The sequence below is a fragment of the Pan paniscus genome, chromosome 5 (genome assembly GCF_029289425.2).
Source record: "Pan paniscus chromosome 5, NHGRI_mPanPan1-v2.0_pri, whole genome shotgun sequence".
NCBI lineage: Eukaryota > Metazoa > Chordata > Mammalia > Primates > Hominidae > Pan > Pan paniscus.
In genome coordinates this window covers 31,711,457-31,855,635 of record NC_073254.2, presented here as the reverse complement: position 1 = coordinate 31,855,635, position 144,179 = coordinate 31,711,457, and the positions used below count along the sequence as shown (strand labels likewise).

General features: G+C 40.8%; 1 protein-coding gene across 1 annotated transcript; it reads right to left on the bottom strand.

The window, feature by feature from the left end:
- Nucleotides 1-54,558: 54,558 nt before the first annotated feature.
- Nucleotides 54,559-83,984, bottom strand: STMND1 (stathmin domain containing 1). Its single transcript, XM_003823172.7, has 5 exons — nucleotides 83,703-83,984; nucleotides 70,820-70,997; nucleotides 65,198-65,349; nucleotides 56,687-56,818; nucleotides 54,559-55,340 (listed from the first exon to the last, which is right to left on the bottom strand). The coding sequence occupies exons 1-5, from the start codon at nucleotides 83,781-83,783 to the stop codon at nucleotides 55,053-55,055; spliced, it is 831 nt and encodes a 276-aa protein (XP_003823220.1). The 5' UTR covers nucleotides 83,784-83,984; the 3' UTR covers nucleotides 54,559-55,052.
- Between the last annotated feature and the right edge of the window lie 60,195 nt (nucleotides 83,985-144,179).

The following is a 144,179-nucleotide window of genomic DNA, read 5'->3' as shown; positions in this document are numbered from 1 at the left end:
TGTCCTGCCTTTCTAGACCAAACCAATGTATGTATTTTCTTTTTCTTTTTCTTTTTTTTTTTTTTTGAGATGGAGTTTCACTCTTGTCGCCCAGGTTGCAGTGCAGTGGCACGATCTTGGCTCACTGCAACCTCTACCTCCTGGGTTCAAGTCATTCTTCTGCCTCAGCCTCCCGAGTAGCTGGGATTACAGGCACCTGTCACCATGCCCGGCTAATTTTTTTGTATTTTTAATAGAGACAGGGTTTCATTATGTTGACCAGGCTGGTCTTAAACTGCTGACCTAAGGTGATCCACCTGCCTTGGCCTCACAAAGTGCAGGGATTACAGGCATGAGCCACCATGCCCAGCCAACCAAAGTATTTCTTCATGTGTTTGATTGATGTCTTGTGCCTCTCCAAAATATATTAAACCAAGCTGCCCCCCGACCACCTTGAGCACATGTTCTCAGGACGACCTGAGAGCTGTGTCATGGGCCATGGTCACTTATATTTGGCACAGAATAAATCTCTTCAAATATTTTACAGAGTTCGACTCTTTTCATTGACAATTCTATTTGATTTATTTTATTTTTATTTTTAATTTTATTTAATTTTATTTTATTTCGAGACAGGGTCTCACTCTGTCGCCCAGACTGGAGTGTAGCAGTGTGATCTCAGCTCACTGCAACCTTCCCCTCCCAGGCTCAAGCAGTCCTCCTGCCTCAGCCTCCCAAGTAGCTGAGACCACAAGTGTGTGCCATCACACCCAGCTAATTTTTTGTATTTTTGGTAGAGATGGGGTTTCACCATGTTCCCCAGGTTGGTTTGGAACTTCTGAACTCAAGTGATCCACTGGCCTATGTCTCCCAAAATGCTAGGATTACAGACATGAGCCATTGTGCCTGGCCAGAATCTACATTCTACATAAGTTCTTTAGGAAAAATTTTTTTCATTTTAAAGTTTAAGAACTTTCAGTCCATGAATTGTTAAAATATTTGTGGCATAAGTGTTTTTTCCTTCTTTGCGTAATTTACTTATAAATGATCAGAAATGAAATTACTGCATTAAAGGTATAGAAACATTTTTAATAAATCTGAGAGGCAGCATTGGCATAGCTGAACATGGGGTGAGATGATAGGGAAATGAGGAGTTAGAGGGTGTAAATGAAGGAAGCGGCAGGATTTTAAGTTGGATGTGAGTGCATCTGATTCTCCTGGAAGGAATATGGTCCTTCTTTAGACAGGTCCTTTACCTCCGTTCTGGCTTGGCCTTCCTCAGACCTCTCAGATCTACACTCTGTACATTCTGGAAGATGTGAAGAATAGTTCACATGACAGAAAACTATTCTAAGAGACTTTAAAAACAATAATTTGATTATACATTCTAGTGGGATATATCTTAAGGACAAATATCATGGGAGGAAATTTAAAATGGTTATAGTATTCATATCATTGGCGAGTGCTGGCATTCCTTCTCTAAGACAGCTGTGCTATTCTAATGTAATTGTCCAGTGGGTTCCTCCTGCCTGCTGCACAGACAAAATCAATCCACCGAGACTGTGGCATTGCAGCAAAGAGTTTAACTGACCTGAGGCCAGCCACGAGGGAGACAGAGTTATTACTCAAATCAATCTCCTTGAAGGCTGGGAGGTTAGAATTTGTCAAGGATAGTTTGGTGGGACAGGGGATGGGTGCTGCTGATTGGTTGGGGATGCCATCTTAGGGCTGTGGAAAATGGTCCTCGTGTGCTGTGTCTGCCTCTAGATGGGGGCCACAGGACCCCACAGTAGAGTCATGAGTCACAAGTCCAGGTGGGGTTAGTTGGTTGCCAGAATGCAAACGTCTAAAATACATCTCAAAAGACCAATCTTAGGTTCTTCAATAGTGATGTTATTCATAGGGAGCAAGTAGGGAAGTCAGAAATCTTGTGATCTCTGACCACATGACTCCTGAGCCCTGAGCACTAAGCGATTATAGAAATTATGCCTATATTTTAGCAGAATTCAGGCCCCTCCCATGATCCTAATCTTGTGACCTTTCATTAGTCTTACAAAGTAGTTTTTAATCCCTGAGCAAGGTAGGGGTTAGTTTTAGGAAGGGACTATTATCTTCCTTGCTTTCAAACTTAAACTATAAACTACATTTTTCCCCAAATTAACTTGGCCTACCCCCAGGAATGACCAAGGACAATTTGGAGATTAGAAGCAAGATGGAGTCAACCATGTCAGATTTCTCTTAGTGTCATAGTTTTGCAAAGGTGTTTTCACTAGTTGTATTTTTCTCTGTCACTGACAGTCAGTTTTACTGGTATGGGAGAAAGGACATATTTAAGATAGAAAAGTTTAAATAAACCCTTCACTTCTGAATTTGAATTGGAAGTATCAATATGTTCTCATGACATTTTACGTAAAAAAAAAAACAAAACAGTTTTCTAGTTCTGTCTGTGGAAATACTGAGAAAATAATGATCAAGCTCAGCAATAAATATCCCCAGCAACTAAACTGTGATAGTGCAATTTCATTTCCCACTAAAAGGAAACAAAGTTACTTGAAGAAATGACTGATTCCAGATCTGGGTCAGGAACTGTACTGGAAGAGCCTGAATGTCTTTCTGGATCAGAGAGCAAAGATGAAAGGAAGAGATCAAAGATTACCAAGTCATGTTAAAAGGACCCCAGGAAACAACCTGAAGAAGCTTCCCTTGGCTAAAGTTTAGACAATTTTAACATTATTAAGAGGCTGGGTGCAATGGCTCACGCCTGTAATCCCAGCACTTTGGGAGGCCCAGGTGGGCGGATCACCTGAGATCAGGAGTTCAAGACCAGCCTGGCCAACATGGCAAAACCCCATCTCTACTAAAAATACAAAAATTAGCTGGGCATGGTGGCGTGCACCTGTAATCCCAGCTACTCAGGAGGCTGAGGCAGGAGAATCGCATGAACCCGGGAGGCGGAGGTTGCAGTGAGCCGAGATCGCACCACTGCACTCCAGCCTGGGTGACAGAGTGAGACACCATCTCAAAAAAAAAAAGAAAAGAAATTATTAAGGATAGTAACTGCAATGGATTGAAACACATAAAATATGTTAAAATCCACAAGTTCATAATAATACAGAAAAAAGGCAACTTGAACTATTGTCCATTGGTCTCCCTTAGAGAATGCTAGTGAACCAGCTCATTAATGTAAAAACCAATAAACAAAGGAAAATAATCAAGAATTTATCTGATGGTCCTATATGAGCTGTACCACTGGGTAACTAAATGGTAGTTGAGGGGAATTCTATAGACCAAATATTTGTGTTCCCCCAAAATTCTTATGTTGAAATCCTAACCCCCAGTGAAATGGCCCTTGGTAGGGGATTTGGTCTGGAAGAGGGTCATGAGTGGGATTAGCGTCCTTATAAAAGAAGCTCTAGAGAGCTCATTCACCCACCTGTGTCATGTGAGGACTCACTGAGATGAAGGCCATCTATAAGCTAGAAAGTGGGCCCTCATCAGTCATTGAATCGCTGGCACCTTGATCTATGAATTTCCAGCTTCCAGAACTGTAAGAAATAAGTTTCTCTTGTTGATAAGCCACCCAATCGGTGGTATTTTTGTTTTAATAGCCCAAGCTAAGACAGACAAATTTCTCTTTATAGAATTACTCCAGCTAATACATGGAAATAATTGATATAATATTATCACTTTGCATCTCTTAATGCATTAAAGGGTCTGTGTATTTATCATCAGTGCCTGCCAACATCACACAAAGAGAAATGACTTGATGTTATATTCTTCTGATGGAAGCACATATCACCACTTACGAAGCACTCTTGAAAAAATTCATCCTCTTTGTGATCAAGCCCCTAGATCCAACCTATCCTTCACAAGAAATTACAAAAATAAATAAATAAAGAGTAACATGTTAAAACACCATGGAGAGCCGGGCGCGGTGGCTCATGCCTGTAATCCCAGCACTTTGGGAGGCCAAGGAGGGTGGATCGTCTGAGGTCAGGAGTTTGAGACCATCCTGGCCAATATGGTGAAACCCCGTCTCTACTAAAAATACAAAAATTAGCCAGGCGTGGTGGCACATGCCTGTAATTCCAGCTACTTGAGAGGCTGAGGCAGGAGAATCACTTGAACCTGGGAGGCGGAGGTTGCAGTGGGCAGAGATCGTGCCACTGCACTCCAGCCTGGGCGACAAGAGTGAAACTCTGTCTCAAAAACAAACAAACAGAAAACAAAAACAAGCAAACAAACAAAAAACACCATGGGGATATAATGAGAACATCCAAACTGGGAAACTCTATATGGTACATCACCCTGTTTTCTTCATCAACAACAACAAAAATTCAATGAAATAAAATGATGAAAGAGGATCCTATAGATTATAAGAGACTTAGAGACATCATAACCAATTGGCATTGGTGAGCCTTATTTGGAACCTGATTCAAATAAACAATGTGTAAAAATGAAAATGCACACATTAATGCATTATGAAATAATTAGAAGTAGGAACACATACTAGATAGTTGATGATATTGTGGAATTCAGTTTTGAACGATGTTATAATAATGGTTATTTTTAAGAGTATTGTTAAGAGATACATACTAAAAATTTTATGGATAAAATGTAAAGAGAAAATCATCCTAGAAATAAATAAATCACCACAAATATGAAAGAGGTATCATTTATTTCAGCAAAATTTTGTTCCCTCCTGAAACTGCCTTTGCAAAAATTATAACAGTGAGAAAAATGTAACCTAACTGACTCCATCTTGCATCTAGCCTCACAGTCTGGCTCTCTGCTCATTCCTGGGCATAGGCCAAGTTAACCATGGGAGGAATTTAGTTTATAGTTTAACTTTGAAGCAAGGAGGATAATAGTCCCTCCCTAATACTGACTCCCTCCTTGTTTAGGGACTGAAACTGCCTTTGTAAAACTAATGAAAGGCCATGAGATTAGGATTATGATAGAGGCCTAATTTCTGTTAAGATCTATGCATAGCTGAATGGTAACTAGTCATTGTTTACTGTTCAGGAGTTGTGTAGGGGTGGTCACAAGATTCATAACTTCCCTAATTGACCCTATAGATAACATTGCTCTTGTAGAACCTAAGATTGGTCTTTTCAGATGTTTTTCAGACTTTTGCATTCTGGTGACTGACTGACTACCTGGACTCGTGACTCATGAGTCAACTGCTATTCCCGTGGCTTCCACCCAGAGGCTGACTCTGCCCAAGGACTGTTTTTCACACCCTATGATTGCATCCCCAACCAATCAGCGCTCACCATGCCATAGCCCCCTGCCTACCAAACTATCCTTGTAAAACTCTAGCCTCCAAGATTTCAGGGAGGGTGGTTTGACTAATTACTCCCATCTTCTACTTGTTTAGCCTTGCGATAATTAAGCTCTTCTCTATAGCAATGCCCGTGTCTCAGTGAATTGGTTTTGTCTGTGCAGTGGAGAAGATGAACCCACCAGGTGACTATACTCCCCATCCCCACCACCACCCCACCCAGAAGCCAGAGTTTACTCTATTGATTCACAGATGAACAAGCTGAGCCCACTTAGGTGGATGGAGCTTCAACTACAAAAGCTGGGAGGAGGCTGGGTAGGGAATTGTTCCATGTTGTTTTAGTCATCACTTTGTGCTCACATCATGCCCTGTATGAGTCAGCTTGGTCAGCAATAACAAAATACCATAGGCTGCATGACTTAGCCAATAGAAACTAATTTCCACACTATTATGGGGGCTGAGAAGTCCAAGATCAAGGTGCCAGCAGACTCAGTCTCTTTTGAGGGCTCTTTTTGCTGGCTTGCAGATGGCTACCTTCTTGTGGTGCTCTCACATGGCAGAGGAGAGAGAGAGAGATCTTTTTCTTCCTCTTTTTATAAGGCCACAGTACTACCAAATTACAGCCCCACCCTGATGACATCATTTAATCTTAATTATCTCCTAAAAACCCTATCTCCAAATATAGTCACATTGAGGGTTAGGGCTTCAACATATGGATTTTGGAGAAATGCAATTCAGTCCACAGCAGCCCCCATGCAGGACACTCCAGCTCTGTGCTGGGTCCAAGCCAGATCTCTGTGTCGATAGCCAAGTACCTGAGAGGTTCCAGCTACATGAATATTTGCTGGGCTTCATGACAGCCCATATGGCTTTGCACTGTCTGCCAGAGCTTGGCTGAATTAATTAGATCAAATCAAAGAAGAGAGCCTGATAGGATATTGCATTTTGCTAGTCCTTTCCATCACAAGACCAAATACTGAGTGCAATTAATCAGTCACATGACAGAAATGGGGAAGATTGTTTTTGTGTGTGTGTCATTTAGTTTAGTTTAATTTTGTAAAAGCTTTTTCTATGAAGGCAGTGTACAAACATTTAACTCACCTGCTTTTAAAAGTGACAAAAATAAACATGGAAACAAATCTAATGAAAGAGCAGATTCTAGCAGGAATGCTTCAACATTGGGAGCAGTTGAAAGGCAGGGGGAGGAGGAAAGGGGCAAGAAAGACAAAAGAAATAAAGAGAAAAGGAACAATAACAAAAGAGGAGGCTCAGGGCCAGCCTGGAAGAAAAGGGAGGGAATTGCATGAGGAAGGAGATCCAGCGAGCTCCATGGAGAAAGAGCAGACACAAGATTCAAGAATAGAACCAACAATCCAGGGAGGCAGGCTGGGAGAGAATGGCTCCAGAGCCTCTGAGATGGGTGTTTCTTAAAATAAGCAACTCTTGTTTCTCTCCGAGAGCATAAAAGATAAAATCATCTTTCCTAATTGTTAGATTGGTTAAATATTGTTCCCACTTAGTTCTTCCTTAGCTCCAAATAATCAGGTAGTCTATTTTAAGTAGAAAAGCTACATGTCTTAAGTGAATGAATTAGTTTTGGACTTTTAGAACCATGTCAACCCAAATAGAGAACAAAATCAAATAAAGGACCCAAATGCCTTTATCCCTGCAGAGCGAGCATTTTGATTTGTGAGGCAGACATGCTGGTTGCCCACCCCCATGCCCACTTCCCAACTATTCTTTCTGCTTGTTTGCTAATGGAGCGGTGGTTTTGATTGAATGACAATGTGCCTCACCAAAGAGGGGATAAATTACTATGGGCTTCACCAGTTTGAGCAATCCTGCTGTCCATTGGCAGTGACTGGACTAGGGGTGGGCAGTGAGTTGTAAGGGGAAACCTGCTCAGAGACTGATGGGAAAGATTTTCTTACTAATAACAGAGTTTGTTCCTGCTCTGGATGCTGTTGTGTGAGAGTGTGCTGCTGCAGCCAGATTGTGACCAGGAGTGGCAGTTCTGGAGAACCCCAGAGGTGCTGTCCTTGTGTCCTGGTGCTGCTGAACCACGGAACACATTCTGAAACTCCCTACCTCAAGACATCTTATAATGGAGGACAATGAAACGTCTTATGGCTCAAATCTCCACTGGCCTGGTATTCTGTTACTTGCAACTAAACATGCTTAACTGAGCACATTAAGTACAAACAGAACTAAAGGATGTTAGTAGGATTAGGTTCAACCATGATGTACAGAAATCCCAAAACAGCAGTGTTTCAAAGGAGATAGAAGTTTGTTTCTCTCTCATATGAGAGTCTGGAAGCAAATCCAGTTGATGTAGTCATCAAATGCTCATTCTAGCTTGTTAATCAGCAGCCCGTGGCCTCTTTCTCCAAGGTCACCTGTAGTCTATGTTGGTTGCTCCAGTTCTAGCCACCATCTTTTTTTTCATTCATCAAGAAGGAACAAAGGGAAGAAGGGGCACAGGCATGTGGCTTATGTCAACATGTCCAAGAAATAAAGGTCTTCAGGGATCAGACCCAGATATCTGGTGTATCTACAGGTTTCTGCATAAGGTATTGAAGGAGGTTCTCCCCACTTCAGAGGCACCCATGGTGTGTCCTTTTGGGAGTACTGACCAGAGGCAGTGTCTGCCTGGCAGGGCTGGTGCCAGGTTGGTACGTGGTGGGAGCCACAGCAAGAAGCTCAGTCCCCTCATTTCTCATACAAGCAGGGTCAGTAGAGTGGGGATGTGAATAAGTGCTGGTGAAATACCCTAGGGTGGAGGCTTGATGTGGGAAAGGGGAGCAGGAGGCCCCAGAGGGAAGCGACTACAGAATCACGATCATCAGTGTGGCTTCTTTATGCCTCCAGGTCAGCATGAACTGGGAAATGGAGGCCACGCAACTGTGTGGTCTGAGTTATAATTGATAAAGACCAGGCCAGGCATGGTCGCTCATGCCTGTAATCCCAGCACTTTGGGAGGCTGAGGCGGGTGGATCAGTTGAGGTCAGGAGTTCAATACCAGCCTAGCCAAGATGTCAAAACCCTTCTCTACTAAAAATACAAAAATTAGCCTGGTAGTGTGCACCTGTAATCCCAGCTACTGGGGAGGTTGAGGCATGAGAATCACTTGAACCCAGGAGGCAGAGGTTTCAGTGAGCTAATATCACGCCACTGCACTCCAGCCTGGGCAACAGAGTGAGACCCTGTCTCAAAAAATGAATGATAAAGATGGAGGAATGAGGACAGGAACACAAAGAGGTAGTGAAAGACATGAGCACTGTCAACTTTCCAGCTGCTCTGAGCTCACCCTACTTCCAAAATTAACCCCAATTCTTAGAGGGGTCCTGACAAGGGCGTGGCTGAGGCTGAGATGATTTCCCTGGTCACTAGAAGATAGCTAAGGAAGCAGAGGCCTAGGGCCAAACTCTCTGGACTGTTACAGTTCAACTCCCTGAGCAGATGAGACATAGCAGACAAAAACAGAGCCCAGTTTGAAGCTGGCCCTTTGGTTCCTTAGTTCTTTGGTCAAGTTACTTAACCTCACTCCACTTCAGAGGAGCACCTCTCTGTGGCAGGACGGGGTTTTCTTTTGCCCTCCCAATTCTTCTCCCCTCTCCTTGACCATCTTCAGTCTAGGTGCTGAATGGGTGCACAAGAAGACAGAGAAAAGACCAAAGCTTTGTTTGGATAACTGATTGAAGTTTTGCTGTGAACGGTGGTTATGTTAGCAAGAGGAGGTTTTTTCCTGTAGATGCTCCATGCTGGGGATGCTTCTTCTTGGACCCAATAAAGGCTTGGCAAGGCCTTCCCAGGACATACTGAACTGACACTCAGAACACTGAGGATCTCACGGTGCCCCTCCTGTCTACAAGGGGCAACCAACTCCCATGGGGGAAGAACATAGGGCAGAAAGGGCCAGAAGGATCCTGAGTGAGGGGGCCAGAGGATGAGACCAGAAAGAGAAGGATCACTCAGATGCATCTTAGCCGACAAGCTGAAAGGTTCTCAATAGGAAAAGAAATGTTTCGCATCATCTTCTTGCCATCTTTTTTCTTTTTTGGTAGTGGACTATTCTTGTACATTCTTGCATATGTTTGTGAATTTAACGAAGAGTTTGCATATCTCAGAGGGAACTGAATGAGCTAATGTATCCAAAGCACTAAGCACAGTGCCTGGCACATGGTGAGCAACCAACAAGTGTCAGTTACTGTATTTCTTTGTTTCTTTCTTTCTTTTTTTGAGGCAGATTCTCCCCCTGTCACCCAGGCTGGAGTGCAGTAGCACAATCTCGATTCACTGCAGCTTCTGCCTCCTGGGTTCAAGCGATTCTCGTGCCTCAGCCTCCCGAGTAGCTGGAATTACAAGCACGTGACACCACGCCCAGCTAAGTTACTGTATCTGGAGTGGAAGAGATCATGGTTCTCATCTCAGTCCTGTGAACTACATGGCCTCAATGCTTATCTGGGCCTTTGTTTCCTTACCTGTATACTGAGGACTTTGAGTGAGGGGATCTCTAAGGTCTGTTTTAGCTCTCATGGCTTTGTGTGATTGGGATGCAGGGCTAGGAAGATGGTGGGGGAATATATACAGCCAAGATGAGGAAAGCATTTTTGACATGATCTTGCCTGATGGGAATCAATTGGGTGGGTTGGTGGCAGGAGCTCTCGGGGGAACTGAGTTCTTGCTCTGAAGTTCCTCTAAAGGCACCCAAATCCTAACCTGGAGAATCCCAGGGTGAATGTTTCTTCTTGTTCAGAAGGGAAGCTGTGTCTAGTCCTCAAATATTCCCCCCATATAGGACATTCTACCAACTGAGGATTTGTTTTTAAGGATCCTCTTTAAAAATGGAAATGTTTTGGGGAAATGGTGGTATCATCCTTTTTTTTTTTTTTGCCTTGGCCACCTGAGTAGCTGGGATTACAGGCATGCACTACTACGCCCAGGTAATTTTTGTATTTTTAGTAGAGATGAGGTTTCACCATGCTGGCCAGGATGGTCTTGGTCTCCTGACCTCATGATCTGCCCGCCTTGGCCTCCCAAAGTGCTGGAATTACAGGCGTAAGCCACCCCGCTGGCGTTTTTTTTTTTTTTTTTTTTCTTTTTTTGAGATGGAGTTTTGCTCTTGTTGCCTAGGCTGGAGTGCAGTGGCAGATCTCAGCTCACTGCAGCCTCCGCTTCCCGGGTTCAAGCGATTCTCGTGCCTCAGCCTCCCGAGTAGCTGGGATTACAAGCACGTGTCACCACGCCTGGCTAATTTTGTATTTTCAGTAGAGCTGGGATTTCTCCACGTTGGTCAGGCTGGTCTCGAACTCCCGACCTCAGGTGATCCGCCTGCCTCAGCCTCCCAGAGTGCTGGGATTACAGATGTGAGCTACCACACCCGGTCACTATCATCTTTTCTAATAAGAACTGGTTCAGGCTGGGCGCAGTGGCTCACGCCTGTAATCCCAGCACTTTGGAAGGCTGTGGTGGGTGGATCACCAGGTCAGGAGTTTGAGATCAGCCTGGCTAACATGGCGAAAACTAGTCTCTACTAAAAATACAAAAATTAGCCGGGCGTGGTGGCAGGCGCCTGTAGTCCCAGCTAGTCAGGAGGCTGAGGCAATAGAGTTGCTTGAACCCGGGAGGCGGAGCTTGCAGTAAGCCAAGGCCACTGCACTCCAGCCTGGGTGACAGAGCAAGACTCCTGTCTCAAAAAACAAAACAAAACAAAACAAACAACAACAACAAAAAACTGGTTCAATCAAACAGATTTTCCTTGGAGCTTCAATTGACGTGACTCCCATTTAGAAAATGAGTGCTTTGATATTGGGATGGGAAAGTGGAGGGCAAAGATGAGAGGCGCTGGGGCGAGAGAAGATGTGTGGGAGGAAGTAGGTCTGCCAGGGGTACATGGTTCTGGGTGGAGAAGGGAAGCCTAAGGGGCCTCCAGCCTATGTTGGTGCCTTGTGGTTATGTAGTAGATGCGTATCATTTTATGTGGCCTCAGCATCCATTTAAAATTCAGGTCTAGCTTTCTCATGCCAGAGGCAGGGCTCAGTCACCCTTGACACAGTTTCCGGTTCTATACCACACCCAAGTGGCTCAAGCCAGTGGCCAAAGATAAGAACTTAGAGACATTCCTCTCGCTTCGCAGACAGGGCTCCCTGCTTGCCCTCTGTTTCTTTAAAGGACCATTCAGGCATTTGCCCTCTAACTTAAAGTGACCCACATCCTATTCCCCAGTATGTAGTCAGTTGCCACTCCTCTTCTCTCTCCCTGCCTGTGTGTGTCCCCTGACTTCTGTGTGTGTGTTTGTGGCCTCCAGGTATGTGTGTACCCTACAGTGTCTGTAAGTACTAAACACTCTTAAACTTTCAGGTTGTTGTTGTATCACTGAAGTGGTACCTGAGAATAGTAGCTACCAGCTAAGTTGATAGAGAAACTGAAAAAGTTTCATTCAAAACAGGCTACTGTAAAAAAATAAATAAATAAATTACCACAAACTTGATGGCTTAAAACAACAGACATTGGTCAGGCGCCGTGGCTCATGCCTGTAATCTCAGTACTTTGGGAAGCCAAGATGGGCAGATCACCTGAGGTCAGGAGTTCGAGACCAGCCTGGCCAACATGGTGAAACCCCGTCTCTACTAAAACTACAAAAATTAGCCAGGTGTGGTGGCAGGCACCTGTGATCCCAGCTGCTCGGGAGGCTGAGGCAGGAGAATCGCTTGAACCCGGGAGGCAGAGATTGTAGTGAGCCGAGATCGCACCATTGCACTCCAGCCTGGGCGACAGAGCGAGACTCCATCTCAAAAAAACAAAAACAGAAACAAAGCAGACGTTTATTCTCTCACAGTTCTGGAGGCTAGAACTCCAAAATTAAGGTGTCAGCAGAGCCAAGCTCCCCATGAAGGCTTTAGAGAAGAATGCTTCTTTGCCTCTTCCTAGCTTCTGGTGGCCCCAGCACTCCACAACTTGTGGCAGCCTCCCTCTGATCTCTGCCTTTCTCTTCGCATGGCTTCCTTCGCTGTCCATGCCTGTCTGTGTCTTCTTCTCTTGTAATAAGCACATCAGTCATTAGATTTACAGCCTACCCTAAATCCAGGATAATTTAATCTCGAGGTTCTAGCAAATGCATCTGCAAAGACCCTATTTCCAAACAAGGGCACTTCTGAGGCTCTGGTTGGACATGAATGGGGGGTGGGACATGATTCAACCCACTATCAGGAGGACCTGGGAAGTGGTGCTGAATGGGGGATGGAACATGCCATCAAGTTAAAGGTTTTCTCTAGAACTGGTCTTTCTCCTCTTCTCTTGCCAGGTAGGGTGTGGCTCCTCCTTTCAGAATATCAGGCTTCAGGGGGCAGGACTGGCACCCGCAGATGTTGACCTAGGGAGCTAAGCTCCCTTTCATTGCGTGGAGCTGGAACCAGCGAGCAGGCTCTCCTCCTGGCCCCCTCCCCTGCCCCTTCCCCTTCTCCCCCTCCCCTGCCCCTTCCCCTTCTCCCCTGCCCCTTCCCCTTCTCCCTTGCCTGCTTGCTTCCCCTGCAGAGGCACCTGATTCTAAGGAGCTTGTGAAGGCTTCATAGGAATTGGGCCATAGAATGTTTTGAATGTGACAGCCTGGTGTTTGAAGCTTCTGTCTAGGAAAAAAATTACTAGTGGGATTCACTCATGTAAATGGCATTCTTGAATTGTCTAAAAGTTATTGTGAATCACTGACATGACTTGTATGTGATTGGCTCATATACGACCTCTCTACTGAATACTATCTTGAGGATTCTATCTCGATATTCAAAGGCTCAGGTCTCATGGGCACATTAGTGCATCCCCTTTATGGGTAGCTCAGCAAGCCCAGGGGCAGGGTATGAGATTCTTATTAGCATCTGTCCTCAGCCAGGCAGTGTGCTCCTATGCAGATGTTCTGGGTGCTTTCCTTTTATGTAAATGTCTGATCCACAACAGGTCTATCCTCTGACTGCTTTCATCTCCCTCAGATCTTGCAGAGTCCTTTTAAGGTAGGGATCATTTGGCAGTTCCATCAAAGGATTTGGCCTCCTTATATCAAGAATGAAAAATCCTGACATAGCCCTGAAATTCCTTGAGACAAATAGTTCATATATTTTCAGTTCAATGGTGCATTAATCATGAGTTGCTTTTTTTTTTCTTTGAATGTGATAAAAGATCAACTCAAATTAGCTTAAGCATATGAAGGGATTTAATAGGATACTGGATTTTCTTATATAATCAAAGGAGGGGTTGAACAAACAACCAGATACCAAGAAGGATGAGGATGCGGCTCTATCAAGGAAAGACTTTAATGAGAGATGAACGTCATAAGGAAAAGCTTTGTTTTGCTTTTCTCCACCTGAGGACCCCATTGTCACTACAGACTGGCCCAGTTTTTACATCTTGCTGTTCCCACAGTCGAAACAGGACTGACTCACTCTCCCTCTGGTCCCAAGGTAAAATAAAATGCCAGGAAGGGGTGTGATTGGTTCAACCCAGTCAAGGAATTACACTTCTTGATCCAAACACCCTCACATATCAGGAGAAGTTGTTTCTTTTGAACATTTATCAAATTATGTTGAGATCTTTGAGTCTAAGTTATAACCTCTTTTGTCTAATGCAAATCTTGATGATTTTGCTATGTACATGTCTTTTTTTTTCTTTTTTCTTTCTTTTTCTTTTCTTTTTTTTTTTTTTTGAGTTGGAGTCTCACTCTGTCACCCAGGCTGGAGTGGAGTGGCACGATCTGGGCTCACTACAACCTCTGCCTCCCGTGTTCAAGTTATTTTCCCATCTCAGCCTCCTGAGTAGCTGGGACTACAGGTGTGCACCACCATGCCCAGCTAATTTTTGTATTTTTTGGTATAGACAGGATTTCACCATATTGGTGAAACTCCTGACCTCAAGTGATCCGCCTACCTCAGCTTCTCAAAATGCTGAGATTACAGGAGTGAATCACTGTGCACAGCCTATGTCTTTTTTGAGAAGATCGATGCTTTGAATGTGATGTTGGCTTCCTTTGATAGAACCATCTCAGCAAAAAAAGTCTTCTATTCCAAGTTTGTTAAAATGGGTCACATATTCTGCTTAAAATCCTGTGATAAGTGCTATTTGTAGAACATAGTTGGTGTTAGAGATAATCTATAGATTTAGTAAAAACTATAATATTGTGTCTAGCATGAAGAACTATTCTATTGTAAATATACCTTTTATTTGTTGAGGAGCTACAGCTAAGGTTTTAGGGAGGAAAGTTGATAAAAGTAGCTCTGGGCTATACCCTCATATTGTAAAAAATAAGAGTAAGCTGATAGAGTTTGGATGTTGTCCCCTCTAAATCTCATGTTGAATTGTTGTCCCCATTATTGGAGGAGGGGCCTAGTGGGAGGTGTTTAGGTCATGGGGGAGGTTCCCTCATGGTTTGGTGCTGCTGTGCGTGTGATAAGGAGTGAGTTCATGCCTGCTCCCTCTTCACCTTCCACCATGAGTAAAAGCTCCCTGAGGCCTCTCCAGAAGCTGAGCAGAGGCCATTGCCATGTTTGTACGGCCCACAAAGCCATGAACCAATTAAATCTCTTTTCTTTTCTTTCTTTCTTTCTTTTTTTTTTTTTTTTTGAGACGGAGTCTCGCTCTGTTGTCTAGGCTGGAGTGTGGTGGTGTGATCTTGGCTCACCGCAACCTCTGCCTCCTGGGTTCAAGTGATTCTCCTGCCTCAGCCTCCCAAGTAGCTGGGATTACAGGTACCCACCATCATGCTAGGTAATTTTTGTATTTTTAGTAGAGATGGGGTTTCACCGTGTTCACCAGGCTGGTCTCAAACTCCTGATCTCAGGTGATCCACCCACCTTGGCCTCCCAAAGTGTTGAGATTACAGGCGTGAGCCACCGCGCCCGGCCTAAACCTCTTTTCTTTATAAATTACCCAGTCTCGAGTGTTTCTTTATAGCAGTTCAAGAACGGTGTAACACATGAGCATCGAAGCCTGTGTCCTCCTTCAAGAACACAAATGTTGGTTGCAACAGAAAATCGGATCAAATTCTACCATCAAGTTTAGCTTTGTTGCACTTAATCATCATTTAATAGATCAAAATTATTTCCTTATCCTTCTCATTCTCCATTCCTGGTTCCCTAAGGGAGCTAACACTTCATTCAAGAATATTTATTTGCCTCCTTTGAAGGACAAAGACAAAAGCAGGTAAATTAAGCAGGAAACCTAGATCTCTTGCTGGGCTACAGGGCAGTGTGTGAGGCTTAGAGGCAGACAGGCCTGGATTCAAATGAGACTTGGCTACTTAATGTGAGATGCTGAATACAACACTCAACAATGTAAAGTTTTAATTTTTTCATTTGCAAAATTGGGATGATAATATCACATGGAATTGTCTGAGTATTAAAGGAGATCAGCCATGTAAGGTGTTTGGCAGGGCATTACTTGCTGAGGGTCCTATTGAGGTCCAACTATAGTCTGACCTCATTCCCTTTTCTGGGTCATCCAAGTTTCTCTTCTTGGTTCCCTTCACTCCCTCAGCACAGGGAGAGACACCCCACACCCATGTTAGCTACTAAAAGTAAGGCTAATGCCACTTAACCTGCAGCTTCCCTTCTCTCTGTTGTTCTTAGGGAAATAGGAAGTCCTTTTAGCTTGGCTGACCTCATGCAGGGAGAGCTATGAGACAGGGAGAGTCTACCTGTCTTATGTGCCCAGATTATCCTTCAAGGAGAGGTGCTGGTCTTGAGCATTATATTCTCCTTTAAGAGCTAGGACTTGGTAGGAGTCCATTTCTCCTTTCTCTCACCTTCCATATTTAATTGTGTGTTCATTCCAAGTACCTTATTTTCTTTGGCGAATGTTTCTCAGGAAGAGGAAAGAGTGTTCATGTCAGAGCACCAGCACAGATTGGGGGCACTACTCTTTGGAATGAGGGGCTGGCTAATCCCATCCATGGCTGGCTCAGCCCCTAGAGGGTGGCAGGAAAGAGAATCAGCTGGAATCATGTAAACACTCAGGTGCCAATCGCCTCATCCAAGAAACTGCTATGAATGTCAAGTGCATCATATTTGCTGAGGCAGGATCAGAGACCAGCCAAACTCTAGGCCATGCCAGTGGAAGGATGAAATAAGACTGTTGTTTCCCCTGCTCATTAACATCCGGTTTTTCTGAGGTGACATTTGTCTTAGTGATCGAGGGAAATAAATATGTCTTTGGCCTTCTCTGGCGCTTCATATCAAGCTTGGTTTTACAACAGAAGAGCCCAGAGTTATTCTAATAGAGTATCTATATCAACATAGATGCCAGAAACAAAAATTCATGAGTCAGGGCCTGCGGTTAGGTGAGCATGAACACTGGGTCCTATTTGGCATCTGGGCCTCCAGCATGGTCAAGAATCCTGCCCTTTCCAGGATAGCTGAAGGAATGGCCGTGACCAGCTGCCTCTTGGAAATTCTGATCTAGCTTCCTGAGAATTTGCACAGCCGCTAGGGCAGCAATTTTACCCTGGGACACGCTTCTGAGCTCAACTGTCTTTTTTCTGAATACAGTATATGATTCTAGCTGAGGACTCAACCACCAGGCCCAGGGCCAGCGATGATCCTATTTCTGTTAGGAAGAGTCAGGAACATTTTGCCTTTAATCCTGTCTCAGATAACATTCAAATGCTTTAACCCATAAAAATAAATTCAATTCTTTGAGGTCTAATGTGTGTCTGTGTGTTTATATATAGACAATTGGAGCTATATTTCATTATTGGCCTTAGTAGAAAAAGCAAGGGCTAAATGTCTGTAAGATGAAGCCTATAAAGCCGTTTTACTCATTTATTTATTTTCACTTTTTTTTTTTTTTTAGAGACAGGGTCAGTCTTGCTCTGTGACCCAGGCTGGAGTGCAGTAGCGTGATCATAGCTCACTGCAGCCTCAAACTCCTGGACTCAAGCCATTTCCCACTTTAGCTTCTCTAGTAGCTAGGACTACAGGGGTGCACCACCATGCCTGGCTAATTTTTATTTTTAATTTTAGTAGAGGCAGGGCCCCCTTGTGTTGCCCAGGCTGGTCTCAAACTCCCAGACTCAAGCAATCCTCCCACCTCCACCTCCCAAAGCGCTGGGATTTACAGGCATGAGCCACGGCACCCAGCTTCATTTTAAAACCTATAATTATCTTGATAATTTGGGGGGAAATGCATTAAGATTCAATAAAATAATGAGATAGATTTTTAAAATTCTAAAGACAGTATTTGGATTTATAGTTATAAATACCATTCAAGCAGGCCTAAGTTTATTTCTCAATTAGCAAAACGTAAGAAAACAATTTCTAATGCTTTTGATCCAGATCTTGAATGAAGAGACTTGTCTTCCACAGAATGGGGCTTGGGTTTGTCAGAAGAGATGTTGTAGGGACATTGACTGTGGCAAAGCCCGTAATTTACGAATTTGTCCAAAGCACCACGTGGTGAATAGGTAAATACTGCTCCAGTACCCCAGGGAGAAATAATGCAATGAGTTAAATTTCTTAAGAGAAGTCAAGCGAAAACCCTTTTTATCTCTAGTTTTTAAATGGTTTTTCTAATCTGCATGCATATATATATATATATATTTTGTGCCTTAGTAAATATAGCATAGTGAACATAAGCAACCATTTCTTAGGCAAGCCAGAATCTGAAAGTGTTTTAAGGTCATCCTTTAAAAAAAATCAGCGCCCGTATGTGGAAAATCAACCTTGTAGGTTAGTAGTGGCTGAAAGTTCAGAGATATTCACAAACTCAGCCTTTGTTACCTGTGTGTTTTTAACAAGTCTCTGTTTTTATATAGCTTACCCCTTAATGATAAAAACTGCGTGCACAAAAGTTTCCTTAAGTTGATGGTACTGGTTGATCAAGTTATAGTTAATAAAAGTAAATGTATACATATATTTATTTAAATAACTATATTTTACTTTTTATAAATATATATACTATTTAATTATAAATATATATGTTTATATACTTATTTATTTATGATTACTCCCTTTTATAACATTCAGAGTGTGCTTTGTCATTCAAACCTTTTTCTGTCCCCACCACAGGGGCTGTGAGCTGCCCGAGGGCAGCAGTGACCTTGCACAGGGCTTTGTATCCTGAATGCCTAGTTGGGTGCTCCTTATGACTGTGGATTTAAAGCTGTGGTTCTCAACCTTGGCTGCACCTTGGAATCCTCAATCGAGCTTTCACAAACACTGATGCCCAGAAAGCTGGTTTAATTGGTGTATAGAAAGTTCTGGGTATTGGGAATTTTAAGAGTTCCCCAGATGATTCTAATATGCAATCAATGTCGGGAACCACGGATTTCAGGAATCAAGTATCCAGCCGCAGAAGTGGCAGCATCACCTCTCTGAGACGCCAGAGGGCAGGCAGGCAGCCAGAAGAAGGCAGTGGGTAATACAAAGGCACTTCTGGATTGGCCTGAAACCACATGGGACGTGCTCACTCACAGCAGAGCGGCCTGGTGTGATAATAGTGTCATGGGAATTTTTCTGGCCTGCTAGTCACAGGTAGTTGAGATGTGTGAAAGGAAGTGTTTGAAGGTATTAGAAAGCTTCAGAACTTAACTTCTTCTCTGCCATTGGTTTCCAAACTATCACATAAATAATTCACAAAAAGAGACATAAATGAATAAGGAATATATGGAAAATGTTTAGCTTTAGTAGTAATCATATCAGTGCAAATCAACATTAAAATTATTTTAATGATATTGAGGGTTCACAGGGATAGAGTGAAATTGGTCTTCAATTGACAGAATCCATTGGGCAGCATGGATCAAGAACTACAAAAATGTTCTTATCCTTTGACTCCATAATTCCTTTCTGAGAGTCTATTATAAGGAAACAATTCACAACATGGGAAAACCTACTTGGAAAAAGATGTTCATCATGGTTATTGCTAACAGTGCAATATCAGAAGCAGTCAAAGTATTAAACAACATGAGAAAATTAAAAAAATTATTTATATGTGTATATGTATATATATGTATATGTGTATATATATATTATATATATATATATATATATATATATATACATATACACACACACACGTATTTTGAGACAGAGTCTTGCTCTGTCACCCAGGCTGGAAGTGCAGTGGTGCATTCTTGGCTCACTGCAACCTCTGCCTCCCAGACTCAAGCAATCCTCCTGCCTCAGCCTCCCAAGTAACTGGAACTACAGGTGTGTGCCACCATGCCCGGCTAATTTTTGTATTTTTTTTGTACAGATGGGGTTTCTCCATGCTGCCCAGGCTGATCTTGAACTCCTGGGCTCCAGTGATCCGCCTGCCTCAGCCTCCCAAAGTGTTGGGATTACAGGCATGAGCCATCACACCCAGCCTAAAAATATACATTATATCAATTGGGTGGAGTATTATGCAGCAATTATGACAATAGATAGAAATGATAATTGTGTTATTCACAGAAATGTTTATGCTCATTATGATACAGTGCTGTTTGTAAACTATTACTTCAATTGGGTTTTTGAAAAGGCCACTTGAGATATCTTCAATCCCAAAGTACTCCTCTCCTGGAAGGAATGCTGTTACGGTGCACCACACATTTGCTTTCTATGTTGGCTGGCCTATCATAGCTTCAGGTCTTTCATCTAAAGCACCTATCCTTGGAAATAGCTGCTGGTCCTTTTCATCAGAGGTTGCCATGGGTACAGGCATTTTTTCTTTTTTAACTAACTATCTTGCACGCCTTTAAAGAGCCAGATATCAATGAGAGGGAAAGGCAATTAAATACAGTGAAAATTCTTTCTGTATATTGCACACAGGAGAAATGAGAAGCCCATTCCATTCATCTTTTAGGTGATCTATTCCTGGGGTTTCATCCCCTTAATTTGAGATTTCTGGATGTTCTTAAAGAGCCTTGCTGACTACCTTAATGAGCAAGTTGAGGGTAGAGCTTGTTACCGACAGACCAGAATCTCCAGCTTGAGTAATGCTAAAAATAATCAAACAGGAAATGGGTGTACAGAGGGGGAATTGCTACAAAATGAATAAGAATTATCTTGAAAATTCATCTGTGAGAATTCCAGGACTTGTATGGATACTGGAGCTTTGGGGTTTCTTCCAAACAGTTATGCATGAGAAAGCAAATCTGTTGCTCAATACAGAGGCTGTGGTTCATTTTCCTGCTAGTGAACATAGGCAATGCTTTTAGATTCTACAGCGAGCTGTGCCACAACCAGATAATTAACACTGAGTGATATAAATACGGATTAAGTTGTGGTATAGTACTTGTCATCTATTAGTAACTTATGATGAAAAGTTATTAAACCATTATTTTTAAATGATGTAGTCCAAGTTATCTCCTACAATGTGGCCTCAGCATATGGTCAAAGTCAGGCTGGATCCAATAGGATTCCTTTCCATCAGAGAGGATGGAAATCACCTTGAACAGATGAGTCGCCACCATCAGAGTGAGGTGACAAAAGTGGCTATTTGAACCTTAAGACTTTCTATTTTATTTATTTACATATTTATTTTTAATTATGGTAAAAAGCATATAACATAAAATTTACCATCTTAGCCATTTTAAGTGTACGGTCGTGTTCAGTATGTTCACATTGCCGTGCAAAGGATCTCCAGAACCCTTTTCATCTTGCAAAATGAAACTTTGTACCATTAAACAACTCCCCATTTCCCCTTCCCCAGCCCCTGGCAATCCTCCTTCTACTTTCTGTCTCTATTAATTTGACTACTCAGGGTACTTTAGATCAGTGGAGTCATACGATGTTTGTCTTTTTGTGACTGACTTGTTTCACTTAGCACAATGTCTTCAAGGTTCATCCAGGTAGTGACATGTGTCAGAATTTCCTTTTTTTTTTTTTTTTTAAGAATAATAGACATAAGACTGTTTCTGACACTTATTTTCTCTCTCCTACAAATATGCTCAATGATTCTGTCTTGTGATTAAAAAAATAACAAAAATAATAATAATCCCCTCTTTTTCTCAGACAAGCAGCTCTCCAACTTCTGTTTTCCTTTTTATTCATCCTGCATAAGCCCTACCTTTACTCTTTGGGATCTGTTTTTCTTTTTCTTTTCTTTCTTTCTTTCTTTTTTTTTTTTTTTTTTGAAATTGAGGCAGAGTCTTGTGCTGTCACCCAGGCTGGAGTGCAGTGGCATGATCTTGGCTCACTGTAGCCTCCATTTCCTGGGCTTAAGCGATTCTCCCACTTCAGCCTCCCAAGTAGCTGGGACCACAGGTGTGCATCACCATGCCCAGCTAATTTTTTGTATTTCTGGTGGAGATGGGGTTTCATCATGTTGGCCAGGCTGGTCTTGTACTCCTGGCCTCATGTGATCTGCCCACCTTGGCCTCCCAAAGTGCTGAGATTACAGGTGTGAGCTACCATGCCTAGCCTGGGATCTGGTTTCTGTCTCACCACCCCTCCAAATCTCTTTCCTCCAAGAGTGTTAGACTCTTCTGGAATAAAACAATTATTTTTTGAAATAAAGTGCCCCTGTTGCATGATGCATGCACAGGAAATTATTTCTTGATTATGTTTTCTTCCAGATGTGGTTCTTTGTCTACCTTTTGCATGCTCTCTTCTTTTCACCTTTAATTTTCTTTTCGCTTAGTTTTCTTTTTGGCCTTAGAATCCCTGTAGAGCAGACAGAAATTACTCATAAATAGACAGCTCTGCTCAGATGTCTAATTGCTGTCATGTAGCGTAATGCATTCTTCTTGACATATTCCCTACTGTATTTTGAGACTGGTTAGTTTATTGTGTGTTTCCAGTTTTAAGGCTAGGTGTTGCTTTTAGTTTATTTTTATGTGAAGCCAAGCTGGGGCTAATGTCTGAGCCTGGAGGATGTGAGTTCTGAAAGATCTTTGAGGCCAGGCACAGTAGCTCATGCCTATAATCCCAGTACTTTGGAAGGACAAGGCAGAGGAGGACCACTTGAGGCCAGGAATATGAGACCAGCCTGGGCAAATAGTGAGACCCCATCTCTACAAAAAAATACATACATAAATAAGGAAAAGAAAGTTCTTGGAAATTATGTCAAATTCAAAGGGCCCACTTGATTCAGCAACTTGCGTGAGGTTAGGCTCATTACCCCAGCCCAGCATGGTGTCTTGGAGGGTGGGAAACCTTGGTGGCCTTTCTAGCATTTTTCAAAGTTCCCTAGGGAGAGAAGGGCTTCTAATCTGAGGGGCCTATCTATATTTTTTCACAGGGATGCTGTGTTTGTCCATTTGTGTTGCTATAAAGGAACACCTGAGACTGGGTAATTTATTAAAAAAAAAAGAGGTTTATTTGGCTCATGGTTCTACAGGCTGTATAAGCATGGCACTCAAATCTCAGATTCTGATGAGGCCTCAGGAAGCTTTTAGTTATGGCAGAAGGAAAGGAGAGCCAGTGTGTCACGTGGCAAGAGACGAGGCAAGAGAGACACCAGGCTCTTTTCTTTCTTTCTTTTTCTTTTGCATTTGTTGAGAGAGTCTCACTGTGTTACCCAGGCTGGAATGTAGTGGCTGTTCTTGGCTCACTGCAACCTCTGCCTCCTGGGTTCAAGCAGAATGGCAAAACATCTCAAACCATATGAGATGCCAATCCTCCCTTGGTCTACTTCTCCAGAAATTGGCAGGTATTATGAGTGAGATGGCTCAAGATTTTATTGACTAACCTTCTTCCATCGTGGTGTTTCTGGGGAGGAGAAAGCAGGCAGAAGCCACACCATATTGTACCACTTCAGAATCTTTCGGTTTTTCCCTTGATGCTTCTCTCTCTTTCTTTTCTTTCTCTCTTTCTCCCTCCCTCCCTCCCTCCTTCCCTCCCTTCCTTCCTTCCTCCCTTTCTCTCTCTCTCGCTTTCTTTCTTTTTTGTCTCACTCTCCCTTGATGCTTCTCTGTTCCTTCCTTCCTCCCTCCCTCCCTCCTTTCTTTTCTTTCTTTCTTTCCTTCCTTCCTTCCTTTTTTTTTTTTTTTGTCTTGCTCTGTCACCCAGGCTGAGTGCAGTGGTACGATCTCAGCTCACTGCAACCTCCACCTCCTGGGTTCAAGCAATTCTCCTGCCTTAGCCTCCCGTGTAGCTGGGATTACAGACACGTGCCACCACATCCAGCTATTTTTTGTATTTTTAGTAGAGATGGGGTTTCGCCATGTTGGCCAGGATGGTCTCCAGCTCCTGACCTCAGGTGATCCACCCACCTTGGCCTCCCAAAGTGCTGGGATTACAGGCATGAGCCACTGCACCTGGCCGATGCTTCTTTTTCAAAGTATATAATAAGAAGTTGTTCCTTTTTCCTTGTTAAATTGCAACTGGGAAATTTTTATTGTTTCCTTTTGGCTTTTGTGTTTGTTCACGGTATTTTGTTCGTTGTCTTGGCTAGTGGTGAGAGAGTCTATGAGCTGGCTTTGTTCTGTTGTTTGTGCCTGGAAGTCCAACAGTATCATCCTCATTACTAAATTTAATGACCTTTTCTTGGTACTCTTCCTTCTCCACTTCTTAAGCATTTTAATACAGTTGACTGTGCCCTTATTTGACCCAAATTACATGATACACTCCTCCTCCTTGCCCCTGGCATCTCTCTTTTTCTGACTTCTTCGTCTCACTAAAATGAAGATGTTGGACTGGTTTGCAGTTCTCAGTGCTAGTTGCATGCTAGAATCACCTAGAGAGCGGTTTAGAAGCACTTCACTCCCAGGAATTCTAATTTCTTCAGTTTGAGGTTGAGCCTGAGCATCAGTATTTATTTTTTTTAAACTCTCCATGGGATTTAGTGAGTGTCCACAATGAAGAGCCACGGGCCTCTGTGTAGTGACAGCTGCTCCCTGATCTGAGGCTCCCAGGTTGTATCCTTCTATAAAGAAGGCAGGTGGGAGTCACCAGAAATCACCAAAAAGAGCAACGGGGTGAACAACTTTAGCAAGAAGAAAGATTCCATGCACAAAAGCCACAAAATTCAAAGAAGACATACGAACAGCTGAGGAAGAGGAATCCCAAACAGATGTGCTGATACTGCTTAGTAAGCTTCGTAACTTCTTGGTGGGACCCAGAAGTTATATTTTTAAACAATCACCTGGATAATTTTGGTACCCAATGAGATTTCAGAACTGATGCTCTAGATATTTTTTGCTTGTCTCCTGCCAAACATGAGCTTTCAGAAAGGTCGCTCTAATCCACCCTGTCCTGACCAAAATCATGTGCCTGGCTCTCCCTGCCCTCTAGGTCTGAGCTATTTGGAACAATCTACAGAGCTTCAATCTGCCTTTAACCCGTCTCATCTTTGAGCAGTTACTGGAGTAGTGGTTCTCAAGCTTGAGTGTGCATCAGAATCATCCAGATGCCTTGTTACAAACAGATTTCCAGACCCCATGCCTAGAATTTTAAACTCTGAAGACTGGGGTTGGGGCCAAGAATTTAAATTTCTATCAAGCTCTTTGGTGATGCTGCTGCTGCTGGCCCACAGCCACACTTTCAGAGGAACTGGACTAGAGGGATCATCCCAAAACAGATCAGTGCATTCGTCCATTGCTGAACACCCTTGAATGTTTCAGATTAATTCCCACTCACTGAGCCAGGTACACAGGCGCTTGAGCTCAGGCAGCCACATCTCCTTCACTCCACACCTCTGGTTCAGGCACACAGACATTTCCCTGTCCTATCACCATACCATGTTTGTTCACACCTTCAGTCTTTGCATATACAATTCTCCTCCTGGAGTCTTTTTCTCCTATTTCTATGTTGGGTAGACTCCCACGCATCAGTCAAGATTCTGCTAAAATGTCACTTTCTCCATGAAACCTTCACAGAACCTTTCAGCAATATAGTTTCTTTCTCCTCTCCTCTGTACACTAATTTAGAACACATTTCAATGCATTTTGATGACTTGTTTGCACATTTCTCTCCTTCCCTAATAGATCTGATCCCTTATAAATAAAGCTAAGTTTTACTCATGTTTTCCCTGTATTCTCTGCATCCTTAAGACCTAGCATGGTGTCCAGCACAGAATATGTGCAAAAGAAACATTTATCGCATGAAAGACAGGATGGTCAAGAACCAACTCTATAAGCAAGAGTTGCTTGACTTTTTCCTTAAAGCATAAAATACTTAGAGTGAAAAGATAGCATAACTCTTTAGATGGGGGTTAAGCCTATTCATTTAGCTGGACCTGGAAACTGGTTTCAAAGCTGCACACTATGGAAAAGATGCAGATTTCCAAAAGGAATTTTCCTACACCACTATGCTCTCTACACAGGAATTAATGCCATTTTCCACATTCCCTACAAAACCCCACAAGCAGGGTTTAGCATTTTAAATCCCATTGGTACAAAAAAAGTTTGGCTGTGGTCTCATTATTCTGAACAAATAAACTGCAAATTATTTCACCTGATGTATTAGTCTGTTCTCACACTGCTATAACAAATTGCCTGAGACTGGGTAACTAAAGACAAAGGAGGTTTAACTGACTCACAGTTCTGCATGGCTGGAGAGGCCTCAGGAAACTTACAGTCATGGTGGAAGGCCCGTTCTTCACAAGGTGGCAGGAGAGAGAAGAACATGCAGGAGAGAGCAGGGAAAACTGCCTTGAGAAACCATCAAATCTCGTGAGAACTCACTATCACAGAATCAGCATGGGGGAAAGCCTCCCATGATCCAATCACCTCCCACCAGATCTCTCCCTTGATACCTAGGCCTTACAATTCAAGATGAGATTTGGGTGGGGACACAAGGCATAGCCATATCACCTGACAAAAAGCAAAACATGACTTAAACTCTTTACATTTAAAATGTAGGACATGCTGTCATCTGGAGGATGGAGACCCAAGGTCCTTCCTTTTTATTAAGATGAATGCAAGTATTTACATTTAAGTGGTCAAAGGAGAAATTTAGCATAGTTCCAAAAAATAAATTACAGTCGCCCATTCTCAGGTATCTAAAACACTGGGTAGGCTGGGGAATACCTACATTTATAGATAATTCTGGAGGTAAGGGTGTTTTTATGTCCTCAGCTGGGTATTTTTATAAAACATGCCATTGTGTTCAGCCTTGTAGAATTTATGCCATTAAGTGTTGTACATTCAGATAAAAGCTGGCCCAAGGAAAGGAAATTGTTGGCAGAACATATTTTGGTAAATGATTTACAAAAGCATGAGAGCCGGTTTGTTCTGAGTTTTAGACTTCCCTTTCAATAAAACATCGACCAAGGACTTGGAGCTCTGCCTGTGCTTGTATTTAGGAAGGGCAACACACTGTATGTCAGGAATGAAAGGTTATGTTTGTGCACAATAAATATTGTGCAAGTCAACTGCTGATCCAATGCAGAGGAATCATTCATTTATTCATTCACTCGACAAGTCTGTATCGAGGATCAATCATGTACCAGGCACCCTCCTTGTCTCTGAGGACACAGCAGGGAACAAAACAACACAGGTTGCTGCCCACGTAGATCTTATGCTCTAGCTGGGGAAAGATAGGCAATAAACCAATACACATCACTATGGAGAAAAGTAAAGCTAGAAGCAGGTTACAGAATGATGGGTGGGGTGAGAATGTGGTTTTAAACAGGTGGTCTAGGAACAGGAATGGTGCCTCACACCTGTAATCCCAGCACTTTGGGAGGCTGAGGTGAAAGGATTCCTTGAGGCCAAGAGTTTGAGACCAGCAGGGGCAACACAGTGAGACTCCATCTCTACAAAAAATAAAAAAATTAGCCAGGCATGATGGCACGCAGCTGTAGTCCCAGATGCTTGGGAGACTGAGGCAGGAGGATCACTTGAGCTTAGGAGTTCAAGGTTGCAGTGAACTATGATGATGCCACTGCACTCCAACCTGAGTGAAAGAGGGAGGACCCTGTCTAAAATAAAATAAAATGGCTGGGTGCAATGGCTCATGCCTGTAATCCCAGCACTTTGGGAGGCCGAGGCAGGTGGATCACGAGGTCAGGAGTTCAAGACCAGCCTGGCCAACATGGTGAAACCCCATCCCTACTAAAAATACAAAAAATTAGCCGGGCATGGGGGCACATGACTGTAATCCCAGCTACTCGGGAGGCTGAGACAGAAGAATTGCTTGAACCTGGGAGGCGGAGGTTGCAGTGAGCCAAGATAGTGCCACTGTACTCCAGCCTGGGCGACAGAGCAAGACTCTGTCTCAGAAAAAAAAATAATAATAAATAATAAATAAAGTAAAGTAAAATGAAATGAAACAATACTTGAATAAGCCAGGTGATCAGAGAAGAGCTCACTGGACTGAAAGAGGAGGAAGAGTGATCCAGGCAGTCATTGGGCAGAGCAAATGAGAGGGACGAAAGCTCTGAGGTGGGACACATGCCTGCCATATTTGAGGAACAGAGTGTGCTGGTGTGCTGGAGTGAGTGAGTGGGGGGAAGAGTAGTTGAAGATGAAGCCCAGAACCGAAGGCTGTTGTTATGATTCTGTCTTACTTGGTGTGAGGTGGGAGACCTTTGTGATGTTGATTAGACAAGTGATTAGGTCGACATCATGTTATAACAGGACCTCCCTCGCTACTGTCTTCAGAGTAGACAGAAAAGAGACAAGGGCAGAGTTGAAAGATGAACTAGAAGGCTGTTTCAATAATCCAGTGAGAGACGGATGTGGTTTGGACAAGATTTTAGTGCTTAGGTAGTGAGAAGTGGTTGGACTCTGATATATTTTGAAAGAAGGGCTGACAGGATCTATTAAGAGACTGGGTAAAACGTATGAAAGAGAGGAGTCAAGGATGGCTTTAAGGTTTCTGGCCTGAACTATGGGGAGGATGCAGTTGGCATTCACGGAGATAAAAAAGGCTCTAAGAGAAGCAGAGAAAGCTCCATCTGGGACATAATGAGTTGGGATGCTGTGGAATACTACTCAGCCATAAAAAAGAGCAAAGTAATGTGTTTTGTAGCAACTTGGATGGAGCTGAAGGGTATTGTTCTAAGTGAAATAACTCAGGAGTAGAAAACCAAATACCACATGTTCTCAGTTTTAAGCAGGAGCTAACCTATGGATACGCAAAGCATACAGAATGGTATTGTGGACTCTGAAGACTCAGAAGCAGGAAGACAGGAGGGGGGTGAGGAATGAAAAATGACATATTGGGTACAATGTGCACTGGTGCTGGAAGTATGAAAATCTCAGATTTCACCAGTATACAATTCATCTATGTAATGAAAAACCACTTCTACCCCTAAAGCTATTGAAATAAAAAAGTGTGTGTGTGTGTGTGTGTAATTGTAAAAAATGAGTTTGGAGGCTGATGATACATCCAAGTGGAGCCTGGACTTAAGGAAGATGTTTTCATTGGATGTAAAATTTGGGGGTTATCTGCATATGAATGGTGTTTTATCCATCAGACTGAATGTGACCATCGAAGATGAATATGTAGTTAGAAAAGAGATGACATCCAAAGGAAAATGTTCTATGCTCTCCGATGTGTAGAGATCGGAGCAATGAGGAGGAACTCACGAGGGAAACAGAAGGAGCAGCCAATGAGGCGGGAGGAAGCCCAGGAGACCTTGGCGTTCTGGAGGGCAGGTGAAGGGAGTGTGTGAGGAGGAGGGAACAATCAACCATGTCAAATCCTGTGACAGATCAAGTACAATAAGACTTGAGAGTTGTCCAATAGAGTCAGTGAGCCTTGACCTTAACAAGAACAGTTTGAGTGGAATGGTGGGGGTGATGCTATTACTAAAATGGGTTAAAAGGAGAATAAGCAGGAGAAAAAAAAATGAGCATAGACAACTTTTTTCTTCCTTTTACTTGACTGTAAAAGGAAGGAAAGAAATGGGGAGGAGGAGGGGTGGTTCCTGGAGTGGGAAGTGTGGATAAGAAGGAAACCAGGTGTTAAGGGGCCTCCAGGTATTCACAAAGAAAGAAGAGCACAATTACATGAAGCTGGGAAAGTTTCTGTAGAGGAGACGTTGATAACATGGGAGACCTGTAGGACTGACATCCTTGAGTAGCTGAGATAGGATGGGCTTTAGCTGGGGGCATGGATAGGTCGTCCACATCCAAGAAGGCAGGTGCGGATTCCTGGCCTCATTAAGAGCCCCTGCCTGGATATTAGTAACCATGAATTTACTGTGAGATCAGTTGCACAGGGTGGCACTTTAGAGATCACTAGAGGAGAAGATGTCAAGGAACTCAGAGAAGGACTTGGGAAGCATTACCCACATGGATATTAACATCACCAAAAATTAAGATGAGAGATGTGTTGAAGAATGTAACAGTGATCCAGGAGCTAAAATATTCAGTGGATAGACTAAGCAAAGTTTTGATCATTATGCAATCAAGTAGAAAGACTCAAAGTGCCATAAACCCCCACAAATTTTGAGTCTATTCACCATCAAGATGCTTACTGATTTCTATTCACTATCCTTTGGTGCCACCTGCTGGACACAGACCAAAGCAATACCGTAAGATGGATGAAGGCTCTTAAGGAAAAATCTTTCTCCTGGTTTTAATAAATTTCATGGCAGGTGGGGAAAAATAGTTCCTAGTGAACTGTGATTAATTAGAAAACTCACCGTGGAATTTCATCAGAGGTAATCAATTTTACAAAAAAAAAGAAGAAGAGGGGATGAAAGAAAAGGAAGGAGGAATGAGATGGCAGAATTGTCTATTCCGTCATTTATCTTTTGAGAAATATACTGTCAATTTCGTTATTTTTTCACATGTACATATGTTTTTCCCCTCCCACCTTAAACATTACTTGTGTTCTGCCCACCCTACCACTGTATCTTGTATACAGGGCAAGATGAAGAGTAAATGCGGTGTATTTACCAAAGATTGGAGCAATTAAGAGTAAAGATAGTTTCACAGCAATGTGAATATACTTAACACTACTGAACCGTACACTTACAAATGGTAAAATGGTAAATTTTATGTGTTTTTAAAGCACAATAAAAGATAAAAAATAATTTTAAAAGGGCAACACGAGTGATCCTTGTGGTGATGGAAATGTTCTATCTCTTGACTGAGTCAAGGTCAATATCCTTGTGATTTTTGTTAATACAGTTTTGCAAATGTTACCACTGGGGGAAAGCGGGTAAAGGAAACATGAGATCTCTCGTTTTTATTTCTTATGATTGCAAAATCAAATTTATGGAAAGGAATACAGATATAATAAAATATCACTTGATATTAAAAATAAGCGGATCAAAGACTGGAAGCATGAATAAATAATATTGGTAGAATTGAAAAGACGATCTAAAGCTCATCAGTAAAGCTTTCTCAAATTCAGCAAAGTTGAAAACAAATTATTTGAATCCCCTGTAAATTAAGAGTTGGCAAGAGCAATATCAGGAGACTCTCAGACCCAAATCTAGCAGCTTGGGAGAAGGATGGGCTGCATACTTTTAAGTTTCTGGTAGAAAATTCCTGCGAGATCTTTCTTATGAGAAATGATCATCATGAAGAAAACCATATACCAGTGATGCAAAATTCAAAATAAGAGGTTAGCAGTGTGGCGTGGTGTCTACTAAAAATACAAAACTTAGCTGGGCATGGTGGCAGATGTCTGTAATCCCAGCTACTCAGGAGGCTGAGGTAGGAGAATGGCTTGAACCCGGGAGGCAGAGGTTGCAGTGAGCCGAGATGGCGCCATTGCACTGCAGCCTGGGTGACAAGGGTGAAACTCCATCTCAAAAAAAAAAAAGCCAGGTACGGTGGCTCACACCTGTAATCCCAGCACTTTGGGAGGCCGAGGTGTGTGGATGTCCTGAGGTCAGGAGTTCAAGACCAGTCTGACCAACATGGAAAAACCCCATCTCTACTAAATACACACACACACACACACACACACACACACGTTAGCAAAGTGAATCCAGGATGGTGATTGTGGTTTACATTGGTGCTTGCCTGTTCATCATTCCTTTGCCTTTCTCCCTTCTGAGTGGAGGGGATTCCAGAATCCACCCCTTACCCACTTGCTTCAGGGAAAGCCTTCCGGTCCCTCATCCAAAGGGAGATTTGATTGGCCTATGGATAATTTCCACTCCCTAGATAGTGACTGGTTTAGGAATTGGCATGGACACAATCTGGGCATAAGGAATGCAAGGAGCCACTTTCATAGTCCCTTAGGAAATGTCCTTTTTGCTTTGATGGGAAAGCTTCCTGAAATGACCCTCTTCTGCTAGAAGTAAGGGAGGAACCATATAGCTCCAGCTGCTACTGAAAGCCATCCTATGACCACAAGGAATTTGCACCTTAGGACAAAGCTGATGTTGAGGTCACAGGAGCCTGTTAAGCCCTGGAACAACCAGTCATGAACCTGCCTTACTTTTTGTGTTCTACTTAAATACATCGATATATTTCTTTATTGTTTCAATTGATGTGAGTTGGGCTTTTCATTATTTTTAGGTGAAAGCATTCTGACTGATAAAATGACTTGGTTGGGGTTTATTCCAGGAGTGGCAGTATTGTTCTGTATCAGCAAAAATGCCGATACAATTCATTCCATCAATAGGTTGGAGGAAAAAAAGCAATACGGCCATTCAGATATGGAAAAACCCAAGATAATTCGTAGGTTACAGTTTTTCTCTTATTAAACGATGAATAGAAGAGTATTTTTAAGTCCTCTCAGAGAAAGCAGAAGCATTTGGGGGATGTAGCCATCTATCTGAATGGGGCCCTCTCCTCTCCTTTACTCCACGTCCAATCCATATGGATCTCTTGAGCCAAAAAGCTGCTGAGGTCTATAGAAAGCTGGATGAAAGCCACGTCCTAGGTTTAATTGAACCAGCATAGGACTTTCTCTCCCAGGGGTTATATGAGTGCCTGGAGACGAGTTTCAGGGAGCTCAGGGCTGACAATGGTGGATATTGGGAAGAATGTAGTATTCAGAAACAAAAGGAGCCCCTGGGGAAAATCACTACCTGCCCTGACAAACGGGCCTGGTTACTGGGCTTCTAGGAAGGCAAGAAGCAGCTAAATGGGCCAGCTAAGACCTCTCTGCCCTTGAGATGGGTAAAGCACATGGAGACAGGGGTCAGGGAGCCTTCCTCCACGTACATCAGCAGAGATTCGCAGCCTGACTTCTTCCACATGTTAACTCTCTGGCATGGAGATTGATTTAGCACCCTCCTCCTGGAGTATTTAAGTAATCTTATCTGGATCCTCTACCCAAACATTGAACAGCAACAACAAATCCCACCTAATGACATTCAGCAGTCAAAGGCAGGATGATGAGTTATAACAAACAGAATATATAATCAGTAGAATGAAGCTGCTGGAGGAGACAGACAACAATTTAGTGAGGAAAAAAAGATCAAATAAGGAGGGTCACTGGCAGCACAGAACAGAATTTCTGAAGTTAAAAATCATAATTTTCCAATTAAGCAATGTCAAAAATAAGTAGAAGAGAAATGTACTGTCAAGACACAACTTAGTTGCCAGGAAGAGCAAGTCCAAAAAATATCCCAATGACCTGAGGGGAAAAAAAGTATATCAAGAGAGATGATGAAACTTGGAGAATAGGCCTGAAAGTCTAATTATAGAATTAGACTTATAATAAATTAGACTTATAATAAAGCTTCTGAAGGAAAAGAGGCAGTCCTTTAAAAATAATAAAAGAAAAGTTGAATCGATATTGGTGGCCTGTAGACAGAAACAGTATACTGATTTCCAGGCCACATTGATGAGAAAAGACTCATATCCAGGCAAATCCCAATAGAATTCCTGAATACAAAAAATAAAGAGAAAATCATAAAATCTTTAGGCAAAAAGGAAAAATCACTTCTCAAAGAAAAAGATTCTGACTGGCATTGTTACATTCCATCACATGCAAAGACAGAAGCTAGTGGAATTGAATCTGCAGACTTCTGAGAGCTGTAGACTTCTGAGAGATAAGAACTGAAAGCCATAATTCTATACCCAGCCAAGATATCACATCTCATGTGGTAATGAAAGAAATTTGAGAGTATATAAGAATTCAGAGATTATAAACCTAAGTGTTCCCAAATGAGGGATTTTCTTGAGCACATACTCTAACCAAACTACAAGCAAATACAAGCAGACATTATGATAGTGTAAGAAGATGAGAAGAAATGAGCATGAGCAATGAAACTTGAGATACTTATATTCATCATCTATTCATATCTATATATCTACCTAAATGACTAAAGGTAGACTGTCAATGAATCTGTAATATAAGTGCAAATATAGACTCTAGAAATAAAACGGCATACTTTATAGGTAATTTAACAATTTGAAAACAAAAATACTAAGTTATCTCAGAAAAACTAGGAACTGGAGTGAAGAAGTGGTAACTAAAATCATTCCCAAACTTTGACTTCAGACCATGGGAAGAAGAAGACAAAAATGTATTGAAAATATTCACTGATCTTGTTGAGATGATGTGGGGATAGGGGAAAACAGTTAATTGGCAGCCAACTCTGGAAGGGCTCAAGTTGGTTGATTGTTAGATTTCAGAGGGCACCTCAAGTGTCCTGGTGTCCCTCATTGGCAGCCCAAGCTTTTCTTCCTCTCCCTACTGTCCTCACCCTTGTCTGAGGGGACAGCGTGTGCTGGCCATGCAGAACCCACAATGCTCCTATATCATACCTGAAATAGCAGGTTTTTATGAGACTGAATGAAATGAAATTACCAACAATTGTGTAATGTAATATTTAACTAAGCCAATAGTCCAAGGCCATCTTCCAAGAACGTTACTTTTTTCCTTTGCTGTACATTGTGTTGTGCTAGAGATGTTAGTTTTTCTAGCAGCTGTTTGCAGACCAGCAATTGTTCACCTTGGACTGAGGACGCAAGTCAAAATGAATTTCTCTATATCAGCTGCAACTGGGATTACTTGTTTGTTTCTTTTGTTTGTTTGTTTGTAAATTTCCAGCATTCAAGCTGCACAGATTTTAGCAAGCTTGGAGGGACAAAGGACTAAACAGACCCTCCTTGGAACATTAAAACAAATGGTTCCAAGTTGTTTGGACTAATTAAGCAGTCGCTGGATGTCACAATATTTCTGTGGAAATGGCAATTCCCTGGCATTTGCCAACTTCCTTGTAATGTTACATACAAGATCCAAAATGGAATTTTTCATTTTATTTAACTTGTGAGATTAAATTTAAGACTAACTTAATAAACCAGCCTATTTATGTGGACAATAGAATTATTTACAATAACTCCTAATACTAATAAATTAAAAATAAATAAACTTCCAACAACAGGGATCAGCTAAATAAATAATAGCAATGTCTTCTAACTTTTTTAGAATTGCAAACCCCTGAAGTGGTTTTAAAAATATCACCAATTTTGAATGGCAACAGGGGACAGGGGGTGCTGGCCATGTAGAACCCACAATGCTCCTATATCATACCTGAAATAGCAGGTTTTATGAGACTGAATGAAATGAAATTACCAACAATTGTGTAATGTAATATTTAACCAAGCCAATAGTCTAAGGCCATCTTCCAAGAACATTACTTCTTCCTTTGCTGTACATTGTGTCGTGCTGGAGATGTTAGTTTTTCTAGCAACTGTTTGCAGACCACCAAACAGTTTTTCTTTTCTTTTTTCACACAGAGTCTCACTCTGTCTCCCAGGCTGGAGTGCAATGATGCAATCTTGGCTCACTGCAACTCCCGCCTCCCCGGTTCAAGCGATTCTCGTGTCTCAGCCTCCTGAGTAGCTGGGACTATAGGTGCGTGCCACAATGCCCGGCTAATTTTTGTATTATTAGTAGAGATGGGGTTTTGTCATGTTAGCCTGGCTGGTCTTGAACTCCTGACCTCAAGTGATCCACCTGCCTTGGCCTCCCAAAGTGCTGGGATTACGGGTGTGAGCCACAGTGCCCGGATAAGAACGGATTATTCAATAAAAATATTTTTGGCCAGGTGCAGTGGCTCATGCCTGTAATCCCAGCACTTTGGGAGGCTGAGGCAGGTGGATCATGAGGTCAGGAGATCGAGACCATCCTGGCTAACACGGTGAAACCCCATCTCTACTAAAAATACAAAAAATTAGCCAGGCATGGTGGTGGGTTCCTGTAGTCCCAGCTACTCGGAAGGCTGAGGCAGGAGAATGGCATGAACCCGGGAGGTGGAACTTGCAGTGAACGGAGATTGCACCACTGCACTCCAGCCTGGGCGGCAGAGCAAGACTCCGTCTCAAAAAAAAAAAAAGTATATATATATATTTTAAATTTTGATCAATATATTAAAGATTGTGTTATAAAGTTTCCTTAAAATACAATAGCTGCAATTGGGTTTGAGAAGTTATTAGTTAATACAAATAGTTATGAAATAGTAAGCTATATACATGTTGGTCTCTGCTCCCAGTCCTGGGCACACAGCTTCTACAACCCTTGTAATTTCCTGAGTGATGGGGTGCTAGGAAAATCTTTTGTTCTAATGTTTGGTCTCTGCCCCAGTTTCTGACAGAGTGGTCTTCCATCTGTTGAGATTTCCTGGGTGATAGCAGTGTCTTTTGTCCTAATGAGGTGACTCTTGATGGGCTCCTGGCTCGGGGCTGGTCACCAGATAGACCAAGCCAGGATTAGAAGCTTGGAGCTTTCAGCACCGTCTCTTATTCTCTGGAGAGGGGAAAAGGGCTGGAAATGGAATTAATAATCCGTCATGCCTGTGTGAGGACAGTGCCATAAAAATCCCTCAACTATGAGGTTCAGAGAGCTTCTGGGTTGGCAAACACATCCCCATGTTGTGAGCGTGGCCCTCCCCCAACTCCACAGGGACAGAAGCTCCTGCCGTTGGGACCTTTCTTTCACACCTTGCCCTATGCATCTCTTCCATCTGGCTATTCCTCTGTAGCCTTTGTAATTTCCTTTATAATAAATGGGTAAATGTAAGGAAAGTGTTTCCCTGGATTTTGTGAACCACTCTAGCAAATTAATTGAACCTGAGAAGGGGGCTGTGGGATCCCTGATTTATAGCCAGAAGGTTGGGAATACTTAACAACCTACGGCTTGTGATTGGCAGCTGAAGTGGGAGGCAGTCTTGTGGGACTGAGCCCTTAGCCTGTGGGATCTGACGCTTTCTCCAGGTAGATTGTGTCCTAATTGAATTGGATTAGAGAACACACAGCTGGTGTCTGCTAGAGACCTGCTTGATTGTTGGTGGAGAGAAAACCTCACCCATTTTGGTGACCAGCGTTGAAGTGTTCTGTGTTGTATTGAGTGCATGAGAGTAGGAAAAGCACTTTGGTTTTTCCTAATAAAAGTTGATTAAGGACTCTTAAGAAGCAATGCATATAAATCTTAAATATTTTAACTTAAAACATTTATATATACTTTCATTTGAAAACACTTTGATGTGACATCAATGTATGATTACAATTCTTGTATAATATAAACCATATCCATAATGTATTACCTATAGTTATAATTTTAGTCACCTTAGAGGATGAAGTTTGGAAATTTACAGTATGATGTGAGTGTAGAATCATCCTTTGAAGATTTTTTGGCAAATTTGCTGTTCCTTTTCTAACTCATTTTTTTTTTTTTGGAGATGGCGTCGTGCTCTGTCGCCCAGGCTGGAGTGCGATGGCGTGATCTTGGCTCACTGCAAACTCCGCCTCCCGGGTTCAAGCGATTCTCCTGCCTCAGCCTCCTGAGTAGCTGGGACTATAGGCGCCTGCCACCACGCCCAGCTAATTTTTATATTTTTAATAGAGACGGGGTTTCACCATGTTGGCCAGGATGGTCTCGATCTCTTGACCTCGTGATCTGCCCGCCTCGGCCTCCCTAACTCCCTGGGATTACATGGGTGAGCCACTGCGCCCGGCCCTAACTCCATTGTAAAAGAAGCTATTCAAAATTAAATATAACAGCTGGTAAAAATAGCATTAATAGGCCCTAGAATAGTTGTAAGTGGCTCTTGGTAAGTATTCAACTTGACTCTTGTGGACAGGGTATACTCAGGCATGGTGGAAAGTTGTCTCCTAGTCTGGAATGTGCATCTTATTGTGGGCATTGCTCAGTGTGTTTACAGACTAAATGGCAAGCATAGAGCAAACTCGAGCGTGCCTCAAAATCACTGGGAGGGGCCGGGTGCAGTGGCTCATGCCTGTAATCCCAGCACTTTGGGAGGCTGAGGCAGGTGGATCGCTTGAGCTCAGGAGTTCAAAACCCCCCTGGGCAACATAGTGAAACCCCGTCTCTACCAAAAATACAAAAAATTAGTCAGGTGTGGTAGCATGCACCTGTGGTCCCAGCTACTTGGGAGGCTAAGGTGGGAGGATTGCTTGAGTCCAGAAGGCAGAGGTGGCAGTGAGCCAAGATTTTGCCACTGCACTCCAGCCTGGGCAAGAGAGTGAGACCCCATCTCAAAAAATAAAAATCACCTGGAGGCCTGGTTAAAATCCAGATTGCTGGGCCCCATGATCTGATACAGATGGCCTGGGGTGGGGCCTGAGAACTTGCATTTATAACAACTTCCCGGGTGATGCTGATGCAGCTGGTTAGGAATCACATTTTGCGATCAACTGGCATAGGCCACATATGCAAAAGATTAAAACTAGACCCCTTCCTTACACTTTATACAAAAATTAACTCAACACGGATTAAAGACTTAAATGTAAAAAAACCGAAACTATAAAAACCCTTTAAGACAACCTAGGTAATACCATTCTGGACACAGGCACGGGCAAAGATTTCATGATGAAGATGCCAAAAGCAATTGCTGCTAAATCAAAAATTAACAAATGAGACCTAATTAAACCAAACAGCTTCTGCATGGCAAGATAAACTAGCAACAGAGTAAACAGGCAACCTATAGAATGGAAAAAAATTTTTGCAAACTATACATCTGACAAAGGTCTAATATCCAGCATCTGTAAGGAATGCAAACAACTTTATAAGAAGAACACAAGCAACCCCATTAAAAAGTGGGCAAAATACGTGAACAGACAGTTTTCAAAAGAAGACATACATGCAGCCAACAATCATATGAAAAAAAAGCTCAACATCACTGATCACTAGAGAAATGCAAATCCAAACCAACATGAAATACCATCTCACACCAGTGAGAATGACTATTATTAAAAAGTAAAAACAAACAAACAACAAAAAACAGATGCTAGTGAAGTTTTAGAGAAAAAGAAACACTTTTACACTGTTGATGGGAGTATAATTAGTTCTACCATTGTGGAAGATGGTGTGGTGATTCCAAACACCTAGAGACCATTTGACCCAGCAATTCCATTACTGGGTTATATTCAAAGGAATATAAATCATTCTATTATAAAGACACACGCACACATATGTTCATTGTATCACTATTCACAATAGCAAAGACATGGAATCAACCCAAATGCCCATCAATGATAGACTGGATTAAAAAAACGTGGTACGTATACATCATTGAATATTATGCAGCCATAAAAAGGAATGAGATAATGTCCTTTGCAGGAACATGGATGGAACTGAAGGCCATTATCCTGAGCAAACTAATGCATGAACAGAAAACCAAATACTGCATGTTCTCACTTATAAGTGGGAGCTAAATGATGAGAACACATGGACACGCAGAGGGTAACAACAGACACTGGGGCCTACTGGAGGGCAGAGATTGGGAAAAGGTAGAGGATCCAGAAAAATAACTAATGGGTAATAAGCTTAATACCTGGGTAATGAAATAATCTGTACAACAAACCCCCATGACACAAGCTTACCTATGTAACAAACCTACACGTGTACCTACCCCTGAACTTAAAAATTAAGAAAAAAAAAAAGAGATCCACTGGCGTAGGCTGATCGAGCAAACTGGTAAGTGGAGGTCAGTTAAGTGATAACCTCTGTAGTCTTTCTCTCATTTAACAAATGAGCATTGCTGTTTATTTTAAATTAAGCAAGAAAAAGCATAAATTGTTGTCATATACATTTTTCGATGATACGTTGTGTTTGGCTTAGAGATTGAACTGCATTAATATAGAGAGAAAGTTTATATATTAATTACTGGAAATTACTAGGAAGTGAATTACTGCTTTCATGACCTGGATGTTTAGAATGATTTCATTTTGTGCTTAAAAATAGCCAATCATTTGATTTTCATGACTCACTTATTGTTTATAAATGACAAGAGAAAAAGTTTCAGACCCTTATCTGCAAACACTTCTCTGCCAATAACACTTTGAAAATGTGGCTAGTCTTTATTACTATCAATGAAAAGCCAACTCGGATATATATAAATAACACTCATTTTTTTTCTCTTTATCACATGGACTTCTAAAAATCAAGCATACTTGAAGTCTCAGTGTGCTGAACTAAAATTGTCATGAGATGAATTCAACTTCCTGAACAGGAGAAGAGTCTGGAGGTGAATTTGCAAAACTGGTTGCATCAAGCTTCAGTGTTCGTTTGCATTCGTAGTCTTTGAGCTAAGAGCCCTGATCAGGAACAAAAACAATGGAAAGGGGTAATTGGGCAAAGTGAGAATAGCAGCTTCTGCTCCCTTCTGCTTTGATGGGGGAAATGTTCAAATTATTTTACTTTTCACCTATTCTCAAAACAGAAATGGAAACATACGTTTTTGACTATCATTAACTATGGGAACCCTTAGAAACACAATGGGAGAGACTAATCAACGTTAAGAGAGACCGTAATAGGAGAGACACGAACAGACAGTTCATTAAGAATGGTACTGTGGAAGCAGATTTATTTATATGGGGAGATGTTGTATTCTTTAGTGAAAAAAGCAAGATACCAAGCAGCTTATGTAGGATAAGTCTATTTTTGCAAGGAGAAAGTATTGAAGTAGGTATAATACAATGTGGCAAGATCAAGAGAAATGGCAGATGGAGGCAAGACTAACTTGCAGCTCCCACTTGGACAGACAGAGCAGTGTGTGGGGACTCACACTGTGAACTTTTGCTCCAAGAACTACCATAGGAGCATACCAGGAAAGCCAAGAGAATCCACAGATCCTCTGAAGGAAGCGGCCTGCCACTGCAGGCTCCGTAAGACAGCTGAAAAACTGTGAGTGTCCAAAGTGTGAAAGAGGAAATGTCTGCCCCCAAATGTACATCCTCACTGGGGAACCTGGGAGAAGGATTTGACCTTACCTGGAGCTGAGATAAATTTAGAGAGCCAAGTGAATATAGGGGTAGAGGAAGCAGTGGGAAGAGCCTTGTGGGCACTCTTGGTCCCCAGGGAAGCCATTTCTGACTTTGTCTCACAGGGGTCCTTGGGAAGGGCTGCCAGTGGAACTGGGATCACAGGGAGAAGGAAACTTCCAGCTAAACTTTGTAACTATTTTGACCAAACACAAAGTTTCCTGGACAGAATCGGGGGGGAGGAGGAAATCTGGGAGTGCAGATAGGAGCACAGAAGCCATGGCGGGTGTGGAGGGTTGAAACCTGAAAGCCCTGCCTGCTTTCTCAGTGGGGAGGCTTGTAGCCTGGGGCAAGATCTCAGCCCTGCTCACTGGCTGCCTGGGAATAAACTTAGTGCTGTCGAGGGGACACAGTTGGAGTGAGAATGGCCTTGCTGGCTGCGTGGAAGCTGGGTGAGGCCTGTCACTACCAGCTTTTCCCCACTCCCTGGGAGACCTGCATGATGCAGTAGAGGCAGCCATAACCCCACTGGAAACATAACTCCATCAGCCTGAGAACCACAACCCAACCCCTACAGCAGCCCGAGAAGAGTCTGAGCTCAGACATGCCTAGCCCTGCCCCAACATGATGGTCTTTCTCTACCCACCCTGGTAGCCAAAGACAAAGGTCATAATCTCTTGGGAGCTCTGTGGCCCCGCCCACCACCTGAGAAACCTCAATACTTATCCAGGCAACTTTAGGGCAAGCTTTATCCTCCTTACACTACTGCAGCTGATGCTCTCTTAAAAGTGCCACCTCTTGGCTGGAGGTCAACCAACACTAAGGCAACACACTAAACAAAACTACAACCAAGGACTCTCACAGAGTCCACTTCACTCCCCTGCTACCTCCACTGGAGCAGATGCTGATATTCATGGCTGAGAGACCTAAAGACAGATACAGTACTCTTTATGGATGCTCCCCAGTACCAGCCCGGAGCCTGGTAACTCTGCTGGGTAGCTAGACCCAGAAGAGAAACAACAATCAGTGCAGTTTGGCTCTCAGGAAGCCCCATCCCTAGAGGAAGGAGGGAGAACACCACATCAAGGGAGCACCCTGTGGGACAAAAGAATCTGAACAACAGCCCTTGAGTTCCAGATCTTCCCTCTGACATAGTCTACCTAAATGAGAAGGAACCAGAAAAACAATTCTGGTAATACGACAAAACAAGGTTCTTTAACACCCCCAAAGATCGCACTAGCTCACCAGCAATGGATCCAAACCAAGAAGAAATCTCTGAATTGCCAGAAGAAGAATTCAGAAGGTCAATTATTAAGCTATTCAAGGAGGCACCACAGAAAGGTGAATACTGACTTAAAGAAATTTTTAAAAAAGTTAGAGAATATGGATGAAAACATTTCCAGAGAAATACATAGCATAAATAATAAGCAATCACAACTTCTGGAAATGAAGGACACACTTAAAGAAATGCAAAATACACTAGAAAGTCTCAACAACAGAATCAAACAAGCAGAAGACAGAATTTCAGAGCTTGAAGACAAGGTTTTCAAATTAACCCAATCCAACAAAGACAAAGAAAAGAGAATAAAAAAAAGAAGAAAGCCTCCAAGAAGGTTGAGATTATGTTAAATGACCAAACCTAAGAATTATTGGTGTTCCTGAGGAAGAGAAATCTAAAAGTTTGGAAAACATGTTTGAGGGAATAATCAATGAAAACTTCCCTGGCCTTGCTAGAAATTTAGACACCCAAATACAAGAAGCTAAAAGGACACCTGGGAAATTCACTGCAAAAAGATCATTGCCTTGGTACATAGTCATCAGGTTATCTAAAGTCAAGACAAAGGAAAGAATCTTAAGAGCTGTGAGGCAAAAGCACCAGGTAACTTATAAAGGAAAACCTATCAGATTAACAGCAGATCTCTCAGCAGAAACCCTACAAGCCAGAACAGATGCGGATCCAATATTTAGCCTCCTTAAACAAAATATATATCAGCCAAGAATTTTTTATCCAGTGAAACTAAGCTTCATAAATGAAGGAAAGATACAGTCTTTTTCAGACAAACAAATGCTGAGAGAATTTGCCACTACCTAGCCAACACTACAAGATCTGCTAACAGGAGCTCTAAATCTTGAAACAAATCCTTGAAATACACCAAAATAGAATCTTCTTAAAGCACAAATCTCACAGGACCTATAAAACAATAACACAATGAAAAAAAAAAACCAAGGTATTCAGGCAACAACTAGTATGATGAATGGAATAATACCTCACATCTCAATACTAATGTTGAATGTAAATGGCCTAAATGCTCTACTTAAAAAATACAATGGCAGAATGGACAAGAATTTACCAACCAAATATCTGTTGTCTTCAAGAGACTCACCTAACACATAAGGACTCACATAAGGTAAAGGGGTGGAAAAAGATGTTCCATGCAAATGGACACCAAAGAAGGAGCAGGGGTAACTATTTTTATTTCAGATGAAACAGAATTTAGGGCTGGGTGCAGTGGCTCATGCCTGTAATCCTAGAGCTTTGGGAGGCCAAGGCAGGCGGATCACGAGGTCAGGAGTTCGAGACCAGCCTGGCCAACATTGTGAAACCCCGTCTCTACTAAAAATACAAAAAATTAGCCAGGCCTTGTGGCGGGCACCTGTAATCCCAGCTACCTGGGAGTCTGACGCAAGAGAATCACTTGAACTCAGGAGGCGGAGGTTGCAGTGAGACAAGACTGCACCACTGCACTCCAGCCTGGGCAACAGAGCGAGACTCCATCTCAAAACAAAACAAAACAAAACAAAAAAACAAACAAAAAAACCCAGACTTTAAAAAAGACAAAGAGGGACACTATATGATAATGCCCCTTATCATTATATGATAAAAGGACTAGTCCAACAGGAATGAAGAAGAATAAAACTGGATCCTCATCTCTCACCTTATGCAAAAATCAACTCAAGATGGATCAAAGACTTAAATCTAAGATCTGAAACCATAAAAATTCTAGAAGATAATATCAGAAAAACTCTCCTGGACATTGGCTTAGGCAAAGACTTCATGACCAAGAACCTAAAAGCAAATGCAACAAATCAAAGATAAACAGATGGGACCTGATTAAACTAAAAAACTTCTGCACAGCAAAAGAAATAATCAGCAGAGTAAACAGACAACCCACAGAGTGGGAGAAAATCTTTGCAAACTATGTATCCAATGAAGGACTAATATCCAGAATCTACAAGTAACTGAAACAAATCAGCAGGAAAAAACCAAACAGTCCCATCAGAAAGTGGGCTAAGGAGATGAATAGACAATTCTCAAAAGAAGATATACAAATGGTCAACCAATGAAAAAATGCTTCACATAACTAATTATCATGGAAGTGTAAATCAAAACCACAACGTGATACCACCTTACTCCTCCAAGAATGGCCATAATCAAAAAATGAAAATAGATGTTGGTGTGGATAAGGTGAAAAGGAACACTTTTAGACTGCTGGTGAGACTGTAAACTAGTACAACCACTATGGAAAACAGTGTGGAGATTCCTTAAATAACTAAAAGTAGATCTACCATTTGATCCAGCAATCCCACTCCTGAGTATCTACCCAGAGAAAAGAAGTCATTATACGTAAAAGATACTTGAATTAATAGCAATTCACAATTGCAAAAATATGGAATCAGCCCAAATGCCAATTAATCAATGAATGGATAAGGAAAAATGTGAGAGAGATATATATATACACAGCCATAAAAAGGAATGAAAGAATGGCATTCACAGCAACCTGGGTCAATTTGGAGACCATTATTCTAAGTGAAGTAACTCAGGAACGGATAACCAAACGTCATATGTTCTCACTCATAAGTCGGAGCTAAGCCATGAAGACACAAAAGTATAAGAATGACAGAATGGACTTTGGGGTCTCAAGGGAAAGGGTGGGAGGTGGGTGAGGGATAAAAGAGTACATATTGGGTGCAGTGTACACTGGCTTGGGTGGTGAGTGCACAAAAACCTCAGAAATTGCCACTAAAGAAACTTATCCATGAAACCAAATACCGCCTGTTCCCCAAAAACTATTGAAATACAAAAATGTTGCTGCAGTTATTTTAAGGGGAGGGGAAAGTGTTTGATTCTTGGTGTCGTTTGCTTCTGATGGTTTTGTTTTGTTTTTGGATGGAGTCTCGCTCTGTCACCCAGGCTGGAGTGCAGTGGTGCGACCTCGGCTCACTGCAAGCTCCGCCTCCCAGGTTCATGCCATTCTCCTGCCTCAGCCTCCCAAGCAGCTGGGACTACAGGCACCCGCCACCACGCCTGGCTAATTTTTTGTATTTTTAGTAGAGACGGGGTTTCACTGTGTTAGCCAGGATGGTGTTGATCTCCTGACCTTGTGATCCACCCGCCTCAGCCTCCCAAAGTGCTGGGATTACAGGTGTGAGCCACCGAGCCCTGCCACGGTTTTTAATATTTCCTATTACATATTATTCATGTAATTTTTAAAAACCAAAGAGGCAGCTATTATTTTTAAAAAGCAGATACAAGTGACACAAAGAGAATATAACTGTCATGTCTCACAGCTTATTTTACAATAATGCCCTTTACTGAGCTGTCTCAGATATAGGCTCCTCTCTGCCCTACATGAAGGTTTTGTGTATACAGATTATGTGGATGCAAAAGTGATGTATACACTGACACAACTGAGCATTACACATCTTTAGAATATAGTACTTACTGTATAAACACTTCTTCAAATACTAGCTATTTACTGATAATGAAATAACAAACACAGAAATAGGCACAGTCATACATTTCTGGTAGTCACTATAGCAACACTGTGATAAATCTGATTTTACCCCTGTGATTACAAAATTACTTTTGCAAACCAAGTATCTCACAATGTGAGTTATTTCGAATATATGTGAAATATTTAAAAATACACCTCAAATATTATTTTAAATATATTACCTTAAATATGAGTTATCCATAAGTATTTTTTCCCACCTAAAATTAAAGAATTGCTAAGTATCAAAGTACATTCTGTTAGACACAGCAAGGTCCCCTTACACAAGGAAAACTATACAGGCATTTTTCAGTTGCTACCAATTCAGATGATTATAAAGATTTACCTAATGATGTGTTCCCTGCCTCATAACTACCTGAAGGTTGTGGTTTGATTTTAGTTGAAATACCCTGGTGGCTGTTCAAATATTTAGCTTTTAAGCATTAGAAAACCAACATTATTTTGATACAAAAAATTGACGTTATTCCAGAGGCTCTATTTTAGATATCTAAATCTTTCTTTTAGATTACTCAGCAGTACAAATCTTCCTTTAAGAAGAAAGGAAAGAAAGATGATCATGGAAAAAGCCACATATACATTTGAAGTTTTAAAAAAATATTGGAGTAACAGAATTGATAGCATTTTGAAGGCAGAGTAGTATTCAAATACAAACTCCCTCCCTGGTTGATGGTAATGGCTCTGTGAGGGTGGGAAGTTGCTCAGAGTCTCTGATCTCTGTTTCCTCATCTCCAAATCCTGAGATGGTTTTTGTAAGTAGTAATGCACTTGGAACTTTAGAGACGTTTCTGGGATCCAGGCATTCTGCAGTCTAATAATCACTCTTCCCATCCTGTGAAAATGATATCACTAAGTAAATATACAAAGTAATACAAAGTAATTTCTATTTTATAAATATATAACAAATGATAATCTGTATATTTTCCTAGTGATATAATTATATAAATTATATCATCATATAAATGATGATATACATCATTTATATATATAAGTCACTAAGAAAATATACAGATTATCATTTAGGATGTGTTTGTCTTTTGCATATGTAACTCTACATATGTAGAGAGGTTTTCAAGTCAGGATATCAATGATAATGTTCACATTTATACCATATAGGTTTTTTTTTTTTTTGGCAGAGTCTTACTCTATCACCCAGGCTGGAGTGCAGTGGTGCGATCTTGGCTCACTGCAACCTCTGCCTCCTGGGTTCATGCCATTCTCCTGCCTCAGCCTCCTGAGTAGCTGGGACTACAGGTGCCCGCCACCATGCCTGGCTAATTTTTTGTATCTTTAGTAGAGACGGGGTTTCACTGTGTTAGCCAGGATGCTCTCGATCTCCTGACATCATGGTCTGCCTGCCTTGGCCTCCCAAAGTGCTGGGATTACAGGTGTGAGCCACTGCGCCTGGCCTACCATATAGATTTTAATGCAATGAACATGTCATCTGAGCCACTATAAATAACATAGGCAAGAGCATAAGATTTCAAGAGAAAATATTATTTCAGTATTTGTCAAATTTGGGAATTTAATTTGGAAGTACTATAAATTTGTGTTGAACATATTTTATGGTCATTTAAATTTTATTATTTGCAGAGATGTGAATGATACCCAAATCTTTTTAAAATTGTCCTTGTACAATTATTTTAGCAACTCTAATATTTTATAAGATTGACAAATGCCACCATATGAACCCTTCCATAGAAAAACCTCAGGATGGACGGAAAACATCATGTTGCTTACATAGAATTTTAGATAACTTACATGACATAAAAATAGTGGCATATTCTAGTTTATATGATAGTTTTATTATTTATTTATGCTTTAAATCTGACATAGTTTTTTTTAAGTTTTAAATTTTACTTATTTTTTTCAACTTTTATTTTAGATTTAGGGGGCACATGCACAGGTTTGTTACATGGGTATATCGCGTGATGCTGAGGTTTGGGCTATGAGTGATTTCATCACCTAGGTACTGAGAAGAGTACCCAATAGTTAGTTTTTCCATCCTTGCTTCCTTCCCTTCTTCCCCCCATCTAGTGGTCTTAGTTTCTATTGCCATCTTTATGTCCCTGACTACCCAATGTTTAGCTCCCACTTATAAGTGAGAACATGTGGTATTTGGTGTTCTGTTCCTGTGTTAACTCACTTAGGATAATGGCCTCCAGTTCCCTCCATGTTGCTGCAAAGGACATGATTTCATTCTTTTTTATGGCTACATAGTATTCCACGGTGTATACGTACCATATTTTCTTTATCCAGTCCACCATTGATGGGCACCTAGGTTGACTCCATGTCTTTTCTATTGTGAAGAGTGCTGCAATGAACATATGAGTCCATGTGTCATTTTGGTAGAAAGATTTGTTTCTTTTGGACATACACTCAGTGATGAGATTGCTGGGTCAAATGGTAGTTCTGTTTTCAGTTCTTTGAGAAATCTCCAAACTGCTTTCCATAGTGGCTGAACTAATTTGCATTCCACCAAGTGTATAAACGTTCTTCTGCACAAACCTTGCCAGCATCTGTTGTTTTATGACTTTTTGATCGTAGCTATTCTGCCTAGTGTGAGATGGTATCTCATTGTGGTTAGGATTTGCATTTCTCTAATGATTAGTGATGTGGAGCACTTTTTTTTTCGTGTTGACCACTTATGTGTCCTCATTTGAGAAGTGTCTGTTCATGTGTTTTGCCCATTTTTAATGGAGTTGTTTGTTTTTTGCTTGTTCTATTGTTTAAATTCCTTATAGATTCTGGAGATTAGATTTTTGTCAGATGCATAAATATTTTCTCTCAATTTGTAAGTTGTCTGTTTACTTTGATTATAGTTATTTTGCAGTGTAAAAGTTCTTTAATTTAATTAGCTGCCACTTGTCAATTTTTGCTTTTGTTGCAATTGCTTTTGAGGATTTTGTCATAAATTGTTTCCCAAGGCTGATGTCCAGCATGGTGTTTCCTAGATTTTCTTCTAGAATTCTTATAGCTTGAAGTCTTATCTTTAACTCTTTGATCCATCTTGAGTTAATTTTTGTTGATGGTGAAAGTTAGTTCAGTTTCATTCTTCTTCATATGGATAGCCAGCTATCCCAGCACCATTTATTAAATAGGGAGTCCTTTCCCTCCTTGGTTATTTTTGTCAACTTTGTCAAAGATCAGATGGTTGTTAAGTGTGCAGCTTTATTTCTGGGTTCTGTATTCTGTTCTATTGGTCTATGTTTCTATTTTTCTACCCGTCCCATGCTGTTCTGGTTATTGTAGCCTCTAGTTTGAAGTCAGGTAATGTGATGCCTTCTGCTTTGTTCTTCTTGCTTGGGATTGCTTTGGCTATTTAGGCTCTGTTTTGGTTCCATATGAATTTTAGAATAGTTTTTTTCTAGTTCTATGGATTTTAGGATACTTTTTTCTAGTTGATAGTTGTGATAGGAATAGGGTTGAATCCATAAATTGCTTACGGCAGTATTGCTCTTTTAACAATATTGATTCTTCCAATCCATGAGCATGGAATGTTTTTCCTTTTGTTTGTGTCATCTATAATTTCTTTCAGGAGTGTTTTATAGTTCTCCTTGTAGAAATCTTTCACCTCCTTGGTTAGATGTATTCCTAGGTATTTTGTTTTTGTGAATGGCAATTGTAAATGGGATTGTGTTCTTGATGTGGCTCTCAGCATGAACGTTATTGGTGTATAGAAATGCCACTGATCTTTTTTTTTTTTTTTTTTGAAATGGAGTCTCGCTCTGTCACCCAGGCTGGAGTGCAGTGGCGCAATCGTGGCTCGCTGCAAGCTCTGCCTCCCGGGCTCATGCCATTCTCCTGCCTCAGCCTCTAGAGTAGCTGGGACTACAGGCGCCTGCCACAATGCCCAGAGAAGTTTTTGTATTTTTAGTGGAGATGGGGTTTCACCATGTTAGCCAGGATGGTCTCGATCTCCTGACCTTGTGATCTGCCTGCCTCGGCCTCCCAAAATGCTGGGATTACAGGCATGAGCCACCGCACCCAGCCAAAATGCCACTGATTTTTATACATTGATTTTGTATCCTGAAACCTTACTGAAGTCATTTATTAGTTCCAGTAGCTTGTTGCTGGAATCTTTTTAGGCTTTTCTAGATGTAGAATCTTATCATCTGTGAAGAGAGATGGTTTGACTTCTTTTTTTTTTTTTTCTATTTAGATGCCTTTTATTTCCTTCTCTTGCCTGCTTGCTCTGCTAGCACTTCCAGTACTATATTGGATAGGAGTGGTGAGAGTGGGCATCCTTGCCTTGTTCCAGTTCTCAGGGGGAAATGCTTCCAGTTTTTGCCCATTCAGTATGATGTTCACTGTGGGTTTGTCATAGATGGCTCTTATTAATTTGAGGTATGTTCCTTTGATGCTTAGTTTCTTGAGGGTTTTTATCATGAAAAGATGTTAGATTTATGAAAAGCTTTTTCCATGCCTGTTGAGATGATCATATGGTTTTTGTTTTTAATCTGTTAATGTGGTGAATAACTGTTATTGATTTGCATATGTTGAAGCAATCTTGCATCCTAGGTATGAAGCCTACTTGATCTTGATGAGTTAACTTTTTGATATGCTGTTGGATTTGGTTTTCTAGTATTTTGTTGAGGATTTTCGTGTCTATTTTCATCAGGAATATTGGCCTGTAGTTTTCTTTTTTAATTGTTGACTTTGTAGAATGAGTTAGATTTTTGCTGGCTTTGTAGAATGAGTTAGGAAGCAGTCCCTCCTCCTCATTTTTTTGGAATAGTTTCAGTGGAATTGGTGCCAGCTCTTCTTTGTATATCTGGAGAATTCTACTGTGAATCCAGCTAGTCTGGGGCTTTATTTCGTTGGTAGGTTTTTAAAATTATTATTATCGATTCAATTTTGGAACTAGATATTGGTCTGTTCAAGGTTTCAATTTCTTCCTGATTCAGTTTTGGGAGATCGTGTGTTTCTAGGAATTTATCCATTTCCTCTAGATTTTCTAGTTTGTGGGCATAGCGTTGTTCGTAATAGTCTCTGAGGATCTTTTGTATTTCTGTGGGATCAGTTGTAATGTCACCTTTGTTGTTTCTGAGTTTGCTTATTTGGATCTTTTCTTCTTTGTTAATGTAGCTATCCATATATTGATCTTGCTTATTCTTTCAGAAAATTACCTTTTGGTTTCATTGATTCTTTGTATGGATTTTTGGGTCTCAATTTTGTTCAGTTCCATTCTGATTTTAGTTATTTCTTTTCTTCTGCTAGCTTTGGGGTTAGTTGGTTCTTGTTTCTCTAGTTCTACTAGGTGTGATGTGGGATCATTTTTGAGATATTTCTAACTTTTTGAGATAGGCATTTAATGCTTTAAATTTTCCTCTTAACACTGCTTTTGCTGCAGTCCCACAGATTTTGGTATGTTTTGTCTCTGTTTTCATTTATTTCAAATAATTTCTTGATTTCTGCATTAATTTTGTGTTTACCCAAAAGCAATTAAGAACAAGTTGTTTAATTTCCATGTAATTGTGTGATTTTGAGAGGTATTCTTGATATCTATTTCTATTTTTATGCCACTGTAGTCCAAGAGTATGGTTGGTATAATTTCAATTTTTTTAAGATGTATTGAGACTTGCTTTATGGTTGTTAATGTGGTCAATTGTGGAGTCTGTTCTATGTGCAGAGGAGAAAAATGTATATTCTGTGGTTAATGGGTGATGTATTCATTCTGTAGATATCTATTAGGTCCAATTGATTAAGTGTTGAATGTAAGTCCAGAATTTCTTTGTTAGTGTTTTGCCTCAATAACGTGTTTAATGCTGTCAATGGGGTGTTGAAATCCCCTACTATTATTGTGTGGCTGTCTAACTCTTTTCATTGGCCTAGAAGTACTTGCTTTATAAATTTGGATGCTCCAATATTGGGTGCATATGCATTTAGGATAGTTAAGTCTTCTTATTGAATTAAACCCTATGTCATTATGTAATGTCCTTCTATGTCCTTTTTTACTATTGTTGGTTTAAAGTCTATTTTATCTGATATAAGAATAGTGACCCCTGCTCTTTTTTTTATCTTCTGTTTTTGTGGTAGATCTTTCTCCAACTCTTTACTTTGAGCCTGTGGGTGTCATTATGTATGAGATGGGTCTCTTGAGACAGCAGATAGATGGGTCTTGTGTCTTGTTATTTTATCCATTTGCTTCTCTGTGCCATTTAAATGGAGCATTTAAACCATTTACATTTAAGGTTAATATTGATATGTGAGGTTTTGATTCTATCATGAAATTGTTAGCTGGTTGCTTTGCAGTTTCTATTGTGTAGTTATAAGGTCTATGTCAACTTAAGTGCATTTTTGTGGTAGTAGGTATTGTCCTTTTATTTCCATGTTTAGAATTCCAGTACAAATCTCTTGTAAGGCTGGTCTAGTGGTAACAGATTCCCTTAGTGCTTGCTCATCTGGAAAAGATTTTATTTCTCTTATGCGTATGAAGCTTAGTTTGGCAGGATATGGAATTCTTATTTGGATTTTCTTCTCTTTCAGAATTCTGAAAATAGGCCCCCAATTTCTCCTGGCTTGTAACATTTCTGCTGAGAAGTCTGCTATTAGCCTCATGGGGTTCCCTTTGAACATGATCTGACATTTTTCTCTAGCTGCCTTTAAGTTTTTTTGTTTTTTTGGTTTTTTAAATGTTGGCTTGGACAATCTGGTGACTGTATGCCTTGGTGATCATTTTGTATAGTATTATGCAGGTGTTCTCTGGATTTCTTGTATCTGGATGTTTACCTATCTAGCAAGATTAGAGAAAATTTCTTGAATTATTCCCTTACATTTGTTTTCCAGGTTTTTTGCTGTTTCTCTTTTTCTCTCAGGAATACCAGTAATTCATAGGTTTTGCCATTTTACATAATCCCGTATTTCTCAAATACTTTGTTCATTTTTAAAATTTATTTTTTCTTTATTTTAGTCTGACTGGGTTGATTTGAAAGACCAACGTTTAAGCTCTGAAATTCTTTCTTTTGCTTTGTTCAGTTTATTGATAAAGCTTTCAGTTGTATTTGAAATTCCTTGAGTTTTTCAATTTCAGAAGCTCTGATTGATTTCTTTTTAAGATGTTCATCACTTCCTTTATTTTCTGGATTGCTTTAGAAGTTTCTTTGTACCGCTTTTCAATCTTGTCCTGTATCTCATTGAGCTTCCTTGCAATCCATGCTTTGAATTCTTTATCTGTCATTTCTGAGTTTCCATTTTATTTAGAAACCATTGCTGGAGAGCTAGTGCAATCCTTTGGTTTGTCACTATATTCAGATTTTTCATGGTGCAGAATCTTTGTGCTGGTTCCTTCTCATCTGGAGATACTGGCACTTCTAATTTGTGTTATTATTTTCCTGAAGATAGGGTTTTTTCTTTTTCTTTGTTTTCCTATAGTATTTTTTTTTCTTTCTATTTCCTTCCCCCCTTCTCCCTGTACAGTTCCTGTTACTGTAGAGGAACTGCACTGTACCCCAACAGGGTAGGGTCTTTTGGCTTTGCTTCTATATAGCCCTATGCATTTCTTTCAGCAGGTTTTATATTGGGCTGTGCAGTTTGACCTACAAGCCCTTAGATGGCACTTATAGGTAGGAGCCAGCCAATATGGCTGTGTATATACTTGATCTTTGTTTGTTGCAGAAGCTCTCTGTTGCCTTAGGCAATGGGGTGATTTGTGGAATTCACAGTGGTCTGAGCTCCCCTATGCAGCCCTGGAGGGGGCAGGGGCAGGGGCCATCATGGGTGGGGCCAGACCAGGCAGGTTTGCCTGCACATTCCCTAGTGGCAGACACAAGCGCAAGCTCTGAGGGATAATCTAGTGGGTGGCCACCAAGCATCCAGAGTTGTGCATAGGTGTGGAGCTGGGAAACCTCCTCAGTCCTAAGTTTTCTGCACAGGGATGGGAGTTGGCCCAAATTCCTAATGCAGGAGATTAGGTGCTCCAGATGCCTGAAGATCTGCCTGGGAGTAGAGCAGAGAGGGCCCCTCTGCACCAAGATCTCTGCACAGGAAGGGTGGGGTGATTCAGGCTGCTGTTCCAGGTGAGTGGGTGTTCCGAATGCCTGGAGAACTGTCTGGGCATGGAGTGGACAGGGCACCCCTGAATCAAGATACCTGCATAGAAGGGGTGGGACAACTCAGTCTGCTGAACCAGGCAAGCAGTTACACAGTATCTTTAAACACATTATTTCATCTGATTCAACTCTGTGACTGTGGCTATCCCAAATTAACATGTAAGGTAATTGAGACACAGAGAGCCTGCATGCCTCAGGGTCACATTGTAAGAAGTAGACTGACTCTAAAGGTTTCGGCTCTCCAATGAGTTTTGAAGAAGCCCCTCTACCCCCTTCTGCCACCACCATCATACCTCACTGGCTGTAGGTGTCTGAAGTCCTACGGGCTATACAAACATATACAACAGAGGTCTCCAACCTTTTTGGCAGCAGGGTCTGGTTTCGTGGAAGACAATTTTCCCATGAACGTGGGGGGAGGGGGTGTGGATAGTTTCAAGATGATTCAAGTGCATTACATTTATTGTGCACTTTATTTCTATTCTTATTACACTGTTATATATAATGAGATAATTATACAACTCACCATAATGTAGAATCAGTGGGAGCCCTGAGCTTGTTTTCCTGCAACTAGATGGTCCCATCTGAGGTGATGGGGGACAGTGACATCCGAAATGTGTTGCTTATGTCCAGTCTACTCCATAATCTCATTTTGTTTGCTGTCACTGCAGAAAACCCTGCTGCACAAAGATAGGATGCTAGAAATGGAAGCAGGCTTTTCAGTGCTTTTGTGGCAATGTCAGGATATTCCGCCTGGACTTTAATTCAGAACATACGGAGATTTGAAGTTGCCTCAAACATACTTTTAAGGCCACCAGATGTGGCTGTACAATTGAAGTACATCAACTCACTTGCCACTGTAAAGCCTGCCACCAGATGCAGCTTCATTGTCACTTGCCACTCACTGATTTTTGATATGTGTTTGCAAGCAAATGAGGTGGGTGGATTGTTTGAGCTCAGAAGTTTGAGACCAGCCTGGGCAACATGACGAAACCCCGTCTCTAGAAAAAATTAGCCAGGTGTGGTGATGCATGCCTGTAGTCCTAGCTATTTGAGGGTCTGAGGTGGGAGGATTGCTTGAGCCCCAGGAGGTCAAGGCTGCAGTGAGCCAAGATCATGTCACTGTACTCCAGCCTGGGTGACAAAATGAGACCCTGTCTCCAAAAAAAAAAAAAAGCTTCTAGAATCATAAGACCAGATAATTGATTGGATATGAGTGGTAAGGGAGGGAAGAACCAAGGTATAATTCAATAAGATGAGGACCAGCAGCTTCTCAGCTCAGCATGTCTGCAGGGAGGACAGACACTGGTAGCAGGGCTGACTCCCAGTCTACCTGCACCCTCACAACTTCCTTCCATCCCTAGCCTCAACTGAAGTTCTTCTGTTTTCACAAGAAGAAAACTCTATTCTTTATGTAATTCTGAGAATTAGATATTGCTAACTTAAACTACATGGATAAAACTGTAATTCATCCAACTTCAAGACATTGCTTTATTCCTTCACAACACAGAGAAAAAAATTTATAAAACCATAGACATACAGCATAAAAAACATATAAACCATTAAAATACTTAATACAAATCCATGCAATTTGTTTTAAAGGACCAGCAGAGGATGGACCCCGCCACAAGGCAGGAGTAAACAGGAAGGATTTCATTTGGCACGAACTTATTAATGTGAACTGAAGGCACTTATAAATTAAAGACATCTCCATAATGTTTGAAGCCACACAAAGGAGAGTGCCAAATATCTATGCTGGTCAAGTCTCCCCCTCGCTCTTTTTTTAAAAACTAGCATAGCTACTTAATTTACTCAGCTAACCTTCAGCCTGTGCAGCCCACACAATCATTCTTAAGCCCAAGGCAGAAATCCCAGTGGAATGAGGTCAGTCAAAGATTATGAGACATACTACAAATTTCACAAACGGGGAGAATGAATGCTTTCTTATGAAATTCACAAAAAATGGCTTAGTAGACTATGTCATCTGCTTGGTTGTAGGACATGTCTGACTCCACGACCCCAAAACTTTCATCACTTTCGTTTATGTCATTCAAGGTTGCATCACTTTTACTCTTCTTCCTCTTCAATGGTTTTCCTCCCTGCAGGTCAGATGGTTCAAATCCAGCAGACCTCACCCTTTGAAGTCCTTTGGCAAATGCAACCTCGGCCCCTCCTAATTCAGCTGAATCTGAATGATTAGCTGAAGGCAAAAGTCGGTCACTCCGTAGCCTTTTTCTTATTTCTTCTTCTTTAGTCTGAAATGCAGTATTAAAGAATGAAAAAGAGCCTAAATAACTTTCTACAAGTTGTGATTAATGTTGCTTGTATTGAACATTCATGGCTTCTCTATGTCATTATTCAGTCAAATAACAAACATTTGTTGAGAAACTCTTGTTGAAGAAGGCAGACATGGGGCCTGCCCTCATGGAGCTTGGAGTCTGGTCCTTGCTCTCTGATAGGCCAATTAGAGAGCTGGGAAATGAAGGCTGTCAGACCCAGCTGTGAAGGCTGGGTCTGGCCAAGGGCCTGTGGAGGGCTGTGGGGGCCCTTGGTGAAAATGCAGCAGGAGTAATGCAGCCTGATGCTCTGCAGCAGCTTCTCTCAGTTCAACACCACACCCCAACCCTGCCTCTCCTCCTGCCCCCAGCCTCAACTGAAGTTTCTCTTTTTCCATATGAAGAACACTCCATACTTCATTTAATTCCAAGAATTGGATGTTGCTTACTTAGGCTATATGGATGAAACTGTAATTTTCACCCAACCTGCTTTATTCCTTTACAACAGAAAGGAAGTTTTTAAGAAAAACCACGAAACATATAGCATATAATAAAAAGCATAAAGATCATTAAAATCCTAGCTATAGGCCAGGCACAGAGGCTGATGTCTGTAATCCCAACACTTCGGGAGACCAAGGCAGGAGAATCATTTGAGGCCAGAAATTTAAGACCAGCCTGGGCTACATAGTGAGACTCCATCTCTAAACAATTTTTTTTTCTTTTTTTTGGAGACGGGGTCTCGTTCTGTCACCCAGGCTGGGGTGCAGTGGCACAATCTCGGCTCATGACAAGCTCTGCCTACTGGGTTCACGCCATTCTCCTGCCTCAGCCTCCCGAGTAGCTGGGACTACAGGTGCCTGCCACTACGCCCGGCTAATTTTTTGTATTTTTAGTAGAGACGGGGTTTCACCGTGTTAGCCAGGATGGTCTCGATCTCCTGACCTCGTGATCCGCCTGCCTCGGCCTCCCAAAGTGCTGGGATTACAGGCGTGAGCCACCGCGCCTGGCCAACAATTTTTTTTTTTTTTTAATCAGCCTCATGTAGTGGTATGGGCCTGTGTCCTAGCTACTCAGGAGGCTGAGACAGGGGGACCGCTTGAGCCCAAAAGTTCAAGATTGCAGTGAGCTCTGAGCATGCCACTGTACTCCAGGCTGGGCAACATAGTGAGACTTTGTCTCTTAAAAAAATTAGTAAAATAATAAAAAAAATACTTATTATAGATCCATGCAGTTTGTCTTAAAACTGCTGATAGGAAAGCTCTGGGGTGAGATCATTTTAACAGAGAGCGAACTCCTCAAGCCTAGAGCATCTGAGAGCTCACTACCTTCCTGCACTCCTCGGCAGCCTCCATCTTCTCCTCGATGTCCTTCATTGTGAAATCCTTCACTTCCTTTTTGATCTTGAGTTTTTTTAGTCTGGAAGGTGGCTTTCTCAATGGCTTCTCAGTCGTAGTCAACTGGAATAAAACATCTTTTTACATGAAGAAACAATCATATTCACTGGCAGAAGAGAAGGGCAAAAGAGTTAGAATAAACAGTTTAAAATGTAAATTCTAGGCTGGGTGCAGTGGCTCATGCCCGTAATCCCGGCACTTTGGGAGGCCGAGGTGGGAAGACTGCTTGAGCCCCGGAGTTCGAGGCCAGCCTGGGCAACATAGTGAAACCTTGTCTCTACAAAAATACAAAAAAATTAGCCAGGCGTGGTGGTGTGTGCCGGTAGTCCCAGCTACTTGGGAGGCTGAGGGTGGAGGATCGCTTGAGCCCAGGAGGTGGAGGTTGCAGTGAGCCAAGATCGTTCCACTGCACTCCAGCCTTGGCAACAGAGCGAGACCCCGTCTCTAAATAAATAAATAAATAAATGAATAAAGTAAATTCTAAAAATCTAACTTTCCAGGCGCAGATTAAAAAAACCAACGTGAAAGTTGATAACAACAGAATTATAACGATAAGATCTTTTAGATGCCTTAAAAGCACCAGGCTATTACAAAAAGGCCCTATGAATGCAGGTGTTCTAAGACTGAATAGAAGACGACCCCTTAGAAGGAAAAAATCTTGAGAATGAATATAAGATGAAAAGCAGTGGAGAATGGGGGTGAATTTGTAGTTTAAGGTGAAGCGTTCACCTGATTGATAAAACCTGATGATTTTATAATATTCCACAAGCTACAAGTTACTTTCATCTGGGATAGAGATTAGTTCTCATTGCTTCTGGTTTTGTGGTAGAAAGAGATAATTAACGATTACTGAACAACAACTCTGTGCTGGGCTTTGCTGGAGGAACTTGACAAACATTTTCATGACAGCGGGGGAAAAATCCCACTTCATATGATCAACTACCCTTTCAACAGTTCAAAGCAGTAATGATGACTTTCTAATTATAATTTCTAGTTCCAAAATAAGTAAAATTGTCATAAAGTATTTATGAAGAAAGTTTTAAGGTGTTTTTGTTTTAAAAATTAGTTTTAAGATAATATAGATTGATTATAAAAAATATAACTGATACATAAATCATCTCCTTATCCTCTATTTAACCACCTGGCCCCCAATCCCAGTCCTTAGCATGAACCTTTGTAAAGAGTTTAGTGTGTGTCTTCCCAGATATCTACTCCGCACATATATATATATACGCACATATATATGTTAAGGATATCTGTAATGTTAAACAAAACCTAAATGGAGTTATACTATATATATTGCTCTGCAATTAACTTTCTTCAATTAACTTAATATGGACATCTTCCTATATAAATATAGATTTATTACAACTGGGTGGGGGTAGTTAACTCCAAGGCTGCATTACAAAATGAACTGAATATTGTTCCAGATAATTTCTCTAAATACTTTTTTTAAAGACAAAGGAGCTATTAATATTCATTGTAATTTCTAAAAGACTGTTTCTCCAGACTATAATGCTATAGGTACCAAGAAAATAAATCAAAGAGAGGCAGTTTAGCAGAGTAAAACAAGGCACCAGACCGAGACTTAGTCAGCCCTGGGTTTGAATCCTGGCTGGGCTATGGAATGACGATTTTTTTTGTTTTTGTTTTTGTTTTCGAGACCTAGTCTTGCCCTGTCACCCAGGCTGGAGTGCATTGACACGATCTCGGCTCACTGCAACCTCCGCCTCCCGGGTTCAAGCGATTCTCCTGCCTCAGCCTCCCAAGTAGCTGGGATTACAGGTGTGTGCCACCACACCCAGCTAATTTTTGTATTTTTAGTAGAGACGGGGTTTCACCATGTTGGCCAGGCTGGTCTTGAACTCCTGACCTCAGGTGTTCCACCTGCCTCAGCCTCCCAAAGTGCTGGGATTACAGGCGTGAGCCTCCACGCCCAGCGTGTGCATTGACTCTCTATGATTCCTTAAACTCTGCAAGCTATGGTTTCCTCATTTGTAAAATAAGTTTGATAACATATATTTTGGGATTGGTTTTAAAAAAGAAAGAAAAGGATAAAGTAGCCACTCTGCAAATGATAGCTACTTTTCATTCAGTCAAAGCAGTGACTTCTTCCAAAGGCAGAACACAAACTCATAACCAGGACAAAGCAGAAAGGGGCGAAAGCACAGAGGGGAGGAAGGAGAGCCTACAGCTGGGGGGATCATCAGGCAGCAGGCACGAGCTTCAACTCTGGGGCGGCAGGAATGCCCAGCACATAGTGGAGACCCAGGCAGCTCTTCTCTTTGGACTCAATTTTCTCAACTGTGAAGCAGCAAGGGGGAAGAGGTCTGTGAAGCTTCCTTTCAGCTTTAAAATCTATGATTCTCAGGAAGTCTCCTAAAGAAAAAACATGTATTGACGTTTTGGCTCGTTTAGAACCATCAGACGGTTTATGGGGTGAAAAGTTTTTCACTGCTTGAAAACCGTGGAATGTTTGTCAAAGGAAGTTCCCTCTCCCATCATCATTTTGTATTATTTTTATGACAATTGGCTCCTAAGTTTCCTGCTGGCAAAGACCACCCGCTGAAAAGAGGGAAATACTTGCTATGGTGGCTCAACTAGAGATACTGTGAAATTAGCAAGAAAATGATTTTTTAGGGATGTTCATGCGTAGAAGGCTAAAAGAAAATTAAGTAGTAATCCAAGATCCACTAAAGAAACGCCAGATTAGGCTATACATAGGAGCCTGAACCTTGACTAAAATTCCGAGATCAGTAGTTCTGAGAGAACTTGGATTTTTCTGTTTTGGTCACCTCTTCCCGTGGCTTAATCCTAAAATGATCCTCCCCACAGAGGAAGTTAATCCTACCTGTGCAAGCCATGTTCTTTCTTGAGTTCCACATTTTAAGTAAAAAAATAAAAAACCTGTAGAAAGATATCTATATTCTTTACAACTGAATTTTATGAAGTCAGAATTTATCAAATGTTGGCACTTAAAAATGTTAACAATGAGCTGGGCACATTGGCTCACGCTGTAATCCCAGCACTTTGGGAGGCCGAGGCAGGCAGATCACTTGAGTTCAGGAATTCAAGACCAGCCTGGGCAATGTAGTCAGACCCTGTCTCTTAAAAAAAAAAAAAAAAAAAAATATATATATATATATATATATATATATGTATAAAACAATGATCACCTTATGCTTAGAGAGGTGTTACCAGTGGAAACAACAACACATTGACAACAACAAAATCAACCTACAGAAGTTACCAGTTCAATCATTTTCTTAAAGAATACTTTCAGAGGACTGCCAAGTTCAAAATGCTGCAATTAGATTAGAGTCCTGTTTCTAGCTACTAACTTGTATATTTTACTTCTTACATACACTGTGTATTCCTCAGAGCTTTCTTAATTAACTATTGACCTACGGATGAACCTGTCTTCATTTTGTTTCCTTAAAGGAGTCTTGTGGATAGAATAGGCCAATCCTGCAAAACAGCCCTTCATTCTTGTTTTATCACTGTTAGACCTCCTGGGGAAGGTCACTCTGATCATTAGCTGGCGTTATTGAGTCCTAACTCAGTCAACTTCCTCCTCCTTAAAAAATTCTCCATGAGGTTCAACAAATAATGTTAGAGACTCTTATGCAATGTGAACAAACTCTCCAAGTACACTTCAGGTTCCCAAGTATAGAAGTCACACAGAGAAGGGAATAAACTTTGACCAGACACAGAGGTCAATAGTGAATTCACAGAGCCTCAGGTAGGGAGACCCAGGATTTGCTAAGTGGCGGGGAGAAATGAATTTGGGATAAAAGACGAACTCGATAATACCTATGTGGATAAATGAGAGCCAATCACATCTCTCTAAAGAGGTCTATACCTATCCATATACATATTGACATGTGTACATAAAACCAATGTTTGTTTACAATATAGTCAGTTAAGTCTAATTAGAATGTTTAAAAATACACTGAAAGATTCACTCAACAATCTGATACTTAGCTTCTTAATCTTATATTTCTTACATATCATTTTAACTCTTAATTTTTTTTTTTTTGTAGAAATGGCATCTTACCATGTTGCCCAGGCTGGTCTTGAACACCTGGCCTCAAGGGACGCTCCCAGCTGAGCCTCGTAAAGCCCTAGGATTACAAATGTGAGCCACCATGCCTAGCACATTTAACTTTTTTTTTTAATTGGGTTTTTTGTTTGACAGGGTCTCGCTGTTTCACCCAGGCTGGAGTGCAGTGGTATAATCAAGGCTTATTGCAGCCTCGAACTTCCACACTCAAGTGATCCTCCAACCTCAGCCTCCTAAGTAGCTGGAACTACAGGTGCACACCACCATGCCCAGCTATTTTTTTTTTTTTTTTTTTTTTTTGGTAGAGATGGGGTTTTACCATGTTGCCCAGGGTGATCTCAAACTCCTGGGCTCAAGCCATCTGCCTGTCTTGGTCTCCCAAAGTGCTGGGATTACAGGCATAAGCCATCTTGCCCAGCCTGATTTTAACTCTTAAGTAAACATAAAATATTCTCGCATAAACATCTCGAAAGCTGGTTATCCAGAGAGTACTATGGAATTACTGTGGTATTCACCAGCAAGATTATGATGAAAATTAAGAAAAAAGACAAAGGGGCCTCTGTGATGGACACAGATCCTCCCCTTACCTCTAGGGAGAGACTGGCTTATGGGGGATGCCCCTGATTCGGAAGAGGGACCTTCATGAGGGACCTTCATGAAGGTGAACCCTCAATTTTCAACGTCCTTTATTCAATTTCACTCTAAATAACTCAATGAAAGATAATGACCTGGCTAAGAAGCATCCAGATCTAAGTCTGAAATGCCCTTGTATGTAAACATACTATTGGCCCACATAAGAAGTCTTATTTTTAAACTATTCTCTTTGGCTGCTTGGCTAGTTCTGCTGGTAGAGCATGAGACTCCAAGTATTTTCACATTTATTCTATTTTTCCCATAATATTTTATTTAAAAGAATGTTATTCCCTAGAGCAGTGAATAAATAATATTTACATGTCTGTCAAGATTTACCACATTGTAGTAACTGCTGACATAATAATATCTTTTTTTGACTATCCCTTTTTTGTTTCCCTTGACTTCTTGTTTTGTTTTTAGCCAGTTTGATCAGTCTGGGTTTGAAAAAACTTATTAAATATTAGATATTCAAAGTATTAATATTATTAATTATTAATATTATCTAATAATATTTCCATTCTTAATATGGTTCCCCTCTCAGTCCTTCAATATTCATTCTCATCTTTTTACATTGGCCTCATAACTCTTCCCAAAATATGCAAGACACCTGGTGTCTGACACACATATGTTCTCAGCTACCTCTGAATTGAAAGAAGTTTTATCCGTGACACAGAAACTGCATCTCTTTTATTTCCTTAGGCTTCCTGAGTATAATCTTAGTTCCTATTCCTGAAATGGTATATTTTCAGGAATATTTCAGAATTCTGTTTCACAATGAATAGGGAATCAAGAATGATTTCAAAAGCTTTAACCCTTCCCAGCTTTGGTAATGGATTTGAGAGCGTTGTGTAGAGTTTTGGTGAAACTTCACGGCAGTAGTTCTCAACCTGGGCTGCCCATGGGAATCACCTGGGAGCTTTCAGAAGTGTGAAAGCAGGGCCACACGCCCAGGCTGTGTGGTCGGAAGTGGTACCTAGGCACTGGGATGTTTGAAATATCCCCAGGTGACTCCAATGTACCGGCGGGTTAAGGACCACTGGATTAGGCAATGAAACAAGAGAGCTGTGTGTTGCTGCCTGGTCTGTTGCAAGCCTGGCTTATGTTGGGATATCTTGGCCTAATACCAAAGCCAAAAAAACAAAATTGTGCTATTCCTGAAGGCTGTCACACTTAAATCCTTTTGAGAACGTTCCCAACAACCATTCTATATGCCTATATAGTATGAAAAATAGTCTTCATCTTTGGTTCACTTAATGATGTTATTAAAAGTCCAGCCCACAGTTATTATTTTTTTAAAGGTGCATCTCTTTCACAAGGTAGTTTATATTAATTAACCTTGCAGGCTCCATTGCAAAGTCTAAGTCAGAAATCATTCATCTCTGGCAATTGAATCGCGGAGAATGTTTTAATGTGATTCCTACTGGCGTATGTCTGTAGACATCGAAGTGTCTATAGCATTTCCCTTAAGAAGACATTGCTTAGCTACTGAATGTTTCCACAATCTATCTGCCTCCTCTCAGACTTGCTTTCCTTTTTCTTTTGACATGCCTTCTTTTTTCCTGACCCCTACAGACTCACCTACAGCTAGAAAAAAAATCTTTCCTCTCCCCTTTGATATTAAAAACCCATCCTTCTTCTAGCACTTTCAAATAAGATAAGGCACTCCAAAATGCCTTGTATCATGATAGCGTTGTGCAAATGTAAATTGTCATTATGTTGGCATTATCTTTTCCATTATATAATCCATTTTTACCTTCCTTTCCATCCTCCCCCCGCCCCCCAACATCCTCTTATTATTGGCAGCCTGATAATGTTATTCACAAGGTTTGGCAATCTCCTTTCCTTTCCCCCAAATACTTTCTGCAGGATTTATTTTCCTTTTTCAAAAGAAAATGCCACTTTGGCTTTTATTCATGAGTTCTCAACATTCCCCATACACAAAGAAGGAAATTAACTTTATTCAAACATTAAGTGACTCAGTCTAGGTGGCAAATTTGATTTAAATAATGAGTTTTTAATTCCGAATGGACTGTTTTCCCTACAACACAGGGATAGACAACCATTAAGTAGCCTTTGGGGTAATTTCTGGTCTCTATTTCCACCGTTTCCTTTTCTTTCTTTTCTTTTTCATTCATTTATTCTCTGGCTTCTTTTCATTGTTATTTCTTTTTTTTCACTTTCTCTCTTCTCCCTGTACTTCAAGGACTACTGGTAGTGCTTGGGAGCATTGGCTTAAAAAAAAAACCCAAACAAACAAGAAAACAAAACAAAATAACAGCAACACCTAAGTCTGCTATCTTCTTCACAGGTTTATACAGAATTTATTTAAAAATTTAGAACTCGGTCAGATGCAGTGGCTCACACCTGTAATCCCAACACTTTGGGAGGCTGAGGCAGGTGGATCACGAGGTCAGGAGTTCAACACCATCCTGGTCAAGATGGTGAAATCCTGTCTCTACTAAAAATACAAAAATTAGCCGGACGTGATGGTGGGCACCTGTAACCCCAGCTGCCTAGGAGGCTGAGGCAGGAGAATCACTTGAACCCAGGAGGCAGAGGTTGCAGTGAGCCAAGATCGTGCCACTGCACTCTAGCCTGGGTGACAAAGCAAGACTCCATCTCAAAAAAATAAAAATAAAAAAAAATTTAGAACTCTAGACTTTAGCCAAGCTAGTTAAAATCAGAGTAAAAATATTATTCATGCTGAAGAAAAACTATGACAGATTAATCAGGATAAATTAACAAAGAAAAATAATAGTACAGCAATTTCTGGAATTCTATTTAATTCCTCATGATTGATTTTGGGGTGTGCATATGGATAAATGTATAGCCATATTTGTTTTAGCTTTGGCATTTAGGCCTATTTATTTTCTTTTTTAAAGTTTTACTTTATTTTTAATGGACACAATTGTATATATTTATAGGGCAGTATGATGTTTTGATACATGCGTAATGATCAAGTCAGGGTAATTAGCATATCCATCACCTCAAACACTTGTCAGGCCTATTTTCTTACTGAATAAATCAGATTCAGTTTTACATTTCTAATGCCCTGTACAATGCCTATTACATAGGTAGTGCTCAAGAAAAATTGTTGAAAGAATGAAAGTATGTTATTCAGTGGGGCCTATTGTTTCTCAAATTTAGTGAAACCCAATACGTGTTTTACTGGATCAATTAATCATTAATAATTGGAGCAATTTCTGAGTCCACAAAGAAGGGTGGTGTATTAGTCTGTTCTCACATTTCTATAAGGAAATACCTGAGACTGGGTAATTTATAAAGAAAAGAGGTTTAATTGATTCAGAGTTCTACATGGCTGGGAAGGCCTCAGGAAACTTACAATCATGGTGGAAGGCACCTCTTCACAAGGTGGTAGGAGAGAGAATGAGTGCAAGCAGGGAAAATGCCAGACACTTATAAAACCATCAGATTTTGTGAGACTCACTCACTATCACGCGAACAGCATAGGGGAAACCACCTCCATGATTCAATTACCTCCACCTGGTCCTGCCCTTGACACCTGAGGATTACAATTCAAGGTGAGATTTGGGTGGGAGCACAGAACCAAACCATATGAGATGGTGTGCAGAGGTGCGGGGGGAATTTAAGGGAGAAAAATCTGACTTAAATAAATGCTGTTATCTGTATTGTAACTTGCATATGCTGGAAATAATGACTCATGATCAATCATATTCTATTGCTAATTTTAACTATAAGCTAATGTTAATTACAAAATTACTTGCCGTGACATCATATGATTCTCCATTTCTAAATACTTTGCTGTGGCTTTGTATAATTCCTTGAACAATTAGTTCCTCCAGGATATCTGATGACTTCTGTCGCTCTCGACTCTCTAGGGATTGGGGTTTATTGATTAATCCATTGGTCACTAGGTCTTCCAAAAAAGAAGAAAAGAAAAAAGAAAGCAAAATTTAAGAATGAAGATTTTTTCAATCAAATGCTAAATGGATGCCTTCTAAACCATGCTACTTAATTAGATCTTAGTTTCAACACTTAATATATTTCTATTATAAGTCTTTGTGATCCTTTGAAGTTCAAATTCTTCATGTTCTTACAGAGGATACACATCAACATAATATACTGTTTACTTAGCAGATCACATATTAAGATAACAAAAAGCCTTTCTGTGTGCTGCTGTGGACTGCCTTTTTATTGTAACAACACTTATACACTTGGGTACGACAACGTTGGTTTGCTCGACTAATTATGAAGCTAAACCACAGCTAAGAATCAGATACTCTTGGTGATTCTTTGAGTTGTGGTTTGGTTTCCATGCTTTGTATACAAAGGATAAACAGCGTGATGTTGCCAAGAGACTTCTAGTTCTGCAACCCTAAGTTTATAATTACACCATCTGCTAAGTCTACATAAGTAAAAGTATGCCTTTTTGAAAAGAGTCTTCGAACCAAATCAGAATTGCAGTTAGAGTGATATCAGCTAAATTTTTATTCATGATTCTAAAAATGAGCACTGAAACAGTTTATGGGGGAGTCTTTATAAGCTGCACTAGTGAGAGAGGCTCCCCCATTACAAATCATCCAATTATATAAATACACAAATAAGTAGCCGAGTTTATGCCATCACATTATAAAATAAACGGCGCTGGCCTGTTGGGCCAAAGACAGTTTTGCTTTTCCTGTCAGTAACAGCGCAATGGGAAGTCCTGAGAAATGAGCTATCTTCTATGCTGACATCATCAGGAAGTCCTGATAGTAACCAAGTCCATTCCATTTAATGGATGGCATCTTCCCATAAAATTTTCTTTTCTTTTTTTTTTTTTGAGATGAGGTTTCACTCTTGTCACTCGGGCTGGAGTGCAATGGCGAGATCTCAGCTCACTGCAACCTCCTCCTCCCAGGTTCAAGTGATTCTCCTGCCTCAGCCACCCAAGTAGCTGGGATTACAGGTGTGTGCCACCATGCCTAATTTTTGTATTTTTAGTAGAGATGGGATTTCACCATGTTGGACAGGCTGGTCTCGAACTCCTGACCTCAGGTGATCTGCCCGTCTCGGCCTCCCGAAGTGCTGGGATTACAGGCATGAGCCACCTTGCCTGGTGAAAATTTCCAATCTCAATGGTTAGCAGTGAGACTTTTCATGAATTTGTGCTGGGAAGATAGAAAACATACACACAGACGCACACACACACACTAATCAGATGCCTCTCACTTCAGCATATTAACCTCTCCAGTATAAGAGATTTATAGGATTGGCCACTGCAAGTAACTCCAACAGTTTTCCTCCTATATTAGTATCTGTCCAGTGCTGTTTTTTCTACTCTTGCAAGTGTTCGTAATAGAGCCACTTCTCATTTTAAAGTGTTCTGTACAGATTTTGGCATGGGGTAGTAAAACATGTCGTACAGGGAGGTCAACTAGAAACTTGAAACAATGGAGAAGATTTCAATGAAAAGGTCAGAGGTGAATCCCCTTCAAGGAATTGGAGTGATTTTTTGGTTAGAAGGTGGCCTTGTCTGGAAGGGTCAAAATAATAATAATGATCATTTACTAAGCACTTAGGCACCTGCACTATACTGAGTACTTGATACGCTGTATGACGTCAAATGCAAACATCAACTCTGAGAATGCTATTATTATCCCTATTTTAGAAATAAACACTGATGTGAGAGAAGCTAATTAACTTACTCAAGATGACACAGGTAGCATGTGTGTTATCCAGGGCTACATCCAAGTCTGCTTGGCTCCAACACTCATGCTCTCAACTGTCCCACTGTTCTCCTCCCAAATAGGTCATGTAAGCGGTTCCACTGTCAGTGGTTCATTTCTCTCCCAGGATGTTTCTAAAAGGAATGTCATGTTTGACATCTGTCGCTAACATAATAAAATTATTGTAACCATTCCGATCCATTCTTTTTGGAGTTCTCTAAAGTGTTTGGCTTGATATTTACAGCAGCTAACTTATACAGAGATTCCTGGAATATGTCAGTCATTTCAACTAATTTTCATGTTTTCTTGGGACATTGGAGAATATTGGGGATTGTTTAAAAACCATGTTGTGCTTCTTTTTGATTATAAAAGTGATAGTTACTGTAGTAAATTTAGAAAATACAGAAACTAGTAAAAGATTTATAAAATGCCCATGCTTTCACCACCCAGAGATTACCATTGTTAATATACAAAATTTTATTTTTATAAGTTCGACATCATACTGAACATACAGTTTCATTACCTATCTAGCTAACATTTATGTTAGCATTTTCTGATGTCATTGGAAACTCTTCATAAGCATAAGTGTAAAAAGTGAAATTATACAAGAAAACACGGGTAAATTTATCTTTAACCTTGGTGTAGGGAAAGGCTTTCTAACTGTGACTCAAAATCCAAACTGAATTTTAAACATTTATAAATCTTACTAGATTAAAAATAAACTTTTGCATAGCAAAAACCCCATAAACATAATGAGTTGAATATAGATATAATGTACCTCCTAATTCGATGTATTAAGAAAGACACAATATAATTTTTGGTATTCTTGCTAAAATTGTGTAACCCTGGCTCATGCCTATAATCCCAGCACTTTGGGAGGCCAAGGCAGGTGGATCACCTGAGGTCAGGAGTTCAAGACCAGCCTGGCCAACATGGTGAAACTCCGTCTCTACTAAAAAAAAAAAAAAGCCAAGTGTGGTGGCAGGCACCTGTAATCCCAGCTAGTCGAGAGGCTGAGGCAGACATAATTGCTTGCTTGAATCCGGGAGGCGGAGGTTGCAGTGAGCTGAGACTGCACCACTGCACTCCAGCTTGGGTGACAGAATAAGACTCTGTCTCCAAAAAAAAAAAAAAGAAAAAAAATGCGTAACCCAAATCCAATCAGGAGGAAAGCTCAAACAAACCCAGATTGATAAACGTTCTGCAAAACAAATGTTTTATACTTTCCAAATATATCAAGGTCATAAAAGACTAAGAAAAGCTGAGGAGTTGTTCAGATTAAAGAAGACTAAAGACCATAGATGACTAAATTAAACATGTGATCCTGGATTAGACAGATCCTGAATCAGAAATTCATTTATAAAGAACAGTTGTGAGACAATTGACAAAATTTGAATATGATCTATAGGTGAGATAATAGTACTACATCAGAGGTAATTTCCTGGCTGGGCGTGGTGGCTCACACCTGTGATCCCAGCACTTTGAGAGGCCAAGGTGGGAGGAGCACCTGAAGTCAGGAGTTCGAGGCCAGACTGACCAATATGATGAAACCCCGTCTCTGCTAAAAATACAAAAATTAGCCAAGCATGGTGGCGGGCGCCTGTAATCCCAGCTACTCAGCAGGCTGAGGCAGGAGAATTGCTTGAACCCAGGAGGCAGAGGTTGCAGTGAGCCGAGATGGCATCATTGCACTCCAGCCTGGGCAACAAGAGAAAAACTCTGTCTCAAAAAAAACAAACAATAAAAAGGTAATTTCCCAGTTTTGATCCTTGTATAGTGATTATGCAAAGAGTATCCTTGTTTTTAGGAAATACACACTGGAGTATGTGAAAGCGAAGTGGCATTATGTCTGTAACTTATTAACAGAAAAAAATCTACTTGCATAAGGGGGGATATGATAATGCAATGTGGCAGAAGGTTAACATTTGGGGAATCTGAGTGAAAGTATATAGGTGTTCTTTGTTTTTTGCACCTTTTCTTGACTCTGAAATTATACAAAATAAAAAGTTTTTTAAACAAGGAAACACTTGGGGAATGTTAGTGTGAAACTTGATAGTCTTAAGAAATATACTCTGCAGGTGCAGTGACTCATGCCTGTAATCTCAACCCTTTGGGAGGCTGAGGCGGGTGGATCACTTGAGGTCAGGAGTTCGAGACCGGCCTGGCCAACATGGTGAAACCCCGTCTCTACTAAAAATACAAAAATTAGCTGGGCATGGTGGCGCATGCCTGTAATCCCAGCTACTCAGAAGGCTGAGGCAGGAGTACTGCTTGAACCTGGGAGGCGGAGGTTGCAGTGAGCAGAGATTGCACCATTGCACTCCAGCCTGGGTGACAGAGCAAAACTCTGTCTCAAAAAAAAAAGAAGTATACTCTGCAGATTTGAAGAGCAGAGACACAAAAAGGAGGATGCCAAGGGCTGAGACATAGAGAGAAAACTGGGCAGAGGACAAATAGAAAGTTCAGGGTACTAGGTCCTACTCACTCTGTGGTAAGGTGCTTCCTGAGGACTCCTTGACGCTGCATTTTAGAAACATCTGCTTTGGTGGCTGACTTCCTCCCTAGCTGTTCTCTCTCAACACCCTTCTGCTTACCTGTCACCCTCTTCATACCACCTTTAACATTGTACACACAGCTGGCAGCACTGACTGTTCTGGGTCACCAGGTCCCTGTCTGCCTGACACTCTGCAGTCTGTGACCAACACTGATATTTAGCATTCATGTTGCTGTCTAGAGGGAAGTTGCATCAACAAAATTATTGGAAAGAAAAAAAATGTATTTGTCAACCTAACACATAGAAGGGAGGGAGAGTCCGTTCCTGTGCTGCATTCCTCAACCTCCTAGTCATTCTCTGAGGTCACGCTGACTACATCAGAACAGCAAGGGGAGGGCGAATAGAAAATCTGTGATAACCTGAGTGTGCCAGGAAAGTTCAAGAAATAGAATCACATGTATGAACCCATCTGTTTTCCAATCCCAACTTGTACTTAGAGAAGAAATAACAGTGATGGGGAGCAAAAGTCTTCCCCCCTGAAATAAAAAGAGTACTTTTCCTTGAGGGCTGTGAAGTTCAATATGTTTCAAAGGCTGACCGAATATAAATAAGATGACTTAAATGGACACCAGGCGGTAACTCAAGTCAAGGGAAAACACACCATAGGAAAACCCACAAATAGTTTCTAAATAGCACAAGTAAATCATAACTACCTCTTTCACATTTCTGAAAGATTCTTTTGTTGTATATTTGCTGATACTTTGGATGGGAAAAGACAGGGAAAACAGTTTATTGTAGGTTTTATTTATTTTTGTAAATGTAGAACTTATCCTTGGAAAGATGTTATCATCGTGGGAGTTTAAATTCCTTTGAACTGTGCAAGTCCCATTCCTAAAGTCTGGCCTTAACTCCCAATAATGCCTCTTAGTTCTTTTTTTTTTTTTTTTTTTTAAAGATGGTCCTAATTACTTCATTGACAAGAAGATTAATGCTTAGCATTATTTACTCACATAATGAAGGCCTAAGGCTAAATTCTAATGTTTCAGAGACAAAAACACTGCCATTTAATGTACTTCATGGCCCAGAAAGCAATGATAAAAGGACCACCAAATAAACCTCGTAAACGTATTTAGAGAAACAGTATTTTGTGAAGATCTACATGAATGGGGGCAGAGGGAGGTTACCTGAATTTACTCGTCTGTTTCTTTCACTAGGAGATGGAGAATTTTCTGAAATGGTTCCAGGTAAGCTTCCCACCTGGACTTGTTCCAGGCCTTCTGCAATGTCCACAGTATTCTTGGTCAGAGCAGCTTCCATCTGGGGGCTGCAGTTTTCCCCAGTATGAGGCACACCAACATCAGCCTGTGAAAAGGGAACAGTTTTGTTAGAGTCAAGATTTCTTGGTAAATAAAAACAATGTTGCAGGGTCTGCTTTGTGAATATTTAGCCAGCTAGTATCTGTGGTGGGCTGTATAGTACCCAGAAAGCCATAGATTGGGGTCCCCAACCCCCTGGGCCACATACCAGTACTGGTCCGTGGCCTGTTAGGAACTGGGCTGCAGAGCGGGAGGTGAGGAGCGGGCTAGCCAGCGAAGCTTCATCTTTATTTACAGCTGCTCCTCATCACTCACATTACCCCCAGAGCGCTGCCTCCTGTCAGATCAGCAGTGACATTAGATTCTCATAGGAGCACAAAACCTATTGTGAACTGCACATGCGAGGGATCTAGGTTGCGTACTCCTTGTAAGAATCTAATGTGGCTGGGCGCAGTGGCTCATGCCTGTAATCCCAGCACTTTGGGAGGCTGAGGCGGGCGGATCACCTGAGGTCAGGAGTTCGAGACCAGCCTGCCCAACATGGTGAAACCCCATCTCTACTAAAAATACAAAAAATTAGCCAGGCATGGTGGCGGGTGCCTGTAATCTGAGCTACTTGGGAGGCTGAGGCAGGAGAATCGCTTGAACCCAGGGGGCAGAGGTTGCAGTGAGCCGAGATCATGCCACTGCACTTCAGCTTGGGCCACAAGAGTGAAACTCCGTCTCAAAACAAACAAACAAAAAAGAGAATCTAATGCCTGATAATCTGTCACTGTTTTCCATCACCCCCAGATAGGACTGTCTAGTTGCAGGAAGACAAGCTCAAGGCTCCCACTGATTCTACATTATGATGAGTTGTATAATTATTTCATTATATATTACAATGTAATAATAATAGAAATAAAGTACACAATAGATGTAATGCTGTAGAGTCATCCTGAAACCATCCCCACAACCCTAGTCCATGGAAAAACTGTCTTCCACAAAACTGGTCCCTGGTGCCAAAAAGGTTGGTGACTACTGTTTGAAGCCACTAAATTTGTGTGAATTGGCTATAGCAGCAGTAGAAAACTAATATAGTATCTAATAGGCATCTACCAGGTAAAAGCTACTACGCTGAGCATTCTGGAGGATACCAAGATAGACAAGTTCAGCACTGAGTGTGAGAGTAGAGGTACTATGGTATTCAAACAATTTATAACAATGAAGCTATATTGTTTTTGCTGATTAAAAAAGTAATACAGGCTGGATGTGGTGGCTCATGCCTGTAGCCCCAGCACTTTGGGAGGCTGGGGAGGGAGGATCTCTGGAGCCCAGGAGTTCGAGACCAGCCTGGGCAAGGTGGCAAAACCCCATCTCAAAAAAAAAAAAAAAAGTGATGCAGACTTATTGTAAAAAATAATTACATAATATAAAAGAGAATTGCAATAGTCAGTTTTATGTGTCAACTGGGCTAGGCTATAGTAGCCAGTTATTCTGTCAAACACAAATCTTGGTGTTACTGTAAATGTAGTTTGTAGATATGGTTAATATAAATAATGAATTGACTTTAAGTAAAGGAGATTACCCTTGATAATCTGGGTAGGTCTCATCCAGTCAATTGAAAGGCTTCAAGAGTAGAACTGAGGTCTTCCTGAGGAAGAGGAGATTTGCCTGTGAACTGCAGCTTCAACTCCAGTCTGTTCTTTTCGACTGCCTGCCCTATCCTATGGATTTTGATTTTCCTAGCCAGCCTTCATGACTGTATCAGCCAATTCCTTACAATTTACCTATCTACCTATCTATCTATCTGTCTATCCTACTGGTTCTTTCCCTCTGGTAGAACCTTGATTGATAGAGAAACACAGTAGAAAATAAGAAATAATATCTTCTAGACAGAAGCACTACTAACATTTTAGTATATCATTGCCCAGATGTGTTTGCTCACATAACCTTTAAAAGTAAATTGGAACTGGCCAATAAGCACACAAGAAGATGTTCAATATTATTAATCAGTAGGGGAATGCAAATCAAAACTACAGCGAGATACCACTTCATATCCCCTAGGATAACTATAATGAAAACGACACACAATAACAAGTGTTGGTGAGGATGTGGAGAAATTGGAACCCTCATATATTGCTGGGCAAATGTGAAATGGTGCAGCACTTTAGAAAACACTTTGAAAGCTCTTCAAAAATTAAACATAGAGTTAACCATGTGATGCAGAAATTTCTTTTTCTCTTTTTTTTTTTTTTGAGACGGAGTCTCCCTCTGTCGCCCAGGCTGGAGTACAGTGGCGCAATCTCGGCTCACTGCAAGCTCTGCCTCCCGGGTTCATGCCATTCTCCTGCCTCAGCCTCCCGAGTAGCTGGGACTACAGGCGCCTGCCACCATGCCTGGCTAATTTTTTGTATTTTTAGTAGAGACGGGGTTTCACCGTGTTAGCCAGGATGGTCTCAATCTCCTGACCTTGTGATCCACCCGCCTCGGCCTCTCAAAGTGCTGGGATTACAGGCGTGAGCCATCGTGCCTGGCCCAGAAATTTCACCCCTAAGTATGTACCCAAGCAAAATAAAAACATCTGTTCTTGCAAAAAAACTGCATACAAATATTCACAATTATTATTTATAATACCCCAAAAGTGGAAATAATCCAAGTGTCCATCAGATGATGAATGTATAAATAAAATGTGGTACAGTCATCCAAAGGAATATTATTTGGCAAGAAAAATAAATTAAACACTGACATACGTTGCAACATAGATGATACTTGGAAATATTATGCTAAGTGAAAAAAGCCAATCACAAAGGCCATTCATATTGAGAATAGGCAAATTTATAGAAACAGAAGATAGATTTATTGATTGCTTAGGGTGGGGGAACGAGGATTGACTATTAATGGGTAGCCATTTCTTTGAAGAGGGCAAAATTGTTCTAAAATTACATTGTGGTAATGGCTGTCAATTGTACATTTTAAATGGATGCTATGATTTGAATGTGTCCCTTTCAAATTCAGGTGTTACCAATGTGATAATATTAACAGGTAGGACCTTTGAGAGTTGATTAGGCCATGCGGGATACTCCCTCATTAATGGGATTAAGGTGTTTATAAACAGAAGCTTCACACAGCTTCAGCTAACTTGCTCTGCTTTTCTGCCATGTGAGGACACAGAAGGGCAGCCCTCACCAGATAATCAAACCTTCCATTGCCTTGATCTTGGACTTCCTATGAGAAAGAAATTTCTGTATTTTATAATTTACCCCTTCCATGGTATTCTGTTGTAGCAGCACAAACAGACTAAGACAGTAGGTGAATCATGTGAATTATATTTTCATAAAGCTGTTTTAAAAATAATAAAAAGAATTACATACTAAATTATATTATATTTCTGTAACCTGCTTAACAATATATAAGAAACATTTACCTATGTCAGCATACATAGGTCTACCTCGCTCTATTTAGTGATAAGGAGTAGCTACTTATCTGATGATGGCATTGGAGCTCATTATGTAACTATGCCACAATGTATTTAACCAAGTCCTACTGAAGGACATGTAGGTGTTTCTAACTTTTCAATATTATAAACTGTGTTGGAATAATATCTGTGAATATACATCACTGTGAACCCGTGAACCCATCCAATCATTCCATGAGAATACATTCCTGGATGTGGATATGCTGGGTCTAAGGATATGCACATTTTATATTAATATGTGTTTCCAGAAGGACCTCGATAAATACTGCACTAATTTATAATCCCACCTTCTCCTTTCAAGGGAGTCTGTTTCTTCAAACCACAGTTCCATTGCTTGTAAATAGGTCAAAACAAAGCATAAAAATGGCCTCTAGGTGATTTAGTAAACCACTGATGACAAAATGCTGGTCCGTGTTAAATTTTTCACAGTTCCACAGCAAAACAAGAACAATGTAATGAGTTTTTCACAAAGCTGAATTAATTCAATTTAAAGAACTGTCATTTATTTTTAGAGTAAGTAAATTTTAAATGCTAATGTGTTCAGAAAAACTTTTATCGTATCTCCCCTGACTACCATGTCTTCTCTCTCCAGGTGCTGGCCCTCTTTCATTGCAAGTTTCCCACTTCTCATTTCAATGGATGCTATCAAGGTCTTCTCCATCTAAGACACACATGCCACAGGAAGTCTCCTCAGTGTCTCCAGAAGAGATAAGAACACAAAGAACACGTGCATCTTCCACTCGGTAATGTCTTCCCAGGATTCTTTTAATGTCTATTTTTTATTTTTTGAGACAGAGTCTTGCTCTGTCACCCAGGCTCGAGTGCAGTGGTGCGATCTCGGCTCACTGCAACCTCTGCCTCTCGGGTTCAAGTGATTTTCCTGCCTCAGCCTTCTGAGTAGCTGGGGTTACAGGAGCGCACCACCACGCCCAGCTAATTTTTGTATTTTTAGTAGAGACAGGGTTTCACCATGTTGGCCAGGCTGGTCTCGAATTCTTGACCTCGTGATCTGCCCACCTCGGCCTCCCAAAGTGTTGGGATTACAGACGTGCGCCACCGCGACTGGACTCATTTAATGTCTATTGATTTGACTTTTTGGCCCAAGGGGCACTTTTCTTTCCTGCCGAGTCTTTGAAGGGCCTCAGGACTCTGCCCTCCACTTGCTACTGTTTTTTTTAGAGACAGGGTCTCCATATGTTGCCCAGGCTGGGGAGCAGGGGCTATTCACAGGCACAGTCAAAGTGCATGGATTCAAGCAATCCTCCTGCCTTGGTCTCTCCAGTAGCTAGGACTACAGGCACGTGACGCCATGCCTAACCTCCCACTCTCTGCAGCAAAGCCTTGCTGTACTGTGATAAAAGTTTGTATCTTGTTGGAGGGAGCAAAAGGTATGAAAGAAGAAAAAAATGCCTGAATTGGTTCTTGATAAATGAGCTTCCAGTGGACAAGGAGAAAAGGACATTCTAGGCAGGTGGAAAAGCATACACAAGACAGGGAAATGGAATCATATTGTGTGTCCAGGAACATGAATTCTTCCAGTGTAGCAGAAACAGATTGGGGTAGACAGTGGAAGGCACTGAAGTGAAAAAGGGAAGTATTTTGTGACAAGCAAAGGAGATTGATTCTATTTTGAATGCAACAGGAATCCTGTGTAGGATTTTTATCCATGGAAATAAATGAAAATCATCAGGAGGGTTTTCTAGAAAAATCACTTTTGGGTTCCTGCAAGTGACAGGAGTGGACGGAAGGAACAGAACATGGTGATCAGTTGCAATTATTGCAGTTGTCAAGGTGAGAAGTGATTAAACATGAGCAAAGATGGTGGCAGCAAGAATGGGGGAAAGAAGTAGGTCCAGAAATATTAGAAAGTGTACTGTGAGAAGCAACCTCTCAGAGCTTCAGTCTGAAGACGGGAGGTCCTCTGGCTCTAAAATTATGACTCTAGGCAGGAAACATTTTCTTTAAGAAAAATGAATTAAAAATAAGGCCTTGTCATGAAACTCTTGGTACTTTCACAGTAAAAGTCATACAAATTTAAAAAATATATACAAGCATGTGTTAACCACTTTCTGGAATTACTCTAACGTTTGAAGTTCCTCAGAGGCTAAGTAGAGATCACAATGGCTAGGTTATGGTGGTGTCTGTCACGATCAGGTTTTCATAATTCAGTTAGGGATTCTTGCATGCTTGTAGTGGGAGTTACATAGCTCCTTATCACTGTGTTTATGCAAAATGGTAACTCCAGCTAAACCAATATCAGTTCATCATGTTGAGGGTTAATTAGTTCTGTGTCTCAGGGCTACATGGGAAATAATGAAAAACCAACCAAACAAACAAGAAAGTAATCAAAAACTCAGTGGATATGAAATGGGAATTGGCACAAAGAGAAAGCCTAAAAGCAACGATGTGCTTTTCTCTGTCTCCGTCCATCTGTCCTTCTTCATGGACACAGTTACTGCCCATCTTGTCCCTGTAGAGTAAGCAGAACCAAGAAAGGAGTCTTTACATACAACATATTACATGTAACATATGTAATATGTTATATGCATATGTAACATGTAACACATGTAACATATGTAATATGTTATATGCATATAACATATGCATATGTTATATATATGTGTGTGTTTTATATGTATATAAAACATATAACAAAAGAAAAGGAAATTGGGAGGCCAAGGCAGGCAGATCACCTGAGGTCAGGAATTCGAGATTAGCCTGGCCAACATGGCAAAACCCCATCTCCAATAAAAATACAAAAATTAGCTGGGGGTGGCTGTAGGCACCTGTAATCCCAGCTACTCAGGAAGCTGAGGCAGGAGAATCACTTGAAATCGAGAGGTGGAGGTTGCAGTGAGCCGAGATTACACCACTGCACTCCAGTCGGCCACAGCAAGACTCCATCTCCATCTCAAAAAAAAAAAAAAAAAAAAAAGAAAAAGAAAAAGAACAGGAAGGAGACCCTATCTGATGCTCACAGTTCATGCTAAAGGTAAAGATGCACATCACGTAAGTCATGTTGAACACCGTTTTCCTTCTTTCCAAATAAACTACTAAAAGCCAATATCTACAGTGACGGTAAGACAAGTATTTTCACAAGTTTATTTTGGTTTGCAGATCCATCATTTTTTGATCCTAGAGAAGCACTGAGTTACAAACAGGGTCCAGTTGCGTCATTTAACATTTCCAAGTGGAGACTCTTGAAAGACTCTTGGGCTTTTTCCAAATGGAAAAATTTAATGATTTAACGATAGTAACAACAACAACAATAGCAAAATGCCCACGTTGGAATTGAGAGCGAATTTGAATATTTTCAGTCTAAACGATGGCTTTTCACAAAGACTTTCTGTACATTACAACTTGGCATAGATTTAAATACCACAACCTCAGTGACCTCACAATTGTGTTATCAAAGCTACTATAACTACTTGGATTCGGAATCCAGGCCTTAGCAAGGATCTCTACCCATCTGTTCTTACTTAGAGACAGTCTGCCTTTGAGCTCTGCTGGTGACCAAAACCTAAATCGTAGCAGACAAAACACAGTCTTTTATCATGAAACAACATAAACCAGAGCAGAAATTTAAGGTTCTTCCTTTTGAAAACTCAGAATGTCTTTCAAATATCTTACCCATGTGTAACACATTCTGGAAATTTTAACCCAATTTCATAATGAGTGTAGACTTGAGAACAGACATAGTTTAAAGACCAGACATATTTATAAGTTAATTAGATCTATGCCTCTCAGGGATATAGCAGTGTTCTTATTCTACATATACATGAAGAATTTATATTTTCACACCAGTAGGAAGTATACCTACATTAAGCCTTGGCAACATGGCCAAACTCATCTCTACAAAATATCAAAAATTAGCCGGGCATGGTGGCTCATACTTGTATTCCCAGCTACTCAGCAGGCTGAGGTGAGAGGATCTCTTGAGCCAGGGGAGGTTGAGGCTGCAGAAAGCCGTGATTGTACCACTGCACTTCAACTTGGGTGACAGAGTGAGACCCTGTCTCAGAAGAAGAAGAAAGAGGAAAGAAGAAAGAAGGAAGAAGGAAGAAGAAGAAAAGAAGTATACCTGCATTATTATATAGATAATGATACTTGGGGAGGGGATGGGATGGTGAGTAGAATGTTCTATTTTTTCCTTGAGGGGTACAGATTCAGTGTGTTTCTACATTTTATGAACGTTTTTATACCTCAGTGTCTTGGGGATAAATTTTTTAATCAATTTTAGGTAGAATTTAAAAGTTGTGAATTATAAGCTAACAGCTATGCACAGAAATCATTAGCATTCCAAATAAGGTATTGCTTTTAACTACGGACAGGTGTTGTTTGTTTGTTTGTTGTGTGTTTTTGTTTATTTGTTTTTTGGTATGGATATACTACATTTGTTCTATAGCTTTTGGGAAACATATTTACCAAACAGCTTGAAGGGAATAATTTGTCAAGGCATCCTGGAGTTAAAACCTTCTTAAGTCAAATTATTAGCAGATATATTTTGTGAATATATTTGTCTATAGACATATAAGAAGAATTTCTTCAAAATTTGATTTTTAAGAAGTAATTTACTCCCCTTTACTGACAATCAACTAGAATTTTCTTATCAGGTATTAGGAAAAAATTGTGCAGGGTCCTTGGAGACCATCTATTCCAATCCAGCCTCTCCTCTTTTATAACAGGCAAGGAATTTTGAGTTATTCTTATAGAAGAATAACATTTCTGCAACTAAGAAGTTTTCCATGCTTTTCTTATTATGCATTATTTTATTACTGTATCTTCTCACCACTATAGACTAAAGTAAAAGTGAAGGGAAAGTCTGTATATAGGTCTCAAGAAATTTGATTTAGAATACTTTAAAGCCATGTTACTAAGAAACGTAAATATTTCATGCAAGCAAACACGTTCATTTCATTTTAAAGATCCTGCTGAACTGCTGAACCCTAAGCCTTATGCATTTATGAAAGCTATGAAAGAAATTATTATTATTCCAATAGCTATAGCATGTTTAATTAGTAATAATCATACCTTTCCCAGATCAGATTTCCAAAGTCAAGTGCTTGGGGCTAGGAAAGAAGGTATATGCATGAGTCGACTCTCAGTCTATTTTCAGGTTATTTTAAAATTGAATTTCCTCCTTGCAGACTGTCATTAGTCTAGTTATGCTACTAGAAGACAAGAAGACATTAAGGAATCTTGGAACCAGGAGGGACATGCATTTGCTCAAGAAAGATTCGCTAGTGCCTGATCAGTATCAGGCAGTGTAGTAAGAATTGGCGATACAAAGATTAAAAAACAGTGCCTGTCCTCAAGGAGGTAACCGCACAGGATGAAAGGCAAATATAGAAACAAACACATATAATAAAATGCTTTGAAATATGATAGTAGAAGGTATAAGATCAACCCTGCCAGCATGGTGGCAGAGGTTGGGGGTGGGAGGTCATGAAGAGCTTCAGGAGGAGTGACCTCGAGTGTCTTGTAAAATGGGTACACATTTATCATGTGACCCAGGAGAGGGAGAAGGAAAAGTCTGGAAGGAGAGGAAACAGTAGGTGCAAAGGCATGGAGCTAGGGACAGAATGGGCCTGGGGAACAAGTCCTAAGGTTTGTCTACGGTGTGAGTGTGGGGAGAGACAAGACTGGAGGAGTTAGCAGAGGTCAGCTCCAGGATGGGCCAGGACAGCATGCTAAGTAAGGATTTAGGATTTTATCTTTATTTTATTTTTGAGACAGAGTCTGGCTCTTTCGCCCAGGCTGGAGTGCAGTGGCGCCATCTTGGCTCACTGCAAGTTCCGCCTCCCAGGTTCATGCCATTCTCCTGCCTCAGCCTCCGGAGTAGCTGGGACTACAGAAGCCCGACATCACGCCCGGCTAATTTTTCTATTTTTAGTAGAGACGGGGTTTCCCTGTGTTAGCCAGGATGGTCTCAAACTCCTGACCTTGTGATCTGCCCGCCTCAGCCTCCCAAAGTGCTGGGATTACAGGTATTTTATTTTATTTTTTGAGACAGGGTTTTGTTCTTGTTGCCCAGCCTGGAGTGCAGTGGCATGATCTCAGCTCACCCCGCAATCTCCGCCTCCCAGGTTCAAGCTATTCTCCTGCCTCAGCCCCCCAAATAGGTGGGATTACAGGCATGTGCCATCACGCCCGGCTAATTTTTTATTTTTAGTAGAGACAGGGTTTCTCCATGTTGGTCAGGTTGGTCTTGAACCCCTGACCTCAGGTGATCCGCCCCTTCGGCCTCCCAAAGTGCTGGGATTACAGGCAGGAGCCACCACACCTGGCCAGGATTTTATCTTATAATAATAATTGAAATAATTTACATCATGCACTTATTCTGCGTCAGGCATTGGTATGAGCACTTGACCTATACTGAGTTTATTTAACCCTCACAACAACTCTACAAAATAAGTACAGTCATCCCCAGCATTAGTGGGGGATTGGTTCCAGGACCTCCCTCGGATACCAAAACCCATGGATGTTCAAGTCCTTTATAGAAAATGGTGTAGTATTTGCATATAATCTATGCACATCCTTCTGTATACTTTAAACATCTGTAGATTATTCATAAATACCTAAAACAATGTTAATGCTATGTAAATAGTTGTTGTACTGTATGTTTAAGGCACAATAACAAAAAAAAGTCTGTACATGTTCAGTACAGTTTTTTTTTAAAAAGAATATTTTCCAGCCATGCTTCTTGTATCCCTGAATGTGGAACCCACAGATAGAGAGGCCCCACTATGTGTATTATTACTGCCCTCATTTTACAAATAAGAAAACTGGGGCACAGGGAGGTTAAATAACTTGAAAAAGGCCACACAACAAATAAATAATAAATCTAGAAATCAAACCTAGCTTGTCATACTCTTGACCATGGGTTTATGTGTCCTACTTAATGGGTTGGTGACTTCTTTTCAAAAGAGGACTGAGATAATCAGATTTTATTTGAGAAAGATCCTTCTGGAGGTCATGTGGATGATTAGAGGAGGAGGTCAGGTGTAGCAGGAAGTAGAAAAAGGATCCAGGGAGAGCAATTAGGAGACTTGTACAAAAATCCAAGCGAGAAGTGATAATTATCTTACCCAAGAAATGTAGGCAGAAACCCAGGAACCCTCCTGGGCCTTGGAATGCCTTGGCCCAGAAGACATCTTGTATTTGACGCTTGGAGAGGATTGGTTTTTAGCATCCCCTCCTATGCTGTGCAACGAAATTACTTTTAGCAGTAACCATGAGATGGAACAAATGATAACGGCGAGAAAAGAAACCCATTTCTTTCTGTTGAAGTCTTATATGTAATCAGGCCAGCAAAATAAATAAAAAATAAAGATTTTTGTATGAAAAGGGGGACAAGAACAATGGATTAGCACTTTTAAGTGACATTAATGTATTTTTAAAAAATGGAAGAAAAAAGTATTTCTACGTATTAGTCCAAAGTGATCATGAGTTCACCAGGCCAATAGGAGAGGGTCCCAGGGAGGGCATCTCAGGAAGAGGGAATGGCACAGGTAAAGGCATGGAAGTGTGAGAAGCCTGGAAGAACTGAGCCCTGAGAGTCATTTGGTTTAGCAGACCCAAGAGCCCATGAGTGACAGGCACTGGCAGAAGACAAGAGAAGAGGATGACATTAGAGGGACAGGATAGATTATAAACTAAAGGGTTTTGCACACGAAGAGAAATTTTTCCCTTGGCAAGATAGGTGGCAGTGTGGAGGAGAAACTTGTTAGGATCCTGGCAGGAGAGGCAGAAATACCCCATAAAAGGTAATGGGTCCTAGCAGGGTGCGGTGAGTTACACCTGTAATCCCAGCACTTTGGGAGGCTGGGGCGGGTGGATCACGAGGTCTGGAGTTCGAGACCAGCCTGACCAACATGAAGAAACTCTGTCTCTAATAAAAATACAAAAATTAGCTGGGCGTGGTGGCGCACGCCTGTCATCCCAGCTACTCAGGAGGCTGAGGCAGGAGAATTGCTTGAACCCGGGGGATGGAGGTTGCAGTGAGCTGAGATCGTGCCATTGCACTCCAGCCTGGGTGACAGAGCAAGACTCCGTCTCAAAAAAAAAAAAAAAAAAAAAAAAGTAATGGGTCCCTATACAGAGACGGTGGCAGTTTCAGGATGGAAAGCAGAAAACAGTGTTAAGATGGGTGGCCATTTGGGCACAGGCTTCCCCCAGGGCACCAGGTACTAAATGTGGAGTCAGCCTTCACTAGATTCTGGTTTGGTTGTTTCAAAATGTACTCCAAGAGCCCAACAGATGTGCCCCACATGAAGTAGGTGCTGCAGCTGGCACTTAATAGTGTCTTGCACAGTGCCTGCTGAGACCAAGTGTGTGCTCTTTGAACAGTAGCTCCAAAAATGACCCTTCGGAAAGGTAGCCATAAGTCCCAGTTTGCTGTGCTTCAGCCAGGGTCTTTGGGAAAATGTATTAATAGGGTTTCCTTTCACTCTTAAAAGCATAATTTTGATGATAAATTATATGGTAGCCTTATCTTTCGGTGTAACCCCTCTTAGGTGGACCCTTGAGGGTTGCTAGCGCTGTCTGTGGAATCTGGAGGGTGGTAAGGATGCAAAGACATCATGGACCTCATTTCTGCTCAGCCAACTCATCCCTCTAGGTCTCGCTCTGGAAAAAATTCCCCATAATGTCTCTAGAAGAATTACAGTGCATGCAACTTTGAGGAATTAGGGAAAAGAGTATTGGAACGAAACTCTTGAAAACTAAATTCTACCTTCGCTGTGCCCCCAAATTAGCTGTGCAGCCTCGGACAAGTCGCCTATCTCTCTGGGCCTCATGATTCTCATCTATGAATCGAGAGGACGCAGCCAGATAGGTTCTGAGATCTCTCCCAGCTTTAAGAAACGACCAAAGGGCCTATTTTTCAGAAGCCAATAATATATGGCAGTTCCTACGGACTCTAACCTTCCCTCGAGAATCACGGCCAACACTAGCTCTGTGCTAGTTATTCAAGGTTATTCCTTGCCTCTGCCCTGGGGTGTGACCACCTTCGCAATCTCTTTAAACACCAAAGGCTCTCAAAATTGATCCTATAGCCATATATCTGTATCTATACTCTCTATCGATATAGATAGATATATTTTGATATTTATCCATCCGTCTAGTCCCGGTTAAGACAGCAGTTAAACACCGGCAGAATAAAGTTGCTCCCACCTGTTAACTAGCCTCGACCGACCCTGCTCCAGCCAACTCTTGTCGCCCCCAAGCGTGGGAATCGCGAGACCTCCCAGGCAAAAGGCTTTATGTCTGTTTGTTTGTTTGTTTGTTTATTACCTTGAATTCCTCTTTCCAGCCCTTCTTGGGCGCGCGTACACGTCTCCGGTCTTCAGCAGGTTGGGAAGGTCCACAGCCCATGCTGCGCGCGCGCGCTCCTCCTCCGCGGGCTTGGCTGCTGTGCGCCCCCGCGAGCGCTCCCTGCCGCGCTCCGGCGCCGGTGGTCCCGCGCTCCTGCGCCCTGCGCCCCTGCCACTGCGCTCGGGCGCCACCCGCCTCTCCCACTTCCCGCGCTTAAACCCCGGGCAGGACGCACTGAGTTTCTGGGCAGTCGCCAGGAATGGTTGCCACAATAAATTACGTCATGCAGACCTGGGATCTGGGCGGAGATAGGACTCTGGTAACTGAAAACTAGAAGGTTGGAGGCGTCTAAATCACAGCTAGGATGCAAATGGCAGCCCTATCCAGAGCGAGGGGCCGGGGGAAAGCCCGCTGCCTGGCTGCATTGCTTTGAAAAGTACCAGAGTCGCAAGCATCTTGCGGGAACCTCTTATTTTTCCTCTTTGTAAGACACGGTGTGTGTGACACGCCCCTACCCCTGGTGCCTGGACTACATCCTTGTTTTTAGACACTGTCTGTAGTGAAGGTGATCGTGTGGAATGCGAGGCAGGTGTCCGGTCGCAGAGAGGGCTGTTGAGGGCCGGAGGACGGAGTGGAGGCGGCCCCGACAGCACCGGAAGGCAGTGGCACAAAGCGACCTCAGAAAGACGGTCGCACGAACAGAAACCCACACGATGAAGAAAAGCAGATACTTAGGGCCATAAACAGCTCAGCAGCCGCCAAATGGGTCACGCAAATCGTTTTAATGGCAGGTGCATTTTACGAGCTGTTAGGCTGTATGGAAAGAGCATGGCTATGCATTTTTCTAGCAGAGAATTAAATCAAGAAGGTGTTATCCGTCCAAAAAGGCAGACCAGGAAGACTGCTCCAATGAGGAACAAGTTTGTCTTTTCCGGATATTTTCTTTTAATCTTAATTTTTATTTTATTTTTTTAAAGAATTAAAACAGGAACTAAAAGGAATCTTAGAGGTCTCCTATCAACTCTTTTTTTTAGTTTTACAGAAGTTGAGTGACTTTCCCAAGGTCAACGGGAAGCTAGTTAATGAAGGTAGGATGAGGAACTAGGTGGCCTGACTCAGTTTCTCTCTGTCTCCACAATACCAGGAAAGTACAACTGAGGATTCTTAGAGGTGTAAAAATCCTGGGTCCTTCCAAGGAAACTAATGCTCAGCTCTGTGACAGGAAGCTGATTACTTACAGCATTTAAACTCATTTCACTGTTATTGGATATTGCTGTCAATTTTCCTTCTACTAAAATTGAGGAAGAGGAAAGACGAGGAAATGAAACTCAACTCAAAGTATTATAATTATGGAGCAAGAAACATTGAAGATTTATTGAATGAAGAGTTGAAACAAAGCTAAAATGGTGTTGGGGGAACAGCTCTGATAGTATTAACTCATGGGTGTCATAAGACACATGTAATGCCCCAACTGGAAACTGGGGGAAATTCTCGATTAGAATATTCCAACACAAAGAACACCAATAAAATGTTCTTGAGCAAGTTGAATGGATGTTTGTATAAATGTAAGGGTAAGATACTGCACACAACTTTTTTTTTTTTTCTTTTAAGGCTCTCTGTGAACAGAGATTTGCTGAGAAGGAGTAGGTGGTACCCAAGTGTGTTGTGCAGGTGTTGTCTGCAGCATCCTAGGACTACAGTGTGTAAACTAAAATAAAATCCTAAGCCCACCATAGACTGAACAGACCCCTTCTGAGCCAAGGGGACCCCAGAACAACTTAAAAACCAAGTTCCTGGTTATGACGGAATGAGAGGACAGACATGCCTTTTTTTTTTTTTTATACCGCCTTGGTTTAGACACAACAACTGATCAGCATTAATGTTAAAATAGAGACCAGAAGATTGGCAGAACAGGCGGTGGCTCACGCCTGTAATCCCAGCCCTTTGGGAGGCCAAGGCAGGTGGATCACCTTAGGTCAGGAGTTCAAGACCAACCTGGCCAACCTGGCGAATCACCGTCTCTACTAAAATTACAAAAATTAGCGGGTGTGGTGGCGGGTGTCTGTAATCCCAGATACTTGGGAGGCTGAGGCAGGGAGAATTGCTTGAACCCGGAAGGTGGAGAGTGCAGTGAACCGAGATGGCACCATTGCAGTCCAGCCTGGGTGACAGAGCGAGACTCCATCTCAAAAAAAAAAAAAAAAAAGAAGATTGACAGAACTTTCGTGGCAGTAACATACCAAATTATAAATAGGACCTAAGGCAATGGTTAAGTCATACACCTCTACATTTAAAGAAGAAACTATGTTCTAATCTTGCTGTGAAGTTTTTCTTTCTCTTTAGCAGCTAAACAAGCACTGGCCGGAAATAAGCAATATTGAAACAATTACAGCTTATCCAGCTCACAGGCTCTAACTGACCTCCTGCGACACCAGCCCTAACTACAGCTTTGATTGGACAAGAGATCAATTTCAGTAACTTTCTCCTGATAAGAAGACCAGCGACCATGGACTGTTTCTGGCCAGTTGACAGAGGTTATGCACTTGCATGCTTCATGTCCTCAAAAGACCTTTTGATATATAGGACTTACTTGTAATACATTCAAATGTTAAATCACCCCAAAGTGAACATGGGGTGATATGTTAACATGCATGTTTGTTTAATACATATGCATCCGAACTACCTTTATGAATATTCATAGCTCCTCCTACAACCTGTTGAATATGTATGTTTAGCCAGCCGGTTCAGGATAAAGCTGTTACCCCAACCCCTACTCCTTTGAAGCCCCTGTCTCTGGTCTTTGCACGAGGCAAGCTTCTCAGCCTGAAGGATGGCCACCTTGCAGGCTGTAACCCTTTATAAGAAATGAAGTTTTCTCTCCTTTCCACATTTCTAGATACTGTGTGTTTTTTAAGTTAACATATCCAAAGTTGTGAAAATGCCCTTTTTCTGGGGGTCTGTTAGGGCCAGTTTTTACTGGCTGATGAGAGCTGATTAACAGGAAATTTGGCCCCAGTTGTTAAATACAGCTGTTATTAAAATTATATAAACTTACAATTTAACTAGCTATGTTAAAAAAAAAACCATAGGTAATATATACAACCAGACTTTGAGTAGCAAGGGTGTAGAACACCTCTGAATATTAAATCATTACTGCAAAAACAGAAAATAGAAAAGAAAAATGGAAGACAGGAGAAAGAAGTGAGGAGGAAAATGAAGGAGAAGAATCAAGACAAAGTCCATTAGACAATCAAGTATAGAAGAAAAGAAACACTGGCCTCATTTTATGAAGGAATTTTCAGTCTAGGAAGATCATTATGCATAAAATTACAACCAGGAGCCCTGATGTTACACCAGCTGCTTATTTCTCTTCCCTAGTAGAGAAAGGATCTTTGTATTTAGTGGATCAGGGTGAAGGAGAAAAGAAAATCCTCGCCTGCCATCACCCAACCTAGGAGTTGGTTTTCTCTCTCTTCAGGTAGAAACTTAACCCACATGGGATGCAGGATAAACCAGAGAGCAGCCTTGTCTTCCTGCAGCACTCTCAGCAATAGCGTATTAGGGCAAGGTATTAGGGCAGGGTGAGTCATAGGCAGCCCAGAGGCTTCAGATTCCATGGTGGAAGCTTTCTGATATCAATTCCAGCTCTAAGCTTTTCTAAGAAGTAGAAAGTCACATGGAGAAATCAGTTCTAATCCCAGTACCACATTTACTGAGTTTACTGGCATCTTTCCATAAATAGAAAAATTATGTACTGATTTTCATTCCCAAACATGTCTCAATGGACTAATTATTACAATAATAGCTAATATTTTGAGTGCTTGTTGAGGATTAGGTAAATGAGGGCAGCTAGTGGCTAATGTTGGCATTTCTACTTTAACAGCCTACTATTAGTCTAAAGCAAAGACTAGAAAACCCACCGACCAAATCTTGCCCACTCTGTCTTTATAGGACACATGAGCTAAGAATGAATTTTGTGTTTTAAGTGGCTGAAAAAAAAAATGAAGGAGAGTACGATTTAGTGATTTGTGAAAATTATATGAAATTCAAATGTCAGTGTTTGTAAATAAAGTTTTATTGGAACACAGACATTCCCATTTGTTTACATATTATCACCAACAGCTGCTTTTCTGGCAGAGTTGAGTAGTTATGGCAGAGATCATATGGTCTGCAAAGCCTAAAATCTTTATTATCCAGCCTCTTATGGAACATGTTTGCTGATCCCAGATTTAAAATGATAAAGTAACTCCCACAAACTTATTAAATCACTACAAGGAACCCGAGCAGCCAGAAAGAGTTTGTGCTACTTTCAGAAGGGCAAAAAACTCCGAGGGTATAAATGCCACACAAGGGAATGTATCTCATTAAATAACAGAATTCCCAGGCCTTTAAAACATGTTAAGTGGCTTCATTCAGCTGATAGGCCCTCCCATGCTTCGCTGCAGCACTCTGTTCAACAGGGGGGCTATAGGGCGGGAACGACACTTCACTGTGTTGCATCTGAGATGTACTGCAGGGAGCACCGTGGCTTCTGGAAAAACACAAGAGGGCACCAGCTTGTAGGAAACAGGTGGCATTTTGAGTGTCATCTTGAATTCAAGATCAAATTTTATTTTTAAATTAAATTAAAAATTTTTTTTGAGATGGAGTTTTGCTCTTGTTGCCCAGGCTGGAGTGCAGTGGCACTATCTCGGCTCACTGCAACCTCCGCCTCCTTTGTCCAAGTGATTATCCTGCCTCAGCCTCCCAAGTAGCTGGGATCACAGGCGCCCGCCACCACACCCAGCTAATTTTTGTATTTTAGTAGAGACAGGATTTCACCATGTTGACCAGGCTGGTCTCGAACTCCTGACCTCAGGTGATCCTGCCTTGGCCTCCCAAAGTGCTGGGCTTATAGGCATGAGCCACCGCACCTGGTGTAAGATCTAATTTTAAAATCCCATGTTGTTCTGGTTCTTCACATCCCTTTGCCAGACATTTCAACCCAAACATTCCATTACTTGAAAACAGTCACCCCTCATCCCTCATATACATTGTGTTGCTCAGTTATAAGGGGTCTCTGAAGTTTCTGGCTCTGAATCTGCTGGGGCAGGTTGCCTCAGTTACTGTAACAAGCACATTTAGGAAGCTCACAAATCTGTCTGTGAACAGTTGTGTGATAAAGAAAACTGCGATTACTAAAGGAAATTTGAATCAGAATATTGTCATTAAAAACACACACACACGACAACACATTTGCATAATCAAGATTTTTGCAATTCATTTGCCAATACTTGCAATAACACCAGTAATGAATGAATGGTGTTGCCCCAAAATAGAGTCCAGGCATATTTTAGGTATCCCTTTAAGAGAGTTGGTTTGACAGATTCTTGCAGAGAACAACCAGAAATAAATAAATAAGCCCACAAACAGGGGAACAATTGTTTGTTGAACCTTGGCATTAAGCCAATAATCTTGATGTTTGCTCATTCAACACAAACTGGGTAAATACAGAGAGTAAAACACCAATCTCAGGGTAATAACTCAGAGAACGGCAGTGTAACAGTAAATTTAGCTATAATAATCTCATAGAATTATAAGACTTCCATTTACATCTATGTTAAGAAGCAGTTCTGAACTGCATTTAGATATTGTATAGGTCTAATACTGTGCTGAGAATTTAATGGGGATGTGTAAAATGAGAAACAATACTTGCTGAATGGCAGTTGGAAAAGGCAAGCTTGCTTTTTAGAAAGCTGTAACAACTCTTAAGGTTACACATGGCAATTTTCACACACTGATATTCTCACAATTAAAGAAAAGTAATATTTAAATGATTTTCACTGCTTCCAATTTTGGCAGTACGTGGGCAAAAAGCACTGAGACTTTTCGAATTAGTGGTGTGATTTTTCCGTGCTGGCCTTGAACATATTGTTTGACGCTCCAGGGGAGTTTGGCTGCTTGAAGAACTGAAAAAATGAGGGGAAGAACAAAGCTCTCTCAGAAACTTGAATTTTTTCTCCACTGGAATGTGGTGGAAAGAATGCTGGGCCGGCTGGGTCCCTTCTGATCCCAGCCCTGTTCTGTTATGGAGCAGCCTTGAGGAAGGCATTTAATCTCTGGGGGCTGGACTAGGAGGTACTGGATGTTTAATAGTTCCTGGAGCTCTGGTTCTCAAAGCGAGGCACTACAGCATCTGTTTTAGAATAGCCTCTGCTGCTTGTCATCAATGCATATTCCCAGCAACAAGAACAAGGGTGCCGGATTGGAACCTGCAGGACTGGTGCCTCGGAATCTGTGTTTTCAACAAGTACCTCAGGTTATTCACATGCGCAGGGATGACTGACACATTGCAGAGAGCAGAGCAGAGAAGAGAAGAACTTGGGCGTCCGAGGGAGACTGACCAGGTTTCACCTTTGACCTTGGGACGTTATTTCACCTTCCTAAGTCCTAGTTTACTCTTCTTTAAGAAAGGAGATAGTAGGCCAGGTGCAGTGGCTCATGGCTATAATTCCAGCACTTTGGGAGGCTGAGGCGGGCAGATCACCTGAGATCAGGAGTTCGAGACCACTCTGGCCAACACGGTGAAACCCCGTCTCTACTCTAAATACAAAAAATCAGCTGGGCATGGTGGCGCGTGTCTGTAGTCCCAGCTGCTTGGGAGGCTGAGGCAGGAGAATTGCTTGAACCTGGGAGGCAGAGGCTGCAGTGAGCCGAGATTGTGCCACTGCACTCCAGCCTGGGCAACAGAGTGAGACTCTGTATCAAAAAAAAAAAAAAAAAAAAAAAAGAAAGAAGAAGCTAGTAATAATACCTAGCTTCTTTCTAGGGTTATTGGGAAAATTAAATTAGAAAAAAAAGGCCTGAAAAGTGCTTCCTTCACAATATTCCTGCACAATAGTTATGCAATATATGGCAATTGAGATGATCTACAAATTTGTCATTTAGGGTAGATGTATTTTTTATTGTAAAGGAGATAAAATTATAAATTCTGGCTGAAATTCACAAATTTATCAAATTAGCTTTACTGCAAGTGAAGAAAAAGTTTTTTATCAAATAATCTGGTTTTTCTTTTTTTTGTTTTTTGAGACAGAGTCTCGCTCTCACCTAGGCTGGAGTGCAGTGGCGCAATCTTGGCTCACTGCAAGCTCTGCCTTCTGGGTTCACGCCATTCTCCTGCCTCAGCCTCCTGAGTAGCTGGGACTACAGGCGCCCACCACCATGCCCAGCTAATTTTTTGTATTTTTTAGTAGAGACGGGGTTTTACCTTGTTAGCCAGGATGGTCTCGATCTCCTGACCTTGTGATCCGCCCGCCTCGGCCTCCCAAAGTGCTGGGATTACAGGAGTGAGCCACCTCGCCTGGCCAAATAATCTGGTTTTAAACAGGATTTTTTTTTTAAACCATGAGTTTGACTACATCTCATTTTTAGACCAACATAATTCAACTGATATATCAAGCCACAAAGCTTTAGGAAAATCAGGGCTGGGTGTGGTGGCTCATGCCTGCCATCATAGCGCTTTGGGAGGCTGAGGCAGATTAACTGAGCCCAGGAGTTCGAGACCAGCCTGGGCAACATGGCGAAACTCTGTCTCTACAAAAAATACAAAAAATTGGCTGGGCGTGGTGGCATATAGTCCCAGCCACCCGGTCAGCTGAGGTGGGAGAATCACCTGACCCTGGGAGGTTGAGACTGTAGTGAGCTGAGATCGCACCACTGCACTGTAGCCTGTACTCCAGTCTGGGTGACAGAGTAAGACCTTGTCTCAAAATAAAAATAAAAAGTAACAAAAAAAAGAAAATCAGAAAAGTGTGCCAGTACTGTGTGGCATATATCACCAACTAGACTCAAGCATTACCGTCGTCGCAGTGGCTGTCCCCGCTGTTCCTCTAGGGAAGCTCCCTCCTGAGCACGGATGGGGTTTGCATAAGTCCCATGATTCTCGCTTCTTTTGCTCACACCCTCCTTCCCTCTGTCTTCTCTCATTTGGCTCTGCAATTATAGCAGCTACAGAGAGCTGCCTGTTCTCTATTCTTTTTCAGAACAAGCTGCAGTGAGGGCCTGATAGTCAAAATTACATGGAGGAAAATCACAGCTCTTCTCCCCTAGAAAGTCTGCTGAGTCTCACCAGGACAATCTCACAGGGAGGCTGCCACCAATTCTCTCTGCAAGGACTGTGAAACTCAGGTACAAGCCTAGTAGGGTGGGAGTGGGGTGGGGAAGCAAGGAAGGGGCAGGGGGAGGCGGGGGGAGAGAGAGAGAGAGAGAGAGAGAGAGAGAGGGATTGAGAAAGGTTTGGGACACCTTTCCCAAACAGATGAGTGTGCTGGGGACCAGCCTCCACTGGTAAAGAGAAATTCCATTCTTCAACCTTCCTCTGCCTGAAGGGGCTTCATCCTCACACCAGGTGGCACCAGCGTCATTGCTTGCAGAAGTGGCTCTGCCACTTTTAATTTCTGAAACATGTATTATGCACCTATTAAGTGCTCAGCTGGGCCCTCCTGTTGGCCCACCTTTCAGCTGTGAGTCGGCAGATGGAATACTCGTAATGACAACCATTAAGGGAGTAGAGGAGCCCCGGTGAGACTGATGCACTGCGAATATGAAAATGTCATTTATTCTTAAAAAAATAAAATAACAAAGTCGGTGCCATCTTGGAAGGGGAACGTGCCAGTGGAAAGCTCTAGCTCAGTTTGTAAATGGTCCTGTGCAGCTACTGTTCAGGTCAGTTTTTAAATGTAGTTACCTACCTTGCCACCACACTTCCAGGTGCTAATATTAAGTAAGAGTGTCGGTCAAAAAAAGGTTATGCTGTTTCACACTCCACAGGGTACACAGTTGGCCCTCGGTATCTGGGTACCTGGTGTCTGCAGATTCCGCATCCACAGATTCAGCCACCACAGGTTAAAAATTTATAAAATAAGAATACAACAATAAAAAATAATGCTAATTAAAAACAATACAGTATAACAAGTACTTATATAGCATTTACACTGTATTAGGTATTGTAAATAATCTAGAGAGGATTTAAGGCATATGGGAGGATGTGTGTAGTTTGTATGCAAATGACATGTCAGTTTATATAAGGGACTTGAGCATCGATAGATTTTGGTGTCTGCAGGGTCCTGGAACCTGGGGAGATCGAGGGACAACTGTACATCAGCCTGCTGAGAAATGTTTTGCAGGATTCATGATTGGGATCTTCTTACTAAGCCTTTCTTGAGGGAGTGTCTCAGACTCAACCAGCCTCAATTTTCCCATGAATCCTTCTTCATTGCCTTCCTAGATTGCTACTCCGCATCTCAGCTGACCCCATTCAAACAAACTCCAATAGTGTCTCCAATCGCGTGCTGTGTTAAATTTTAACTTTATAACCAACCATCATTTGCTACTTCCATCTAACCAAGCCAGTTTCCTATGATGCACACACATGTGTTTAGCTCACAATTTGTTCTACATGCTTGCTTATTTATTCATTCAGCAAGTATTTATTGAGCCCCTACTGTGCACTAGCTGCTGTCTCAGGTGCTGGGGAGACAGGAAGATCAAAATAAAACCCCTGCCTTCAAGTGCCTTGTTGTTTAAGGGTCAACAGAATAAACACATAAGTGAATATATGTCATGTGAGGTGGTAAAAAGGGCTGGGCAGAAAATAAAGGTTGGAAAAGGATGGAAAGTACTGGAGGGGTGGTGTGATTTTAGGCTGGAGCGTCAGGAAAAGCAGAGAAGAAATGACTGTTACAGATGGAAGTGAGTGGAATGCTCCAAGCAGAGGGAACAGCAAGTGAAAGCGCCCTGTGGTAGAAGCATATTTGGCACATGTGAGGGACTGCATAAAGGCCAGTGTGGCTGCATGGGGGTTTGGGAGATGTAGGGACAAGGTCAGAGAGGTAGCCAATGTCAGCATCATTGCTGTTAGGACTGGGTGGGACCCCAAAAGAAGTATTAAATAGTACCATCTAGTTTTTGTTCTTGAGGAGGTCACGTGTTAATATACTGATTGTTTGAGGTACAACAGAGTCAAAAAGGGGATAATTTATCGAGGTACAAGCCTAGGATATGGGTTGCTCCTGTTGCCCCTAAGTCTACCACGCCTGCACAGTTCCTGCTAGTTCTTTCTTTTTTTTTTTTGAGATGGAGTCTCGCTCTGCCGCCCAGGCTGGAGTGCAGTGGCGCGATGGCGGCTCACTGCAAGCTCCGCCTTCCGGGTTCACGCCATTCTCCTGCCTCAGCCTCCCAAGTAGCTGGGACTACAGGCGCCCGCCACCACGCCTGGCTAATTTTTTTTGTATTTTTAGTAGAGATGGGGTTTCACCATGTTAGCCAGGATGGTCTCGATCTCCTGACCTCATGATCCACCCGCCCTGGCCTCCCAAAGTGCTGGGATTACAAGCCTGAGCTACTGCGCCCTGCCAGATCCTGCTAGTTCTTATTCCATTTGTAGAATTTCTCTGGCACTCAGCAGAGGATGATACCGTATTGCATGACAAAATGCCTTCATTTTTTTTTTTTTCCAAATATAGTTTACTTTACAACCAGGTGGTGTTCTTAGTGATGGGGATGTTGCTCAGACATTGATGTAACTTCAGCAAACACTGCAGCAGGGAACATTCTTCTCCCCTGACAGGTTTTATAGCTAACAGCATCATCAGTCCTTTTTAGCGCAGTCTCTGAAAACTTAAAAGGAGTAATTGAAGAATTCTCCATAATGGGAGGGCCTAAAACTTTCCTGCTGAGTTTATTCTTGTTCCCCTTTAGAGTTAATCCCAACTGACTATTAATTAGACTGAATATTTACCAGATAAATGCAGAACGGACAACAGTGATAGATATTTGCAGTGATCTTAGCAAGGATGTTCGCCTAGCAGGGAGAATCTTAATTTCAAAGGATTCTACATAATGTAGTAAGATTGTACTTTCAATGGTTCAGAGCAGATGTGGTATCACCTCAAACCACTAGAGGGAAAAATTCAGCTTGTTATCTTCTTAGACTTTTGGCTTGCTTTGAGTTAAATTCACCAATAATTTTAGAATTCTTTTATTTCTCATTCTGTTAGGAAAACAAGTTTAAAAATATTTATAAATTCCTGCAAGAGAAAAATAGATGCATCTGACCTGTTCCCTTTTCTCAGTCTATTATGTAAAAAAAAAACCGGGAGTAAAACAGAAAAACTATCTCAATTGTATGATTATCATATATCTAGACAGTTCTAGAAATTCAATAGAATGATGACTCTCACCTTCTGCCCTTTCTTCTGATGCAACATGGTTCAGATAGACTTCTGCTTCCAGTCAAGATAGAGTAACAAACACTAGATTTACCCTCTCAAGGAAAAAAAATTAATAAAAAATCCAAAATATATAAAACAATGGTTGTCAAGACATTGGACATCAGGCGATGAAGGACAGTGATCCTTGAGAGATGGAAAGCTGAGAGGGTGAGCTCTATGATTAATCCCAGCTAACTACCTTGAAGACGTTTATAGATGGTAGTGCAGGGAGAGGAAACCCCAGCGGAGCCCTGTGGATTGCCTGAATTGAGGAGAAGGAGCTGAGAATCAAGGAAGGAAAAAGTGGCTAGAGTTTGCACGGCAAAGTAGCTGATAGGAGATAGAGGGAGAATTCCGGAGAGCTGCAGAGGATCCCCTTGAATATTCCATAGAGGACTGGTCAATACATGCATATGAGAAAGCTGCCTGAGGTTGGGGAAATAACTACAGAAAGGCCTAGAGGCTATAATACTCAGAGCTCTCACAGTGCTTGTTCTTACCAACCAGACCAGAAAACTCACGAGGCATAGATTAGAGTACTCAGACAGGTTTGGCCTTGCTAGTGGGGAAAAATTAGCCCTACACTAAACATTGCTATGGTCCCACCTAACACATTGCAAAAGCAAGGACTGAACTAATGGAACTGCCTCTCAAAACAACGTTCAGGAATATTTATAGGAACACAAAACTATGTGGCACCCATAAGGTAAAACTGATAATGTCGGACATCTAATACAAAACTTAGCAGGCATGCAAAGAAGCAGGAAAATGTGACCCACAATTAGGAGAAAAATAAACTGATCAAAATCGACCCAGAGCTGATGTTCAAATTAGCAGATGAGGGCATTAAAACTTATTATTACTGTATTCCATATGTTCAAAGAGCTACAGGAAATATTAAATACAATGTATTTAAATAAATACACTGAGTAGAATTAATGATCAGTTAGACTTTGCGTAAGAAAAGATTAATGAACTTGAAGGCATAGCAAGAGAAACTATCCGAAATCAAACATACAGAGAAAAAAGACTAAGAACAAAAATGAACACAGTGAAAATGAACTGAAGAAAAACGTCACACAACTGAATATACATGTAATTGGAGTCCCCAAAGGAGAGAAGATAAGGTGGGGGCAGGGGCAGAAGGTGGGAACAGAAAAAATTTTGAAAAAATAATGGGCATCAAATTCCAAATTTGATGAAAATGATAAAATCACAAATCCAAGATACCCAAGGAACCCTTGGCACAAGAAACATTAAAAAAAAAAAAACTATATCAAGGTACATCTTTATCAAATTTCTCAAAACCAGTGATAAAAAGAAAAATCTTAAAAGCAGACAGAGAAATAAAACATGCTATGTGCCAAGGTACTTTAAAGTACTAAGCATTGTAAAATATTGAAAGAAAAATGTGGCAACCTATACTTTTATACCCTGTGAAGATATCTCTTCAAAACAAAGGCTAAATGAATACGTTTTTAGGCATACAAAAACTGAAAGAACTCATCACCAGCAGACCCATATATAAGAAATGTTAAGTCCTTCAAGTGGAAGGAAAATGATACCAAATGGAACTATGGATTTATACAAAGGAATGAAAAACACTGGAAATGGTAACTACATGTGTAAATATGAGTTTTTCTTATTTCTTAGTTTTCTTTAAAGAGAATTCATTGTTTAAAGAACAATAATAACAATACAGTGTGGAGTTCATGACATATGTGAATGTACAATATGTGATGACGATGACAGAACAGAGGCCAGGAAGGGAGAAATGGAAACATACTGGAAGTATAATGTAAAAACCAGTAACGTGATCTCTGGATAAGCTCCCAACTATTTGGAAACTAAAAATATTCTATAAATAACCCACAAGTCAAAGAAGCAATCAAATACTGGGATAAGAGTCTTGACATCTGGGCTCTTTTCCTAGTTCTTTGTGAAATTAAACACCAGTGAATACCATGTTAATATTTTTCGAGGTATTGGAGTGTATTTGTTTTCTATACCTGCATAACAAATTTCCACAAATTCAGTGGCTTAAAACCACACATATTTATTTTCTCACAGTTTCATGGTCAGGAGTCCAGGCATGACTTCGTTGGGTCTTCTGCTCAGGGCCTCATGAGCTGCAATCAAGGTGTTGGCTGGGGTCTCATCTGGGACTTGAGATCCTTTTCCAAGCTCATGTGATTATGGGCAGAATTCATTTCCTTGCAGCTGTGGAACTCACAGCAACTTGCTTCTTCAAGGCCAGCAAGAGAGAGCTCTGCTTCTCCTGTCTCCAACCTCTAGAGCCTCCTTTAAAGGGCTCAGGCCGGGTGCAGTGGCTCACACCTGTAATCTTAGCACTTTGGAAGGCTGAGGCAGGCAGACTGCCTGAGCTCAGGAGTTTGAGACCAGCCTGGGCAAGATGGTGAAACTCTGTCTCTACTAAAATACAAAAAATTAGCTGGGCGTGGTGGTGCGTGCCTGTAGTCCCAGCTACTACAGGAGGCTGGGGAGGCTGAGGCAAGATAATTGTTTGAACCCAGAGGGTGGAGGCTGCAGTGAGCCGGGATGACACCACTGCACTCTAGCTTGGGCAACAGAGCTAGACTCTGTCTCAAAATAAATAAATAAATAAATAAATAAAATAAAAATTAAGGGCTCACCTGATTTGGTCAGGCCCACCCAGGATAATATCTCCTTCAATGAACTCAAAAATCAACTGATGTGAAACCTTAATTATATCTGCAGAATGCCTTCCCCTTTACCATACAGTGTAACCTGTTCATGAGTGTGACATTCCATCATAATCACAGGCTCTACCCACATCCAAAGAAAAGGGATTATTCAGGGTCGTATACCAGGGGCCTGGAATTTTAGGGTCCATTTGAGAATTCCACCTGCCACAGAGAGACAGAAAAGGAGGGCAGGGGAAGGATATCATTTGTCAGTTGTTACTCACAATGTCTTCTAAGTAACTAAATATTGTTCTCCAATGCAAACAATGAGCTTTGACTGGCTTTTTAATTTCTTCCTTGAGATCAATCATAAGGTCTTGAATAACTATAAGAATAATTATGGTAATGATGACAGCTACTGCCTCTTGAATGGTTAATGTGTGCCTGGCATAAGTTCTTTACAACAAACATATAAGGTAGGTATTATTATACCCATTTTATGGATATAAAGGGAAGATCCCGAGGCTCAGAAATCCTTGAATAACTTGCTTACACAGCTAGTAACGAAGGGATCAAGAATCAGAGCCAGTTGCTGTCTGATTCTTAATTCAGTGCTAGAGAGAAAAAAATGGGAATGCAGGCAGCAAGGAACCCTGGGTTCCACGCCAAGTTCTGCTTTGTGAACGACCATTTAACTGAATTGCTTTCATTATGGATAAAAGCAACTACCTCTGGCTTTTTGGAAATGCTTCTCTCTGTTGGAAAGAACATATAGCAAAAACTGCTATATATATATATATTTTCAACTTGGCCAAAGCGTTTTCTATCGATTAGACACAAAATTCCCCATATCCATCTTCTCCTATTTCATCTTAAAGGCTAGAACCAGGCTGTACAATTGTGAGTGGCTGAATTGTGTCTTGTGGGTAAGTTTCTGATTTGAAGAGTGAGTATGCATTTGGAAACATGAAACCGAAGTGCTCAGGTGACACTTCCTAAGAGTGCACAGTAATTATCATAGGTAACTTCACCTGGCTGCTGACTGGCAGTGCTTCTATGATTTTATATATTTGAAACTTTTTTGCTGCCTGAAAGCCTAAGGCCATGGAAATGCTGCCTATCAGGTTGAACTACAGGTGTTCTCTAAACTGGGGGTCGCCAACTGTTGCTCTTGGAGACAACATGGCTTCATGACTCTAGCTGTTTGCCAGACTGAATGATGCCTAAGAAGAGACAGAAAAGTCTAGGGGAAGGGGAGTAAAGGGTTGGAGTGGGTCACCCTAAAGACAAAGGTGTGGGTGGGGTTGACATAGAGACTTTCATTAAAAAAAATGCTCTCATGCCTTTTTTGTCTCTAGTTTTTGGTTTTTTTCTTCTTCTTCTTGAAATAGAGCCTCACTCTGTCACCCAGGTTGGAGTACAGTGGCATGATCTTGGCTCACTGCAATCTCCCCCTCCCGGTTCAAGTGATTCCCTTGCCTCAGGCTCCTAAGTAACCAGGATTACAGGTGTGTGCCCCGGCTAATTGTTGCATTTTGAGTGGAGACAGGGTTTCACCATGTTGGCCAGGTTGGTCTCGAACTCCTGACCTCAAGTGATTCGCCCACCTTGGCCTTCCAAAGTGTTGGGATTACAGGCGTGAGCCACTGCACCCGGATTGTCTCTAGGTTTGTTTGGAGAGAAGCAAGTACCACAATCCTCCGGGAACATCCCGGCTGCTGTTTGAAGAGCAATAGCTCCCAGTCGGTCAGGGCTAAGTAATTAGCATAGCCACCAGGGGGCAATAATACCACAGCGATGATGAAATAGTAATAAGCTTGACTTTATTGTGTCCAAATCACCTACAAGAATAATCTTAGGTGAATGGATTTTGTGCTACTAATAGACTACTATACAATTAAGTACTAATACACTAATTACATTTCCGATTTAAAGTAACAATAATAATCAGTGTACACAGCCTGTACAGTCAGGCAGTCTTCTGTGGGGAAAATTTATCCGCTTCTGCTGTCTGCTCCCTTAGAAAGAAATCCTAGCCCCAAAAGGGAGTGTAGTGGGAATTATGGGGCAGGGAATGTAAACAGGAGCAGGGAAAGGGGAAGCTTCCGGATAAGGAAGATGAAGCCCAGGCAGGGGGCGGTGGCTCACTCCTGTAATCCCAGCACTTTAATTGGGAGGCTGAGGCAGGTGGATCACCTAAGGTCAGGAGTTCAAGACTACCCTGGCCAACACGGTGAAACTCCGTCTCTACAAAAACACAAAAATTAGCAGGGTGTGGTGGTGCATGCCTGTAATCCCAGCTACTTGGGAGGCTGAGGCAGGAGAATGGCTTGAACCCAGAAGGCAGAGGCTGCAGTGAACTGACATCTCGCCACTGCACTCCAGCCTGGGTGACAAAGCAAGACTCTGTCTCAGAAAAAAAAAAAAAGGAAGATGAAGTCATGAGGAGTGAATTCCCCAGCATCATCTTCCTGAAAACAGGAATGTAGCCCCAAGACTCTGAGTCTCAGCTGCTAGGAACTCTGCGAGATTATGAGTCTTCTCAGTGAAGAGAGGGGCATTGCCTTCTCCATGTGCCCTCGGTGTTTAACAGGGCTTATTGGGTTCCCAACATGAGTAGGCACTGTGCTAGGCCCAGGGTGTATGGGAGAAATAATAATAATAATGCAGACATGGTTCTTGCCCCCAGGAAGTCAGGATCTAGTGGGGATACAGAAAATAAGTTAATTTTCAGACAAACATCTAATCACAAATCATATTAGATGATATAAAGGAAAGTCAAGTTACTACGAGATCATATAACAGAGGGGAGGACACTTAACCTGAAGCTTGAGGGAAGAGAGACACAAACAAACAAAAAAACAAATGGGAAAGAGTGTTGTAAGTTGACCTTAAGGTATACTGGATTATATATAAAGAGGCTGGTGTCATTTGATGTAAGGTATCCTCTAGCCCACGTAAAGGATTTGGGATTTTTATCCTAATTGCAATAATAAGTTTTGAAGGGTTTTATATGGATGATTGACATGGATCCAATTATATTTTTGTGAGATCATTCTGGCTTTCATCTGGGAAAAAAATTGGAGGCAACAAGAGTTAAAGCAGGGGGAATGATTAGGAGTCATTGGGTGATAATGAATGCTTGGTAGTGAGCATAGAGAGAGGTGTACAGATTTCAGATGCCTTTTAGTGAGACTCAGTAAGACTCGCTATTGTGCTGGATGTTGAGGGAGATGTCAAGGAAGACCTCAGCAGATATTTGGTATATGTCAGGGTGGATGTGGGTGACATTTATGGAATTGGGAAAGGCAGATCAAGGGTTCAGTTTTAGGCATAATAATTTTGGATGCCAAGAGACATCCATAGGGGTTATAAGGCTGGAGCTCAGGAGGAAGGTATAGGCTAGAGATTCAATGTTAAGGATCATCAGCACAAAGCCCTTAGAATGGACGAGATTGCCTGGAAAAACACCATAGAAAGAGAAGAAGAGAGGGCCAGCTACTCGGGAGACTGAGGCAGGAGAACTGCTTGAACCTGGGAGGTCAAGAAGGGAACGGAGACATGCAAAGGTGAAGGAGCTGCCTGATGTGTAAAAGAAAAACTAGGAGAATGTGGTTTCATGGAAGCCAAGAACAGATCTTTCACAAAGGAGGAGTCGTCGTCTGTGTCAAAAGTTGCTGAGTGATTATCTAAGATAAGGCCTGGAAAGGAGAATTGAATAAAGCAATGTAGAAGCCATTGGTTACCTTCCCAAGAGCACTTTCAGTTATGTGGTGGAAGTGGGAGCCAGATGAGAGGGTTCGAAGAGGAAATAGGCACACAGTACTCAAAAATAAATCACAGGTGGATTCAGGACTTATTTACAAATAAATGGAAGAATGTTTTCATGATTTTAGAGTAAGAAACAACTTCTGAATACATAAGAAAAGGACAAATCATAAAGCTAAGACTGATGAATTTGCCTACTTTTATATTAAGAATTTTGGTTTCTATTCAGTAGCACAATAGGGTGACTATAGTTAACAATAATTTGGCTGGGTGTGGTGACTCGTGTGTAATCTCAGCACTTTGGGAGGCCGAGGTGGGCAGATCACTTGAGGTCAGGAGTTCGAGACCAGCCTGGCCCACCTGGGGAAACCTCATCTCTACAAAAACTGCAAAAATTACCTGGGCATGGTGGCATGCACCTGTAGTCCCAGCTACTTGGGAGACTGAGGCAGGAGGATCACTTGAGCCCAGGAGGTGGTGGTTGCAGTGAGCTGAGATCATGCTACTGCACTCCAGCCTGGATGATAGAGTGAGACCCTGTCTCAAAATAATAATAATAATAACTTCTCTATATTTAAAAATAACTAAAAGAGTAAAATTGGAATATTCCTAACACAAAGAAATGAAAAATGTTTGAGGAGATAGATACCCCAATTACTTTGATTTGATCCTTACATGTCGTACGCCTGCATCAAAATATCACATGTACCCCATAAATATATACAACTATTATGTACCCATAGTAATTAAAAATTTAAAAATAAAATTTTAAAGAAAGAATTTCTGTTTTATTAAGAAAGTGAAACACACAAGTTGATAATATGTATATTGGTGATCCTGCTATTCTACATCTCAGGATGGAAAGAAAATCTTGCCTGTATTCCTTGGAGACATGTATAAGAATGTTCATAGTAAATTGCTTAGAATGGCAAAAACGTAGAAAGAGTTCAAGTGACCAATCTTGAGAATTGATATGTAAATTATGGTATAATTATTGAACCAAATGTTACACAACAACACAACATGTAATTAAAGTAAATGAACCACATGGCTGCCTCTTACATATATAACATTGAACAAAAAATTCAATGTGCAGAAGATTACATGCTGTGTGTTCAGTTTCATAGAGTCCAAGAATATTATTTTAAAATATGACCATAAATATCCAAAGAAAAAGCTAAAAAAATGGAAAGTATTTGCCCTTGGTCAGCAGACTTGGACTTAGAGAGTAAGTAAGGGGACTATATTTTCAATAAATACTTTGTAGTAATATTTGAATTTTAAAAAATATATACATGGATTTTTAAAATACAAATGTGTGTATATATATGTATATATATATGTGTGTGTATATATATATTTTGATTGTTTGAGGCAGGGTCTCACTGTTGCCCAGACTGGAGTGCAGTCACAGCTCACTGCAGACTCAAACTCCTGGGCTCAAGTTATCCTGCCTCAGACTTCCTTGTAGCTGGGATTATTGGTATGTACCACCACACTCGGCTAATTGTTAATGTTTTTGTAGAGATGGGGTCTTACTCTGTTGCCCAGGCTGGTCTTGAACTCAGCCTCAAGTGATCCTCCTCCTCAGCCTCCCAAAGTGCTGGGATTACAGGCGTGAGCCACTGTGCTTGGCCAGAAATAATTTTAAAAGTGAAGGGAGGTGAGGAAATGGAGGCTACATGAGGGACAGCTCTGAACAACTTTTAAAAATTTTAGATGACAATAATGAATTTTAAACATTTTTATTTAGAAACCAAGAATACATATAAAAGGGATTCGACCACAAAGGTCAAATAGATTTTTACAGTAAATCAGAATATTTTCAATGGGGGATGTTCTGATGACAAGAGGTGGTTCCAGGATCTCCCCCAAATTCCTGGGCACGCAACCTGTTTGCTCCTTTTTGCAGAGAGGGATACCCATGTAACAAAGTTTGGGAACTAATGACTTAGGCTATGGTGGGTGTGAGACTCACAAAGAAACCAAGCAGAGAATAGGAACCACATTTTTGGACTCCAAAGCATGTGATTTTTCTACCTTCCCACATAACATCTAACTCTTAAAGATTGCTCATTTCTGTGTTAGAATGTTCTATTAAAGCTACACTGTAAATGGTGTATACAATAATCAGGTATTTATTTTATCTAACAGACAGTGGTGAATATGGCTCTGGAATTCTGACTATAAATAGAATTTTATTAAAGCCCGTGGCAATCTCTGCTCACCATTTGGCTGGTGGACTACTCCACTATTTTAGTCCTTTCTTTTGGTAAAATGCAGAGCTGTACAAATTGGACTGAAAATTGTACTAATTCTGGATTCTGTTTAGGGAAATACATTTGCATCTATATCATCCTTTCTGTTTGACAGATGAGTAAAAGGAGTCACAGAGGTGTTGCTTGCTCGAGATCCTAAAACTCACAAGCAGAAGCTGCTAGTTTCCTATTCTGTCAGAGTAAATGGTGCTACTATTTTTGGTTCAGTGTTCTTTTCCATTTCTGGTTATCGTGATCAGAGAGAGACAAATTCTACTTTGTTTCTAAGATACTCTCTGATCTCTTTCAGGCAACTCGCAAGCCACATATTGTCACAGGAACTCCCACATAGTAGGTTCCTTTGGTGGTGGTGGCAGGTGGGGGGATTATATGATAAGGCCTCATGTAACAAAATAAATATAAAATATTACTCCAGACTCTGTGCGAGAAAATACAATGAAATCTGTGGACTTAACCCTTCTTTAATAACTTGTCAAAATCTGTTATCTCCTCAATGCTCTGCCCTTTGAAAAGAACCAGAGGGGAACGAATCTCATGGTAATGAGTAACATTCATTGAAAAAGCATTTAAAGGGTGTTTAAAGGGATAAAGATTATCTGAAGCATTTAGAAAAAACTAAAAATTCCATCTATATGCTAAAAAGGGTAATATGAAAATAGAGTCTAATAACAAAGTAGTAATCAGATTAGGGAGGAATTTGCCATTGACAGGAAATAAGAGACTTGGAGCTGGTGCTATTGCCATCCTAGGAAGGGGTTGGGTTTCATGGGTACAAAGGAGGTGCACGAAACCCCTGCAGTGACTCAGAAGACAAAAAGCAATTTGGGAGACAGTTATAGATAGATCCAGAGTTTTACACTGTATTTTTCAACTGAAGGGGAGTATTTTATAATGCAGGGAATATGCGTAGAATGTTACCAATTTACTCTTCTCCGCATCACCTACCACTGATCTGTTACTAACTATCCCTAAGTGCGAATAAAAGAAAATGAGCAATAACAGGATCTTCAGAATAGGATCTATCTTCACTTTATAAGTGCTTGAATTCAGCATGCTCTTTTATGCATCCCCATCTTCATCCAGCCGTCTCCTCTGCCGCCAACGTCCATCCTTTAACCTTCTCCAACTGGCCGACTCTTATTTGTCTTGCAAAAGTCAGCCATGACACTTTCTCCCTGAAACTTTCTTGAATAGTCAGGCTTTTCCTGTCAGTGCCTTTTTTTTTTTTTTTTTTTGGCACATTTTGTCCTATTTTCAGGGTCACTGTATTGCCATTGATCATGTAAGTGTCTGAGTGTTCCCTAGACTGTGAACCCCTTGAGGGCAGGGGCTGTTCTTCATCTATTTTCCCAGAGCCTCCACCCAAACATGTTTCAATATTAATATCTGCCAGTGGAGTCAACAGTGTCTGGAAGAGGAGGACTCAGGACATGCCTTTGTGGATGTGCCAAGGATTTACAAACACACCCTGGTCAACCTCGTCATGAAAATTTAAGTAAGCAAAAGATTTCCCAGCTTGTGCTGATACCTTACCAATTTTGAGAACACCCTCATTGTGGTTCATTGCATTTCAGCATAGACAAAAGACCTTAGAAACTGGGATAATTTGTTGCCAGGAAATTTTATTTCAATGAAAAGAAATGAGTCCAGAATCTCTAAGGTACTGTCCTGTATTGCAACCCTTCCTACACTGTTACCCCACTTTGCATCCATCCTTGCTGCTCCACTTCCTCATCTCTCCTCACACCATTGTTATCCTTTCTTCTGTTGTTCAACTCTCTCCAGCCATGGCCTCCACAGTAGGCTCTGGAATCACTGTTGGGGTCTCTAGATAGTCAAGGTGGCTTCCTTACCCTTGCTGGTACTCCAGTGAAATTGTCGTCTGTGGACACTTCCTGCACAGTACCTTTTGCAACATTTCTATCTGGGAGAGACTTTTGCTGTCTCTTCCTTTGATTGGCGATGCCAAGCAGTTGCACAGTATCCCAGTGGTGCACTGGGAGATTGTATTATAGCTTGGAGGTTAAGTGTAAGGTCTCCAGTTAGACTGTCTTTATTTAAATCTACTACTTCCGTTCACTAGCTGTGATACCTTGGATAAGCTAATTGTCTTAGATAGAGTTGCTATCTAAGTGGCTTGAACTTAGCTGCTACCTAAGTGGGTGGCTTGAACAATAGATATTTATTTACCACAGTTCTGGCATCTGGAAGTCCAATATCAAGGTGCCAGTTGATTTAGTTCCTGGTGAGAGATCTCTTTCTGGCTTGTGGACAGCTGTCCTGTCAATGTATCCTCACATGGCAGACAGAGATCATCTGTCTTGTGTCTCTTCTTCTTCTTTTTTTTTTAAGTTATACTTTAAGTTCTGGGATACATGTGCAGAACATGCAGGTTTGTTACATAGGTATGCATGTGCCATGGTGGTTTGCTGCACCCATCAACCCGTCATCTACATTAGGTATTTCTCCTAATGCTATCCCTCCCCTTGCCCCCCCACCCCTCAACACGCCCCAGTGTGTGACGTTCCCCTCCCTGTGTCCACATGTTCTTGTTGTTCAGCTCCCGCTTATGAGGGAGAACATGCGGTGTTTGGTTTTCTGTTCTTGTGTTAGTTTGCTGAGAATGATGGTTTCCAGCCTCATCCATGTCGCTGCAAAGGACATGAACTCATTATTTTTTATGGCTGCATAGTTTTCCATGGTGTATATGTGCCACATTTTCTTTATCCAGTCTATCACTAATTAGCATTTGGGTTGGTTCCAAGTCTTTGCTATTGTGAATAGTACTGCAATAAACATAACGTGTGCATGTGTCTTTATAGTAGAATGATTTATAATCCTCTGGGTATATACCCAGTACTGGGATTGCTGGGTCAAATGGTATTTCTGGTTCTAGATCCTTGAGGAATCGCCACACTGTCTTCCACAATGGTTGAACTAATTTACACTCCCACCAACAGTGTAAAAGTGTTCCTATTTCTCTACATCCTCTCCAGCATCTGTTGTTTCCTGACTTTTTAATGATCACCATTCTAACTGGCATGAAATGGTATCTCATTGTGGTTCTGATCTGCATTTCTCTAATGACCAGTGATGATGAGCTTTTTTTCGTATGTTTGTTGGTTGCATAAATGTCTTCTTTTGAGAAGTGTCTCTTCATATCCTTCACCCACTTTTTGATGGGGTTGTTTGTTTTTTGCTTGTAAATTTGTTTAAGTTCCTTGTAGATTCAGGATATTAGACTTTTGTTAGCTGGATAGATTGCAAAAATTTTCTCCCATTCTGTAGGTTGCCTGTTCACTCTGATGATAGTCTCTTTTGCTGTGCAGAAGCTCTTTAGTTTAATTAGATCCCATTTGTCAATTTTGGCTTTTGTTGCAATTGCTTTTGGTGTTTTAGTCATGAAGTCTTTGGCCATGCCTATTTCCTGAATGGTATTGCCTAGGTTTTGTTCTAGGGTTTTTATGGTTTTAGGTTTTACGTTTAAGTCTTTAATCCATCTTGAGTTAATTTTTGTATAAGGTGTAAGGAAGGGGTCCAGTTTCAGTTTTCTGCATATGTCTAGCCAGTTTTCCCAACATCATTTATTAAATAGGGAATCCTTTCCCCATTGCTTGTTTTTGTTAGATTTGTCAAAGATCAGATGGTTGTAGATGTGTGGTGTTATTTCTGAGGCCTCTGTTCTTTTCCATTGGTCTATATATCTGTTTTTGTACCAGTACCATGCTGTTTTGGTTACTCTATCCTTGTAATATAGTTTGAAGTCAGGTAGCATGATGCCTCCAGCTTTGTTTCTTTTGCTTAGGATTGTCTCAGCTATATGGGCTCTTTTTTGGTTCCATATGTAATTTAAAGTAGTTTTTTCTAATTCTGCGAAGAAAGTCAATGGTAGCTTGATGGGAATAGCATTGAATCTATAAATTACTTTGGGCAGTATGGCTATTTTCATTATATTGATTCTTCCTATTCATGAGCATGGAATGTTTTTCCATTTGTTTGTGTCTTCTCTTACTTCCTTGAGCAGTGGTTTGTAGTTCTCCTTGAAGAGGTCCGTCACATCCCTTGTAAGTTGTATTCCTAGATATTCTATTCTCTTGGTAGCAATTGTGAATGGGAGTTCACTCATGATTTGGCTGTTTGTCTATTATTGGTGTATAGGAATGCTTGTGATTTTTGCATATTGATTTTGTATCCTGAGAGTTTGCTGAAGTTGCTTATCAGCTTAAGGAGTTTTTGGGCTAAGACAATGGGGTTTTCTAAATATACAATCATGTCTTCTGCAAACAGAGGCAATTTGACTTCCTCTCTTCCTGTTTGAATACCCTTTATTTCTTTCTCTTGCCTGATTGCCCTGGCCAGAACTTCCAGTACTACGTGCAATAGGAGTGGTGAGAGAGAACATCCTTGTCTTGTGCCGGTTTTCAAAGGGAATGCTTCCACCTTTTGCCCATTCAGTATGATATTGGCTGTGGGTTTGTCATAAATAACTCGTATGATTTTGAGATACGTTCCATCAATACCTAGTTTATTGAGTGCTTTTAGCATGAAGGGGTGTTGAATTTTATTGAAGGCCTTTTCTGCATCTATTGAGATAATCATGTGGTTTTTGTCATTGGTTCTGTTTATGTGATGGATTACGTTTATTAATATGCGTATGTTGAACCAGCCTTGCATCCCAGGGATGAAGCCAACTTGATTGTGGTGGATAAGCTTTTTTATGTGCTGCTGGATTTGGTTTGCCAGTATTTTATTGAGGATTTTCACATTAATGTTCATCAGGGATATTGGCCTGAAATTTTCTTTTTTTGTTGTGTCTCTGCCAGGTTTTGGTATCAGGATGATGCTGGCCCCATAAAATGAGTTAGGGAGGAATCCCTCTTTTTTTATTTATTGGAATAGTTTCAGAAGGAATGGTACCAGCTCCTCTTTGTACCTCTGGTAGAATTCGGCTGTGAATCCATCTGGACCTGGCTTTTTTTGATTGGTAAGCTATTAATTACTGCCTCAATTTCAGAACTTGTTACTGGTCTATTCAGGGATTCAACTACTTCCTGGTTCAGTCTTGGGAAAGCATATGTGTCCAGGAATTTATTCATTTCTTCTAAATTTTCTGGTTTATTTGTGTAGAGGTGTTTATAATATTCTCTGATGGTAGTTTGTATTTCTGTGGGATCAGTGGTGATATCCCCTTTATCATTTTTTTATTGTGTCTATTTGGTTCTTCTCTCTTTTCTTTATTAGTCTGGCTAGTGGACTATCTGTTTTGTTAATCTTTTCAAAAAACCAGCTCCTGGATTCACTGATTTTTTTTGAAGGGTTTTTTGCGTCTCTGTCTCCTTCAGTTCTGTTCTGACCTTAGTTATTTCTTGTCTTCTGCTAGCTTTTGAATTTGTTTGCTCTTGCTTCTCTAGTTCTTTTAATTGTAATGTTAAGGTGTCGATTTTAGATATTTCCCACTTTCTCCTGTGGGCATTTAGTGCTATAAATTTCCCTCTAAACACTGCTTTAGCTGTGTCCCAGAGATTCTGGTACATTGTGTCTTTATTCACATTGGTTTCAAAGAACTTACTTATTTCTACCTTAATTTTGTTATTTACCCATTCAGGAGCAGGTTGTTCGGGTTCCATGTAGTTGTGCGGTTTTGAGTGAGTTTCTCTTTTTTTTTTTTCTTTTTTCTTTTTTTTTTTTTAGATGGAATCTCACTCTGTCTCCAGGCTGGAGAGCAATGGCATGATCATGACTCACTGCAACCTCAGCCTCCTAGGTTCAAGCAATTCTCCTGTAAGTCCAAGTAGCTGTGACTACAGGCATGTGCCACCATGCCCAGCTAATTTTTTTTTTTGTATTTTTAGTAGAGACAGGGTTTCACCATACTGGCCAGGATGGTCTTGATCTCTTGACCTCGTGATCCACCTGCCTCAGCCTCCCAAAGTTCTAGGATTCCAGGCATGAGCTGTCACACCCAGCTTGAGTGAGTTTCTTAATTCTGAGTTCTAATTTAATTGCACTGTGGTCTGAGAGACTGTTATGATTTCCATTCCTTTACATTTGCTGAGGAGTGTTTTATTTCGAATTATGGTCAATTTTAGAATAAGTGCTATGTGGTGCTGTGAAGAATGTATATTCTGTTGATTTGGGGTGAAGAGTTCTGTAGATGTCTATTAGGTCCACTTGGTCCAGAGCTGAGTTCAAGTCCTGAATATCCTTTTTAATTTTCTGTCTCATTGATCTGTCTAATATTGACAGTGGGGTGTTAAAGTCTCCCACTATTATTGTGTGGGAGTCTAGTCTCTTTGTAGGTCTTGAAGAGCTTGATTTATGAATCTGGCTGCTCCTATATTGGGTGCATGTGTATTTAGGATAGTTAGCTCTTCTTGTTGCATGGATCCCTTTACCATTATGTAATGCCCTTCTTTGTCTTTTTTGATCTTTGTTGATTTAAAGTCTATTTTACCAGAAACTAGGATTTCAACTCCTACTTTTTTTTGCTTTCCATTTGCTTGATAAATATTCCTCCATCCCTTTATTTTGAGCCTATGTGCATCTTTGCATGTGAGATGGTTCTCCTGAATACAGCACACTGATGGGTCTTGACTCTTTATCCAATTTGCCAGTCTGTGCCTTTTAATTGGGGGCATTTAGCCCATTTACATTTAAGGTTAATATTGTTATGTGTAAATTTGATCCTATCATCATGATGCTAGCTGGTTATTTTGCACATTAGTTGATGTAGTTTCTTTGTAGTGTCATTGGTCTTTATATTTTGGTATGTTTTTGCAGTGGCTGGTAGCAGTTTTTCCTTTCCATATTTAGTACTTCCTTCAGGAGCTCTTGGAAGGCTGGCCTGGTGGTGACAAAATCCCTCAGCATTTGCTTGTCTGTAAAGGATTTTATTTCTCCTTTGCTTATGAAGCTTAGTTTGGCTGGAAATGAAATTCTGGGTTGAAAATTCTTTTCTTTAGGAATGTTGAATATTGGCCCCCACTCTCTTCTGGCTTGTTGGGTTTCTTCAGAGAGATCCGCTGTTAATCTGATGGGCTCCCCTTTGTGGGTAACCCGACCTTTCTCTCTGGCTGCCCTTAACATTTTTTCCTTCATTTCAACTTTGGTGAATCTGAAAATTATGTGTCTTGGAGTTGCTCTTCTCGAGGAGTATCTTTGTGGTATTCTCTGTGTTTCCTGAATCTGAGTGTTGGCCTGCCTTGCTAGATTGGGGAAGTTCTCCTGGATAATATCCTGAAGTGTGTTTTCCAACTTGGTTCCATTCTTCCTGTCACTTTCAGGTACACCAATCAATCATAGGTTTGGTCTTTTCACATAGTCCCATATTTCTTGGAGGCTTTGTTCATTCCTTTTCATTCTTTTTTCTCTAATCCTGTCTTCGTGCTTTATTTCATTAAGTTGATCTTCAATCTCTGATATCCTTTCTTCTGCTTGATCAATTTGGCTATTGATACTTGTATATGCTTCACGAAGTTCTCATGCTGTGTTTTTCAGTTCCATCAGGTCATTTATGTTCTTCTCTAAACTGGTTATTCTAGTTAGCAGTTTCTGTAACCTTTTATCAAGGTTCTTAGCTTCCTTGCGTTGACTTAGAACATGCTTCTTTAGCTCAGAGGAGTTTGTTATTACCTACCTTCTGAAGCCTACTTCTGTCAATTTGTCAAACTCATTCTCCATCCAGTTTTGTTCCCTTGCTGGTGAGGAGTTGTGATCCTTTGGAGGAGAAGAGGCATTCTGGCTTTTGGAATTTTCAGCATTTTTGTGCTGATTTTTCCTCATCTTCATGGATTTATCTACCTTTGATCTTTGATGCTGAGGACCTTTGGACTGGGTTTTTGTGTGGATGTCCTTTTTGTTGATGTTGATGTTATTGCTTTCTATTCATTAGTTTTACTTCTAACAGTCAGGCCCCTCTTCTGCAGGTCTGCTGGAGTTTGCTGGAGGTCCATTCCAGACTCTGTTTGCCTGGGTATCAGCAGCAGAGGCTGCAGAACAGCAAAGATTGCTGCCTGCTCCTTCCTCTGGAAGCTTTGTCCCAGAGGGGCACCTGCCAGATAGATGCCAGCTGGAGGTCTGCTGTATGAGGTGTCTGTTGACCCCTGCTGGGGTGTCTCCCAGTCAGGAGGCACAGGGGTCAGGGACCCACTTGAGGAGACAGTCTGCCTCTTAGCAGAGCTCAAGCGCTGTGCTGAAAGATCTGCTGCTCTCTTCAGAGCTGGCAGGCAGGAATGTTTAAGTCTGCTGAAGCTGCGCCCACAGTCACCCCTTCTCCAAGGTGCTCTGTCCCAGGGAGTTGGGAGTTTTATCTATAAGCCCCTGACTGGGGCTGCTGCCTTTCTTTCAGAGGAGGAATCTAGAGAGGCAGTCTGGCTACAGTGGCTTTGCTGCGTTGCAGTAGGTTCCACACCCAGTCTGACCTTCCCAGTGGCTTTGTTTACACTGTGAAGGGAAAACCACCTACTCAAGCCTCAGTAATGGCAGATGCCCATCCCACCAAACTCAAGTGTCCCAAGTCAACTTCAGATTCTGTGCTGGCAGCAAGAATTTCCAGCCAGTAGATCTTAGCTTGCTGGGCTCTGTGGGGGTGGGACCCATTGAGCAAGACCACTTGGCTGCCTGGCTTCAGCCCCCTTTCAGGAGAGTGAACAGTTCTGTCTCTCTGGGGTTCCAGGCACCACTGGAGTGTGGGAAAACAAACAAACGAACAAACCCCAAAACTCCTGCAGCTTGCTCAGTGTCTGCTCAAGTGGCTGCCCAGTTTTGTGCTTGAAACCCAGGGCCCTGGTGGTGTAGGCACCCAAGGGAGTCTCCTGGTCTCAGTTGGAAATGCAGAAATCACCCATCTTTTGCATTGGTCTCAGTGGGAGCTGTAGACTGAAGCTGTTCCTATTTGGCCATCTTCCCAGAATCTTGTGTCTCTTCTTATAAAGGCACTAATCAGATGCATGAGGGCCTCCATCTTCATGACCTAATCATTTCCCAAAGGCCCCACCTCCAAATATCATCACATTTGAGTTTAGGGCTTCCAATATCACCCTAATACCAAACCCAGGAAAGGACATAACCAAAAAATAAAACTACAGACCTACAGACCAATATCCCAGATGAACATAGATGCAAAAATCCTTAACAAAATACTAGCTAACCAAATCCAACAACATATCATCAAAAAGATAATCTGCCATTATCAAGTGGATTTCATACCAGGGATGCAGGGAAGGTTTAACTTATGCAAGTCAATAAATGTGATACACCACATAAACGAAATTAAAAAAAATCACATGATCATCTCAATAGGTCCAAATGCATTTGACAAAATCCAGCGTCCCTTTATGATTAAAACTCTCAGCAAAATTGGCATAAAAGGGATATACTTCAATGTAATAAAAGCCATCTATGACAAACCCACAGCCAGCATAATATTAAATGGAGAAAAGTTGAAAGCATTCCCTCTGAGAACTGGAACAAGACAAGATGCCCACTCTCCTACTCTCACCACTTCTTTTCAACATAGTACTGGAAGTCCTAGCCAGAGCAATCAGACAAGAGAAAGAAATAAAGGGCATCCAAATTGGTAAAGAGGAAGTCAAACTGTTGCTGTTTGCTGATGATATGATAGTATACATAAAAAACCCCAAAGACTCCTCCAAAAAACTCCTAGAACTGATAAAACAATTCAGCAAAGTTTCCAAATAAAAAATTAATGTACACAAATCAGTAGCTCTCCTATACACCAACAGTGACCAGATTGAGAATCAAATCAAGAACTCAACCCCTTTTATAATAGCTGCAAAAATATATAAAATACTTAGGAATATACCTAACCAAAGAGGTGAAAGACCTCTGCAAGGAAAAAACTACAAAACACTGCTGAAAGAAATCATAGATGACACAAACAAATGGAAACACATCCCATGCTGATGGATTTGTAGAATCAATATTGTGAAAATGACCATACTGCCAAAAGCAATCTACAAATTTAATGCAATTCTCATCAAAATATCATCATCATTCTCAGAACTAGAAGAAACAATCCTAAAATTCACATGGAACCAAAAAAGAGCCCACATAGCCAAAGCAAGACTAAGCAAAAAGAACAAATCTGGAAGCATCATATTACCTGATTTCAAACTATACTATAAGGCCATAGTCACTGAAACAGCATGGTACTGATATAAAAATGGGACATAGACTAATGGAACAGAATAGAGAACCCAGAAATAAACCCAAATACTTACAGCCAACTGATCTTTGACAAAGCAAACAAAAATATAAAATGGGGGAAGGACACCCTATTCAACAAATGGTGCTGGGATCATTGGCAAGCCACATGTAAGAGAATGAAACTGGATCCTCATCTCTCACCTTTTACAAAAATCAACTCAAGATGGATTAAGGACTTAAACGTAAGACCTGAAACTGTAAAAATTCTGAAATATAACATCGGAAAAACCCTTCTAGACATTGGCTTAGGCAAGGATTTCATGACCAAGAACCCAAAAGCAAATGCAACAATAACAAAGACAAATAGCTGGGACTTAATTAAACTGAAGAGCTTTTGCATGGCAAAAGGAAAAGTCAGCGGAGTAAACAGACAACCTACAGAGTGGGAGAAAATCTTCACAATCTATACATCTGACAAAGGACTAATATCCAGGATCTACAATGAACTTAGACAAATCCACAAGAAAAAAAGCAAACAACACCATCAAAAAGTGGGCTAAGGATGTGAATAGACAAATCTCAAAAGAAGATATACAAATGGCCAAGAAACATAAAAAAATGCTCAACATCACTAATGATCAAGGAAATGCAAATCAAAACCACAATGCAATACCACCTTATTCCTGCAAGAATGGCCATAATCAAAAAATAATAGATGTTGGCATAGATATGGTGAACAGGGAACAGTTCTCTACTGCTGGTGGGAATGTAAACTAGTACAACCGCTGTGGAAAATAGTGTGGAGATTCCTTTAAAAACTAAAAGTATGTCTACCATTTGATCCAGAAATCCCACTCCTGGGTATCTACCCAGAGGAAAATAAGTCATTACATGAAAAAGATACTTGCACACTCAAGTTTATAGCAGCACAATTCACAATTGCAAAAATGTGGAACCAACCCAAATGCCCATCAATCAAGGAGTGGATAAAGAAACTGCGACACATGATGGATATATTAGTCTGTTTTCACACTGCTGATACAGAATACCTGAGACTGGAAAGAAAAAGAGGTTTAATTGGACTTACAGTTCCACATGGCTGGGGAGGCCTCAGAATCATGGTGGGAGGCAAAAGGCACTTCTTATGTGGTGACAGCAAGAGAAAATGAGGAAGATGCAAAAGCAGAAATCTCTGATAAAACCATCAGATCTCATGAGGCTTATTCACTACCATAAGAACAGTATGGGGGAAACTGCCCCCATGATTCAAATTATCTCCCACTGGGTCCCTCCCACAACACTTGGGAATTACAGGAGTACAGTTCAAGATAACATTTGGGTGGAGATACAGCCAAACCATATCATTCAACCCCTGACCTCCAAATCTCATGTCCTCACATTTCAAAACCAATCATGCCTTCCCAATAGTCCCCCAAAGTCTCAACCAATTTCAGCATTAACCCAAAAGTTCACAGTCCAAAGTCTCATCTGAGACAAGCCAAGTCCTTTCTGACTATGAGCCTGTAAAATCAAAAGCAAGCTAGTTACTTCCTAGATACAACGGGAGTACAGGTATTTGGTAAATACAGCCATTCCAAATGGGAGAAATTCGCCAAAACAAAGGGGTTACAAGGCCCATGCAAGTCCAAAATCCAGTGGGGCAGTCAAATTTTAAAGCTCCAAAATGATCTCCTTTTACTCCAGGTCTCACATCTAGGTCACGCTGATACAAGAGATGGGTTCCCATGGTCTTAGGCAGCTCCACCCCTGTGGCTTTGCAAAGTACAACCTCCCTCCCAGCTGCTTTCACAGGCTGACATTGAATGTCTGCAGCTTCTCCAGGTGAATGGTGCAAGCTGTCGGTGGAGATACCATTCTGGGGTCTGGATGATGGTGGCCCTCTTCTCACAGCTCCACTGGCCAGTGCTCCAGCATGAACTCTGTGTGTGGGCTCCAACCCACACTTCCCTTCTGCACTGCCCTAGCAGAGGTTCTCCATGAGTGCCCCACCCCTGTAGCAAACTTCTCCCTGGACATCCAGGTGTTTCCATACATTTTCTGAAATCTATGTGGAGGTTCCCAAACTCCAGTTCTCGACTTCTGTGCACTCACAGGCTCAACATGTGGGAGCTGCCAAGGTTTAGGGCTTGCACCCTCTGAAGCCATGGCCAAAGCTCTGCATCGGCCCCTTTCAGCCAAGGCTGGAGCAATTGGGATGCAAGGCACCAAGTCCTTAGGCTGCACACAGCACAGGGACCCTGGGCCCAGCCCACAAAACCATTTTCTCCTTAGGCCTCTGGGCCTGTGACTGAATGGGCTGCTGTGAAGACCTCTGACATGTCCTGGAGACATTTTCCCCCATTGTCTTGGGGATTAACATTTGGCTCCTTGTTACTTATGCAAATTTCTGCAACTGGCTTGAATTTCTCCTAAGAAAATGGGGTTTTCTTTTCAATCACATTGTCAGGCTGCAAAATTTCTGAACTTTTATGCTCTGCTTCTGTTATGACATTGAATACCTTTAACAGTATCCAACTCACCTCTTGAATGCCTTGCTGCTTAGAAATTTCTTCTGCCAGATACCGTAAATCATCTCTCTCAAGTTCAAAGCTCCACAAGTCTCCAGGGCAGGGGAAAAATGCTGCCAGTCTCTTTGCTAAAACATAACAAGAGTCGTCTTTGCTCCAGTTCCCAACAAGTTCCTCATCTCCATCTGAGACCACCTCAGCCTGGACCTTATTGTCTATATCACTATCAGGCTTTTGGCAAAAGCCATTCAACAAGTCTCTAGGAAGTTCCAAACTTCCCTACATTTTCCTGTCTTCTTCTGAGTCCTCCAAACTGTTTCAACCTCTGCCTGTTACCCAGTTCCAAAGTCACTTCCACATTTTCAGGTATCTTTTCAATAGCACCCTGCTCCTGGTATCAATTTACTGTATTAGCCTATTTTCATGCTGCTGATAAAGACATATCTGAGACTGGGAAGAAAAAGAGGTTTAGTTGGACTTACAGTTCCACATGACTGGGGAGGCCTCAGAATCATGGCGGGATGCAAAAGGCACTTCTTACATAGTGGTGGCAAGAAAAAGTGAGAAAGATGCAAAAGCAGAAACCCCTGATAAAACCATCAGATCTCATGAGACTTACTCACTATCACAAGAACAGTATGGGAGGAACTGCCCCCATGATTAAAATTATCTCCCACTGGGTCCCTCCCACAACACATGGGAATTATGGGAGTACAATTCAAGACGAGATTTGGTTGGGGACACAGCCAAAACATATCAATGGAATACTACTCTGCCATAAAAAGGGAAGAATTAATGGCATTTGCAGTAACCTAGATGAGATTGGAGACTGAGAGTTATTTCTAAGTGAAGTAACTCAGGAATGGAAAACCAAACATCGTATGTTCTCATTCATAAGTGGGAGCTAAGCTGTGAGGATGCAAAGGCATAAGAATGACATAATGGACTTTGGGGAATCAGGGGAAAATTGTTGGGAGGGGGCGAGGGATAAAGGACTACAAATTGGGTGCAGTGTATACTGCTTCGGTTATGAGTGCACCAAAAACTCACAAATCCCCACTAAAGAACTTACTCATGTATCCAAACACCACCTGTTCCCCAAAAACCTAGGGAAATAATTTTTTTTAAAAAGAGATTAGGGCTTCAGCATATACATTGGGGGCAGGACAGGGGGACAGAAACATTCAGTCCATATCACTGCTTCTTTTTCTTCAGTTTCCTTATCAGTAAAAATTGGCAAAATGATAATAGCACTTATTATGTAGAATTTTTAAAGAGAGGATTAAGTATATTGTTTCTAAAGCTCTTGAAATAGTCTCTGGCACATAGGAAGCACTATTTAATTTCTTGATCTTGTTGAAGATTTCAAGGTTTTCCAAAGAATAAGAATTATGTGAGAGGGGAGCCACATAAGTTCTGGCCAGGAAAATGCTAGAAAAACATCATACAGTACATATTTGATATTTTGCCATTGGGCAAATCCAGGCTACATTAAAGGAAGCAACTGATTGAGTTTTGATGCCTATTCCCCCACTTTTGCTGCCTTTTCTATTTGGGTGACAAGATAAGTCCTCTTCTTCAGATATCTCTGCATCCCAGCATCTTCATCTCAAGGATCTTGATCATTATCCCCCACTAGCTAATGTACAGCTGTGAGACACAGTAAGTGGAACCTCCATTATTTTTCAAATGGGAAAACATGAAGCACTAAAATATATAAGACCTGGTACATGCACTTTTGCCTTCACTTGTTTAAATCCTTCTAGGTCCAGTCTTTCTTGTCAAATCTTCATTAATCATGGTAGTCCACATTAATTTCTCCTTTTTCTAAAACCTATAACACATTCATCACTCAATTATGTACTTTATATAATTATATTCTTGATATTCTGGTTCTCTGTTTCATGCATATTAGTTATATTTCAGCAAGGATATTGAACACTTACTAAGGCTTGGAACTATATCTTGCACAGTTATTTCCATTCCTCTTCTAAAACACCTGATGTTGAGCTCTGAGAGACAGGTCTTAGGGATACGGAAGGTAACGAGTGGAAGAAAATTCAGCAGTCTGTGGCACTCTCAAAAGTAGTTGGGAGCCTTTTCCTGGGGTGCAATATCAACTAAGCACATGCAGCTTCAACAGCTCTGGGCCCTGGTAAATTTTAGCATGGGAGTTTATAGTGAGCCCACCATGATAATACTGTTCCTTCCAAACTGAGCAGACCTGTCCTTTGATGAGTCTTTGTCCTGATAATCATTGCCAATCTGTGGCCAATAGAAATCTGTTTTCCCTCCCAAGAAATGTTTGGTGTTCCATGCTAAAGAATGCTTTATTGCCCTAGTTCACTCTGGCTCCATAAAAGTTAGAGCTAAATCTTCCGAAAAGCTTGCACTGTTATATTTGAAACTATAGTATTAGTCTAATGAGCTTCAACGCAGTTGGAATTGGATATGAATGTAAGCAATGATGATTATATTTTATTTTCTAACTCCTGACTGGTCCAGCAGCATGCACCATTACCTACTCATTCACACTAATGATTCATAAATAATTTATTCGTATGGAATGTACTCTATTTGGCCAATTACAGTGATTCGTGGTAGATTGCACTTTGGTTTTACTTCATCTGACGGCATATGCTTGTTTTGCAATGTAGAGCGCAGATTCAGTTCCAAATTTCCTTTCCCACCATGGTCATAATGAACTGAAGCCCACCTTACATTTATGTTTCACATCCCTTTTGCATAACTCATTTTGCCTCGTTGACCTTCACTTCTACTTTCCCTTCCCATAGGAAATTAGCATTTTTAGAACAGGTGATCTCTATATTTAATCACCTCTGCTCTTGATGTTGCCCTGAGACCATAGAGTGTAGGGATTAAAAATAAAATTTCAGGTGTTGGACACTGGTTGCAGATCATGGCTCCACTGCTACATGCCTTTGGTCAAGTCATTTATCTCCTTTAAGCTCATTTGCTTCATGTATAAAAAGTAGTAATATGTCCCTCATAGGGTCATTGTGAGGATTAAAGGAATTAAAACATTTCTAGTCCTCAGTGCAGTGCCTGGGACATACCAAGTGCTTGGTAAATGTCAGTTATGATTATTCACTTTTCCTCTGGTCATTGGCAGCTCTTTCCTCTGTATCTGATGACTCCATCTGCTCCCTCGCCAAACTAGCATAGTGCTAGAACAAATGGAATGTTCATCCAAGACTCATGATTGTTGGTGATGTTTGTGTCATAAATGATATTAGTCCACATTTGTGTCAAAAGGAGGAATTATAATTGCCTCCACATGCCCTATGCCCACTTTCTTAGGATGCTCTGCCCTTGGTTGGTAACCTTGCTAGGAAATTCCTTGACTTGGCATCAACTTGCCTTTGTAGCCAACCTATGATTCCTACAATCTCAAGCAATTCTAGTCTTCCTCCTCCTAGAGGCCTCCCAGGGTTGTTCATCAACACAATGTCCCCACCTTTTTAAGGATTTCCAGCATCAGTGTTGTAGCAGAGTCTATTATTTGTCCCCTAACTCCTCCAGGAAGCCTACCAGGATTTATCAGAGGAGGTGCAGTTCCTCAACATTGTTCAGGAACTCATTGTCTTAATCATCAATTATTTAATGAGTGAATGGTAAACACATGAACATTTCCACCAATCCCTAAGCAACCACTAATCTGCTTTCTATCTCTATGGATTTGCCTCTTCTGGACACTTTATATAAATGGAATCATACAAGATATGGCTTTTTGTGTCTGACTTCTTTCACTTAGCATAATATTTTCAAGGTTCATCCATGTGGTAGGATTTACTAGAATTTCATTCCTTTTTATGGACAGATAATATTTCATTACATGCATATGCCACATTTTATTTATCTTCATTAGTTGATGGACATTTGGGTTGTTTCCATTTTTTGGATATTATGAAGAATGCTGCTATGGACATTCATGCAGAAGTTTTTGTGTACACCTTGGGATTTCCTAAGTATATATTTTTAACTTCTTATTATGGGAAATTTCAAGCATATCTGAAAATTGAGGAAATAGTATAACTATGGTGTATCTATCATCTAGCTTCAAGAATAATGATTAATTCATGTCCCACCTTATTTCACTTATAACCTACTCTTTTCTCATTGCTTCCAGATTATTTTATGGCAGATTCCTGACAGCATGTTGCTTTATCCATAAATATTTCAGGAATTATTTCTAAGGGTTTTTTCAAAACCTTTATTGAGATGAAATTAAGATATCACAAAATCCATTGGTTCAAAGTGCACAATTCAATGGTTTTAATGTATTTTCATATTTCCCTAATGACTAATAATGTTGAGTATTTTTCCTGTGATTGTCAAATTTTTGTCTATCTTCTTTGGAGAAATGTCTACTCAGATTCTTTGCTGCCTATTTTTAAATTGGGTTATTTGTCTTTTTATTATTGAGTTGTACGTGTTTTTAATATATTCCAGATATGCATCCCATATCAGATAACTGATGTGGAATTATTTTCTCCCATTCTGTGAGTTTTCTCACTTCTTGATGGTGTTTTCTGAGGTACAAAAGTTTTTAATTTTGATGATCTCATTCATCTATTTTTCTCTTGTTGCTTATGCTTTTGGTATTATATCTAAGCTAATGTTCCCTATCCCAAGGTCATGAAGATTTGTTTCTCATTTTCTTTTAAGAATTTTATGGTTTTTAGCTCTTTCACTTAGGTCTGTGGCCCGTTTGTAGTTCATTTTTGTGTACAGTATGAGAAAAAGGTCCAACTTGATTTTTTGTATGTGGATATCCAATTGCCCTAGCACCATTTGTTAAAGGGACTATTCTTTGTCCACTGAAAAAGATCTTAGGACCCCTATCTAAAATCAGCTGATTAAGGGTTTGCTTCTGGACTCTCAATTCTATTCTATTGATCTATACATCTATTATTATGCCAGTACAAGACTCTCTCGATTACTGTAGCTTTGCAATAAGCTACAGTTTTGAAATTGGAAAATGTGAGTCCGTTAACTTTTTCTTTTTCAAGATTGTTTTTGGCTATTTTCAGTGCCTTGCAATTCCAGAGGAATTTTAGAATCAGCTTGTCAATTTCTGCAAAGAAATCAAGTGGGATTTTGATAGGGATTATCTTGATTCCATAGATTAATTTGAGAAGCATTTCCACCCTAGCAATATTAATTATTCTTATTCATGAATGTAGGTCTTTTTTCTATTTATTTAGGTCTTTAATTTCTTCCAACAATGTTTTTGTAGTTTTCAGCGTAAAAGTCTTGCGCTTCTTTTGTTAAATGAATTCTGAAGTATTTTATTCTTTTTGATGCAACTGTACATGAAATTATTTTCTTAATTTTATTTTCAAATTGTTCATTGTTATTGTATAGTGATAGAATTGACTTTTATATATTGATGTTGTATCCCAAAACCTTGGTGAATTTGTTTATTAGTTTAGTTTTAATCTTACCACTTTACCTTGAACTCGATTTTGGAATTGATCATCTTGCACAAGTCTCTTCCAAGATCCTGGGAGGGCCCCAGCAATCTGTTCATATGTTATAGTTCTTTTAAAATTGATGCATAATTTATGTAAAATACAATGCACTAATCTTAAATGTACAGCTTGATGAATTTTTACATATATTTACATCAATATAACTACTCCCAGATCAAGATATAAAATATTTTCATCACCCCAGTAAGTTTCCTCATGCATGCTCCTTTCCAGTTAACAAGCCACCCTCCACCAAATAATTCTTCTGACTTTCATCCACTTAAATTAGTTTTTCCTATTCTGAGTTCTATATAAACGATATTATGCAATTTGGCTCCTTTGGATCTGTCTTTAATGACCCAACATAATGTTTCTAAGGCTTATGCATGTTGTTGCATGCACCAGTAGTTTTGCCTTTTTTTTTTCCCTCAGGAGAATATCCAGAATTTGTTTATTCATTCACCTGTACATGAACATTTGGGTTCTTTTCAGATTTGGGCTATATGAATGAAGTGACTATGAACATTCTTGTATAAGACTTTTGACGGGGACTACTCATTTATTTTGGATATGTACATATTGCTAGGTCATGTTAACTTTATTAAAAATTTCTGACCATTTATTCAAATGGGCATGCCATTATACACATCTATCATTAATGTATAATAGTTTCAGTTACTCCATCTCCTGCTAACACTTCATATTGTTAGTCTTTTTTACTTTTAGCCATTCTAATGGGTATTTGGTGGCATTTTGCTTAGTTTTAGCTTCCTTTTTGCTGATGCTTAATGATGTACAACAACTTTTCATGTGTTTATTAGTCATACAGATAACTCCTTTGGTTAGTTCCTCATTGAAGTCTCTTGCCTATTTTTAATTGGGTTGTTTGTCCTTTTATTATTGATTTAAAGGAATTATTTTTATGTTCTGGATTGCAGTCCTTTATCAGATATATGTCTTATCAACATTCATTTTGTAGCTTGCTTTTCATTTTGCTAACTCTGTTTTATAATAAGCAGAAGTTCAAAATACTTCCTGATTTTCCTTTTGATTTCCTCTCTGACCCATGAGTTATTTGGTTATTTAAAAGTGTGTGATTTAGTTTCTAAGTATTTGGGGTTTTTCCAGATATCTTCTTGTTATTTATTTCTAATTTAATTTCATTGCCATAAAATATACTTTGGGTGATTTGAATACTTTTAAATTTATTGTGACTTGTTTTATGACCCAGAATATGGTCCATCTTGGTAAATATTCCATGTGCTCTTTAAAATAGTGTATATTTGGCTATTATGAAGAGGCATGTTCCATAAATGCTAGTTGGGCCAAGTTGGCTGATAGTGTTGTTCAAGTCTTCTCTGTCCTTGCTGACTTTCTGTCTACTTTTTCTGTTAATTACTGACAGTGGTTGATATCTCTGATTGTAATTGTGGATTTTTCTCTTTCTCCTTGGAATTCTATGAAACTTTTGCATCATGTATTTTGAAATTCTGTTATTTGCATAAATGTTATATCTTCTTGATTAATTGACCTCTATCATTATGAAATGACCCTCTTTATCCCCAATAATATTCTTTACTCTGAATTCTCCTTTCACATGATGTTAAGATAGACATGGTGGTCTTGCTTTTCAATACAAACTGAACATTTTTGCCTTTTAAATGGGGTGTTTAGACCATTTATATTTAATGATTGTTATGGATGGACCATATGAAATTTCTAATTGCTTTATTTTTGTCCCAATCTGTTCTGTTCCTCATTTTCTGCCTTCTTTTGGGTTTATTGTATGTTTTAAAAATTATTCTATTTTATCCTTTTATCTCTATTTTCTGTTTTCTTTTGGATTTTTTCAGCCTTCCTTTATTATTTTAGTTTAGCTCCTTTGTTGCTTAACAGGTATAACATTTTGTGTTTGTGTTTTAGTGGTTGTTTTAGGACTTATGTTTTACATTTTAAAATTATCACAGTCTACATTCAAGCAATATTGTATCACTCCATCCATAGCAAAATAACCTTACTGCAGTTACTTCAATTTCTTGCCTCTGGCCTTTGTAGTATTATTGTCATGCATTTCATATAACATTATTATTTTTGCTTAAAAAATGCCTTTTTTTGAGACAAAGCATTGCTCTGTTGTCCAGGCCAGAGCGCAGTGTATAATCTCGGCTCACTGCAACCTCTGCCTTTTGGGTTCAAGTGATTCTCATGTTTCAGCGACCTGAGTAGCTGGGATTACAGGCATGTGCCACAACGTCAAGCTAATTTTTGTATTTTTGATAGAGATGAGGTTTTGCCATGTTGGCCAGGCTGGTCTCAAACTCCTGGCCTCAAGTGATCTGGCAGCCTTAGACTCCCAAAGTGTTGGGATCACAGGTATGAACCCCCAAGCCTGGCCTAAAAATACCTTTTTAAGAGTTTAAATATGTTTAAAAACTCTTATATTTATGCATATATTTGCCATTTCTGGTGTTCCACATTCCTTTGTGTAGATCCATATTTCCATCTAGTATTATTTTTCTTCTTCCCTAGGTACTTCCTCTAATATTTCTTATAGCGTAGGTCTGATGGTGATACATTCTTTTAGCAACTCACCTCTATAATCTTAGTCTCAGTGGGTTTGGAGATCCTATTATTAGCCAATGGAAGAATGCTTCCACCAGGGAACAAAGTAGTGTTTCCATTAGATTGGGTGCTGAAATTACTTACTGATCATTCAGGGCTTCACATGCCAGAGAACTAACAGCTAGGGTTCACTGTACTTTCTAGAATCACCAGTATTGATTTCCTAAAGGGAAACTGGGTTGCTGCTATGCAGTGTGGGCAAGAAACACTATGTCCGGAACCCAGTAGATATATTGGAGAGCCTTTCAGCACTTCAGTCTTGGTCAATGGAAAATTGGAGCAACCCAGTCTAGACAGGACCACCAATGACTCAGATCCTATAGTAATGATGGTTGGGATCACCTCACAATGTAAAGAACTCCAACCGGGTGACATGTTGGTAAAGAGTAAGAGAAACATAGAATGTACATGGAGTAAGGAAACTATGAATAACAACTTGGGCCTCATGACCAGTTATTGAAACAAGGACTGTAGCAGCTACATTTTATGCTAATTACTTTCTCATTTTCTTCTGCTACCTTCTTTGAAGATCACTGCTGTTAAATAACTTTATCATATTATATATCTCACATAACAGAATTGCTGATGGAATTTTGTGCATCTGTCCTGTTGGAGAGAGGAATTTTTCACTGGAGAAAGCTCAAGCATGAAGGCTGAATGGTGGAAGAAGTAGGCTCTGATGGACATTACAGTTTATCCCTCCAGATCCACTTTCCTTCCCCAGGCCACGCTCCATCCTGCTCTGTGCTTCACCAGGCTGGCCTGTATGGGCTATGCTGGTGGCTTCTTTGCACTCTGTCCTTTGGTTGGGCCTAGCCAATGAGAGGCACTGGCAGGGGATGAGAGGGTGGAGAAGAATGAGGTTGCATTATATATTCTCTAAGCTCATTCTCTGGTGGCCTGCCATGAGTTGGCCACCTCACTCCACCAAAAGTAGTTCTTTTTGTCAGGTAGCCCTTTCTATGAAACTACTCTCTTGGAGTTCAAACAACTTCTTCCTCTTCTTACACTTTAGATCAAGGGGTGGTAACAGCTCCTAGCCCTTGCTAGCCTGAGATTACTGTACAAATTTACTGGTTTTCTTGATGTCTGCCTACACATTATTAAACTCTTCTCATTATCCAAGTTTGTAAATGCCTTCTATTTCTTGCCAGGATCCCAACTGATATGGTTAGCCTGTGGATTGATTTCTTTAAACTCATGTTTTCACCCCTTGTCCAATCAGACATGGTCAGGAGCTGTAAGTTTAAATACCACAAACACAACTGAAGGCCAGCCCATGCATTTCCAGTGAAAACACTTTTATGAATAGAGGGTGTTGGCTTGACAGAGATCCCAAACTTGGCATAACACCCAGCAGACAAGTTTAGACATTATTTTCACTTTATTTTGTAATAGCCCTGAAATTACTCAGTAGTAATGAGGATGTTGTTGGTGCAGTGGCAAGGGTGCTGTAATGAGATATCCCTGGTTATCGTCCTTGGGCTGTGAGATAGTGATAGGTGAGGAGATGGGATTATTGCACTGGGAATCGGATAGATTTTCAACTACTGATGGAGACAGCTTGAAGAGGGAGAGGAGGGGATGGCAAAGAACTGAGGGGACTTCTAACTACACCTTTATTTGCTTCTCAAAGATAGAGGGTGGCCCTAAAAATTAGGTCTTAGAGTGTTGGCAGGGTCGGGGTCGGGGGTGGGGGGGGCAGGAGGGGCTACAGGTAGAAGCTGATTAGAACTGTTTTTACAAGAGACCCTGAGAGATGGGTAGATCTGCTTTGTTGCCAGAAAGTCAGAGTATCACCCAGTTGCCAGCCTCCCATTTTTGTGAATAATGTGGCACAGCCCTGGAACAGTCAGTATTTTGAACTGTAATAGTTAAAAGCTATCTATAAAAGTTATCTATAAGACATCAGTGCCCTGGTCATGAAATCTGCATCCCCATCCAGAGGGCACCTGTAGTGGCAGAAATGGCATGCCAGCCCCAGGAGGCAACGTGGACCATGGACATCAGCGAGGAGGGTGGGGCTGGGCACATATGAGGGGTTCTTCGTGGGCAAATGTGTGGTACCCAGGGGACTCCCGGGAGTAAGCGTGGGAGGTGGAGAGCTGGATTAGCCAAATAGTGGAGATAAACTATAAAGTCTGAATTATTTCTAGTACTATGACCTCATTCATAGCCACAGCCTGAGTGTAGGAGCATTAGGATCACACAGCCACGTGCTCCTCTGTCCTCTGGGCAATCTTAGTTCTCTGTCCAAAATTTTTTTCAGACTTCATGTTGTCATTTTGAGACTCTCTTTTCCCATCTCTTCCTTCACATGGGACCTGGAAATTCCTGCCAATATATTTTCCCAGATTTGGTACCCCTTTATTTTATTTACTTTTACATTTCTCTTTTGTTTTTATTATTAATTTTTGTGGGTACATAGTAGCTGTATATATTTGTGGGTTATTTTGAGATATTATGAGATATTTGAGAGATTAATATATGAGTTATTTTGATACAGGCATGCGATGTATAATAATCACGTCAGGGTAAATGGGGTGTCCATCCCTTTAAGCATTTAATCCTTTTTATTTCAAACAATCTGATATACTCTGTTATTTTTAAATGTGCAATTAAATGATATTTTTTACTATAGTCATTCTGTTGTGCTAGCAAATAATAGGTCTTATTCATTCTAACAACTTTTTTTGTGTCTGTTAACCATCCCCACCTCTCTCCCCCACCCCACTACCCTTCCCAACCCCTAGTAACCTTCTTTCTACTCTCTATCTCTATGAGTTCAATTGTTTTAAATTTTAGCTCCCGCAAATAAGGGAGAACGTGTGATCTTTTAACACCCTCTTATTAATAGCCAAGTTTTGGTGATTCATTAGTGTGCAAAGGTAGTACCTTTTCAGTTCCTACTATGTCATTTTCAGCACTGTACAATGCATGGGCTAGTGTATAAACATTTTAGGTCAGTTGAATTCTTTCTATTGTCTTTGGGTTTAGTTTTTCTCTCCTTTCAGATATTTACTTCTCCTCTGAAGAACAAGGCATAGAGTAGAAATTACTTCTACAAATATTATTATGCAAATATAAATGCTTATATGTAATCCACTTCCAGAGGTACCTGGGTATTAGATGAATATGAATTCTCAATATTTCTAAATAGAAGCATCTTATTTGCAAGTGTAATCCCTAACAGTCCCCAAATGCTTTCTAATAAATCCTTTTTATTCCTGAATGTAAACTCATTTTCTCATAAGAAACCACCTGGAAGAGGCAAGAAGAGCCATGTCATCTTTTACACATCTCACAGTGAATCTCTACCTTGTTATTTAATCAAGGTATCAACTCAAATTTTCGTAGCTTCTAGCTTGTGTTTAAAAAGTATTATTGAGGCCGGGTGCAGTGGCTCATGCCTGTAATCCCAGCACTTTGGGAGGCTGAGGTGGGCCTATCACCTGAGGTCAGGAGTTTGAGACCAGCCTGGTCAACATGGCAAAACCCTGTCTCTACTAAAAATACAAAAATTAGCCTGGCATGGTGGTGTGTGCCAGAAATTCCAGCTACTGGGGGTGCTGGAGCAGGAGAATTTCTTGAACCCAGGAGGAGGAGGTTGCAGTGAGCCAAGACTGTGCCACTGTATTCCAGCCTGGGCGACAGAGCAAGACTCCGTCTCAAAAAAATAAAATAAAATAAAATGAAAAGTGTTATTGATATTTACCACTGGGATATGTACATTAGAAGTAACAAACTGAAGGCCTGGGGCATGGAGGGGACATGTGGATCTTCTCCATCAGTCATAATTATTCTGCCTGTTCCTACCTATCTGCAAACCTCTTCAACTTCTACAGCTTCCTTTGACTCATCTCCTTCCCAAAAAGCAGATCTTTCACGTGGGAGCACTGAGCCCTGTTGAGTTTGCCAAGTTTTTTGAGCCCAATTAAGTTTATTAAGACTTGTCTATGACTCAGCAAAAAGTAAAAATAGCACCCCACCCTCTTGGGATTGTTATTAGGATTAAATTAGTGAATACACGTAAAGGCTTTGAACATTGCCTAACCTATCTTAAGTGTTTAATAAGTGTTAGGTTCTATTATTGTTTTTATGATTATTATCATTTGACTCTGTGTCCTAAAGCAGCTGAGACAAGTACTAGGGAATGAGGAGTTAAACTTGACACTGGAGAAAAACATGATTTTAGAATACTAGTAATGTTTTATCAACCATTATAATTACATGTAAAATCCTATTTTTGAATAACAAATCCAATCTGTGCTCATCATATTTGTAATGATCTTACCTACACAATACCTAGTGTTCTCATATGTGTGTGTGTATATAAAAATAAGTCTATATATTTATATTATAAATTATATATAATATAAAATATAAAAATATAATGTTATACACAAATCTATATATGTATATATATATAGGTTTTATTAAGTTAGTCTATGGAGCAGAGTTCTTTCTGGAGTTCCAAATAACCCACTCTATTTATAATTGCTGGAAAATTATAACTACTCATTACTTTATTAACCAAAACTACTTATAGAGAGCATGAGATTCTTTGCATGAGATTCTTCCCCTCTAAATTCCCCATAGAACTCATTCTTCATTGGAAACGTTTTATTTTTTGGTTGACTTAGAAGAAGAAAAGCATCGGACTAACTGCTCTATTTCCAAGGAAGTTTTTGAAAGTTTGAAAAGAAAGCACTGTGGTGAAAATCTGCTTTCCTTTACGCACCAGGAAATATAGGAATGTGGGTTTTGCCTAAAAGAAGGCAACACCTTGTTAATATTCATCAGACAAGGGTCTTAGTTTGAATACATGAAAGATTAGGCCACTATGTATTCTGCACTGGGACGGGACAGAGGAAGGTGTTGATTTACTACAGAAACCAGACTTTGAGTGTGTTGCTCTAATTTGAGACTTTGGAATAATCTTCATGGGGTGGGGATGAATGTGTTCTAGGAATTTATAAAAACATTGGGTAGCCAGGCTGGGCGCGGTGGCTCACACCTGTAATCCCAGAACTTTAGGAGGCCGAGGTGGGCAGATCACGAGGTCAGGAGATCGAGACGATCCTGGCTAACACGGAGAAACCCCATCTCTATTAAAAAAAAATACAAAAAATTAGCTGGGCGTGGTGGCGGGTGCCTGTAATCCCAGCTACTCCGGAGGCTGAGGCAGGAGAATGGCGTGAAACTGGGAGGCGGAGCTTACAGTGAGCTGAGATTGCGCCACTGCACTCCAGCCTGGGCAAAAGAGCAAGACTCTGTCTCAAAAAAACAAAAACAAAAACAAACGAACAAAAAAAACAAAAACATTGGGTAGCCAATAGGGAGAACCATGGCAGACAGCAATTGTTGCCTATCCAATATCCGTTGCCTCCTTCATTACTAATATCAGAATTCTAAGTGTTTGAAGTGGCAGGTCCAGCTAAAAATATACATTCTCCAGCCTCCCTTGGAGTGACAGGTAGCCATATGAAACAGTTCTGGCAAACGAGTTATAAGTAGAAGTTGCTGGATGTGTTCCAGGCAACTTTCACCTCTTGTGGCCTGGAATGCAAACACTATCAGGTGAGGAGGCAGCCTTCTGTGACCATGAAGCAACAAGAATGAGGCTAAAAGTCACATTTTAGGGATGACCAAGAAGAAAGATAGGGCTGTGAATACCCTGATATCATTGTGGAGCTGCTGTACAAACCTTGAGCTCTTACCTCTGGAGTATTTGATGTATAAGAACATAATATGATATTTAGTTAAACCACTGGAAATTTGGTTTTCTTTTGATTTTTTAGAGCTTTTAGCTGAGATAGAATGTATAGCTGTCTATATGGAATCATTTGAGGAAGTATTAACAGATAACTTTGAGCAAAACAAAATAATCTCTTCTATTTTCTTGAGTATTCCTGAGATACTACAATAAATCTCATTTTTTGTTTTTTGTTTTTTTTGAGACAGGGTCTTGCTCTGTTGTCCAGGGTGGAGTGCAGTGGTGCCATCATGGCTCACTGCAGCCTCCACCTCCTGGGCCCAAGCAGTCCTCCCACCTCAGCCTCCTGAGTAGCTGGGACTACAGGTACACACCTGGCTAATTTTTATATTTTTTGTAGAGACAAGGTTTTGGCAACACATATTTTTCCTAATGGTTTCACGTTCATTTTAAAACTCAAAAACTTTTGAAAACAACTGTGTCAGCTGAAATAACAATTAACTATGCTATTTTATTTCCTGTATTCTTGATGCTCTGACATCTGGGGACTTACTGACCCTGAAGAAATTGCCCTTTCCAGGGTTAGTTAATAGCTAGAGATAGTAAATCACCTGTCTTTGAGTGTGCTTTTGATATACAAACCAACCACTCCAGAGCCCATATTTGCAACCTCCTCCTTTTAGTGGGCTCTTACACTCTGGGCCACTAGCACCCTGCCCTAATCACTCCAGGGCCTGGTAACACATGACTAGGGTCTGCTCTTATGCCTTGGGTTTGCTGAAATTATTCAAACTAGCAAATCCTAAACCTGCTTAGCCTGCTTACCTTGCCTGGCTCATTCCTTCCCATGAAAACCACAGCAAAGCCTGCCACCTTCAGTCCCTCCCACTCTCTGACAACTCATCATGCCTAAGTGTTTACCATGTGGCCCCACATGGCATGCTCTGCCTCGTCTTTCTAGAGGACTGTGACTACAGTTAAGACTTTTTCCTTCATGATAGTCATTTCCATGTCTGCATGTCTTACCATATCCGATTAAAACAAATCCCAGGTACTGGTCGGGCGCAGTGGTTCATACCTGTAATCCCAGCACTTTGGGAGGCTGATGTGGGCAGATCACCAGAGGTCGGGAGTTTGAGACCACCCTGACCAACATGGAGAAACACTTTCTCTACTAAAAATACAAAATAAGCTGGGCGGGTGGCACATGCCTGTAATCCCAGCTACTCGGGAGGCTGAGGCAGGAGAATAGCTTGAACCCAGGAGGCAGAGGTTGCAGTGAGCCGAGATCGCGCCATTGCACTCCAGCCTGGGCAAAAAGAGTGAAACTCCATCTCAACAACAACAACAAAAACGAAAAAAACAAACCAAAAAACAAATCCTAGGTACCGTTGAACAGGAAACCCACTCAAAAGGGCTTAAACATGATGAGATGCATTCTTTCCCATAACAAGAAGTTACTGGATAGGGCCCAGATCCAGGTGTGGTCAGTTCAGTGGCTAAATTATGTCTTAAGCCCAGATTCTTTCTTCCTTTCTGCTGTCTTCCTCACAGGTTGACCCTTGGCTAGCCTCTACCTTGTCCCTGGCTAGCCTCCTCATGGTCAAAAGATGGTTGCTTCTGTTCAAGGTGCTATTTTCAGACACTACAAAATGGAGCAGAAGAAGAGGGATTGCTTCTTCCTACGAAAGGATTTTCCCAGAAGCCCCCCTCAGTAGATGTCTTCCCATGTCTCATTTAGCCAGAACTGAGCAACATGCACACCTTAACCTGCTACTGTCAAGAGGAATGGGACCACCATGATTGTCTGAGGCTAATCAAGATTTACTCCTGAGTCCCAAAGAGGAAGGCTGAGCACCCAAACAAAAATAAGGGTTTGCTAATAAGGGAGGTTGGACAGAGAGCCCACAGTGTCTGGAAAGTCCCTACACTTTCATAGGGACTTAGGATTTAAAGTAAAGGACATTCTTGTTTGCACAGGGAGAAAAGGTCCAAGAACATAAAACTCAGAATAAGCGGTCACTCTGCTGAGTTGAGATATCAGAGTACATTTTCAGAAACAGAAATGACCCCTCTTCTCCAATTTTGCCTACAATGAGTCAAGTAATGCCAGGCTCCTCCTGAAGACCTCTCTGGCTCCTAAATGGCCCTCTCAGCACATTCTGCTCCAACTCTCATCTTTTGTCCGCCCTCTCTCCTCTTTCTTATCTCTCTCTTTGCTCTGCTAAAATCATGTGAACTTACTAAGCCATCTCTCTCTTCTTCCCTAAAGCTCTGCTTTCTAAGGGAATGTCATGGCTGCCCCAACTCATCCCTCTTTATTGTATTGGGATGGACAGAAGTAAGGTTTCCATTTACTACAGAAACTGAGCTTTCCATTTACTACAGAAACTGAGCTTTCCATTTTTCCATTTTCTACAGAACTAAGGTTTCCATTTACTACAGAAACTGAGCAAATTATAGCTGTTGCTATAATTTGATGAGACTTTGGGGTCATCCTCATGGAGATGGGATGAATGTGTACTACAGTCATGCTTAACGACGGGGATAAGTTCTGAGAGATGCATCATGAGGTGATTTTGTCATTGCATGAAAATCAGTGTGTACTTACACAAACCTAGATGGCATAGCTACTGCACACGTAGGCTAGATGGTACAGCCTATTGCTCTCATGCTACTAACCTGTACGGCATGTGACTGTACTGAATACTGTCGGCAACTGGAACACAATTGTATTTCTGCATATAAACATATCTAAACAGAAAAGGTACAGTAAAAACATGGTATAAAAGATAAAAAATGGGGCCAAGTGCGGTGGCTCATGCCTGTAATCCCACACTTTGGGAGGCCGAGGCTGGTGGATCACTTGAGGTCAAGAGTTCAAGACCGGCTTGGCCAACACGGCAAAAACTAATCTCTACTAAAATACAAAAATTAGCTGGGTGTGGTGATGGGCGCCTGTAATCCAGCTACTTGAGAGGCTGAAGCAGGAGAATCGCTTGAACTCAGGAGGGGGAGGTTGTAGTGAGCCGAGATTGCACCACTGCACTCTAGCTTGGGTGACAGAGTGAGACTTGGTCTAAAAAAAAAAAAAAAAAAAAAAAAAAAAGGATAAAAAAATGGTACACTTGTATGGGGCACTTACCATGAATGGAGCTTGCAGGACTGGAAGTTGCTCTGGGTGAGTCAGTGAGTGAGTGGGTGGTGAGTGAATGTAAAGGCCTAGGACATCGCTTTACCACCTTAGACTCCATAAACACTGTACACTTAAGCTGCACTATATTTATTTAAAATTTTTTCTTCAATAACAAATTAACCTTAGCTTACTGTTAACTTTTTTTAACTTTATAAACATCTAAATTTAAAAAAAACCTGTTGACTCTTTTGTAATAACACTTAGCTTAAAACACAAACACATTGACCAAGCACAGTGGCTCACACTTGTAATCCCAGAACTTTGGGAGTCCAAGGTGGGAAGATCACTTGAGCCCAGAAGTTCAAGACCAGCCTGGGTAGCATAAGGAGACCCTGTCTCTACAAAAAATTAAAAAATTGGCTGGATATGGTGGTGCACTCCTGTGGCCCCAACTACCTGGGAGACTGAGGTGGGAGGATTACTTGAGCCCAGAAGGTCCAAGAGGCAGTGAGCCATGATCATGCCACTGCACTCTAGCCTGGCCAATGGAGTGAGAGACCTTGTCTCAAAAATAAATAAATAAATAAATAAACACACTGTATAGCTGTACAAAAATATTTTCTTTCTTTATATCCTTAGTCTATAAGCTTTTCTTCTATTTTAAAAATGTTGAATATGTTTGTTACTTTTACAACTTTTTTGTTAAAGATGAAGACACACACACATTGCCTAGGCCTATACAGGGTCAGGATCATCAATATCACTGTGATATTGACATCACATTAATATCATGTGGAGACATGTTGTCCCACTGGAAGCTCTTCAGGGGCAAGAACACCTGAAGCTGTCATCTATGATAACAACACCTTCTTCCAGAATACCTATTTTACAGTTAACTTTTATTTTTTTTAGTAAATAGGAGTATACTCTAAAATAATGATAAAAGGTATAATATCGTAAACACGTAAGCCAGTAACATAGTCGTTCATTATCCTTTTCAAGCATTATGTGCTGTACATAATTGTATGTGCCTTACTTTTATATGACTGGTAGCGCAGTAAGTAGGTTTGAGTTCACCAGAATCACCACAAACACACTGTGCTAAGATCTTATGATGGCTACAATGTCACCAGGTGATAGGATTTTGTCAGCTCCATTATAATCTTATGGGACCACTGTCATATATGTGGTCCAGCATTGATTAGAAACATGGCTATGTGGTGGTGCATGACTGTATATGAATATATTAAAAGGTTGGTTAGTCAAAGGGGTGGACAATGGCAGACAGTCATCTGAAATCTCTTCTCAACCAAGTATTCCAAGTGTTGGCCTCTTCAATCCTAATCCTGCTAATTTCTTAACAAATGGCAACTACTGTTAGAGACAGAAGAAACCAAAGTATTTTTCCTACTCTTACATAATCAACACACAGAGTACTTCAGACCTCTGATCACGAGAATGTGTGTGGGGATTTTTCCCTACTCCAAGCAATTTTCCATGAACACCAGCTGATTGTCCCACAATCCAATTCCGACATTGTCTGCCTGGAGATAGGATCAGATCCCACGGGTTAAGGGCTCAGTCCCAGAAGACTGCCCCCACTTCAGATACTAGTAACAAACCCCAGGTTGCAAACTGTGCTTCTGAACAGCCAGCTATAATTTGGGGTTCCCAGAGTTTGATTAGTTTGCTAGAACTCAGAGAAACACTTTATTTGCATTTGTGCGTTTATTACAAAAGATATTATAAAGGCTATGGATGAGCAGCCAGATGGAACAAATGTGTAGGGTCAGGCATATGGGAAGGGGCACAGAGCTTCCACGCACTTTCCCAGTGCACCACCCTCCAGGAACCTGCATATCTTCAGCAACGCAGAAGCTCTCCAGACTCTGTCCTTTTGGGTTGTTATGGAGGCTTCATTACTAATTACATGTAATGTATGACTGATTACATCGTTGGCCACTGGTGATCAAGTCAAGCTTCAGCCCCTCTCCCCTCCCTGTAGGTTGGGGGATAGGGTTGAAAGTCCCAAACTTATCCTGCCTTGGTCTTTCTGGTGACCAGCCCCCATCTGGAAGCTACCCTAAGAGCCCCCAGCTATCAGTCATCTCAGTAGCCTACAGAAGACACTCTGAGAACCCCAGAGATTTCAAGAGTTTTAGGGGCTGCGTGCCAGAGGCAGAGGAGCCAGGGGCAGAGACCAAACATGTATTTCTTACTATATAACAATATCACCCAACTATAAGGGAATTTGCCAACTATATCTCGCATGACAACATTTCCATTCTAATCACTTTATTTAGGAGGTTTGAAAATGTTGATAATCCAAATTAAAGCCAGGGGAGTACAGAGAGTTGCAATTACTCCAGATTTATCCCCAGATGAGGGCCTAAGTTAACTGTGGTGTGGGTATGACTGAAATCTACCTAGCTCCATTCAGCCATCTCTAAAGCAGATGAGGACCTCGTGATGCCAGGTGTGTGTTATCATCACATGAGATCAGAGGCGGAATCTTATCCTGGTGAAAGGAGAGGCCCTCGAGCCAGGCTTGCCTGAGTTTGAAGCCTGACATAGCTGCCCCTTTAAATTTGGTCCATAATGTGTCTTGCTTCAGTTTTCTCTTGTAAGTTGCAGATAACAATGGGGGTCATTGTAAAGGGCAAACATATGTACAGCCTCTACCTATAACAGTGTCTGGTATGGAGTATGTACATAGTAAGTGGAGGTGCTACTGTTATCACGAAAGAGCGTGCAACGTAAGTCACTATGTCCTGGTCTTGATAAATTGGGTAAAAAAAAAAAAAGTCTTCCTTATTTCTAAGCTTCTTCATGCTCCCCTCTGGAGAATGTGACCAGGGGACAGAATTACTGAGACTGCCTCCATCAACACTTTTCCATTTTCAGACTAATATCAGGCCCTTTCATTCAGTCTTGCATTATTTGTGAACATGGAAAAATTCCTAGCCGCTTACATAAAAATAGTAGCATCTATATTTAAAAATTCATACATCATGGGTTAAAATATTAGAAGTGACAGCTGGAGTTAGAATGAAGTTTTGGTGATATCTTAATGGTGCTCTAAGAAAGCTCCAAAATGCTTGCTTCATCCCTACCCTCAAGCCATTAGAGTAGTCACTGGAAGGATTTTTATTAATAATATATGGGTTACCATATTGGACAAATAGCAATGGTCAGATGTCCATAATTGTTTCCTGGACAGAGAAAATATAAAGCAACCAACCAATGAAAACTGTAATCTGGGAGTATTTTATCATGGCAATATAATTTTAAGTGGAAAACTTCTATATGCCAGTTTAATACACTTTTAAAATTTGCCCTTGTTGCATCAAGGCCATTTTTGTGTTAGTCTATATCTAAACCACCTTCGCCAAGTATGGACCTCTTACAAGGAAAAGGTATTTCTATCATTCCTCATAATGTCCAGGCAAAACACTAGTAAATGTCCTAATAATAGGGACCTAGATGGTTATAGTGTGATGTAATTTTTCTCCCATTTAAGTGTGATAGAATCACAAAATGGGAGAGCAAAATGTCTGAGAGATTATAGCCACACAAACACCGTGGGATTGAAACCTTGGAAAACTTACTGTCTAGAGATGAATGCCAGATTATATTCTGTATCACGTGCAGAGAACAAGGTTGCAATCTAGGCCAATGGAATGCTTTCTTCTTTTTCTAAAGCTGCTTACTGTGTGTAAAATATTGTCATAGTTTTAATGTAGTTAAATATTCTTACACTGCTGCAAATATAAGTATGATAAACAGGTATATCTCTCTGCTAGTTTCTCATGAAATAATTGCAAATCAAAGTGACGCAAATGGCTCAGAAAGAAATGTGAAATGAAAGGGTTCATGTATGAGAAAATAGTGGTATATATTGAGTCTGATGTGAACCTACTTTAAAACCTATATTTTTGTGTTATGTTTTCTTCTCCAAGAAAAGGTTTACAAGGTCCATCTCTAAAGGCTGTTTAAACATTATGTATCTGAATTAGAGGCTTACTTGTACTGCAACGTGACTGTTACATTTCTTTTGTTGCTGAAGGAAGCCTCTGTGGCATGTTAATTTCTTTCAATCACTGATATTTACTTTGAGCATGAGCTATGGAAGAGCTGTGATAATGATTCAGAAGATAAGCAAGTGAGAGAACAAAATAGAGCAATGTAGAAAAGTTGCTCATGTTACATGGAAGCCAGGTGTCCAAAAAAATGGAATTAATAGAAGAAGTAATTTTGTACCAGCTTGGGAAAACTTTGGACTTGGAGCCAAATCCAATCTTCCGCTTCAATTTAATCCTATGCATGAAACAAACAGCAAGAGACTATATTTTCATTTATGCCTATAGTTACCCAAGCACAATGAAAACATAAAACTGACCGTTGGCAACTTCTTTAAAAGCCGCCGAGTGTGGAATGGAGGCTGAGCCCAGCCCATTCTCTCTGCAGCTTTTCATTTACATAATGCAATGTTGTCAGTGTTCTCACATGATTTCCTAAGCTTCTGATTAATGAGGTAGCAGGGCGAGGTAGTTTGATGTGGTGCAAAGCGCACTGGTTTTGGAGGCACAGATCTGGATTCAAAGCCCCAGGGGTCATTTATTAGCTATTTACTGTCTCTGAGCTTCAGTTAAGGCTCCTCTTTTGCAAAATAGCACTAGAGATATTAACTTTCTTCTAAGGTTCTGGGGATGATTAAATGGGATGATTTATGGAAAGCATTTTTTAACAATAAACAGCAGTTGGTGTTATGCTAACCCAATGCTGTTGATATCATAAGTTTTGTTTTCGAAATCATCCCTTTCAAGATGTCCATGCAATTTCTGGGGTTGGTGCAGGTCCCTCAGGCCTTACCCTCCCACCGCTGTCCTTCTGTTGTCACAGGATACTGCTGCTGACCCCTACAACGCCTGGGAGGACGTTTATCCTTCTGCACCCAGCTCTCTTCTGCTGCTGTCAATACCACTGCTATTGATACCCCTGTGGCCTCCAGGGAGAGGGCATTGCTCTCCCTGTCTACCCTGTCACCAACTTGGAATACATTCGTTCTCTTAATTCCCCACTACAGGGCAGACACCAGCCCATTTCTTGGTGAGAGTTTTCCTGGAGTTCTGAAGTGATGGACAAGAAACATAACTCGGAGAGAAATTTACTGACACAGCCTAATTCCTGTGCCATCCTCCGGGTGCCTTGCTGGGCCCCCAAAAGAAGAGCTCCAAAGTGCTCCAGATATCAGAGCTTGGGCCTGAACAGCTCCAAGTCTCAGACAGAGGAGGAGATATTCCCTCATAACCAATTTGAGGCCTGCCTCTGAGTCCTCTTTTCCTGTCCCATCATTATCTCTTCCCAGGGTGATTCTTGTAGGAATAAACTCAACCCCCACCAAGAAGAAGGTGCTCTGGTCATAGTAAAATAACAGCCCCAACAATAAATGGGTGAAGATGAGCCTCAGTCTAGGCATGTCATGGAGATACAGGACTTGTTGTGATCCGCCACTCCCTCCTCACCCCCTCACCCTCACCCACCTGCCTACCTGTCCAGCTTCCAGGTTTTCTGGGAAGTCATTTGTTAAGATTTGTTGAGCCCCTTGGGTTGCCAAGCAAATAAGCCTGGCCAGTTGGAACCCATATGTGGGTCCTGAGATTTGACTCCAAGACCCATCACATTGGTAGCAATGAGGCTGTGGCTATTCTACTTTCCTTTCACAACTGGCTCAGGAATTGGGCCAAAATGAAGCTACAGGAGGAAGGCAGAACATCGGTGGATGGCTGCAGGAGAAAGAGAGGGTAGCAACAGAAAAAACAAAGTGGGGCCAGAGAAGTGTGTTTGTCTCCTTTGACTGATTCTCTCTCCCTTTCTCGTGTGCGTGTGTGTGTAACTTATAAATATCAATGAATGGATATACACACATATTAAATATTGTATTCAATGGAATACATATTTGAAGACAGTATATGTATTGAATAGACACAATTGAATATATGTATCCATTTGAATAGGTATACATATATGTACATATATACCTATATGCGTATATAAGTGTGTGTATATGTATATATATTCAATTGCTCTCTTTAAACCTTTGGGTTTTACTCCATCCCTCAGAATTTTTTTTTTCAACAGTATTTCCTTTCTTCTTTCTACTTGTCGCCAAATCTCCCTTTTAAACACAGCCACAATATGACACAATAATTTTTAAATTGTTTTCTTCTAATTTGTTTTCCTGTTAACAGTTTTTCATATGCAAAGTGGCTGAGACTTATATTTGATATATATATGTTTTTTACTTATGTTGCCTCTGGACATCTTTTTCCCATGATCAGTGAACCTCTACAGAAAAATGTCTCCACCCTTTTTCTAAGTAAACACTGGAATGTCCCTCGTTACAATGCTGCCTGCCCATGAAACGCCGGGCAGCAACCTCTGCCACCCAGCCATGCTGGCAGGGAAAGCAGTCAAGAGGGCTCTGTGCTGGAGCAAAGCAGCAGGTTAGCAAGATGAAGGGCAGAAGTGGTAACACAGGCAATATCTTGCTGGCATCTATGGGATCAGTTCCTACAGCTCTAATATAACTCGAGTTAATAAAGTACATGTTGTTGCAAAGTCAAGCACCGCTAGAGCTGACTATTAAGATTGGCAATGGGGAACCGAAAGCAAAGTGCTTGGAACAAATGGATGGCTTTTCTCCAAGGCAGGCTGGGAAAACATACCCTGTTTTCATGCACACAGTTCTAATGTGTGCCTAAAACTATGTGGAAGTAACTAAGGAGAATAGAATGCTGAGAATTTTGTCTTTAGAGTTAGAAAGATTCCTGTTCAAATCCCAGCTATGCATCTGCTACTTGAGCTGTCCTTGGCAACGTTACAGAGGAGATTTCAGACACTGGATCAGTTTGGTGAGAGATATAATAAGGCAGATAAAACTTTCAGCACTTCTTAAATCAATTCCAATTTCCAGCTATATCTAAATAGGGCCAGTCCTATGTCAGGTAATGAGGCAACACATTTTACCCATGAAGACTCTACTTAGTTCCAGGTTTCTAAGTGTGCTCCAGGACTAGGGCTGAGTTACAGGGAATTTCTGGCTCCAAAATTCAAGAATCAAAGCCAGCACATCTTTACAGTCTTGCTTCCTACCTAGTGCCATATGGGAGGCGTTAGTGCCTAACAGCCTATGGTGAACATAACTAGCTCCTGACCACTGTTCCTCTCGCCATCAAATAGTGCATTCAGGGTCTTAGAAATCTGAAGCTACAAATATTCCTTCATCTGTCCTGGGTGGTGGAAGAGAATTCCGAATTTTGATATTTAAATTATAGCTAATGTTAATTGAATATTAATATATAAAAGGCAATGTGAATTTATTTATTTTATTAATCCTCTCCAAATCATATAATTTATTTTATTCAAATCATATAATTTATTTTATTAATATTATTAATAAAATTTATTATGTTGATTTATTATGTATTAATCCTCTCAATATAATTCAGATAACTATTTTGAATAGTTATCTGAATTATATTTATTTACTTTATTATCTTGTTTATTTTATTAATCCTCTCAAAGGATGTATTATTTTATTAATCCCCTCAAAATTTTATTGTTTTATTACCCCTCTCAAAATCATATAATTCAAGATAACTATTTTGAAATAAAATAATATTTGAAATTATGTATTGAAAAGTCACACTGCATATCTCAGAATGTCAAAGTAGAATGACCAGCACTAAGATATATTCTAGTAAAATTGCTGTACCTTAAAAAATAGGAAAAATACTTTGGGGGGATCTAACCAAAAAGGATATGCAATTTAGACAGGGGAATAAATTATACTACCATTAGACTTTCAAACAACAACAGATAAAAATATAATGTGTACTATATATTCAAAGAAAAAAAAATGTGAGGCAAGGATTTTATATCCAGCAAAACTGACTTCCAAGCATAACCAGAACAGACTACTAAAGATGCAAAAACTCAGGGAATTTTGTTCACCTGAGGTCCTTCTGAGTAATCTACTCAGAATGATCTCAGACAACCAAAATAACTAGAGATGTAATGACATGAGATGAGCTGGTGAACATTAAGTGTATTGTTACTTTTAGAACTAAGACTTAATGAGGCTCAAAAGAAAGAGAGTACAGTATGTAATGGATATATGTTCTGACAAATAGACACTGGACAACAATTAAAAATGGGGAGAACATGTGAAAATTAAAAAAAAAACGCTTTTAGTATGTATACTGGTAGTGGTAGCATTAGCTTGCTTTTCTGTATACTATGTGGTTTGAACAAATAGTGATGGTATATTCTAATTGTATCATCCCCAGTATCCTTTAGAGTCAGGATTCTTGGTGTGGAAGAAAGAAAATACAGTTGTAATATAGAAAAGTGTAAGTGAAACATTTGTAACCCTGTATTTAAATATAAAGTCAATACAAAATTATTATTTTATCTCACATATAATTTTTCTAGCTCTATCCACTAAAAATGCCTTAAAAACAATGACTAATCCAGTAGCAACAAGCATCCTAGTACCTAGGTGATGGTATTGAAACACTACTAGATTTTCCACTGAAGGATATCAAGGCTTCTTGGAGAAATGGTTGATTCCCGGTCTGGAGTAGGAAATGCACAAAATGAGCCTGGAACATCTTGTCATATCAGAGAGCAGGGAGGTTATCAAAGATGACTGGAGTCACATCAAAAGGATTCAGGAGCCAGCTTGAAGATGCTCCCTGGTCAAATATGGAACAATATGAGCTTTAATAAAGATAATAATTGGAAGGGGGGAAAGAAACAAGCATTTATCCTGACTTGCCCATAAGAACTATTCCACTGAGTAACCAAATAGTAGGTGGAGAAACGTTTCTCTTTTAAAATGTACTCCAATGAATAAGTAAAGAAGAAGTTATGGAAGTTAACATTGTCATTTTGCACCTGCTAATGAATTAATGGATTCTAGAGATCTAGCATAGTGACTGCAGATTATAGAAAAATAGACAACAAAACATCATTTGCTTCCCAGTGGAAGAACACATAATCACCTATACTCTTGCAAAAGAGATCAAACCTGAGTTTTAATCCATGAAATCTAGAGTATGAGAAATATACTACAACTCAAATGGCCCAGCTTCTTTAACAAATATATTGTAAGGGGGGAAAGGATGGAGGGAAACATGTAGACTAAAAGAGATCTAATGCACATGTCGAATTTGGTTTAAATGAGAAAGACCAGACTTCTGTTTTCAGTTGGTGAAGGAAGCACACACTCTCTGTCCCACTAATCACAACTAAAAACCCAGGGACAGAATAAACAAAGCAACTGTCTGAGGACTCTGAAAATAAACAATAGCAGGTAGATTGGGAAGAGAATTAAAAAACTGAAAACTGGTGAATGGCATACAACTTTCCTATTTTTTCTTTCTGTATTTCCCTGATTAGTCTCTGGGTAGCCTGAATCCTGGAACTGCATAACAAGCACGGGCAGAAAAATCTCCAGAAAAATCCCTGTTTTTCTAAGCAGAAGATAAGGAAGGGGTGGGGCACTTCAGGACAAAGAGAGTATGGGAAATCCCCTGTTTTCTCCCTCTCCTGCCCCTCCCATGGGGCAATGCCCAGTCCTGACGATGTATTACTGCAGCCCTGTTGGTGGCAGCAGTGGTGAACAGGCAACTAAATCCCTCAGAGAGAGAAAAATCCTCTCTGAGGAAAGAAACGAGGAAAAGGATCCCTGTTATCTGAAAGGGTGGGGAGAGCCTTTTGCTTCTTTTCTCTTGCCGCTTCACCCTGGAAATGAACCATGCCATGGAAAGTGTATAACAGAATGGGGAGAATAAAATCCTGTATTTCTAACTAAGAGACCGGGAAAAGGGGACTCTGAGAGCTGGAGGACATAGAGAAATCACAGAGGAGGGAGCCTGAGAAAAGAATCCCATAAATCTCTGCATGAAATCTCAAGTCCACTCCCAGATATATCTGATTGGAAACAGAAAACAGAAGAGGGAGCACTTTCCAATTCATTTTAGGAGACCAGCATTACCCTGATACTATAATGAGACAATGTCAGCACAACAAAAGAAAACTACAGAACAATATCTCCCATGTAAAGATGCCAACATTCTCAATAGAATATTAGCATATCAAATTCATCAATGTGAAAAAAGAATAATATGCCACATCCACATGGATTTTATCTCAGAATGCAAGGGTGGTCCAACATTTGAAAATCAATGAGGTCCACCATATTAAAAGACTAAAGAACAAAAAACAGAGTATCATCTCAATAGAGGCAAAACAAGCATTTGAGAAAATCCAAAACACCTTAATGATACAAACACTCAGCAAACTAGAAATAGTAGGGGTTTTTTTTGTTTGTTTGTTTTTGTTTTGTTTTGTTTTTAGACAGAGTTTTGCTCTTCTTACCCAGGCTGGGGTGCAATGGCGCAATCTCAGCTCACTGCAACCTCCGCCCCCCAGGTTCAAGTGATTCTCCTGCCTCAGCCTCCCGAGTAGCTGGGACTACAGGTGCGCGCCACCATGCCCAGCTAATTTTTGTATTTTTAGTAGAGACGTGGTTTCGCCAGGTTGGCCAGGCTGGTCTTGAACTCCTGACCTCAGGTGATCCACCTGCCTCATCCTCCCAAAGTGCTAGGATTATAGGCATGAGCCACAGTGCCTGGCCGGGAAATTCTTTAATCTGATAAAGGACCTCAACTAACAGCCTACAACTAATATCAGACTTAATGGTAAAACACTGAATGTTGCCATTCAGTCTGAAGATCAGGAGCAGGACAAAGATGTCAATTT

Bases quoted from the DNA above. Each gene is read 5' to 3' on its own strand.
- STMND1 (XM_003823172.7), bottom strand. From the start codon at position 83,783: ATGGGCTGTGGACCTTCCCAACCTGCTGAAGACCGGAGACGTGTACGC. The intron at 70,998-83,702 runs GTAATAAACAAA...CCCTTTTCACAG, and splicing joins GCTGGAAAGAGGAATTCAAG to GCTGATGTTGGTGTGCCTCA. The intron at 65,350-70,819 runs GTAACCTCCCTC...CTTTTTTGGAAG, and splicing joins AAACAGACGAGTAAATTCAG to ACCTAGTGACCAATGGATTA.